This window comes from Aythya fuligula, chromosome 8 (assembly GCF_009819795.1).
Source record: "Aythya fuligula isolate bAytFul2 chromosome 8, bAytFul2.pri, whole genome shotgun sequence".
NCBI classification, from domain to species: domain Eukaryota; kingdom Metazoa; phylum Chordata; class Aves; order Anseriformes; family Anatidae; genus Aythya; species Aythya fuligula.
The window spans coordinates 25,719,750-25,863,928 of record NC_045566.1 but is presented as its reverse complement, the minus strand read 5'-3'; the positions used below and the strand labels follow the sequence as shown (position 1 = coordinate 25,863,928).

The 144,179-nt window shown below is 37.3% G+C and overlaps 1 long non-coding RNA gene across 1 annotated transcript; it reads left to right on the top strand.

Annotated features, from left to right (window-relative positions):
- The first annotated feature begins 55,359 nt into the window (after positions 1–55,359).
- On the top strand, positions 55,360–121,343 carry LOC116491733. The gene is made up of 5 exons (XR_004253524.1): positions 55,360–55,715; positions 85,935–86,045; positions 118,873–118,946; positions 119,028–119,099; positions 119,184–121,343. It is a non-coding gene; the product is annotated as an uncharacterized LOC116491733 (long non-coding RNA).
- Positions 121,344–144,179: the final 22,836 nt, after the last annotated feature.

The window sequence follows — 144,179 nt, the reverse complement described above, 5'->3', positions numbered from 1 at the left end:
TCTTATTAAAATCAAGTGTGTTAGCCACAACCACAAAGGAAGAGTCTGGATTTTAATAATAAAATTTCTATTCCATTAAAAAAAATATATTTTTTCCATTTTAAAAACAATTGATTTGTCACTTATTAAAAGAAAATGCAAGAATCAATTAAGTGTTAAGGAAATTAAGATAAAATAAAATGAAAGAAAACAAGATGAAATGTTAACAGACACACTCTGCCATTTCAGAGTTTAGGCTTTTCTTGTAGATAATTAATATGCCTGCACTATTTAATTGAAACATCATGCATCCTGCCACATGTTGTTCCTTTGCCAGTCACCACATATGGACTATGCTTTTATGGGAGGACAAAAATGACAAATGCATTTTTAAGTGAGGACGGATATATAGTATTGAGGAATTAGTATGGTCACTTTAATTAAAAGCATGGGCATATGATGTGTTTATGTTGCACAAGAGGATTACGAAACAGACAGTTAGATAAATGTTTGCATTCTCAGTTTTTATACTTTGTCAGACTGCATATAAACTCTAATTCCAATAAAATACATCATAAAGCCTTGCAACCATTATGACAAACAGTCTTTTAAGTGGCTTAGTAATTCCACCATTATCTCTCAAGTTTAACTTCCCCATTAGTGGTGCTGCAATCTGATAAATGAGGGTAGGAAACTGAGTCAAAAATTTCAGTTCTGCTTATTCTAAATAAAAATTGAGTCCTAATTAAAAAAAAAAAAAAAAAAAAAAAAACCCTCCCAGGACTGCTTTCCAGTAATTACCATGTCTGAAGAATAAAAGTACTACATTTTTGTTTTTATCTCAGAACCCTTTTACCCTTTTGACTAATTACAGTGTTTTTTTCAACTGCAGATCAGAAGTATGGACCCTCGTCTTGGTGTACAGCTACCTCCCTGCCAACATATATTCAGTAGTGCAACTTGACCCCGTTTGCTCATGAGGGGGACTGATAGGACTGATAGAAAATGTGTTTCTGCTTTTGATATTCCACACAATACAACCCGTTTCCAAAATGTGGCTGGTTAATGATAAACCATCTTTCAGAAAGCTCTATGGCATTCACTGTATGAATACAGATTGTCTTAAAAAGGTACAAGCCGATGACCACGTTTGACTCAGGGAGGGAAGGCGTTAATAAATTTACTATAGAAAATCAGTGGTCTACTTTCTTCCTCTCTCCAGGAAATTTGGTTGTCTAGACTCGCTAAGGATTTCTCTCTCCAATTTCATCAAATACCACCTTCTGTAACTGTGGATGAACCTTTCCCACAAGAAATTACCTCTGAAACTATGTTTAAAACAACATTCCATTGGTAACTGACCAGTCTTCAAACTTGATATTGACCTGAAATATCTCACTAAAGTAGATGAAAATGACAGAGAAGGCACAACGAATAAAAATAGAAAGTAGTGAGAAAGAGCATGTTTTGTGTATACATAAAAGCAAAACCAAACAAACAAAACAGAAGATATAATCCTATTATCCTACAGTCATATGATGCTCAGAGAGAGACAGTTTTGTCATGTGACTGGAGAAGGATGGCCCTAAGTTTGCTTGCAGCTTGTGCTGTAGTAAAGGAAGACAGGAACAGTTAAACACACTTGGCAAATTTTGAAGGATCTGAGTATGTCCAGAGGGTTTCTAATTTTGCCTAGTAATTTTATAATAAACTGTAAAGAGCCTTTTATCTGTGCTTTGTGTTCAGTGAAGTCACATCAAAGGAAAGAACAGATCATTTACATCCATTTGGAAGCTACTCACCATATGCCTGGGCAAAAGATACTGTAGCACTACTAACCCCTCCCCCAAAACACCCTGTCATTAAGAGGAAAGCTTGTATACATATAAAATCAAACTCCAGCAAATCCACCAGCAGCCCTCTCTCCCCATGTTCATCTCTGATTGTTCAACGTATGCAACCTCTAAAAGCCCCTATGCCGGTTATTGTGGTTTGTGCTCCCAAGTGTCCACCCAGCCACTTCAGCTCTAGGCTACTGCAACATCTTTACATTGAAAAAATGCGATGCAACTGTGAGAAAGATACCTTTGTGAATCTGAGAAGCTGACTGATCAACCTTGTACTGCATCTGGACACACACCGATATCACTAGGCTTACAAGGTCCTCTTATCCATATTTATCCGAATAAAGAGGAAAAACCTACATCTGTAAGTAAAGTCACTCAAACTTTACATGACAAAATGGGGTAGGGTTAATTTCAGATGAAAGCACATATAGCTATGTACTTAGTGAAATAGCTATCTAAAGAATTAAAAATATAATCATTTTTAATTTAGATCATAGAATATCCCAAGTTGGAAGGGACCCATGAGGATCATGGAGTCCAATGCCTGGCTCCACACAGGACTACCCAAAAATCAGGCCATGTGTCTGAGAGCTTCGTCCAAACTCTTCTTGAACTCTGTCAGGGTCAATGCCATGACCACTGCCCTCCCTGGTCCCAGCCTGTCTCAGTGCCCGACCACCCTCTTAGTGAAGATGCTTTCCCTACCCCCCAGCCTGACCCTCCCCTGTCCCAGCTCCATGCCGTCCCCTCGGGTCTTGTCGCTGTCCCCAGAGAGCAGAGCTCAGCGCCTGCCCCTCCGCTCCCCTTGTGAGGGAGCTGCAGGCCGCCATGAGGCCTCCCCTCAGCCTGCTCTGCTCGGGGCTGAACAGACCACGTCACCTCAGCCGCTCCTCACACACCTTCCCTTCTAGGCCCTTCAACATCTTTGTTGCCCTCCTTTGGACACTCTCAAATAGTTTTATGTCCTTTTATCCTGTGGTGCCCGAAACTGCACACAGTGCCTGAGGTGAGGCTGTGCCAGCACAGAGCAGAGCAGGACAATCCCTTCCCTCGACCGTCCGGCAGTGCCGTGCCTGGTGCTCCCTGGGGTACGGCCGGCCCTCCTGGCTGCCAGGGCACACTGCTGACTTAGATAGCAAATAAGTATTCACTTAATCTAAAAATGTAAATAGGCATTATGTGAAAGACAAATAAAATAAACCAAATTAAATCTCAGTAACTATTACGATAATCAACTACGGTTTCCCTGTAATTATCACTTTGAATTCTAAAATATAAATTACAGTGGTTTTGAAAATTAAGAATGAACTATGACCAGAAGCATTTGTTAAATATTTCACAAAGTTTCAGGAAACAGTATGACATTCCTCTAAATGCCAAATAAAACCAAGTGTGACTGTGTATACCCAGAAAGCAAGGCCTGTAGCGTTTAGAAACCAACAAGCATAGCAATAAAACAAGCCCTTCTAAAATAGCAACAACTTAAACTGTGAGCTTTTTTGGCACGAAGCACATGAGAAAAAATGAAGCTCCAGCCATGCTAACAGTGTTAAGTTTTCACAATTTGGAAATGTAGTCATCAGTTCTGCTGAAAAACAGCCACCAAATCAGGCTGTGCAGAACAGAGCCTTTGTTGCACTCATGTGCCTGACAAAAGCCTAATTCTTCGCATTGTTAGAAAGACTGACTGCCTCAGAACAAACCACCACTATTCCAACTTGTCAGAACAAGCTTGGAGAAAACTAGATAAGAGCACTTGAGTGATCTGCACACTGAGACAACTGAACTGGAAGTGAAGTTACATACACGAATGAGCTATTGTGTGGTGCAGCTTTAATTGTCTCAAACAATTCCTGAGACTTGTTTGTAGCAATGATACTGCGTTTACTAAAGGTCTTATTTGATGGACATTTCAGGGCATGCAGCTTACATGCTAGTGGTCTTTAACAAAAAGTATGCTGGGCAACACATGATGATGTGTATTTCACATATGGTATGAAAATATTTTCTGAAATATGCAAGCTTATTTGAATTTAGTTTAATTTATTTCAGTGCGGTAATTTATGATTTTAAATAACTATGCTGCACAATAATCCCTGTACTGCGCATCATATTCAGAAATGGCTACAGATGGAGCTTTCCTGTATATAAAATAGATCATTAAGAATTGCATCTGTTTCTACCAGCCAGATGATCTTGCACTGTAATTCTTATGTTGCACTAATAATTATCAGATTAGTATTTAACTGTTCTTACCCGACAGTTGGTATAAACTAGGGCACATGCAACCCTTAAGAGTTGAGCCAGCAACAGTCTAAGCATTGTTGTTACTGAACGTAACACATGAAAACTACATGCTTGGCTTGTAGTTTCACTGGGATGTCAAATGAACTTTGACATGAAAGAGAAAGCTACGTCCGTATAATGAGGAGCTATCTTTCTACCTCTGGAGCCCTGTCTGGAGGAGGCTGCCAGGGAAAGTGTTAGTTCCTTGAAGTGTAAGATAAGGGTGGTGATATTTACATATGGGACACAAAAAGAAGGGAAATGGAGGAACTGTATTCATGCTGATGTTGAAATTAAGATTTAGAAATAAAGCATAATGACACGTACGTGGTCAGCCAACAGTAGCATCCCAGGTAAGCGTAAGTGGCAATGATCATATTTCATACAGAGCTGTAATGAAAGAGTACCTTTAGGAAAAGACAACCTCAATTTAATATTAAAAGATTTCCTTTTCTTGTCTTTACTGTAAAACGATAATCAACTAAGATATACTGTAGCTCTAGTTCTAGTGTTTATAACATTTGACGGAATATTCATAATATTTGCATAAATGGCAAAGAAAATGACACAACTTTCCTCTGAGGTTCTGCAAGCCACAGGAGGTAACATCAAAAAGTAAAAAGTACCAGCTGAAAACTACACTGAGAGCTGATTAACATTTATTTTGGACATCATGGTAAGTGTATCACCCCTACTGTTCACTTTAAAGGTTTAGCGTAAGGGGAACTAGCAGAACACATGTGCGGGAGTGTGTACTTCAGATGCTTGGAGAGTAAGTATAGCTAAATAAAAGCTTTTATTGTTTTTATGTCTAAATAATAGTTTTTTTTTTGTTGTTGTTTGTTTGTTTGTTTGTTTTTTTTTGGTACTCAGAAACTGTAACATTAAATTATTTTACAATTACTGAAAACATTTTTAAGATGGAAAATAGGTCAGGGTGTGCATTAGCAATAGTACAACTGAACTTGTAAACCCAGATGCTTCTTTGAAACTATTAGAAAACTTATTATTGTATGCATCTCAAGACTTTCTCATACCTGTGACCTTTTGCTTATTTGCACAAATATATTCACATTTCCTGTGATGGCGTTTGACTGCTCTAACCCTCTAAAGCTGGATTTTTTCTATAACTCGGGTATCTCCCCTATGAATAATTTTCTTGTCTTTTGAGAGGGACAGCTTTCCAGGAAGAGGGTTACAAAAGATGCAATCAGGAACACTAATGCTAAATAAATGTGCTCTTTTTGGTATTTTATATAGTTCATTCACCTCAGTATGAAGAATGGCTGTCCAATCCAATACAATATTTTCTGATATCAAATCATTACGATTCTTTACTTTTCAGCAAGTGTTAGCTTAATTAGCTTTTTATTATCACAGAATCACACAGAATTTCTAGGTTGGAAGAGACCTCAAGATCATCGAGTCCAACCTCTGACCTAACGCTAACAGTCCCCGCTAAACCATATCCCTAAGCTCTACATCTAAACGTCTTTTGAAGACTTCCAGGGATGGTGACTCCACCACTTCCCTGGGCAGCCTGTTCCAATGCCTCACAACCCTTTCAGTGAAGAAGTTAAATTATGTGTATATATATAACTATGGTTCATATTTATCTGAATAACAGATATAATCTCTACTGTCTGGGTAATAACACATAGAATTGGATCTAATAATAGTTTTTGAAATAATTCAGTGCATCAGCACTTCCATAACAATGGGCACTTCGTGCTTATTTTCATGCTTGGAAATAGAGTAGAAATGTCACTTGGTCATGTAACTTCTGTAAATAAATGTATAATACTGGATTATGGCCAAATGTGCAAAAAGTCCCACACACAGAAGGGTGAAATAATCAAATCTGCAGCAAAATTCATTTGGTGCTTGGTATTTTTACCCCAGCCTTAGGAGATAACATCACTTTCATAAAGGTCTGTTGGGTTTCTTTTATGTTCTTGGGGAACTCACATTTTAGCTATGAAGGGGTAATTTCCTTACATGGCATTTCTCAGTGCTTTCCTTACATGGTAGATTGATGACATAAATGCTGGGAGAACAGCATGATTAGGCGAGAACATGCTTTTCTCATTATAGATATTTTCACAGCATTGTAGATGACGTTTTTAAGGGTAATACTCTTCATATGTTGAATATGATATTCATAGATGAGGTGTACTTTACAGAGATCCAATTGCAATAATAAAAGTTGAAGCTGGAGTATGTATCTGAATGTTTAAGGTGCATCTTTATCCAAATTTAATACCAATGTGATTTCAAAAAAAAAAAAAAGATTGTTTTTTAAATTATCATCTTATGTTTCATGCCAATTTCCTTTTGTGATTATAATTTACTCTTATTGTGGGAATGCAGTAACTGACAGCTTACTCATGAATTAGGCCCTGCATACTGTTTGCGACAGCTGTAGACTTGAATCATCCCCTGTGTGAGCAAAACACAAATTTCCTAGACATGCATCAAGCTACGTTCAACCTAAATGTGAGCGAGATGACTGTTAAAACTATAGCCCCCAAGCCTTTAGCAAATGTAAATCTTGTCATGTGAAATTCAATGTAGATCTTAATGCATGGCTACTGAGCTACTGTGCTTTGTTCAGAACTAAATTTAAGTATCAGAGAAAAAAATTATAATCACAAAGCCCTAAGGGGAGAAGAGAGAACATAAGAATAATGCTTTTCCTTTTTTTCTTAATGTAGTGGTAGTGTGGTAGTGAAGAATCTTTCCATATAAATATACTTTTTTCCTTTTTTTTTTCCCTGTAAAAGTTCAAGGCCAAATTTATTCCTTATGTTATTCAATTGATCTTGTTTTTTTTCTAGCTCTCATAGTCTTAACTGTCATTGTTAGCACTTGCTACCTTCAGAAAAAAAAATACAGAAAAACGACGTCTCCGTTCATATGTGAAGTGAATAAGCTTAGACAGGGGAGAAAAAAAAAATCTACCTGAATTTAGTCATTGGGAACAAAATAGTCAGAGATCAAAAAATCTACTGTAAGGTAGATTGGAAAAGTATTCATTCATAAGAAGCCCAGGTCAACTTTCTGAAGAAAGCTTGAAGGTTTCCAGGACATCACTCAAACCTGAGGTACAGTATACAATACGTATAAGATACGGTATAAGATACAGTATAAACTTCTATTGCTTTGTGGCTATATTAAAGGAGGAAAAAGCTTTGTAAAAGTTTACTGGGGCTGAAAAAGTGTCAGTGCTTTTATATGAAAGCTTCTTCTTCATTCCGATAGAGAGAGAGATGTGTACTTTATTCCCAGCAAGCAGACAGACGTTTCCTTTAAGCAGTCATTATTCTTAGGTGCTGTAATGAACTGTGTGCTATGTAGTTTTCCAATATTCTCAGTTTTCAAAACTCTTAATTCATTTGCTCTGAACAACAATAATTTAATTTCTAGATGCACTGAATTAATTCCCAAAGATTGCAGGGAAAAAGTAATTAAAAACCTGACAAAAATTGTAAGTGTATTTCAGGTTTGTTTGGCAGTTATGTACTTGAAAAAAGTTTAAGATATAAATCTTTACCATCAATTACATCATGCCCATAGTTACCAAATGTAATAATAATTCTGCAAAATTATTTTCAGCCTGGCAAGTTCCAGTCACATGGGGAAACCCGGAAGCATAGCAAAGAGGCTAGGGATAACAACGTAAGAAACAAGAAAAGTAGAGGGAAACAGGAGATAAGGGCGTAAGGAGTCTAGTGATTTGGGATAAATATTGGATTAAACGATCCAAAAAAAATGACTCTGCTGCTCATAGAAGAGCTTGTTTGGGTACATCCTCTTTGTGGATTGCATAGCTTCAAATTAGGCAACTTGTAGAAATCCTATAAAAATTCACTCAACCACACTAAATCTGTAACTGTGCTCTACCTGTAACTGTGCTCCAAATCTATTTCTGTCAAAGCTCAAGAGTCGCTATTTTTAGAGCTGGAAAGCAGTCACAGTGTACAACTAGAGTCAAGTGATGTTTGAGTTCAACCCCTTTCAAACCATAGCATTTGGCCTTTGTTTCTGGAATGTCTGAGCTGAAATCCAAGATGGAGAGTACTCACACTGGATTTAGAGCTGAATTTTTGGGGTGTTGGGCTTAGGTAGTTTGTAAGCTGACATGAGGAGGACATAGTATTATTTAAGTCAAGGATCACAGAGTGGTATTACTTTTTTTCACTGCCATCGTAAGGCTAATTAAGACGTTTTTTAAAAAAAAATCTGAATGTAAAAGCAAGGAGATACATAGCTATACTTATGGGAGCCTAGTAACCGTCACACTGAAATACAGACCTGGACTGCCTTGAGTATAAAAAGAACTCCATTAACTGACAACCCCATCACCCCATCAGACAATGTGTCAGGGACATTTCCCCTTCACACTTCTGCAGGATGCTGTATCACCTTCAGGCCCAAAGAACATCATTAGTAAGTTTTTCTGGTTCATTGTTTTTAGGCTACCAAACCATGTTCACTATCTGAGAATACATATGGAAACTCTTGTCTCAGTCTTCTGCTTAAAAATGCGCCAATGTTATGGTTTATATAAGGCTGGGATTAAGACAGCTGCATAAAACAGCAACACATCCATCAGAAGCTGAATTTAAGCCTCTTTGAACATCTTAAGCAGAAAGGAAGTGGGTCACTCAATTATCTATATGCTTAAAATTAGGCATTTAACTTATTTCAGCTTACATCAAGTTCTTTAAATCATTCATGGGAATTCACAGATCATTCAAGTTAAATATCTGAAGTAATGAGAACTAGGCAACTAGAGACATACATTGCTTAATAAACAGGTTTTGATTTAATGACCAAAGATGCATCAAGCTTTTTAAGGACATGTTTGAATTATCAGAGCTTTGAGGAGAAAGGATGAAAACATGATGTGCTTTTGTTTTGCTCTGACCTATGGGAAGGTGGGAAGGGAAGGAAAGATTATTCAAAGAAGAATGATTAGTAACCACCTCAATAACTGATTTAGATCAAGCATTATTTGGAAATAGGTTGCTCTCAGAAATATTTGCGAAGGCTAGTACTTATATACATAATTTGTGCAGAAGACATTAATTTTTAGCTTTTTACAAAAAGAATATTTTGGGAAATGTCTAATGAGGATACTGCCCAAAGAATACAAGTGATGTTGCTTTCTGGTTTTGGCTTCATTTCACCATAAAAGAAGCCAGCTGCTGATGCTAGACGTGGATGGGCTTTGATCATCACTAAAATATGGGAGAAGACCCTTTTCTACATTTCTTTCTAGTCCCACACCTCATGGTCACAGTGGCCAAAACCCAGAGCACCTCACATGTCCAACCTAACTGCAGGGCACACAAGAAGGACAGAGCACACAAGGGGCAACTCTCTGCAGACATGGAGCATTTCCCCAGAACACGCCACATCTCGGCAACCTTCAGCTTTGCTTTCCTTCCCCAACACATCCATATCCCTATGTTTTAACACAGAAAACCACTGCTCATTCTGAGCAATCTGGTGCAGTGGAAGGTGTGCCTACCCATGGCAGAGGGTGTGGAGCTGGATGATCTTTAAGGCCCCTTCGAACCCAAACCATTCTATGATTACAGAATTTCTAGGTTGGAAGAGACCTCAAGATCATCGAGTCCAACCTCTGACCTAACGCTAACAATCCCCACTAAACCATATCCCTAAGCTCTACATCTAAACGTCTTTTGAAGACTTCCAGGGATGGTGACTCCACCACTTCCCTGGGCAGCCTGTTCCAATGCCTCACAACCCTTTCAATAAAGAAGTTCTTCCTAACATCTAACCTAAAACTCCCCTGGCTCAGTTTAAGCCCATTCCCCCTCATCCTGTCACCAGGCACATGGGAGAACAGACCAACCCCCACCTCGCTACAGCCTCCCTTGAGGTACCTGTAGAGAGCAATAAGGTCGCCCCTGAGCCTCCTCTTCTCCAGGCTGAACAAGCCCAGCTCCCTCAGCCGATTGTATGGATGCAGGTCAGCCTCCTCCTACCACAAAAATAAATTTCATTTACATGCTTGGAAATCACTGGGAATAATCCTCTGAGGATCACAACTGCCTTGGAGGCCTGTCCTGAAGTTGGTTCCAGTTTGGGCATTTACTTATACGTGCAAAATCTGAAACTGAGCAAAATTCTAAAGAAATGAGAACCAAGAGTGCAAAGGGGAGGTATTTTCTGCACAGATTGAGAAGTATTTTTTCAGTATGATTAGGAAATATATCTCTCTTTACACAAAACTTAAGGGAAACATCATTTAGAAAACATAAGCTGTTTGATTCCTACATTAAAAAGAAGCATCTGAAAGGTAATATATGTGGAGAAAAAGTGATAAAAGTACTAGTGAAATAGAAGACCTTCCTTATGGTAAGCAACTGACTTGTTTAGCCCTCTGGAAGCAAACTGAGATGTGACAAGATGACTCTTTACATAATGTAAAAATATTTTTGCTTGTACACAAATATCACTGCTGGGAGTACCAGATCTTGACAGAAGGTCAAATGGATAGAGATTAGTCATGAGTTCATATAGATTTGAACGTCAGAGATTTAGCCTTACAAAAAAAAAAAAAAAAAAAAAAAAAAAGGCATTGCCAAGAAGCAGTCCCATTTCAGGACAGTTTGATAATCTGGCAAGGGACTGAATGTAAAGATAGGGTTGTATGCTGGAGCTACATATTTAAGCTGATAGTATGAGACCCCAGCCCTGCAATTTTTAGTACACCCTGTGAGGGTGATGACAAGATGGTTCAAAAGGACATTTGTATTAGACTTGTATTCCCTCTTGCTTCAGTGATCATAGCAGCTTCCAGCAGCTATTCTTTCCATCACCTTCTCTCCCCCACACTTTCCCCAAGGTGACATATTAGCTAACGTCAGGGGCATTTTTCTGAGGTAACGTAGTTATAGCTAGAAATAGAAACAGGATGCTTTGGCTGATATAAAAAATCTCTGACGCTTGTGTGATGCTTGGCTCAAGCACTTGCAGCCTGCCAGATTGCAGCCAGGAAGGCATTTCCCCACAGTTCTGCCCAGCTGAGGAGCCTGGGCTGCGGCTCCCCCCTGCTAGTGCAGCCCCTGCCTTGCAGCTGGGGCTTACCTTGGAATTTCACGTAGCGAGCTCCCTGCTACTGTGGTGTCCTGGGATACCAATAAAGCTTCTGAGGTCTCCTGCCTTCTTTCTGTGGCACGTTGTAATTGTGACCATAGGTCTTTTATCATGGGCTTAAGCTTGTTACAGGATATTAGAAGTGCCATGCAGACTCAGGGAGGAGGAACAGCAGATGTCCCCTGGGCCCGCCGGGATTAGCTGCTTGTCACACAATTGTCAGCCTGCCAGCCCAGTCGGTCCCTCTCATGCACAGGTTTCTAACTGGTAAATCATGAACGCGCCCCAGTTACAAGAAAGAAAACGCTCTAAGTTTTATGTTGTTTCCTTGTTCTGCTTTTATTATTATTAGTTTGTGTGTTTGGGCTTGGCAGTGCCTTCTATAGATCCACATTTTTTTTTCTTCCTGCACAGGTTTTGAGGTTATCTTTCTTTAGAGACAAGTCACAAGCAAAATCAAACTAAAAAAAAATAAAAATCATTCTATTAAACAGATGGTTTAGAAAGACTTACTAACCAAAGTAAAATAACATTTTTAAAAGGAAGAGCTAGATTTCATAATGTTACCCATATATCTTACAGGCACACAGAAACTGAAGACAGAATCCTATCATATAAGTTATTAATTCTCTGCCAAGGCATTTCCCTGTAAGTTTTAAATAGTTGAAAAGATTTGAAAGTTAGGAATGTTTAAACCTTTGAAAGGTTTCAAGTACTTGTGAATAGATCACAAAGAGTTTTCCCTAGCTTCCCAGCAAGATAAACCTTAAGGATAATAAAGCACTACTCTAGTCTCTCTGTTTATGTTTCTGTCTTGGACTGTTTTCTTTTGTTAAAATATAGTCTTTACTCAGAATAACTAAGATTAATTTTTGTTGCTTTTTTCATAACTATATAAATGAAATATTTGTATGGGATAGATTTACACTGCCTTCTGTAAGGATGGGGAATTGGACATTATTATTTCTTATATATTTCTTATATTTCTTATCTCTTATTACAGGAGATGGAAAAAAATACAAACTAGATTGCAAACTTTCCTATTTGTGATAAAAAGACACGTATCATTGGTAAGCCAGATGTGCAGTTTCCTGTTGCTGTCTTTTTAGAGAACAAAGAGGTTGATAAACATATTTGTATATATAATTACATAATGTCATCTTCTGTCAAAGGTTTTCAAGCCACATGACACTACAATGGCATAAAAATTAATCCTGTACATTTCAATAATCAGCCACAAGAAACAATATTGCTCTGACATTTCCTTGCTACCAGCACCCTTTGCACATATATGCATGACTGGTGCTCCAGCTTTACCAACATGCATTTCTATATTGCAAATGCCAGTTTAAAAACAAAATTCAAACATCTATTCAGAGAATAATAAAACTATATCATATACCATGTGATACAGTGGCCAAGCAAGTTTGACTTTTCTAGAGCCATTATAAAAGATTAAAACACTGCTTTGCTAATGGTCTGTGATTTATTTATTTATTTATTATTATTATTATTATTTTTAATATAAGAACATTTCTGAAAGGTTACGGAGCTGTAGGCTTTCAAACTGTGTCATAAAGAACCCATTTTTCTGGCTAAGAATTAACAATCTATACTTAAAGCATAAAACATTTTATCTGGCAAACATCACTTAGCAGTGTATTCTTAGACCAAATTAATATACATATAATACCAATGAACAACACGTACTTCATGTACCATTCTTTTAGCAGTGGTCATGTCTGCCGCACACTTCCATTTTAGATGCAGAAAAGTTTCAGTAAAATAACGTCCTTGATACCAAACTTCATTTCAGTTAAAGGAAAATAAAAACACACAGTTTTTCAGAACAAAGGAAAAAAGATTATTCCCTTCCTTATAAACTTCGAAGCCTCGTGATATTTTAAACTTTTAGTATCTAGTGGGTAAGGAATCCTGAGCAACATGTGAAAGTCATCTATCTTATCTTTACCTTGGTGCAGGGGGGATTGGTTTTAGATGAATCTATGCAAAGGGCAGAGCAATAACTCTTGTACTTGGACCTCTTCATGCAAATCAGGTCCTCCCTTCATTATCCACACAGGGAAGATGAAAGTCTGATCTACCTGACTAGCTTGATCTACACAATCTAGAATCAAAAACCTGCCTTGATACTTTGTAATCCTGAAAAATAAAGGATGAGAGAAATGGCAGTGTTGCACATTTCTTCCATTAAATAGTTCACTTGCTGACAAAAGTGAGGCTGCCCCTCTGCTTCCCTGCATGTTCGGTCAGCATTGAGCAAAGGACAAGGTGCTCCCTTCTCAAACAGTGACCACCTAATGTCTTTCCATACCCTTCATTCTTCTGCTCTATCCAGGAAATTAACTTTACATTTCATTCAATTTATGAAGTATGGTACCAGGATTTATTCATTATTTTTTTTTCCCAACTCCTTACTGTTCCACTTGGAATATTATCACGGAAACTATACATACAGTATTAATTACACTGTAAAATTTAATGCCCTTCCCAGATTTGTTACGTGACTTATCGTGAAAGAGAATTTTGTTTGCAGTCTTGTGAAGATTGTAGGTCAAATAGAAGGTTTGTTTTAGATAACTTCTGTAATTATTTCCCAGCTTCAGTGAGCATGCTCACTCAATACATCCAACAAATTCCATTAAATTCTCACTGGGGTAAAGAGAAGTTTCCATGCAAATGCAATGGTTAAAATATATAAAAGACATCTGATGCCTATAAGAAAAGACAGTAAGTCTTTTTTTGTTGATTTTCATTTTCAGGTTATATATAATTCAAATGTACTTTCCATATTCACTAATTTCAAAACAGAGCAAAAAAGAAAAGGAAACAACACATTAGGATGAGGCACTGTGCTATATAATCTGTTTTCAGCTGAGACTTAATTTTAACATATTGAACTAGTTTTACACAGTCGGACAACCTTATGACCAAAAAAGACGAAAGAAAATCCCTTGTGGCGATGTAGCACTGATCAAGGGAACTTCTTTTGCCAGAAAAGACAGTTTCATCATGGCAGTTAGGGGCTTTCTGACTAGAAAGCAAATTGCGTTGGACAAACAATTCTGCTAGAAGTGCATATACTGCACTGTTATGACAGGGACTTTAATTTATTTTGTACTGTGCTGTAGTGTAGCTCTACCTAACAAAAGAAAGTATTAGAGGATATCCTTATATTCTATCAATAAAAGGAAACGGCATCTTTACATGAAATGCTTTTTGAGTTATGAAATAAGTTATATTTTGATTCCACTTTGATAAACTAATGCTATAAATTATACTTTTATTTGAAAGAGGCTTTCAGTCCATTGTCTTAAAATGCTAGATTTAAATAGATCCAGACACAAACAGCCACAAATATCTAAGTGATCCCAAACTTTGTGATGGAGTCTTCCTTCACAGCATTCCCATGGTAAAAGACAGACACATGTTGAAGGTTTATCGTGCCAGACTGCTTCATCCTTTGCTGCAAGTTCTAGTAAATATTCAGTTAAGTTACTAAAGTTTTTCTGGGGGGAAAACTCCAGTTTCCTGATAGGGAAACTTCCACTTTGTGAACTTAACAGAAGCACTATACTGGACCAGAAAATAAAACCCACAGAAAAGAACATACATATTTTCCCGTAGGCCCCATATTGTTTCTGGAGCTATATCACAACAATGAACTCTGTATTTCTCTCATCACAGCATATTATCATGCTGGTCCTAACTCTTGGAAAAAGGGAAATGCAGAACACACATGAAATAAAAGAAAACACATACGTTTTAGATTAAGCTGTTCTCAAGATGTTAAATCCCAGACCTGCTCCACAGAAGAGCAAAATGGTATTAGCACCATATGATAATTACCCATTTTAGGATGAGAACGTAAATTGTAACATGGTGTTTTTCCTAGATAATGCATGCTAATTCTGTTCCATCTTCTGAGAGACACTGTCTCACCAACATTTATTCGGAGAGTTACACTAACCGCACCAGTAAGAAGTGCAGCTATTTCTCTGCAGCCTGCTGCTCCCTCCTTTTATCCAGTGCCGAATGAGATCATTGTTCTCACTTGCTGAGAGTCAAGCACTGAGCTACTTACTTCTCCTGACCTTAAATATTTATTGGGCTACAGAAGTATTTAATTCTATAGATACCCTTGGTTTGGGCCTTCAATTACAATGCAGAAGATTAAATATGTGAATTTCCCTTGATAATTTTTGTTTCAAACGTACTTTGCCCTATCTACTCTTCTGCTGTACTACGGCTGAAAAGTGAAACATATGAGATTTTCATACCTTTTCTTACCGTATGGATTTCCACCCACAGGAAAAAAATATTTATCCTTATTATTTAATATCTTCTGATAGTTTTCTATATTTTTCTTTCAGATTGTAAACTGACTAGGTCACTGCAATATTTCTTATATGCTCTTTGGAACCTCAGCCCAGCTTTGAGTGAATTATAAGAAAATTTCCTAAAATAGTTGTAAAACAATTCATACATACATGTATGTATTTCTTTAAAACATAAGTAGAAGTAATTATTAGACATTCATAGTTAAAATGACATAACTTGAAATAAATATCATTAAGCAATTATCTGTTCTAGTCAAGAAAGAAAAGGAAACAATAGAATTATACAAATTGTTTTTTTCCCTACATAAGTCCAGTTGAGTATGCTTGGCAAGAAACCAGTAATTACTAGGTTTATAACATTTTTTGTTGCTCCATTTTTATTTTTCTTACACATCAAAATAAAAAAGACTTTCACAATCGATTAAAAATACAGAAAGATTAAGAGAAGTGGTTCACATGTTTTCCAAATCAGAGCTTGGACCTTAACCTGTGTCACCTCACTGGGAATTAACAGAAATGCCTGAGTATTCTGGGCTCCCCTCTTCTTTCCAGCATAACTTTCACCAAAGTCAAGAGCTTTCCATTAGGAGTCTTGTTTTATTTAACCAAGACTTCTGTATAGAGGAATGTTTAATTAAAATAAGCCTGACAGCATGCCTTGGTTTGGAAAGAACCTCTGAAGATCATCTGGTCCAACTCCCTGCTCAAAGCAAGGCTAACTTCCAGACAGTTGCTGTACCTTCAGATCAAATACAGATGCTGATTACCTTCCTACAGATTTTTCTCTTCCTTAGCTATGTCCAGTAATCGCACACACCTTCTTGTGTGTGCAACTCTGGCAACTAGCAGTAGATAATTTCAAGACAACACCCATGCAATTCTTATTTTATATTAGATATCTGCTTTTTTCAATTCCTTAAAATCAGTCAGTCAGAAGCAGACCATCCACTCTTACACACAAAATAGTTTACAGTTTACTGAGACTATGTATAGGACATGTGGTTTTACAGCAAATCAAACTAATTGTATAACTGAAAAGTCATTAGATAACAAAGAAATCATTTTTCAGGTCACTGTATCAAAGATTGTCCCTCTGAGCTTACTATAATTACTGGCAGACTCCAACACTTCTCAGGTGCCCACCAGCTCTCTAGACTCTCTGCTGGGATACCTTAAGGAACTGTCTATGCCATGGGCAGAGTGGTCTGGGTAAGAGGACCAGCACTGGTGAACTGGGACACAGCCCATTGTGGCAGACCTACCTGCACAGAGCAGGCCCAGCTTTTGGTCAGTGCTATACAACATTATTACTCCCCAGTAATTACACGGCTACCGTTATTCACTAAAATAAATTCAGTCCTTCAAAATGTCACCCTTTGTACTGGAAACGCTCAGAATTTCAGAGAGGGGGAGGTATTTTCCAATACTGAATACCTCTTATACTTCCCCCATTCCCAATCACAGTGTAATCAGGGAACAATCCCATACCACAATGCACTGCACAAGCAGTTTATGAACAATATGCAACAATACAAGAAGAAAGCTCTATCCTGTCTACTCAGTGAAATGAAGGAATCATATATATATGTATATGTATATATATATATGCAGAAATATACATGTATTCCTTTCCAAAGCAGGCATTTTTACATTACCTTTCCAGTTTAGTGATTAATTAACCAGTTCTTAAATGCCACCTGAAATGACTTTAACAAATGAATACTAGGAGTTCAAGCTGAATAATCTGCTTGAGAGCCTAGCTACTCAGGCTTCGAGGTTTAAACATGACCTGTGTAGAATCAAAAAAAAAAAAATAAAATAAAAAATAAAAGGGAAAAAAACTTCAGCTACTAAAGTGTTGTCATTGTTGTTTTAAATGACAAATTAGCGGGATGGAATTCAAATTCAAGACACTTATCACATTAGCTAGCCAGATGGTTTATGTGAAATCTCAGCAGACAAGAATATCAGATTTTTGCTTTAAGTTGGGCTCAATAAGTCGGCAAAGGACAGTAACAGTCCATGACTCTCTCTTTTGCTTGTTTTAACATGTAATTTTTTTTTTGTATATCTCCCCTGAGCAATGTTTCAAAAAGCTTATAAAATAGTGGTAGCCCAAGGAATACAAATGTTCCACAAGCCTTGAGATTTCTTTGGTCACTTAACAGACTTGTTACCTTTCTGACAAAAACTTTCCACTATGCTTTTCAAAGAAATAAATTTAGAAGCAAACTTCCATAAAAAATGGAGACTTTTTTCTAAACTTGAAAAATGGTTTAAATAGTCTTTACCATCTTTTTTTTTTTTTTTTTTTTTTTTTTTTCTTCCTCTCCCCTAAATGTTTTGGCAACAAATAAGATTCCTTGTTGGATGCCTTTGGGGGTGGTGGGGAGGAGATAAGTCATGCATCAATAATCACAAAATAAGAACTGGTGGTATGACTTGGCTTAACTGTGCTGTTTCAGCACTTAGCTCTCTAGTGGCTTGTTCACATGGTCTCAGCACATTCAGAAGAGTTTCCATTAGTGTCTGCTCCAGACGTGAGAAGAATCCATCAATTTCGTTTTCAAAACATTATAGCATGTAATAACCGCCTTTGCTCAAACAGCTTCTCTTAACAGAGAATGTTGAATTCTGTCTGGTAACTGCATCCTGAATAAGTTTTTCTTGGGGAACAAGTCATTTTTCTTGGAAGAGTTTCAGAAGTTTTTTGGCTTTCACAGGCTGCCTGAACTATCGACAGATACCATCTGCTCTTACGTGAATATATATTTCCAGTGTATCATCGTACTCATGTATGAAGTATATAGACACAGAAGGGCAGCTTCGTTAGCCCCATGCCCACTGTGAAAGTAAGTGGCAAAAGTCTTGGCACTTGTTTTCTTTCAGTTTATTGAATTACAGGAGTTGAAATGTACTGCACATCAATTAATTGACACCAAAGTATTTCTCAGATGGCCCTTGGGGAAGAGAAATAATACCTGATGCACCCACTTAGGTGCAGTCCTTGACAGGGCTCTCTTCTCCAAAGTTATAATACTGGTACAAATATGCAGAAAGAGCTCCTGTTAAACAAGGCAACCATGTATATTTTACATACCAACATAAATACAGTAGCCTCTGTAAGGTGTTATTTCCAAGTAAAGAAATAACATGATTCGCCTTTCATTAGCAGAGATGTGAGGAACAGACTTATTAGACAACTGGTTCAAGATGACGTAGGAATCTATGGCACAGAGGAGAGTTACGTCTTGTTTCTCATGTTTCAGACCATATACCTTCTGGATTTCTGCCTAAGAAAGTTTTATTTATTTTATTTTTTTAATGTATTGCTCTGATGTAGTAATTGGTGAAACTTAAAAATAAAAACTAACAAAAAATATAAAATCCAATTATTTTCAATGAGACTACAATTTTTGGAGATGAAATACAAGTACTTTTGAGGTATTGCCCAAGAGGATCAGCACATGGAAATATCAACACATGAAAAACTTTAGCTAGGATTTCCAGTAAAGGCAGCACAGCTGGATCCAGTTCTTAGCATCAGAGACATTAGCAATATCTGCACCATGGAGGTATACTACCCATCACTTTTTTATTTTTATTTTTTTTTTACTTCACATAAAATTTAGACTGTCAACATGAGAGAAAGAATTTCTGGGTCAAGAGATTAGAGTCAAGCTAATGCATACTGAATGCATCATCTATGCATTTTTAGGAATTCTGGAGTTGCTCACATGGTAGAAAAATTGCTTTTCCTAACATTATTCTTACAGAGACTAGCTATCAGGGAGAAGAACCACAGATTTTACTGTGTCCTCCTTTCTCTTCAGTTGACATACAAGTGCTCAATTCTGTCTAGTAATGACAATTTTTTTTTTTTTCATCACTACCACCCTTCATGAGTTTTTTTCCGAACCAGTACAACATTGTCTTTTTCCCTTCTCCCAAGAATGATATCCCTGGAATAGCGATATTGTCTACAGACTGTATGTGCATCACTTACTATGACCACAGTTTGGGAACAAGCAAAGTAAACTATATTTAAATTATAGATTATTTGCAAAAAAAATTCCCAGTAAGGTTCCTGTTGATTATTGACTTAAGATGCTGGATTTGAAAGATTAATACCATAGATGGTCAAAATGATCTTGTCTGATATATTTAGATTTTCCTTTCTCAGTTAGGTCCCCCATCTCCTGACTGTAGCACAGCCTGTGACTTTACACCTTTCGATACGTATGTACTATCTCTAGTATGTCTCTCTCTACCTTTTTTTGTCATTCTGTAGTATTTGAAATTATGCAGATTACTCCTAGCATATGGAAATTATGTGGGTAAAGACTGTACTTGCTAAGTTAGAAGCATGCACCAATACAGGATGCTACAATTATCTCCAAATTATTATAAACCAGTGAGTAAAAATTAAGTTACGGAAATAGACAATCCATGGAGAAACCTGTCAGTAGAGGAAGTATGAAAAATATCCAGTTCTGTTTAATAATTGAGACTTCTATAAATCTTAAAGGATAGTTAACAAGTTCTTGGAGAGCGCTTTTGCTTCAGAATGTCTCCACAAACATGCCAGCTCCACAACAACAGCTCCATTTTGCTGTCACCAGCAGCTCTCCCATGTGCTTGAGAGATACCATCCTCTGGTTCACCCCAGGAACTACAGACATGGAACTACAGATATGCGAGGGTGAGGGGGAGACCTGTTCTTTGTAGAATAACATCACTCTAAGCTGTCACTGGGGGAAAAAATCTTTAAATTTTAAACATGATGACCAAAGTTAGCACTGCAAGACTGTGACATCGTACATACACAAACAAACATTCACTACACAAGGCACAATTTACTAAATGCTGCTCAAAAATCTACATGGGGAAAAAAAACAAAACCAAAAAAATAGTGACCATCAGTGTCTTGGAAAGCACAAAAACAGAAATGAAATATCTGTCTATGATGATGTAACAGGTCAGGAATAGAAGTAGGACTATAAAATGCACCATCAGTTCAGTGATTCATGTACTGCTCTTATAAACTATCATATTGCTTCCCTTAAATCTTATTTGAAAGAAAAATATTGTTTTAAAGTGCATGCTGGTCTGCTTTGTCTCCAAATACATACTTCAAAGAAAAGTTGCAAATATTTACTCCAAGGGTGCTAGTGGGCAATCTTTTAGAAGTGGAATAGCTACCAACAATATGTCATGTGAAATAAGTGTTAAAGTTACTTAATGGCAGAGTACTGGACAGTTATATGGGAAAAATTGTCTCTCTAGTTTTTGAGACAGACCCGAGGGAGCAGGGGAAAGAAAGAGGAACTTGGAGCTGTCAGCTCATAGCCCCTGCAGATAACTGAATGACTCTGTTGAAGTCAGAGGGAAATCTTGCCCAGCCCTTAACCCAAAATGTAATAGCTGTGAGAGTAAAGAAATCATATGACTGGATGAAGGGGAACTACTTACAGTCATAAATGCCTTTAAATGTCATTTTTGTAGAAATTTTGCCAGCTGTTATTTATTGGCAAACAGGTTGGTAGTAAATTATGGAGCTACAATCTGTTCCAAAAATCATAGATCCACTGTTTATTTTTCTTTCACATCTTGTGATTTTCATTGTAAAGCTTGAAAGCCATCCTGTATAAATTTGATTACATATTCACTATTTATTGTTTCCTCATGGTTAAACCCATCTTTTTTTTTGTGAAAACACGGAGCATTTGTGAGAGCTGTTAAATGAGTGCAGCTAATCAGTCCTTTTTCTGGAAGGACTCTCTCAGCTAGAAACGAGGTATAAGATATGTGGCTTTCAAGTTCTACTGTGTAAATTGTTCTTCCGCAACAGCTGGAGAAAATGCTTTCAAGAGTTTTATGCTTCTTCCTGTGTGGTGATGCAGCTTTCCTCTAACGACAATTTCTCATCAATACCCACAGACACCTACCTTCTTAACCACTGGTTTAACGGTTTCTCACCACTTCCACCTTTCCGAAAAAAGAAGATTCGTTTGGGAGAAGGTTTACAAATATCTGTACGCCAAGCTGTTGAATGAGATAATATCTCAAAGACCTTAAAATTAGGTGTACAATTCTGGTCTGAACAAAATAACCCCAAACACTCCTGAATGTGACCAAAATGATCAGTATATGTTCTTTCCCATGCTATGTCTATAATGGTCATTGGTTAAAACTTCCCAACAGGAAAAAATAAGTGACCTTTCCCCAAGCAATATAATGGTTATAAGTCTAAAAGTTAATATAACAAAGCATATTGTTCTGAATTATACCATTTTCTTTTCAATGGCAAGAAACTTTAAAATGCAAAACTTTCCTAAAAGCAGTAATAGACATGAGAGTGCTGTATTTTCCGAGAGCTGCTATCTTTAGATAGATGCATGCTGACTCTTCTGGGAACTTTAATGTTTGCTCCATTTTTCTAGAGGACTCTGAAGATCCACCCAATTCAACTTATGCTGCATTAACAAAGGTAAGTTTACCCTTACTAGGATAAAACCTTTGCCTACACATTTATTCAAAAATGCAGTGAAATATTTAACTATTTGGTATTTCCTTAGGCAGTAACTTAGTATTTTAACAGCCTGGCAACTAGTGTACTTTAATACTGATATAATCTAAATGATTACAAACATTTTACACTCACCCTCTCATACAACTAGTGTATTTATTTGTTATAAAGAAAAGCACAAGGACAGCTGCAGCAGAAGAGCCTGAACGTGACACAGTCTGGTGACTGCTCATATGGAACACTATTTCACAGAGCATGCCCAAATTTCATTTAAAGTAAAAGATGATTATATAATTCAAAACTGTCACCTGTTTTTAGACCTGTCTCTAAAAAGAACACAAACCAGTTTCTGTACGGAAAGCTAACAACTGCCTCCCACCCCAAAAGAGCAGTATTTTTTTTTTTTTAATTTAAATCAAAACATACAACCTGAGAGTGGTGACAAAATGTCACAGAAATGTCTTTATTTGTACAATCAGTCAACAGTTAATTTGAAAAAAGAATATAATATAAACCCATTGCTGGCATCCTCTGATCTGGTAAAACACAGATTGTTGCCAGTACTAAGGGAATGTTAAGTAGGTGGGCTGTAAGGACTTCTGTATGGAAAAGCACTAAAGGATGTTTACTGACTAAATACTGAATACTGTCTGCAATCAAAGGAAAAAGAAACATTAAAATATCTATTTTAAAACCTTTAACTTTTAATACTTTAACTTTTTTCTAGGGTGAAGGTAGACAAACCAAAGTGTTTTACTGAAAAAAAATCGTACAGAGAAGTGAACTAAATTTAGATTAAAAAGAAATTCTTATTATCCAAAAAAGTCAGTTCAGAGGCATTCATGAGCAAGGCAGCAAAATAAATGATCAGGATTTACAGAGAACCAAACAGCCTGTTGCTCCAGGACTAACACCTGTGCACAGCCCAGAACCTCAGCGACAAGGCGCATGTCAGCCCGGAGCACTGCCAAGGTAGGTCTCTGTGGCTCTTACAGGCTCAAGAGGGAAAAATGATGCTCTAATCAGTATGGCAGCTCAGGTTTAATGCCTTCACTTGGTTATGAAATATTTGTGCCATCACTTAAGCACAGCTGTCGGCATCTCCTCTCCCTCCAACAAAAAAATAAATAAATTACAAATGCATGAATAATAAGATTGATAACTGTTATGTTACAAATATTACTGTTACTGCGCAATTTTTGTATGCCAAAAGCAGCAAAACTTTTAAAGCAATATATATCTTAGCATTCAAATGAGATGCTGCAAATTCAGTTCGTCTGTCTACAACATGCATTCAAACTCATTAATTCCCACTCTTGTGAGGTTTTTCTTATTCCTGGAGTACAGGAAAACTAAAGAATGAAATTTATAAAGAAATAGAACAAGACCAAAAGCTAGGTGAACTGTTCAAATCCAAGTAGAGTTTCACAATTAATTCAATTCTTAGAAAGCTTTTTATGGTCTCAGACTGAGAACTGACTGGGGTTGGCTGCTACAGCAGTTCAGGAAGGTGTGTTGGATATTGATTTGGAACAGTTAATAGGAAAGGATTAAAGAATTTGCTGTAGGAAAAAAAGAACACTGTCTAGAATTTGCTGCAAAAAAAAAAAAAAAAAAAAAAAGATGCAACAAAGACAGTGACATGAGTAGCTGAAAGTATTTTTGTTTCCCCTATTTATTCAGAAGAGTCTTTAAAACTAAAATTCTGAAATGCCAAGGTAATTCTTTTCACTAAAAATATATAATGCAAAAATCTCAAAATTACTATCAGCAATATTTTTTTTTTTTTTTTTTTTTTTATAGGATTTAGTGAAAGTAGCTTTAATTCTACTTCAAATGCATAATTATCATTTTTAGTTGGATGTCAAGGACCTAGTCTACTTGTTCAGCTACTGTAATTTGTGCTAAAACAGACAACTTCATCCTATGTTTTAACTCTCCTAATTCATAAAACATCTCATTGATTGTCTTTATGCCAGAAGTTAGAATCAGATGGCTAATAGAATTGACATAGAATCTTTCTACTGCAAACATCTTTTTAGTAGAAATTTTTGCATTTACTACTCACCAAAAACAAAACAAAAATTACAAAGCAAAAACCCATAACACTTATTTCTTTAAGATTTGTCATTTTCACCCTTTTACATTAAGTAAAGCAATGGCTGTGACCTAAATTCAAATTAAATCTGAAGTTTAAATATAGACTCATTTAAATGTTTTGTTTTAATTGGAAGTTTTATTTTATAACCTGCCTTTTCAGCTAATCAGGACATCTTCCACTTTAAAAAGTAGACTGTTTTTCTTTGCAACACTCTGAAAATTACCATGTTTTAATTAAACTGTACCTTCAACTAGACTTGCAAAGTAACAGCCCGTTTATACATTTAAGTTTCATTTTTAAAACTACGAATTTGTAAACCACTGAAATTAGAAATAGCATGTAGTTTCATTGTGGAAACCATACAGTTGTAATGAAACGAGTATCAGGCTTCAGCATGTACTTTCAACATTTTAAGTAAATATATGCCTTTATCAGACCATAAATATTTGATCATGTATTTTTATACACAGCTAAGAGGTTGTTTGGACATTTCTCATGCATATATTTGTCAGTGTGAACACTAAAACCCAGCTTGTTAACTACAATGCTTTCTCTCCCTCCCTTCCTCCATGAACGTGCACTCAAACAAATGCACCCTTTCCTCTCTCCAGCTTGCCAACGATGTGCCACAGGCACTTTGTCAGAAAACAGAACCTGGCTTTCATTCTGCATTTCCAGACTTTGTGTAAACTCTTTCTGCAGTATCAAGATAGAGCATAGATAGAGCATAGATTTTGTAACTAATATTCATACAAAACCATTAAGACTACAGGGATGTAAATCAACCTTTTCTCATTTCTGTGCCAGCAACTGCAGTAAAACGAGGAGCTTTCACTGACACTCCTTTCAGGCCTCATTCACTGCTCCCTTGCACTGTTATGCACAATTTATCCCTGCTTTCATGGGTAACAATGGCATCAGCTGATAATATGCCAAACCAATGGAGTCTTATTTCATTCACTTAGGGGTAGCTTAAAGTCTTAACTGTTTTTTCTGGGTTTGGACTGAGGAAAGTGGACTGGAGGGAAGGCTGGATTTTACTGTTCACATGCTTTCTTTTGTATAGGTGAGAGAGCATTAGCAGAGACTGAAATGCACACATTTTTTGAAAGTAAAAAATTAACATACATAATCCAAAGAGACAGCACAATAACTTGAATAGCATCCATTCACACAGAAAAGGGAGTATAATAATCTGGGTATGTTGTAGATACTTTATGCCCCCATTTGTATCTGGTCTTTCTGTAGGTGGCTGATAACCTGTCTGCTGTGGTACTGCTCCAAAATCTCACAGCAGAGAGAAAACTTTACTGCTTGTCTTGTAGCCATTTCACTAAAACAGTCTGCAGACAGCTCCATACCTTCAACACCACTAGAAGATGCCTGACAACACCACTGCACTTTTAAGGTGATTTGTCCAAATAGTACCAGAAGGAATGTCCATAAACATGGCGTGCAGCTGCCCAAGGTACAGGTGCTAAAACGTGTCACAAGTCCAGCCTCCACTAAGGATATATATGACAAATTACACAAAAACACACCACTAAGCTTCCTTTGAATGCATAGCATAGAGTTGAGGAATTCAACCTTTGGTCATTCATGCTGGCAGCTGCTACTTTCAGCCCACACTGTACGAATAAAGTCAGCGCTGAAACATCTCACGTTACTGCCTGCCACCACAAGAAGGACTCGAATCCAGACACAAAATCCCTGCTATGGAGGGTCACAAAAGCTTCTGCTATTCTGCTGCATATTATACATCACATTTTGTATCCCAATTTAGTCATCTTTGGTGAGACGAGAGGCCACTGGTAAAAGTTCACTAATTCTCACTAGTCTTTAGGTTTGCATATATAGCTGACAAAATACATAGTTGCTTTTTTTTTCCTTCCTTTTTTCTTTCCTTCCACCCCCCCCCCCCCCCCCCCACCTTAAAACATAAACCAAAAATACTACCTTTTTATTATACAAGCAATCCCTTTCCTGCACAGCCGAGAGCTGCAGGCCTTCCATCAATCTTTTTCACCACCCTTTTAAAGCCACTTCAACATTAAGGAGCTCCATAACTGCATGGCAACTGGCCGGCTGCCAACCAGCTGCAAAATGAACGCCCCTTGTATTGACATTAGAGGTTCCTTGATCATACTCAATAAAGCACCTTTGATGTTATCACTGTTGGCTAATATCGTCTTACAGGGTCTTGAGGGAGAGCTTATCGAGTCTGTAAGGCGGATCGTAAAGCCAGAAAGGACCTTCCAGTGTTACAATAGAACAAAGTCTGTGTCTTGCAAAGTAAAAATAGTATTTCTTGGTGTTAAAACGTCAAAATGCACACATTGTCTATGATTCACCGTTTTTTGCATCGTATTTGGTAAACCACAGATCCCACCTTGTCTAACACAAGCCAGGCTGTTTTCTCTTCTTATCCAGCCCTAATAGAGAACTTCCCAACAGACACCAAATGACCTGCCACGCTTGGGTGCCTTCCTGTCACCCCACGTCCTGACGGCCACCCCACATCCTCCTGACCTTCCCGTGGCACAGCCCGGCAGCAGCCTGTTTTCTCCCTCTCTCTGGTGTGCTTTAGGAGCAACGTCTGTCACCCTGCCCACAACATGGGACTTCACCACTCGGCAGGCACAAAGCACGTCTCGTACTCTAGCACCGGGGGCTGTCTGGTGTAGTGACACTTGAAGTAGGTGGAATCGTACAGGCACAGAGACTGACAGGCCTCACACAGCTTTCTGAAACAAAGGAGACACTGGCCCAAAGGGGGAAAAAATGCAATACACATCACCCCACTTCAGCATCTGTGTTGGGGAATGACCTCTGGGAGGGTAGAAATCTTTCCACATCCTTTACTGAAATCTGGAGGCTTTTCTGGGTTTTGTTGGTGTGGTTTTGGGTATTTCTCTCTTGCGCTTCGTTAGCTTGCATGCCCAGCCCTAGAGTGGAAATCATCTCCACTGACAACTCGGTGAAGTCATTGTCTTTTCCTCTCATCTTCACTTTTCTGTTCTGCTGTGGGAAACCCCCCTGGGATACAGACTTCTTGTCCTGTTTTCCAGCTATGGCAAAATTACACTTTTCCCAGCCCTTTACACACAGAACAGCATCTGAATAAAATTTACATCCTGCAAGATCCCTTCCAGTACTACGCTGGGTAAAACAACTCCCACAACATGCTAGCCATCTCATTTTAGCCCTGCTTATAAGCAGGTAAAATGACTGTACTGGAGAAAGTCAAAGTGTTGTGGTATATCAGGTCTGCTTCTAACAGTGGCTATTGAGATGTTAGCTTCAATAATTAAAGGCTTATTAGCTCATGGATATCTAAAAACTTATCTCTTTTCATACTGGGAGGAAAAGGCAGAAAAAGACTCTTAGAGATCACTTAGACGAGAAGGTATTTCATTTTTGTGAAAATGTACAGAGACAGATGGCCCAGATCATCTGCAGCTTCTGTTAAATGTGGGATTACGCTCTCGTGTCGGCCTGACGCACTCAGCAGCACAGTCATTCTACGTCATTACAGCCAAATATGTAATACGCAAACCATGGTGATTCAGCATTTCTTGGCAGTTTTGTAGCCCTGCCCCACATGGAATGGAATAAGGCATTATTCTGTCCCTTGGGGCTCCTCCTCCTCCTCTGTCTGCCCAGCTCTAGGACTGCCCTGCTTCCCTGCCCAGGGCTGGGGACACGATCGCCTTGGACTCGCAGCTCTGCCGCTCCTCCCACCCCGTAACGCCAACAGCGCAGCGCGTGCTTCCCGCAGCCCAGCACCCGTGAGAAGTGCTCGGACCTCGGACCTGCAAGCTTTGAAATACAGCTCACTCCATCTTTTGAGAGACACCAGAATTGGACTTCTTATCTGCTTCCTAGATGAGATGTTCAGCAATATTGATTGGATGCCATAATGCAGACACTCCTTCAAACAGCAGATGTATACGTCTCCTTCAGACCTGAACTGTTGAGGTTATCACATTGTATCACACTGTACCAACCAAATGCTGTCTCATGAAGCAATCTTAGCAGCATGGAATTTCCCAACGCCGCAGTCTCCAAAAGAAGCAATATCTCTCATTCCTGCATTTTTATATCATCCTCCTCCTTTTTCAAATACATTCTTCAGGTAAACATGTTTTGCAAGCTATTTCACATTCACTTCAATGAGATTTTTAAAAAAATGTCAAGTTTACTTTGAAATAGAAAACTGCAGAATAACTTACTAAGAATGTACTATGACCATACTATGATTAAAGATATTTTAGCAGAAAAACAAACAAACTCAAATGAGTTAAATTTCCAATTTGTGAAATAACTGACTAGCACTAAACACCGCAAAGAAGCTGGAAGTGCAAGATCACCTGAATGTTTTAGATCGTGACTACGAATCAGTTGCCTTTTGATAGCGTACATTCATTAAATCATTAAAAGCTTTCAGTTCTTATTAAAATTCATTTGTAAAAAAGGAATAAAATCTGCTCAAGATATAGAAGCAATTTTCTGTAAGAAGAGAGGAAAGGAGAGGTTAAGTGTAGCCAGCAAATTATATAGGTGAAAAGAAAAACAAATAGTACACCCGACAGTGTTATCTCAATTCTAGAAATTAATTTTAACCACCCTTTTCAAAAATTCACTTTAGGAGTGAATACTCAAGAGGAAAGAACTAAGTTATATGTTCTTAATATCATATGCTCGGGTGCTTTTTTTTTTTTTTCCTCCTTTTTCAATTAATCCTCCTAGACTGTCCCCTTGGCAATCATTCTGCAAAAACGTCTACAAGCCCTGTGAGCACAAATGGTTATAGAAGGCAAGTTCAAAGGCACACGTGGAAGTATTCAAGGAAAGTATTCAGGTTCAGACACAAATATTTGCAGCAGGAGTACTTATCCACTTGAAGAACAGAAACATCGTCACGTACATTAGCTGACCATCCTAATTCGAACAGCACACACTGATTGCTTGCAGAGAACTGATGGTTAAATTCAGACCGCCAAGATACTGCTCCCAAACAACTCTAATGTTCCTCAGATAACCAGTACAAGCTTGGCAAATAATTTTCTGGTCATCAGAAAACACGTTGAGAACTGAGGTTAACCTTCAGATGAAGAGAGGAGAAATGGTAGTGGGGGAAAAAAGTGTGTGTATGGGTGGGGGAGATAAAACCCTGAAGCCCCTGGCATTGTCATTTTCACTATGTTTGAGAAGGGTACAGAACCATAAAAAGGGGAAAACCTCGTAAGAGTGTGAAATTGCCTGGACCTGCAATAATCATTAACCATTTTAACCATAAAATAATTTCACATGCACATAATAATTATGTCTCTAATTATTTGGTCCCCTTTCTAAAGGAAGCCAAAAGTAAACAAAGCACATGGCTTAAAGAACATCAGTTACTACTCCAGGTTGTGAGAGTTCTTCAGAGGTCCAAACAACGAGCTGAAACATCCAAAGAACCCAAAGAGATGTCCTGCCAAAGACAACCAGTTTCCAGGTGGGCCAGTGGGAGAAGAAGGTCTGAAAGAGCTAACACTCTGATGCTTCCAGACGACTTTACAGATTTGAGATGAGCAAAAGCAGATCAACAAATGTGCTTTCAACTCTGGATGAAACTTTTAACTAAACAGACCTGCAGTATGGAAATCTAAATCTCTGCACTTTTATGAACCAGTGAAGTTCCTTTTTATAGCTAAACTTAAATGTAACTGTAATATTACAAACTGCATTTAAATATTAAATACTAAATGATAATTAAAGATACATTAAAAGTTGGCACACATGTTCATTGATACAACTACATTAAAGGTGAGGATTTTCATTCCTTCAGAGCAAGAGGATTTTCTGTTCACGTAATAAAAAACTAAAGCAAAAGCAACCTGGGTTTTCTTTTCAGACTTACCATATGTTTTTCTAAAATAACAAATTTAACCTTCAAAGATGTACATGGCATAAAGGAGGCAGTCAACTGGTAGTTTACTTTGCTTTTTATAGCCACATTACACTTTATTTTCACTGTTCAAGGCCACACATGCTATTTTAAAGTCTGATGACTCGGGTTTTTTTAGCGTAAGCCCTCAGCCCCTCCCTACCTCCTCCCCAAATCCTCAGACTGTCCGGTGACTTAAACAAAGTATTGCTTTTTCTGCGCAAGCATCTCTCTCCTAAGTCAACAGCTGTATACTGCTCCAAGCACCGCAGCCCAGCCTCTGCCCTGGTGAAGGTAGCTTGTCATTTCCTGTCACAGGATACCCAACTAAATTACCCTTTTCTTCTAAGAGTCCAGCAAATCATGTTTCAAGAAATGACCGTTTGTATTTCCTTTTTGATTTAACATGTTAAAAATAAACACCAGCCATCCCTCTTGCTAAAGCCAGAGCCAGATGAGGATATTGTGAGATCAAAAATAAACAGCAAATTATTTCTTCCCCCAGCTATAACGACTTACATTTGAAGTTACGAAAGAAAGCAATCTTTAGGTTAGGGATTTTTACAGATATATGCAAAAGTGGAAAAGGGATTTGAAAAAATTGCAGTCGACTATTTCCCCTGCTTTTAAGATTTTATGTTAGAGCATGCATTCTTGACTGATAAAAAACAAATGTCTGCAAGAATGCTTAATATAACTCAGATTTAAGATTTACTAATCTGAAAGGTGTTGAAAGTAAAAGCAGTTAAAGTTACATGCTTTCACACCATGATGTTTTGCCCTGGAGTTCACATGGTTTTAGAGTCAGATGAGGGATTGCCACATACACTGTATGGCTTTCACAAACCTGATCTCAGAGAAGTTACAGCCTCAAATTTTATGCTGTGATATCAAGAAAGAAATTGTCACACTCTCATCTGAGTGACCAACACCCAAAAATCTGAACAAAAATTTGGGCAACCTGTTATAAAATATTTTATTTGCAAATTAGCAAACTTTTTAATTATCATTTATTAGGGTCAGTTTTTAACTAAAAATGCCCTTTTTCAGCCAGAAGTTGAATAGGTCACTGTTTTCTAATATTAAATCAGCTATTCTTCAATGTTTTCCTTGACAGTGGTCTGGATACCACTTGATCCCTCTTACCAGCAGTTCGCAGGTCACCGGGAATGCCAGCTGGGTGGGCAACCACAAGCGCAGGGGAGCGGGCTGGGTGTGCCAGGATGCGGCCTCCTGCTCCACGTGGGCCGGTGCACACGCATCGACCCAGGGGACACGCTCACCCAAAAAAGACTTTGTACTCAAACAGCTTGCTATGGCAAGCTATGGACTTCACTGCAATATTCCTATCTCTATCTCTGATCACACAAATACACCAGCACGTGTTTAGCCTGAGCATAAGCAGATTCTGCTTGGCTGATTTCTGAACACGGAGAATGTTATGTCTGTCAAGAGAACTCTTCAAACATTTGTGATTTAAATCAAAGTAAATAGCAATCGTCCACCCAAAATTACAGCCCTTAAATATTTTTCCCAAGGGTTTAAACTAAAATAAATTGTTCAAAGTTCTCCATTTGTTAATTCTGATAAATACTACAAAAATATTAATATTCACAAATTATTTTTGCCTACTAGAATACTTACTTTCTGAACTTTATTTTTTACATCCATTTTACGTTGACCATTCACTGTTTAAGCATTTAAGCACCGTTATGTTGACCATTCAATGTTTAAGCACTGGGGGCTTAAACATTGTGGTGGGTCTTAACAAATGGCTGTTTCTCCTTCCCTAAATCATAAAGCAAAGTATAGGCTATGCAAATCTCCTCCTGTGCTCTTTATTACCTTTTTTGGTGTATAAAAGGGCAGTAAAAGCTTTCTGCTGTGAACAGCTTCAGTATAACAGCACCAACATGAAAAGTAAGATGTTTCAAATCAATACAAATGTATACATACATATTAAAACAGGGATGTTTTCCACAGTCCCTAATGTACTTCACTAGTTCACCTGCATTTCACTACTAAGCCTGTTTTAGTCTTTTGGTCAGTTGCTGAGGTGTTAACAAGATCTCTCGTTAAAAAAAAAAATAAATAAATAAAATAAAAAATAAAAAAAGGACTTTTGTGTTTCTTAAATTTGTTGAAGGTTATTAATATCACCCTGAGTGTGGGAGGTTCCCTGTTTTAGAGAACCACACAGACAATTTTCCGAAAGCAAAAGCATGGCTTTGTTACATGTTGAAAAACGTTAAGGAAATCTGCAAAAGTCCTAAATTCAGACTATGTCTGAGGTTGTGTTTTCCACCTTTACTAGATCTGTCTAGGTCTCACACATGTTGGCTGCTCCATTATCTATCCTGCAACCACAATGTTCTGGTTTTATCCACTGTCGTGTATAAGAGAGGCTTCTGAACTTGCAGAGGCTGCCTTTCTTTGAGGTAGCCACGGCCATCAGCAGCACACACAAGGGTGCGATGCAGTGCCCTGAGTACTCACTGCCTTTGGTTATGTCTGGTAGTGTTGAGATTTCCTTGGAAAAGTGATTGCTGCAATAGTAAACTCAGTCAGCATAGGAAAACATGATCATCAGTGTTTCATTACAAAGTGAAGTGAAAGAAAAGCTTTAGGGTAAAATATAGCTTTTCCATTAAGGACCTATTCCAACTATGAAAACAAAATGATGCTATAAAACTACAGTGGTTTTGCTAATTCAATGGCTGTTAATTTACAGTTCAAAAGGTGAGATTTGGTGTTTGAATGTTCTCTTTCTCCACTGCTCCTTCCCTAACTAATTCCATCAAACAAAACGTCAACCCTACATTTTTTTTTAAATAAAACTCATAACTTGCCAAAAGAGAATTTTAGTGGTTTTCTGTTTTGATCCAAAGTATAGCGAGGTCAGTAAAAATACTCTCATTAAGTTTAAACAGGCTCTGGCTCAAGCATTTGCATGGTAATAACTGCAGAACCAAGGAAGATAGATGTCTTTTATAAAGCTAGGAGCATTTTACATCAGCTTTTACCAGTTATCATGTTAATGTATGGAAATCAATGACTTGGAATACAAACGAAGCATTACAGTATTTACATTGAAGGGACTGATAGCTATTGAAGTTCTTAATTGATCTGATGAGGAGCCTGTGATTTTTAAACTCAGGAAACCTAAACAGATCAAAATCCTGTTGCAACATACATGCATGAATATGGACTTCAACTCAGAGTAACTGCAAACACAGACCCATTCACAGATGCCTCATATTTCATATTATCATTAACTGCACAAAACCCAAATGTTCCACTTGCAGTTTCTGCCCTTCCCTGTCTCTCCAGTTGCATGTTGTCAGCTTCTGTTCTATACCAGAAAGCAAAGGTTAGCTCCAATATGGGTTAATTCACTGAAAGTCATACATTTATTTTAAAAATTGATTCTGACAAAATCATTCTTTATTAGTTGAGTTTTAAACTCAGAAGTTCTAGGTTTGATTCAGAGCACTTTTTAAGTTTGATTTTGAATTCCTTCAAGTGAGAATTTCATGAGAAGGTTTTAGTCAAATATAAAACTTGAGGTGGTCTGTAATTTTAAATCATTAAAAATTGCTTTGAATTTAATAAAATTTCTCATGCAATTAAGGCAATTCTTGTGCATTACAACTCTTAGAGTTACATCCCAGTACTGTATGTCCACATTAAGCCAGTTACTCGTGTTGACATGTCAGGTTACTGCAGGTTATTCTTTGCTCATGCATGCAAGTATGTAATTAGTATTTTAAAACTTGCACACACTTTAATCATAAACACATAACGTTTACCACACTTATTTTAAAGCCAAAGAAGCTGGCAGCAATGTAAATGAATGCCTTCTAGTTCAGCTATAAAGTTCTAAAACTACAGAATGTGCGGTACGATGACTGCAGAAGCCAGCTAAAGTGAGCAGGAGCTTGGACTACAACTAGTAGCATTTCCCCTAGGCTAATTCACCTGCTGCTAGCTAGCCAGCTACATGCCAGTAAGAATCACTAACACAGGCGCCAGACTTTTAAGGTTGTAATGCTTCTGCGTAAGCACCTCCTTCACTGCCACCAGTCTGCAAAATAAATAAATTAGGACACTTAATGCTAGTCAGATGAAAAAGGGTGTAAAGAAATGGAAAGGCAGGATCAAAATTCTTTAGAATGATGTTTGACTTCAGAAAGTTACCCTCAATTTGCAAAGTGAACTCCCTCTATTTTGTGTTTTAAAACGATTGCTAATGGAAAAAACAGCTGCAAGCATGCTCCTCTTGCAAGAGGCACCAGAAAGCATGTGAATACTTGCTTAAAAGCCGTCACTCATTGCTGTCCAGATTTCCCTTTCCTGTCATGTGTGTTTTGTATCTTTTCCATTTTTCAGGCTTCACACCTTTCCTCTTTTACTGCTTTAAGCCCTCAGTGTCCAGGCATTTTCTCCCTAGTCATCATCCTTTTCTACTGGGAGGTTTCCCATTACCTCTGAGGCTCACTTTTTGCACAGACAGCTTCTGTGCAGCTCTCCCCACCCCAGTGTCAGTCAACTGTGCTAAATCCAGACATTCCAGATGCCGCAGATACTTGTCCATTACATTATCTCCCTTCTGCCCATCTGCTAAAATCAAATTTGCTGGATCAGGGACTAAACAAATGCTTCCCCTTCCCTGGCCTCTGGTAGCACTAAGCCAGCTTAGGGTCCATAATAACAGCAGAACTTTGAACTTGGGACTTTTGGTTTGGCCTGAAAATGGCCAACACAATGCATTACATTAAAACCAACAAATGAGCCCTCCTGTCATATTAAATGCTATCATGCTGTTGAAAAATATTACCAAGATCTCATCTCAGGACTATTTTAAGACCTAAAAAGCCCTACAGCAGAATCAGAACTTGTTAACAAATAGTAGCAGTAAGTATTTATCACTGTAGTTATCTTTATAGTATTCAATAATCACACTCCTATTTTGTATACACATGCACTGCATACCATCTGCTGAAGTTTATTTTAATTCACCAGGAAAGGCCTGTGTTTAAGTTGGAATTTAAGTGACAGAATCAGAACAAAAGGAAAAGGGCAGCAGAATAAACTGAATAAATTCCAAATATGACTTGTAAAGGCAGACAATATAAAAGCTATAATCTTAGTTTAATCCCCACACTTTTTAAACATAGTAATTACTAGACATCTGCTGGTAACACAGCCTTGCTATTGGATAACCTTAATTACCCTGTAATATTTCCTGACACTCCCCAAAATATGCCCTATGGATAATAATTCATTCACGGTTCAGCCCCATTATTAGCTACTAATTCAAACAATCAAGACAAAGACAACGAACAGATGACCTTGAACAATTACCCACTCACTGAACAGAATTTATTTCATGCTTTTCAAAGACTTTACTGCTTTCCTGGCTTCATAAGCAGCACTCAAAAATTAACAAAACACAAGCAAAAAAAGAGCTGCAGAATAGAAGGAGATTTGCTGGGGAACCCCAGCCCTCTTAAACATCATTTGCTTGCATTAACAACATAATGGCTACTGGAATATATTTCATTTCCTAAGATAAAAAGGAACCTAGATGGAATAGGTACAAATTCATGTGTTTTATTAGATGTGATCTGTAAGCTTCTTAATCATCTTCAAGAAATGTATTGGGAAGCTTAGAATTAAAATCGAAAGAAAAAAATGTGTATAGGCAAAATGAATGAAATACATGTAACTGTTGCAGAAACATACAACATCAGTGCTGAAGCAGATGACTGTAAATGACTGAGGCTCCTCTGCAGGCTGCTGAGGAAATATTTCAAGCCATGGATCATGCTTTGTCCTCATTTGAGTTACCATAACTTGATGTCCTTCTTACTGACTGTGTAGGTAAAATCAAGCACAAGTGATGAACCATTATTGCCAAATAAACCTAATCTCTACTGCCTTGGGGTTGATTCCTTGTTTTGTTTATTTTAAGAAATTACTGTTGAAATGAACATGACAGGCGATACAGCTTTCGCTTTTATTATTATCATCAGTTTTTGTGTATTTTGTCTTCAGATTAAGGATAAGAAGAAAGTACACTGAAAAGTGTAAAAATGTATATTTTTGCTTTCCCTTGTACCTCAGTTCTTTGTCTCTGAAAGTCTAGGAGACTATATCTCCCTTGCTGGGAGATCTGGAAGTCAAAACATTCAGGTTCAGTTGGAAATAGGACCAGAATTGTTGAACTGCTAGGAAAATAAGTTTGAATAAAATACAATAAAAAAAAAAAAAAAAGAAATTGTAAATGGAAAGTCAAAATCAAAATGAAGTCACTGTTTTCTAAAGTGTTTCTAAGAATGACATTGTCATTGTAGGAGCATAGGTAAACACCTGTAAAAGTGAATAGCGGAAAAAAGATAATGATTGAAATAAAACCATAAAGACAGATGCCACAAAGTTTCTCCGTGCAAACTTAAATTTTTTCATGATGAAAAAATTAAATTCTAAAAACAAATGTTTTAATTATTTGCATGGACTAATATCAGTGACTTTCAAGATGAGATTTTTTCATGTAAATTTCCCAGGAATGAGCATCCCCATGAAGTTTAGGGCAGGATAATTAGTCCTAGTTCCAGCCAAACAATCAGAAAGCATCAGTAAAGGGACAACTGTATTTCCCCTTGATCTTAAAAAGTATGCAGTCTGCAAGTATAAAGCACTCCAGGCAATGAAGAGTGGAAAAGGATTTTCTTCTCCAATGGAACCCATGAAACTGTAATATCTTCAAAGAAAAATATTTTATGTCAATATGGTTTACATACTACTTGAGGCTTCTTGTTGAAGCTACACTCTCAGAGCACACTTTGCTTATCAAGAAAGCTTAATAAAAATTTTAAGATTTAAAAGTCCAAGTCCTAGAAATTATGTATATGTGATGAATTTTCTAGTTCCAAGCTGAGTTTTTTCCATCTCAAAGCTACGACACATTCGAAATTCCTCTTCAGGAATGGCACTGCAGTATTAGCACATCTCCCTAAGATTTTGTACTTCTCTGGGGTGACTAGGGACTTTATTTGACCTTATCATACTACCCTGGAGTTTATTTGTGCATGTACTCCCATGCATTTTTACCATTCTTTTGAGCTAGAGATGGGGTTTCAAGCTGGGTAGCTCAGAGAAAACACTCATTCCTAAACAAAGAATGAATTAATCACCAAAACAACCAACAAGAGATGAAGTAGATCCTCTCCCTCATGAAATTCACACTTCTGGATTAGACATCTTTTCCAAAGAGAGTTTTGGAAGCATTTTCAGTAGCAATAAATAGGATTAAAGTTAATATAGGCTCTTCTGGCCTTAAAACTCATGAAATACATCATTCTTCCTTAGTTTCCCTTCTTCTGGTCACTACATGATCCACAGTCCAACATTTTGGATTTTCATTAGGATGTACATATTTATTTTTGTCTGGAATTTCTCTATTTAGCATTTCCATTCCAAGATTGAGATTAGCCTCTAAGGTCATCATCAAGCATATAGGAAACAAATGTCTTATCAAAGTATTTGTAAGAACAGCGTGCTATGGTTACGCTTCAAAAATCAGTCATGTAAAATATAGTTAACAAAATATTTTTCTGTGGAAAAGCCAACAAAAAAAACTCTTGGCCATGGGTCAGGAATGGCCTTTTCTAATGCATTAATATTCAAATTATTATTTTTGAGGGGAAAGTTTGAAGCGCACTTGTTATTAATTTCTATACAGACCATATTAATGCAACTTGCCTGCAGCTCATGTCCTAGTTCATTCAGAAACTGAAATGTCATGTACAGCAAGATAGTCTTTTCTTCTAATTAATGTGGTCATGAAACAAATGAAACACAATATGCAAATAAGAGCTATGATGATTAAATAAAATGCTGTCCCTCCAGGAACAGAGCACTCAAAATAAACTGGATTCATGTAGTTGGTTTTGAAAGGCCCATCTGTTAAAACTGAAAGCATTTTCCTTAAATTACAACTGGTTACTAATAGGTACTGTATTTCAATTAATTCAGAAAAGCTTAAAAGACAAAAGTGTTTTGCTAGAGTTCTGGTCCAGAATGAACTGAATATTCTGGGTTCTTGCGTCTTTAATCTTAGATGTTGGGCCAAGCTAAAATTAAATAAATGGGTTTTGTTCACATCTGAAAAGCCTCCTGCAAAGTCAATATGAATTTATATTATTTCCTTTATGAATGTTACACAGCCAAAAGACATACTAAAGAATATAGAAGCTCATTTTTAATTTATTAATCCTGTTATGATTGCTACAGAATGTCATAAAACCCCCACCAAACAACCAAGCTTATTTACAAAAATAAAGGTCCTTACAAAAATATAATTACCATTTTGCCTGAGTAGTTCCCTTATCATTTAGCATACTTGACCTAATCTCCTGAGCCACACAATAGTGAGAGAGTTTTTCATTATTATTTTAGAAAGTGCCTATCTATGAAATGAAAGAAATAGGGCAGAAAAACAATCAGATTCACTAACAACAATTCTAATTCAAGCATTCCTTTAGCCAACTAGTTCAGTCCCCTTTCAGACTGGACACACTCAAGATGGCTACCAAAACCTTTACAGCAGAAATTAGACTTTCTTCCTGGTTACCTGATAGGAGTTTTGAATATTGAAAGTCAGTTTCACTTCTCCTGTGCCCTTTTAGGGTGGGATACCACATCCCAGGGCCAGTAATTTCCCATTCCTCATTAAAGCTTCATGGAACACAGCTCCTTTACCATGTGACCCTGGAGGTTTTCATGCTCTTAAATATTTTCATTTCAGTTATTCCTTTTCAAGATGAAACCAAGACAATGGAAAAGAAGCCCAATGCCTCCAGGAAAGCCAGACCAGCAAGGCCTGGCCTATGTGCCAGAACATTCTGGAATGAACCAGATACAACAAGACCTTGCATGCAACTTTCTCGGTCATAAGCAGTTTTTCTGAACACCAAACTGTGTTTAGAAATCCAGATTTATCCCATCTGGATTCAAAGATCACTTCCAATGCAACCTCTGTCAAAACTGTTATAATCCTATGAGAAGTTTCAATGCCCATCAGCATTTTTCAGTAACAAGTATTTCTGATTAACGTGAATTTTGAAATGAGAATTTGAAGTTTAAGGCATCTTGTAGAGATACAGAAAGGAGTGTTTTTTAAGCAATAACATCATCTATATAGCCAAAGATGATATTCTGACAGAGTAGACCTTTTAGATGCAGGAGAGCTGTCCATACCCAGAAAGCACTTTGAGATCAGCAGAAATTCTTTTCTTCTCAGCTACAGTGTTAAACAATCAAGTCTACTCAATGGAAGAACTGAACTCCAGTTGCCACCACCTGCTTTTAATTTCTTGCCTTTTCCTGGCCCCCCTTCACATGAAAGCTTTTTTTTTTTTTTTTTAAAGACAATGTTTTTTCCTGCTTATGTTTTCCCTCTCCTTCCTGGAGTCATGACTGTATGCTTTTAACTTCAGTGTAGTCAATTCCTGGTCTATATCTAAGACTTTGACCACAATGGATTTTTCCAACGAAAATAAACAGACCTACTGATTTTTTTCTTCTCCCTGCTTCTTATACCTCCTTCTGCGCTGCCCATTCCTAGTTCCTCCTTTCTTAGCTTCATCTGTACCTTTACGTCTTACAAAATCTATTTGCTATATAATGTATACTCATCACTTCCAGTCCTTATCAACTTTTTATCATCTTACCCTCTTACCCTTATACACTGTCTTCAGTGCCCATATTTGTTTTAGATTGCAAACTAAGGATAATTTTTTTTCCCAAAGCAATACTTCAATTCCTTAGCTTTTTAATGAAGCAAAGTATTTTGGTTGTTTGAAATTAGCAAAGACAAAGCTATCATTCATCCCACCTTCTGAATGCTGGATATCTACTTGAACCATAAAATTTTCACTTTCTGAAGCTCATTTCCTGAGCTAAGTTCCTGAAGCACATTTCCAATTTGTATCTTTGGGTTTGCCACAGACGCGTTACATCAGTGTTTTCTAGTTTTCCACTTGGTATGTTTACTGAACACCCATAATTTTAACCTACTGCAGTCTGACTTGAAACAGTTCTCCAAGATGATTTTTGCATCTCTTCACTGCAACATAACCTGCACTGATGCAAGGGACATAAATCATCATTGTCACCTTTCTATTTCATAAACTTTCTATGTGAATAGATATTACAAGTGCACGTAAGAAGGCATTGTTGGTATAAGGAGTGAGTTTTAGCAAAAATGATGGCTTTTCCATTGCTGTGTTGCCTACTGACGCTCAAACATTGTCTGGCAACTATCCTCAAGGGCAACTGTCTGGCCAACTTAGCAGTGGGCCCCCTGCCATCCTAACAGATGGGCATCAAGCGTAAGTAGCCATAAGACCATATAAGTGCATTTAGTGTGAAACTTGGGGCATAATTCCCAGCCTTGATCACCATATGGCTTTTCCATACTGAGTTTGTGATAAATGGGATGTGCAGTGCTAACCTAACTTTGAACATGAACAGCATTAATACAAACAATAATGAAAGTAACTCCCACCATGTGATAAGCAGGGGCTAAATGTGGAATTAGTGGGAGCAGTAGAAGAACAGGACTATTATAACAAAATCTCCACCATACTTATATTTCTATTCAAGCTCCTGCAGGTCCATGGAGTTTTCCATGACAAACGCAATGTCTGGAAAGCAAGGAAATCAGCTTCTTCACTCTCTCCATACTACTTTACAGAGAAAAAGAGTGCAGAAGATTCACTTAGACTTGTAATTGAACTAAATCTGCATTTCATAGGGACTCCAAAGTTTTAGAAGATAGGCTTGGGATATCACAAAAAATAATAGTAATAATCATAAAAAATATAAAATTACCATGCCCATATTAATGCTTTTAGTCTGTATTCTTATTGGATATGGAGAACATTCCACACCTCATCTTCACATGTTGTATTGCCACATCCACTCTAATGCTCAAGGAAAAAAGAAAAGCCAGCAGAACCTATGGTTCTGGTGGTTTGTGGCCACCATCTATCATTCTAAATAATTACAAGTTGTGTGTGCCTCAGGGCCTGTGGATTTTAGTACCTGCAGCAAACTTTATGTGAGTTTGTTAACAGAAAGGGATGAAAACAAACAATAAATACCAATATAGGAAGTTAGTTCCAGGAAAACAAATCTTCTCTACATTCAGACATGGGTTTTGAGTGTTTTGAGAGATCACTTCTGAGTTTTAGCTATTGTCAACAAAAGACGCTGTTTGTGACCTTTAAAGAGTAAAAATAATCTAATTTTATAAAGTCTTGAGAAAAGTATGAGAACTCTGATGAAACATTCATCTTGATTTAAGAGCTATAAGCAGTAGGAAATTATATTAAAAAAAAATTATCTTCTTGCATTCTTACTTTCTCTATCATACATTCTATCATACATTAGGGCAGAGTTCACGGTTGGTTTACACCAGTTTAAAGCCATGCTAACAGAAGGAAACACTCCACCTCTCTCATTACCAGCCAAATATTTCTCCTGGAAAGGACAATTCTACCTTTTGGAGAGACGTGATTTAGAATAGTTTAAAGTATTTATGAGACCATAGTATTAGATAAAGAGGAAGGCTTAATCTGGTATGCACTAATACAGGTTTTGCTAGAAACAGTTACAGCTGTGCAGCTGTCTCTCTAGGTGCATTTCTTAGATCTGAAATAGCAACACCTTTCATGAATACTCATTTTAATTTACTTGCTTTCCAACAGTGTTCAAATAATCAACTCTGCTGGCATGAACATTTGCAGAAAGCAAATGTCAAAGTTGCATATGTGAGCTTTTATGGAAACACAATTTAAATCTGGCCCTCCAAGAATTTTGGTCAAAACATTTATCTAATTAGGAAGGGAGATAACTGACAGGCAGTATTTCATCAGAATGCTGAAGTAACCATAATAGAGAATTAAACAGTCACCATACGAAACATTGCTAAATTAACATCCTAACTATGTGAATAAATGAGTTAAATTAATGCCTATTTATATATTAATTACCAATAGCTTTTTTCATATACAGTTACATATGATTAGAGCCCATTATGTTAATTTTCTCTTTTAAGAAGATTGGGTCTTTTCATTTCTTTTTAACTATTAACATATAAAGTCTGAAACTGAATATGGTTATGTTTCAGAAGTCAAAGGGGTGACCAGGCAACAGTAAATAGTATGCTTTTTTTGCAGCTCTGTGCATCAACTTGAGGCTTCAAATTCTCATTCAGTGGTTGAACAGGTGAGAGGCAAACCAATCATACTATTAGAACACATGCTGGACTGCATCTGAGCATAATTAATCATGTAAAAGATCTTTGAAAATACACAACCCACCATAAGTACTAGGAGATCATATTCACAACAGACAATGTCTTTTTGCTTCAATTGTGTCTCTGTTGAGAAATGAGTCTAAAAATTGCGCAGCTTCCTGTTTATTATCTTTCAGAAACTTCCAGGTCCGATTCACGCAGCTTATCTGAGAAATATTTTTTCTTAGTTGTCAGCCCTGCTAAACTGACCTTAAAGATAAGAGTCAAAACATGGGCCCCTTTTGATGAGTTCAATTATGAACAGAGCACTGAAAATCGTGGGTGGAGCCACCATTACTCCCTTTTCACGATACATATAACTCCATAAACCATCCATTATGAAGATTTAAATATACCAAATTTGTAATGCAGGAAGAAAAAAAGAAAAAGGACTTTGGTAAGATGAAACTAGGCATGAGTGAAGTAAAAATAAACAACTAAAATGTTCTAATGGGCCTTTATCTTCCTAGAAAAGCAAAAATCCTGTACTTCTGATAAAACTGCAGTTACAAAATTTACCTGCTTTGGTTGGGAATGGCCATGCATTTTTACAACTAACCTGCAGAACATATTGTCACATTGGTGATGAAGAGTTTCACTTGTTTAATGGCTTGGATATTTGTTGGGATACTGAAATTAAAGACGGGATCTACAAGAAGAATAGATGCTCATCAACTCACTGCTTTGTGCAGCAAATCACAAGCTTGGGAGAGAGCAGGGCTGTGCATATTTTTCCCTGGTGGCCAGCTCATGGAAGAGGTTTCTGATGCTGGCAATTATAAAAGCAGGGAAAGGCAGATGCTGCTTCGCTACATTTACATGGTTTAGATTTCTTCACATTCCTTGCTTAGCTGAAGTATAGTACAGAGCAACCCAGGTGGGACATGGCTCTCCTGCAAGCTGTGGGTTATCCGCATAGTGGCACAGCATGCAGGCAGCCCTCCAACACCCCAGTGCCTTCTGGGGTCCAAATCAGAATAAAAGTCCTGACCAACACCATTAGTAAATTATGAGGTTATATGTGCATCTTGAAAGGAAATCAATTCTGTTTTCCAGCAGGTACATTCAGAATATTAGCCACATTTTTAGAATTAAGAAGCAACCAACCCTTTTAGGGAAAGCAATACATCTTTGATTGAAATTGCATTCTATTCAAAGCTATTAGAAACACATTTAAAAAGCTGTGGTCATTGAAAAAGTCTCAAAAATGCCATATTTCTGCTTGTGTCTGCTGGTGTGGTTTTGATCCTCATCAGCCAAAACAGACAAGCTTTGTGATTTAAGCTTTCAGCTGCTGGGACCCAGTCAACGGCCCAGCTGATGTTCCCTGGGCTCCTCCTCAGTCAGCTCTCACTCACAGGCAGGTCCCTGGAGCACCGTGAGCCCGTCCCTGTGCAGCTGGGAGCTGCGGAGTGCTGGGGCCCGTGGAGGCCATGCTTGCCCGGCCGATGGCAGCGTGGGGCCCGGGGCCACCTGTGCAGTGGCACTGGGCACATGCAGCAGCACGGCCTCCTCCTAGGAATGCTGACACCTAAAACACTGCAGGTTGCCACCTCACCTCACACGTCTGATGACGCAAGACTCAGTTCAACCTTTGTTGATCTTTTCAAGCCCAAAGAAGAAGGAAAGAAGAAGGGGATTCTGGTGGGTAGGTGTCTTACAACAGTATTCTTCTCAGGTCACAGTTTATATAGAGTCCTCAATTACTTTGTGTCCATAGTCATTAAAAACAGGGATGAAGTTTTCTAAAGCACTTTTGAAAAGCAGTTTAAGAAAAATGTTTCTTAAATAAACTTGCAATATTTTAAAATGTGCCCAGATTTTCCTCTAATAACTCTTGCAGTCAATTGTTAACATTAAGGACACTGAATCCAGAAGTGAATGCAAAAAAAAAAAAAAAAAGCTTTTAAAATTATTTCTATTTCAGTTCAGCTTGCTCCTAAAATATTTTATTTTCCAGTGTATTGGTCATTCGTTCAACGTTGACAACAGGACAGTGCAGTGCCCCTTTCAGGTTCCACTTTTATAATCCATAGAATCTTTGTGTTTAATCTTTTGTTAGACCCTCAAGTTCTTTGATGCATGCACATTATTTTCTAGTGATTGCCACCACATGAAAAGGGTGTTAATCCTCCGCTAATTAACAACTTGTTGAGGTCAACAGGGGTCAGCACTTTACATTTTTGGATTTAGTGAATTTTTCGTTCATTGGAACTTCACGTTCTCATCAGTGCAGCTATTCCATTTTTTTTCCTCGATGTAGTTTGTTCCATCCACATGCTAGCATCCTTTTATGCTTTCAGTCCACTAAGAACATACTAAAAGCAATCTACTTTTGGTTTGACATGGGATAGAGTTTGCTTGTAATTTTTGAGTATCTATACTATCTAGTCTACAATTGCTTTGTTTGCAAAGTGTATTGCTTCATGCTGTTAAGGTGTTTTGTCTAGCTGGGGAGTGGACTACACAGCACTTTTGATAGTCATATTACATGTTTCATTGCATGCAGCATTATTCAATACAAATACAATACGGTACTTTCACAAAATCTTGAATAGGTAGATGAACAGATATAAAAAATGTAAAAATCAGAATTTTTACTTCAGACAATTTTAATTTTTAATCTTTACTTTTGCCGAGTGCAATGACTTACATAGTTGAAAGTCTGTTAAGCAGATTTCAAGAACTGATTTTTTCTTTTCACCCAATAACTGAGGATAAAAAAAAAAAAAGTGTCTTTCTACAGAAAAAAGATAGGCAGTTAAAATATTCTTATCTAAGCAAAACTAACAAGGTACTTCTTCTTTTTCCATAGCATCTCAGTGAATCCTGCTTTTTTTCTAAATGAACACATGACGATCAGAGTACTGGTGAAATATGTGTACTGCCCAATCTGTGTATTTTCTTAAAAAGCTTCTGAAATTTGAAGAAAAGTAGATAGCAAGATAGTAAATGTTGTTTTGCATTCAGTTCCCACAAACTGGAAAAGGTGCAAGAGAAAAGCTTTCACAAAAACAAAACAAAACAACAAAAAGCTTTGATTATGGAGAATGGGGAGAGAGACAGCAAAATGAAGAAAATAATGGAAGGGCATCAAAGCAGTCCTTATACATACAGTAATTAAGAAACAGGTCTAGCCTTAGTCATCTTGCCAATGAGTTCCACAGTTTAATTACATATTGTGTGTAAAAACACTTCCTTTCCTGAAAAAAAAAATATTGATTTTTCTATCTTCAGATTAGGTTGAAGACCTCTCTCATCCCTTGTGTGAGAGACGATCATGACAGACAACCCCAATCTCTCTCCTCTACAAGCTTCAGTACTTCACGATTTTTTTTCCTCATGGCCCATTTTAATTCTTCTGCCTTCATAAATAATTAATCCTAATCTTTGCAGTCTCCTTAACCCAAGCCCCATACTTCACTGTTTTCATCACTATTTGAACACCCATATTTCTAAAATGCCCTTACGAGGATGAGGAAATTTCTCTTTGAAAACTCTGGTTTTCAGTCTAGCTGAAAATTTAAAAACTGCGTAGAAAGAAAAACAAACAAACAAAAAACAAAACAAAAAAGACCCCAAAACACAAAAACCAGACACGCAGCCCTTTGGTTGTCACTTGTAATTATAATTCCTTCAAAAAATCTTTGAAAAATACAAATCCACCTCCAAGTGAAGTGCTGCACGCATATGCAGACACTGACTAATTACATGTTATGTAAACGGTATCTCACAGACAGCACGGTATGGATGATAGACCATTAAGACAGTTTACAACAGGAAGTGAGGGATCTTACCCTTTTAAATCTTGATTAAAGGAAAAATTAATTGTATAAATTGCTTGTTTTAAAATGATTTTGTTATCTTAAGCTCAGTAAAATCTTAGCACAACAGAGGTGATTCATGATCCAGGACATGCCTATGTTTTTGGACAAACGAAATACCTCCAGGGTACTGAAGCTCTGCGGCTCTTACTCAGCCATTTGAACGGGGGGAGGATGAAGGTTACTGAGCGCACGCCTTCAGCTCCTGTTAAAACAAGGCACTGATTTTCTCCATAATTATGTTTGAATGGTTATTTTGACTGTTCAGAAGAAGCAACTTTTGATTCCATTTATGCAGTTATACATTAAAATCAAAATAGTTGGAGAGACTGCTTGTCTTTTTCTTTTCTGTATTCTCTTTTCAGAACCCCATTAAAGTATTTCCCATTTTTATTAGATTATTAACATCATTTTATTCCTTCTGCTATTCATTTATAGTAATAGATTTTTATGCAGATAAATTAGTCATTCACTTGAAAGTCTATTCTTTCTCTAGCCTATTAACCAAGCAAGGAATTTCAGTGTAAATATTGGCATTAAAACAGTGCTACTGTTTTAGCATATGAAGAAGTTTCATTACTTAAGGAACTAAAGTATTTAGATAAAGTTAAATTAGGCCACAAGAAAATACATTTTTTTAAAAAAAAGACGATGACCTAAATGGTGAATTGTGACAGCAGCCAAGTAAATAACTTAACAAGAAAAAGCTTTGCAGAATATTGATTTAATGCATCACTTAAGCAACAGAATATCTCAGACCCACATTATCCATGCTCTATTTCCCTGTACCTTGGACAGTTTATCTATTCACCTCTCTCAAAGGAACAAGCACATATTTCTACATGAATTGTTTGTCTATGATGTACAGTTTTTAACGGTATGATAAAACTAATCTTCAGTATAAATCTGTTTTTGTGGAAGATACTCATAGAAATTTTAGAATGCTGGAATTGAAAAACTATAGAATTTTAACTTGTATCTCATATACATTAAGTATTAGTACCCTGAAAATGCGTCACTACAAAATAAGTATTTTCACTATGGCACAGGACTGTAAATTGCATTTTAACATCATTTTACAGAATTTCAAAAGAAAAATCAAAAAAGTATTGCAAAAAAAATTGATACAGAGTTACAATGATTTTAAATTACATCTTGAAACATTACTTAGAGAACAAAGACTGCGAAGGTAGCACAGTCTGACATGAGGGACAGAAAGCAGCAAAAAGTACTAGTACTCATTTTGTATTTGTTTTAAGGAAGAGATGAAATAATTTTTATTTTTATTTTGTGTGTTAAAAAAAAAAAAAAAAAAAAAAAACACAACAACTACCTGTTTTATTACCCACAGTAAAATTTGGTGCTCTAAGAGATTATTTCAGCCCAAATTAGCCTTTATCAACATTATGCCATTTAAAACACATGACTGACAGCTTGGTGGCTAGAGGGGCACCCGTTCTGAATTCAGAAATGTCCTCAGTGTAGTGGCACTGGCCAACCCCATCTCCCCAGCTGCCACGTCAGGTTCTGCACGTAGGCATGACTCTTTTCACTGCATACATTTAAACAGTTCTACCAAAGTCCTGCGTGAAGGAGGAATATTATGAATGAGGCCCCTTCCTAGATGCCTGTCCTCAGGAAGTATTTAAAGGGTCTTTAATCTGGTGGTTTTGGTTTTCCCTGATTAAGCACTCAATTTTATGGAAAATAGGCTAAGAAGCTGGAGTTAGCTTCAGCAGGTGGTACAGGAATTGCACATGGTAACAGGAGCCCAAAGGAAACTATGATTTTTACTGCATTTTCAAAAAGCACAAACAGTCAGGACATCACCCCCATAATAGGACTTTAACCGCTGTCTGTTCATGACATCCTTAGTAATTTTCACCACCGTTACCCAGTCTCAAAGATGTCTCACTGGAGACCAGCAAATAATATGGAGGCAAATTCAGTACTGATAAAATGAACCACCACTTCTTTAAACTCCTGTTTAGCAATACCTACTTCACCAGTAGAAAACGGTTTCAAATGTTTAGGTCTCTTCTCAGTCTTAGGGGAGGCGGCCACAAAGTCTCACTGATCCTCCCTGCCACACTGGTAAATAGCTCTTGAGCTATTTGTAGTCTCCCCTTTGTAATATCTGCAAAGCAGATTTAAAAGAATTACAGAAGTTACCTCCTGGCCAGTTTTATTTATCTTTTACAGCTAAAGGATGCTCTAAAAGCATCTTTGGAGCCTATTTGACCACCCTTGGCGATCACTCCAGCTGAGCAAGGCAGTGAATAGGACTCATCTGTTCACCTCATGTTGATTTGTCGTCTGACATCTGTGTCAGAGCAACACCCTGCAAGAGCAGATACTTTGATGCCACTGCAGCTTTATCTCTGTCAGAGCTAGAGCTGGGTGGACTATTTACTGTGCATAATTTATTCAGTAGATTCCACCCTTTCTTCAGTTTAAGAGCTCTCTATACTTGTCCTAATTAAAAGAAATAATTGGCTTATTACTCAAGCACTTCATTCTTACTTGTTTCCTTTGTCCATAGGTGTCCTGAAAAAAAGGCAGGGGTGAAATCCTGATGCCACTTAAGACTCTGTAACCCACTCTCCTCCTTGATTTTACCAAAGTCAGGATCTCAGCCAAGGTCCCTCAAGCAAGAAACCTCTATTTTAGATTGTGATATGCCACAAACAAGGTCCATTATTAAACAGTTGGAAGGAAAAGGAGAAACTGAGCAAGAGGGGTAGTGTTAGGATGTTTAGATACCACCGTGGTGTCTCTCTAAACAGAAATGATAGAAAGAAATTACTTAAAGTACGAGGGCATTTAGGAGGGCTCAGGATAGGACTTTATTTCCCTACAAGGATTAGACAGATATGTGAGCATCCTTTGGTGACTACAATTATTTGAACAAGTGTGGTTTGCATTGATCCCCCCCGCCACTTTCCTCCCCTCTGTCTCCACGTTGTCCTTTACCCAAGATCAAAATCCTCTTGCTGAAGGAATTCTGTGGTCTTTAGCATATAAGAAATTCATTAATCAATACAGAATATGTAATCCAATATATAATTAAAGATAGAATGCCATTACTAAGTAGCAGTTCTATTCAACTATACAATAATCTATTTTTGAAAGCATCTCTACCCTGCATGCACGTAGCAAGGATCAGTGCCTTAAGGCAGTAAAGTATTGAGCTATATTCTCTGAAATGTCTAGTGTTTTGCTGGCAATTTCAAACTCCTCTGTTCTTCAACATTCAGTCACTAAACTATGCTGCTTAAATTATTAAACCCTTTTAATTTAAATTTTCATAAGCTACCAGAGGAAAAATGCACATCCTTAAAGTCACAGGTCTGCCTTCTTACAAGGAAAACTACAGTATTAGTATTGCCTTTATGCAGTATTAACCTCCCTTAAGGGAAAAAAAAAAAAAAAATCATTAAGGAGTAAAATGTGGAGGGCAGATGGTTAAAAAAAAAATCCTTTTGATACTATCTTGTTTTAGGACCACCCAAAACTGGAACACAAGTGGGGCAAACTACCTACTGTCCTAATCCCTAAGAGACAGAAATATCAGACAAGAATAACAAATCCCCAAATGGGAAATCTGTTCAGATAAAATTATTAATAAAATCAGCTCCAAGCTTTTTATGTTGGCCCCCAAATAATCCATTATTTTGGAACAAGTTTTAATACGTTTTAACTGTAATATCTTTTTACTGAAAAAAATTGCAATCGCATATGACTTGTTTCCCTGCAATGCTTTAATTTCACCAACAATACTGCACTTCTGTTGCAGACAGTGCTGCAGGTGCTGGGACAATGGAGTTAATGCTCTATTTAATTTTGTTACATATAGTGTGAAATACTTAAACATTCATCTATTTCCTCTGTGAAAAGAGAGATGATTTATCCCAGGGGAAGGATCTATTAAATAAAAAATTACAAAATTAGACCACATATAACTTTTACATCAAAAGACTTCAATGTTTTAAATGTGAGCTGGTAAGTAGCATCATTCTTCACTAAATACTGGCACAAAATGTTGATACATTTCAGATTTTGAAGCCAGTAGAACATCTTACAACAGAAGGAACTGAGAATATGAAGTGCCAGGTGCAGACCTCTATAATAAAGTGGCAGTTTGATACATAATTTATAAAGTTTATACGTTTATATATAATTATGGGGTATGTGGGGATCAAAGAACTTACTTGAAACCAGAAAGAGCTACATTACCCCATTAGTCTGAGAAAAGATCCCTTATTGTCAACAAGTCAGACTGCCCCCTTCAAAGTCCTTCATTCTTCTGTGAAAACTGGGCCAGCTGAGCTTCATGCTCAGGTATTATGGAGAAGAGAATATGATTGTACTCAAAGGACTTGTGGAAAGAACAGTCTGAAGAAAAAGGACTAAAACTGGAGGATTCACCAAAAATTCAGGAAAGCTCCCTGGAAAAAAATAATGCATCATTTTATGGAAATCACCAGGCTTTCTAATCTGGAAATGTGATCTAAAAAATGTTCAAATGTCTATCATTTTAAGGGTGCCTTAATTGTCACCAGGTATTTTATAGATTTTAAACTTGAGGTACGTCAGCTTAAAAGCATTGTTGGTTCTAGCTTTGTCAATCAAATCTTTTTGGACATCATAATTCTGTGACAGTTTAAATATAGCCAAATTTTCAAATATTTTTATCACTTCATTTCATCTGAACAATATTGCAGTTACCAACCCATGTTTACAGAAGGTTGTTTCATCTAGAAATTTCCCCCTACAAATACAGTTATCAGATTATTTTAATTGTCACTGTATAAATCTGGCAAAAATTTTAGAATAGATTGACTAAAAATCCTGGATTTTTCCTGATGTTATCAGTTCATCTGAATGTGATGAAGAGGTCTAAATTCCTCACCAAGAGTCCTGTAACCAAAATCAGGTTTGTAAATATGAAACATCTAATAGCTTGAAGTATACATTAATTTCAATATGCATAGGTCAAGAACATACTGAATCTGTGGAAGTTTTTGTAATGGTTAAACTGTAGCTAGATTATCTAATTTATTCACCAAGGCCTGACCTTAAATAGAAAGAAGCCTACAAAGGAAACAGGAGTAAGTTCCTCTGACTTTCACTAGTAGTAGGATACAAGATCCCACTCCATCTGCTGAAAATCTTCCCAGCATCTCAGTTGGATTTATTCTCTTTATCTACATAAATAGCTAGGGGAGAGAGAGGAATGATGAAGGATGCATTTTGGAGGTGAAAAAAACAAACAAACAAAAACAGGGAAAAAAATCAAAATTCGTTATGATACTAACAGCTTTGCTGTTGCTTTTACTTTATGGGAATGGTAGATACTGCAGCATGACCAGCTGGTTTATATACAGCACAGATGACTTGCTCAGACAGCATTTATGCAAGTTTCACCCCTTTTGGTGCAGATGAGAACAAACATTCCTTCAGAGCCCTCCTGTATCAGCTGCACTCAAAAATCTCAGCATGTTAGCTTAAGGTTGGGTTAAAAACCATTAGCTAGGACTTAAAACCATTTCTGGAATATACGTACACACTGCAAGCAATATGCATGTTTCCAGGCCCTGGTAATTCCTCCTTATGAAATGGCCTGTGGGTGCCTTCTGTCCACTGCCTGCCCCCAGAGACATCCTGGAACTTTGCTTCTTCTCTGCCTTATTCCAGCTTCTCTGATATCTCCTGTTTGATTTTTTTTTTCTTTCTTTTCCTTATGTATTACCATCACAGTGAGGGATTTTACCAGCAGTGACTAATACAAGATTTAAACTTTAGCAGATACCACCTACTGCTGAACTATAAAAAGCAAAGGTGTATAGAACAGTAAGTATTCTCTGGCAAAGTTGCAAGCAAATACACAGTCTATACAATAAAGTTCAGTTATTTTCCACAAGAGGGAAGAAAAAAAAAAAAAAAAGAAAAAAAAAAGGCTTAAAAGTGAAATCTACATCATACATACAATAGTATTGCATTTGATTTTCTAAGGGAACAGCTAACATTTTCAGAAGTATCCGCATCAACCAGCAAACTTCCTAAGTGCCTTTATTCAAAGTATTTTTGAGAGAAATTTATCTGATGTTTTGCCTTTCTAAATATGGCACACGTCATAATAAAGAAGCCAAGGGGTTTCCTCCCCCCAGGAGTCATTGTGCTTGGATTTACACAATAAAAATCACTAGCTGTTTTGGTAAGGTTCTTTTGAAACGTACCCCATATGAGAGGATCAAGGACATCCTATTTTTTCATCTCACACTATACGCTCTCTAATCATTCCAGTGAATTAAAAAAAAGGCACTTTTACTAACAACCATTTCAAACTTCAGTCTTCTCTTTTATTTCCTAAAGTTCCCCGTCAGGGGACAGTGAAAACTCTGAGGAACAGGACCTCTATTAGGCAGGAGTTAAGCCTATGCTTGTATCTTACTGATTCAACTAGATTTTAACACTGGTTTAATTAAGTATCAAATCCTTTCTGTCAATGGATGGAATCGCAGAGGACCACATAGCAGTAACATTATGGTCTCCTGACTGACAGCCCTGTTCATACAGCAACTTCTTGTCTCAGATAAGCATCACCACAACAGAATTTGTGAAGTAATGTTATTTCCCATGCTGTGATAGTTTTATGATGCTCTCATCCGTTGGCCCCTATAGTTATGAAGCCTTTTCTAGTAACCAATCATAGAGGAAGCATCAGCTTCCTAATTGAGCAGAATGAAACTGATGTAGACTTGGTCTTCATTTTGATTTCTTTTCAGTTGAGATGATGTGGAAAAAAAAGTGCTAAGTATTAATTTGTTCTCCAAAATCCTATACTACAAGTCACAAAAACATCTGCTTGTATCGCCTAAGCCTTTGAATCATGGCTTGAGAAGTGCAGGTAGACAATCATTGCTCCAGGTTACCCACGTTTCTCCAAAATACACCCATGATTTGTCAGAGGAAAGAACTAAACAACACTAAACAAATTCAGATGTTTATTTGCTCTCTTTAAATAACTTTTCAACATTTAAAATCAGAAACTGACATTCATGAAAAAGATGTGTTTAACACAAGACTTAGTACTAGTCTTAAAACTAAAGAGTTTTTACTGCTCTCTGGAGTAGGGTTTCTTTTATTAGTATTTCTTCCCACTTTAATTGAATTAAACGACAACAGAAAAAAAAAAAAAAAAAAGTAACCAAAATTACGAAGACCACCAGCACTGCGAAAAAAAGAAAATGTCTCCCAGGGTTTTCAGTTCTCTCTCCTCACTGTTCTGGACTCCAGATGTGGAAAGCCCAGTGGAGTCAAAAACATTTTTGGAGGGAGGAGAGAAAGTTTTGATGCTACTGCTATAGCCTTATTTTATCCAAACCAGACAATTACCTTCATGAAGATTAAAAAAACAAAACCAACAACAAAAATTAATCCCCATCTTTTATACATTATTACACACCATTTTTTAAAGTGTGCCTGCTAAAGGAAAATAAATATTCTGCATCTTCTCAGCACTTACAAGCAAAGGCGGCCTTGCAAAAGACCTTCTTTTATGTGAGAGTAGAACATGGAGCGTATTCATCTTCTCTGAAGTCCTGCTTGTCAGGTGTGTAAGTAGATATTTTTTTTTAAATATAAATATTTTCCTGCTCACGTATTGAGCAAGCACGTATTGATTTGCTGCAGTGATACCAGGTCACAGGCTGCGGAGGAACATTCCCATATCCTGTGCAGTTCCTTTGCAGCTACACCTGGAAGACGGCGTTCAGCTAAGTGATGACAAGGGTGGTCAATGAGGTGATGATAAAAGTCTATAAATAGCTTAAGAGGGTGAACTCCAAAGAGGAAGAAGCACTGTGTTAAGGTGGTCTGAACAAGCCTGACTGGTAGAGAAAAAAAAGATGTCCCGACACCCAGAGGTAGGCATAAGCTGCTGAATAATAGCTTGTACGTAGCACAAGCACTCGCAACGTGGCTTGTCAGTGCTTGGCCTTGCGTACACCCGAGGCGTATAACGAATTAACTATTGCAGAAGAATTATTCTGGTAAATTTCCAAGACTAGTTAAGCCCTTCAGCAGCTAAATTAGGGCCCTAAATTCAACAGTCCAGCAACAGGGGCCACGCATTCAGGGTATTTAGAACGATACCAGTCAAAACCCTGGAAACAAACCTGCCCAGAAAAGATGGGCACAACTCCTGACAAATCTGTCATACCTCTGCTTTCTGTGGCTCTAGGAGAATATGCATGTAGGATTTCAGAAAGGTCTTTTTAATAAGGGTTAATTGGAGAAGTATGTCACACATGACTGAGTACCGTTTCAAATTACTGCTCACGCCGGCATAACTAAATCAGGCAAAGACAGAACACCAAAATAGGGAATAGTCAATCTTCCTCCCTCCTATTTAATATTAATACTTCAGTTATTCTAAAAACAACCAAATATCATCAATTACAGATGTTTATCAAATTTGTTGCTCCTTACAAAATATGACGACTCCATCATAATATTCCCAAGAGATTTAATTACTTTGTAAAAATTATTTTCAATTGCCACTCAAATTATTAATCTACGTTTTGGAACTGCTGGATTTATTTGTCTGGCTTGTATGATGCAAAAGCTCAAGTAAGATGATCCTAATATAGCCCTTTCTAGGCTTAAAAATCTAGAAAATAGAAAATAACTACTCCGTGGCCAGCCAAAGTAAACAGAGTTATTCCCATAAAATCATTGCACAGTCTGTCTCACTCTAAAGTGAAGTCCCTGTGCCTGAACCTGAAGAAAGTCACTTCAGTTTCTCTGTGCTTCCCAAGTTAACTGCAAGCATTTCCTGACACACCGAATGCAGGCAGAAAAAGGAAAAACGTCGACTTGAGAAAAGCACAGCTTCCAATCCCCACCCACCAGCTTCAGTCAAAGGGATGACTTCAGTCCCTTTCTTAACTAATCCTGTCACTGTAAAATCCTACAGTCATTCTTCCACACATAAAGGGAAAACGGACTCACTAGGAGGACCTAGACTCTTTCAGCTTGAACTGTTAACCAATGGTGGAAATGCAAGAATGCTGAAGTTGTGCCTTCAGAGCCAATAGAGTGGATTTGTGTGTCCCACATGACTGTGTTTCCCCTGTCTTTCACATGGGCAGTATTTAGTTCAATTCAGAACTGCAGATAGTATAGCGTGCAGAGCAGCAATGGGATGTCTGAGCACAAGTGGCTGACTTCCAGGCGACTTCAAGAAGTGCATTTGTACATTTCTCCCGAATTAAATTGGAATTCTGCACCCGTGACATCCTCCTACCCTCCTGGTCTCTGCGGAAGGAGACAGCGACCTGCGCAGCACAACAAAACTGTGAGTACAGGTCTATTTATTTTTATTTTCAGTCTGAAAAGCAAATCGCTTAAAATCGTCAAAATGCTATGTGCACCAAATAGAGGGTTACTTTTTTGTATGAGATGAACAAGTATCAAAAGTGCTATTCAAATTCAGAAATATTTCTTGCATGCTTTAAAAAAAAAAAAAAAAAAAAAAAAAAAAAAGAGTTCTCCTCCAGGGCAGTGCCTGCATGCACGCTGCATGCCACACTGCTTCCTGACATAGCCAGCATGCTGCTTTGTTCATAAAGAAAAACAAAGACAAAAAGCCCTACACATGTACGTTGTTCACTTTTATTTGTACCGTGTGTCTAATCAGGCCTGATCTGTCCCCAAGGGGAAAAAATAAAGGCAAACTTTAACTCTGCCAGCAAGGGCAGCCCAGACTTTGCATTCATCTGACAGTTATTATAATTAGCTATGAAAGACAGCGAAGACACTTTGGGGCAAATAGCTCTAACATTTGGAACAATGAAGTCGAGCAAGGTTCCCATCCCACCCCTTCCACGGGGGGAGGGGGAGAGCGAGCGGCCGGGGGAGCGCGAGGAGAGGGTTATGGCTGTACTGAGAAAACACCACCGGCGCAAGATCTGGACTCGCTCAGCCCGAGGAGAGGCTTTTTGATAAGCAACTTTAACTGCCTCTCGACTGCGACTTGCATTCGCTCGCCTGCCCGGTGGGGTGGGGAAGGGTGTGGGGCTCGCCACGGCACAACGTCAGAAGGTCGGGGTGGAGGGGGCACTGGGGACGAAGGGGGCAGAAAGAAGAGAATATTTCTAAGCAAGAGACATTGCAAATGCTTCCCAGGGCTTTGCTGGCCAGATCTCCTTAAGCCCAAGTTGATTTCTGGGCAAGATTTATGAGAGTTCTCAAACAGAAGCAACAGACAAAGCAGAGCTTTTTTCCTTCTCCGGGAAAGAAATTGAAGCCAAATGGATAACTGTCTAACAAGAAGCACCGATTTGTATTTTTGTTCATTTCTTTGCGAACGTTTGTAAGACCTTTAATAAGGTCTTTCCCCCTGGCTGCCCCCCCTCTCCCCCCAGCAAAAGTTAGATTCTGAAAACTACATTCAGAGGGGAAGAAGCGAAGACAATAGAAATCTGACTCGGTCCTGGCTGGGCTGGATCTCTAATAAAGCATGAAGTGAAAACAGTTTCTAAGTGAAAGATGAGCAGACTTCTTTTAAAAAAAAAATTAAGTGCAATAAGGAGAAATTGTTGAAAGACTCCAGACGCTACTAATTATGGCTTAAATAAATCTTCCTGGACAGATGTTTGCTTGCTCCCACTGCGGGGAAAGGCACGTTAAAAGAAACGTTGTTTTTTTTTTTTTTCTTTAAAAAGAGGATCTGAGGCATTTTTTTTTTACCTATGATTTTTATTTTTATTTTTAAATACCCCATTTTATTCTTTGTCTGCCCTCCTGTTATCTCCCCCTCCCCCAACCGCCGCCCACCGCGCGCTGAGACACCTGAAGGCTAGACATAATGATCAACAGAGCTGCGCTCGCCTCGCTGGATTCCAGCCAGGTTTTTTTTCCCCTCCACAATCAAGGAGCCTGCACGCAATGCACGGCAAGCCCGCTGCTCTATGTGCACATCAGACAGAAGTCTGAACCCGGCTGCAGGAAGATTAAAGACAAACACAATCCTTTTCTCCTTTCGTTGGCCCCACTCGGCTTCGACTTCACTGCGACTCGCAAATAATTGGAAAGAAGAAACTTTGTAAATACGTACATGCGCTATTGTGCAAAGCACGTGCTTATGTGCGCGCGCTTTCCACACAGCCTAACTATGGGCATCCACTATTTCTGATTTTACAGTGCTTTCTACTCCAGCTTTGCCGTCAGTGCAGTATTTTATGCTAAGTTCATGCATCACTTACACAGTTGCTGAGAAGCTCTTGTATATTACGTAAAGGTTTTCTGTATGTATACAATGCGCTGGATAAACGCAAATAGCATGGAGCCCTACGTCTGGAAGGCGGTCATGCTGAAATACTTAAACACTTGGTTTTAGAGAGATTAGCAAGATCTCCTAGACAATTTCGTGGCAGTTTAAAACCCAGCAGCAGCCAAACGCTTTGTGGGTAGGCTGTCCGTCTGCAAACGGAAGGAGGGGAGCGTGGCCGGGGGCCGCTTTGGGCCAGCTGGCCCCACAGCCACGGCCTGGCCCCCGCCACAGCCCAGAGCAAGGCCGCCGGGCCCAGTGCCACCACGCCGCCGAGCTGGCCTTGGGAGCGCCCCGCTCCCCAGAAGAGTTGCTCTCTGTTTGGTGTGGCGATGGGTGGGGTTAGAGGCACCCAGGGAAAAAGCAGATTCAAAGCAGTTTGTGCTGTTTAATTTTTCAATATATGCTGTGTGGACCTGGTTTCTAAAAGTTCTTTGGAATCGCATCGTCTTCGGGTGCAAAGTAGGGTACGGTGCAAATGGTGGTTATTTTTTGCTCTTCAATATGGACTTTGTGTGAACAAGACTTAATTGAAAATACGTCTCTATATAGGCATACAAAGTGTACTGCTTTTAATTTACTCCCTGAAAAGGCTTAAACTGTATTTTAGTCAGACTAACATATATCTTAATAGAAAGATAGGACTTTTTTTTTTTTTTTTTAAGCTATTTTCTTTATTATCGCTAATAGGTGTAAATAAAAAGGGAACCCAGCTTTGATAGCCCATATATTTAGCCTTTAAAAAAACTTCCTCAGCAGCAGAGACATAAAACAAAAGGTTACATCTAGTGATAACACTATCCACAGGCAAGGTAAAGGTTCTCAAAGGGAGATTTCAGAGAAATAAAGAGAATGAATTGATAACTACAGTCACATTTAAATTACTGTGTTTTTTAAAAACAATGGATTAAACACTTTTTTGAATGAACATTTTACATACCTTGTATGAAATATCAGCTAATTCAACACAATGGTTGTTTAAAGTACCTATGTATAAATCACACGTCTATATACATGACTTCAGTAGTAACAATATGCTAATTTTCTTTCTACTTACTCTGGTGTATTATGCTTGAAAAAGAAATTCTGTCACTTAAAATTTTATAAATGTATTTCAAAATAACGACTGCAGCTACATTTTGAAATACTGACTTTTATTTTCTTAAATGGTAATGACATAAGCAATCATATTTTTTATCCGGTTCCTAAAGACTGAAATCCTATGCAAATCAATTCTTCAAGACTTCAGAAGAGATTTATACGCTACCTTGTATTAGAAGGGATGTCTCAACTGGCAATTTATATAATGTTGGTCAATGCAAAAGGATTAACCACATAAAAGTTAAGCATTTAACTCGAGCTTATGAACGCAGGGCCCTTGGATCCATGTTTAGTTCAACACACTTTCCTTCTCCCAGTAAGTTCTCCTGTTTTTTGTGCATGATGGTTGTTCAAGAGCTTTGACTAAAGTAGGTAGGAGAAACAAATGTCCAGTGTTTTTGCAAATATGACATTACCCTCCAGCTGCTGTTGTCCAAGTACCAGAAATTTAGAGCTATGTGATTTAGCTTTTTACATGAAGAATTTATTTACTTAAATGTGAAAATTCTGACCTGTGTTTTATGCTGACTTCTTTAAACTTTTAAATAGTTGCTGATGTCGAAACAAAGCAATCGTGGAAGCTCATGCATATTTATGACTTTGTTCCTTAAAAGTTTGATGTCTATTACAGCTCGTATCTTAGCGTATGCCCTCCAATTGGTTGTGCAAACTCCATGGTGCTACTCACAGAAACTTCAAGTTCGGATTTCTAAGTCAAGTCCTCCATACGCCTCTCCCCCCCAAGCTCTCCCCTATAGCATCTGCTTGTTTGAGCCTTTCCTTGTTCTAGCTGAAGTGCAAGTTTTAGTCATAAGAATAAAGTGCTCAGGATTACTTCCAAAACTTTCAAAAGATTGGCTGTTTCACTTATACCTTTACACAGGAGAAGTAACTTGAGAGCCTACCAGAAATGCAGTCAGTCTCAATAAGGTAACGGGGTCAAACGAGCTCATGCGTTACAGATAGGAAGAGGACTGCACATTGCATTTTTATAGATAAAAAGCACAGAGTGGTTTAATGTAAACAGATTTCTGTTTGATATTTTGGCAAACTGTTGCAAAGACCAAACTACAGCTGAGCCAAAATGACTTTCGGCATGGTACAGTTAGACCAGATGGCCACGTGTTCTTTTCTTATTTAGATGAGACTTTTCCTTTCAATAACATCTTTCTTCCTGACCTGCTTAAAAATTCCAGCGAATGAAATCAGCACAGGATTTTCAATTCTAATTGACCATGTGCAGAGGAAGGGCCAGTAGAGAAATCAGTAGGGCCATTGTAAGGCACACTGCATCAATCTCCCCTTTGTCCTGAATCTTTTCTAGCATGAGCTAAAATAATTAAGAATATTTCATTTATATTATGTGTACAGCAGAAAATCTAGTCATGTTCCAGCAAAAATCATTGCAAGTTCTTCTTTTACAAACGTGTGCAACAAGGAATGTCTATCACACCCCAGACAAACAGGTACTCAGCATCATTTCATTGCCAAATATTCAAGAGAAATAAAAACCCTCAAGCAAAGAGTGAATAAAAAAAGGAAAGGTGTAGGTGAACTAAGGCATGATGAACTACTTTCCCTTTTCTACTGAGGTCAGAAAAGGGAAAAGGAGATGATACCTAAGGGAAAAAAAAAAAAAATAAAAAAATAAAAAAAATATATAATTTTCACTATCCTAAGTGCCCACTAAAAACATCTGAAATCTTCAATTGCTATTAATATGCCTACGCAGATTTTACACACACACCACCCACAATAAGTGGGTTGTAGATCATGGTCTCACTTGTGTCTGAGAGCTACACGCAAAGTACTGTAAATACTGTACATATTACGCACAAATATTATCTACAGACATATGCACATAGATTGCATCCTAATAGTCTTAGATTATTATTATTTTTTGATTTGGTGAGATATCACCTGTGGACTAATATAACAATGATTATTGAGATTTAGCAAGCCAAACATGCCAAAGTTACACAACATCCCGTCTTTACATTTACGTAACATACAGATAACGTAAGCAAGTAGAAAGAATCCTTTAGAAGAAAAGAAAAAAAAGACCAACTGAAAGCAACGCAGAGCAAGGTGTTTTTGTTTGTTTGTTTTGTTTTCCTCCCCACAGGATAAAATTTAGCAACAGATTTTATATATATACCATTTTATATATACCATTTTATACAAATTTGCTCAACTTTTTCCGGTTTAGTTTAACATTATGTTTGAGTGGTTGATGGTTTTAGATTATCACTGTAAGCCTGAACCAAGAAACTACTTTCTAGAAAATACTTTTTGAAAAATAATTATGGAAATGGTTTAGGTGAGATAACCTTCTGTTCTTCAGTTAAATCAGTTTATCATTAAAACCCAAATCACTTTCTACATGTAAAGTGAAAAAAAAAAAAAAAAAAGAGAAAATGCGGTGGGCAATATGGCCTTGGGTGCATGTCAAGCATGCAGTCCAAGTAACATGTGCATGAAGAAACATGCCTGAGAAGATAAAACAAAGCACAGACTTTGGGACTGGCCAGGCAGACGTGGTAAAAGGTCTGGTTTCAGCTCTCCAGCAAGATGCTTTATAGCCTTGGGCAAATCATTTAACTGCCTGGCTTCTCATCTACGTCATAGTACTAGAATTTGAGTTTTGAATACGTGGTTATTATTGTGAGGCTAGTATTGAGATTCCACAGCAAAGTGTGCTGGAGACACCTCAGATGTTTGGAAAGAATATAAATTCCAGACAGAACAATAATCTTTTTCTCTCCCCCCCCCCCCCTTTTTTTTTTTTGTGCACACATGTTAAATCAGGTAATTTTTGCTGTGGTATTTCTATAGGTATAGATAAGCAAGACTGTTTCTCAAGAGGTTCATATAATCAGTTCTAGCTTAGTTTTCATTTACTCGAATATTCTATTTTAACTTTTTGATAGCAAACAACAAAACATCAGAATATAGAATAAATATAAGATACTACTCCATCTGTAATGATGCTCTATATTCAGCATATCGCACTGCCATTCAAGACCTAACTTTAAAATGCTGACTCCTGTAATGCTAGCTTGTTTCACAGGCAGTCCCAGGATACAGTGACACTAACTGCAGGCCAAATTGCCGCACTGCATGACTTATAGTACCAAATGTGAGTCTCAGGTATTTACCTCCTGTACTTAAGAAAGCCCTGATCATGTAATGGTGTTGAGCGTATTTTTAATTTTAAAGCCTTAAGGACAACTAGTGAACCACTTTCTTGCTCAAAATTCAGCCTATGCTTTAAGCATTGTGTTGAAACAGGCCTTACATGTCTATAGAACCCTTCGCCTTTACAGTGAGAAGTAAACACCCTCGGCTGTGTTCTGCCCCCTTGGCTGGTGGTAGTTAAATTGTGTACTCAGTTTCACGTTTCTATTTCTATTGACAATCCGATGCCACCACTAAACAGATGGCATTGGAAAGCCTTGGGCAGCGATTCTAAAGTCACTGCACAGGAACAGAAATCAGTGGGCCTGAAGATCATGAGATTTCACAGAAGATTTTCTCAGGCCGCCATTTTGTGATTAACTGAAATGATGGTGTCGCACACATGGAACTGAGAACTTTTTCCTCCGTTAGCAAGTATGGATCTCCATGCAAACAAAGAAAAACATTTTTCTGCTGAATGTTTCTATTAATATTCATACACAGTATGAAAGAAATGAAAGAAATACACAGACTTTCAGCTGTCTTTTGTCAGCGCTGCTCAAGATCTGCGAGAATGCATCAACAAAATGGCAGCGTGGCAGCTCTGCTGGTTGTCTCTTGGCTGGTTTGCAGAGAGGGTGGGGTGGTGAGAATTGGGCAAGGGGGAAATATCCTGTGTGGAAGCATGGCCTGGCACAGTGCTCAGAGCAAGGAGGGGAAGTCAGCAAAATCTGCGTGGTTACGTGCAATTGATGAGCTGAGTCTCACCAGCCTATTTGCACTGTCCAGGCTCCAGACTATATTAGCAGTCTATCCAGTCCCTTAAGCTTTGGGATGCGGATAATGGGATTGGACAAAATGATTAAAATCAGTTTGGTCTCGTGATTTCAGCTAGTAGTGTAATAGAGGCAAAACTGAAAGACTCAATTGTATGATAAAAGTACAAGCATGTCTTTGTGTTTTACCTCTACATTTCTGCAGTTTTTAGAAATAATTGGTGAAGGATTATTTTTTTTGGTGGTGGTGGTGATGTATTTAAAAAAAAAAAAAAAAGCAACAATAGTAAGCAACATGATCATTTTCTTGCAACATCCCAGTTGACACTGGTTTTGTCTATCCAAACAAGCAAGCTCAGAAGAAATTGCAAAAATAAGTATGATACTACGTATTTTATGTAAAATCTCTAGTTAAGAAGCTTCAGGAAAAGGATGCATATAACTGCCTTGAAAAAACAAACAAACAAACAAAAAAACAAACTTCATTTTCCAGAATGCCTTATCCATGGTATGTGTTTGTGCTTCTGTTTTCAAACATTATTTTTAGTTAATCTGAAACCACTTTTTAAGACGATAATTTGCAAAAGAGAAGGTTAAAAAAGATGAGAGGTTTAGTGAATGATAGTGAAGGAGAAAAGTGGTTCTCAAGGTTGATTAAAAGACATAAAAAGGGGTTAAAAATTCAGAACTTTATGTAAGAATTAAAAATGAAAGGAGAGCTATAAAGGGGAAGGGGGAGGAGGGATGGGGGGAGCTAAGCTGCTGGTGACTTGAGTGTATTTATGGATTACTATGTCCTGAAAAGAAGAAAACCAGAGTTGTAAGATGACACTGCAGGGGTTGTCTGGACTTTTCACCGAGTGTAAAGTCTGTTTAGTCAGTGTCTTAATGCCTAATGCTGACCTTTGCCCTCTTCACTCCTCCCTGCTCCAGGTGCAACATTTTTGCAAGTGCTTTAACATTATTGGAAAGTTTGTGCAGGTTTCACATGCTGCAAAGTGAAAAGACTTTTACGCAACAGCGTCCATTACACATGCAGTATCAATGCACAACAATTTTTTAAAAACCCTAAATGCACAAAACTACTTTACGCATTTTCTACTAATATTTATTAATGCACTAAGTTAATAAAAACAAAAGCTTCTTTGAATGATACAGAACTTGCACAATTCTATATAACAAGATACAAGATTAAGTTTAAAGCAGTGTTGCATACTCCCCAGCACCGTGAATTATAGCAGCAGTAAGCAACGTATGCTGGCAACTCTATTGATCTCTCTTAAATTAATTCTCTTTGCTATGGAAATGGGAGACAAAACCAGAACCCATTGCTTCAAAACAGCCAAGGTACTGCAGCTGATTTTTGTCTGAAAAAAAAAAGATTTCTTGTAGAAAAATCATACCAAAAATATTTATATATAAATATAAATAATGTCTGAACAGATAAATTTTAAAGAAAAACCCAACACTTTTAGTCTAATGATAAAAAAGAGGTAAACTATATAAAGTCTGTTTAATTTACACTTAGATTTACATAGACAAGGATTATAGCCACATGTATATTAAATATGAGATGCTATATATCTGCAGCTGTGATTCACATAACAAAAGATGGCACATACATGTATTATTCACCTATGCATTATATTTAGTAGATGGTTGCTAAGATTTCTGAGGACTTGCAATTGGACTTTGCACCAGAGAAAGTATAAACTGAGTATCATCATCTTCGAGACCATTATAGATTTTGTGTTGTTTCAAAAAAAACCCTACCACAATGTAGTTTTCTGCCACTGCATCAGGGAACCCATTTTGCACATTCTTATTATGCTGATAGCTTCTTGAGATGCGTACCTGGCATTTAAGATCCCTTTCTTCACCTTATGATACCATTTACTAAGATGTACTCCAGGTAACTACAGCATAAATCTTACTGGAAATGCGGAACTCCAGTACATGCTTCATGTGCTTTGCAATCTATGCCAGCTAACTGTGCCTAAGAAAAAAAGTGATTATTATTTAGACATATAAAGCTTTAAATAGCTAACTTTCCCCACATTCATTCTTCTCTGAGCTATGCTGCATAATGTTCATTAAGGTGGAGGAAAAGAAAAGAGGGAAAGGGTTGATTTGAAAAGGTTGAAGGTAGCCTTTATGGGGGAATTTACTTTTTCTGAAGTATCTAGCCAAAATAAACCAAGATAACACCTCTTCTAGGTACAGCATTACCTCAAGGTGACAATTGCACAAGAAGAGGTCTGATGAGGGTTTACACTGAGAGAACTTCCATGAAAAATGTGTTTGGGTCTGGACTAGAACATTATACCTGGATTCCAGACATGACGAGCAGCCTGATTTTCCTATGACATCTCTATAAGGTTAATTTAGGCCATCTTCATTTTCTAGATAGTTTTAAGGGGTTTGGTTTGGGAATTTTTGTTGCTGTTGTTTGGTTTTTAACCACAAAACAAAAATAACACTTACTTCATGATCTTACTATACTAGTTTATTCTATGAGTAGGCATGAGTCAAAGGATCAAAAATTCTGGGAAATGTCCCAGAAGTTATGTTCCTTGATTTCATTGCTAACATTTGGACTACAAGAAAATCAAGAAGAAAAAAAAAGGTTTTTTTTTGCATGACAGACTATTTCTAGAGCTGGGCAGCTTTATCTCAGCACGAAGAGTGCTCCTGTTCACAGTGCAGCTGCTAACAACTCATCAACACTCCTTATTTAAGAGTAGGTTACAATTAGAAGGCAAAACTTTAAAGCAACCTGAAATGTTGTTATTCTTTGTAAACTATGCAACTAGAGTTGATTTCTAGCCAGACTGTATCCCTTTGCTCCTGACATTGTTTACAAGACACATTTAGTGCAGGTGGTACTCTCCTTAATTTCACTGAAGGTCAAGTGTACTTGTCATAATTGTATTTTTCGCACAGCTGAGAATTCAACTACTTCTGTAGACTGAAAACAGACATTGTTTCTGTGAGGGAAACACACAGCACTGAAGAGCTGGTCTTGAAATAAACAAAATGAAGTAATTTTTCACACAGTCTTCTCCTATCTCATCAAGATCACCAGTTCTGAGGTTGCTCTGTATCAGTGGGAACAGCCATTTGGCTACTACCAATCAGAGAACATCACAACTCTTTGTCTGGAAAAAGTTGCTTCAACTATCTTGGTTTAGGTGGCTACCATGAATCTTTTTCAAGACTGTGACTGGATATAAAGTTCTTATATGTCTGCAAATGACTGATCTTGCAATGACTTGCAAGTATAAAATCTAATAAAACTGCAAAATTAGCCAAGTTCCTACTTCAAGTACAGAAAAAAATGGATTACCAAAAATATAAATTGATTATGCCTTCTGCTATTTTGGAATGTCAAAATAGTGTCTTTCAGGGAAGACTCACAGAAAGCTTATTCTCTGTAAATTCTAAACTGATTTGTTACAATTGTCACACACCATACTAAATCTGCAGAAAAAAAAAAGGCATGATAGAAATAAGACTATTCTTGTGCCTTGATTCATTTGCCGTTATGAATTATCAGTCCCCTCACAATTTAAAAAGGCCACCCAATAGAAAATTTTCACTTAACCTTCTTTTTCTGTGAGTACACATTTCCTTCATCCTCCAACTTATGACCATTCCTAACTCCTTCCTTATAAGTTTTACCCGAAGAAAGGCAATTAGGCAATTAAACCAACCATAATTGAATTGTGTTTGTTTTCAAAGTTATTTTCCATGTTTGTTGAAATTAGATATATTGAAAAAAATGGTGTCTCCTCCTGCAATATTTATATAATATGTCAGTCTTGTGCGACACTTAGGGGAAAAAAAAAAATCTTCCAGTAAACAAATTCCTAATGTATCATAGACACGAAAGAGAAGAAAATATAAAGCAAGTTCACCACCAGGGGCAGAGCTCAGGTGTTCTCCAGAGCATCAGTTCATAAAATTCTAAAATAAAATAAAATTCTCCTGGTGAAAATCTCTCACTGATGAGCTGCTCCTCACCCATCTCATCCACCCCCATCCAATCTGCTTCCTTCAACTACTCTGTACTGCATGAAAATTGTGGTATTCCCCTGCAAAGAGTGCACTTAGGATATAAAAACTGGATCTAGTTGCCATAAATAGGAAAAGTTACTCTAGATGGGATTAGTTTTTTGTTGTTTTTACTTAAAAGTATACATGCAAGTAAAATAGTGCCCATGCGGGGCATCTGCAAAAATATACATTGTCGCTGAATTCAGATAAAGATTAGGATTTCAAATCTGCATTTTCATTATTAGTGGAAAAAGCACATAAATCACCAGCTCACAATCTGAACAATCTCTTTCATAGTTTTCCTACTTGCAAATTTAGAGACAACTTTCCTCAAAACAGAAAATTGCACAGTAAAGAAAGAATCTAGTCTCATGAAATTTCAGTGAGTCAAAATGTGGGACCATCATTACTTTCAATCTGTGAGATTCATTTGACATTTTGTTTCTAGATCCAAGTTTCCTCTTTCCTCTCCTTGTTGGTGACTCATGTCCTTAAGAAAAAAAATAGTTTGTTTTGTGGTAAAATCCACATTTCAATTCTATAAATCACATTCAAAAAAAAAAAAAAATGTGCGTGTGTGTGAAAATCCTTTAACCAGTGTCCTCTGATTGTTCTGTATGCATGTTCTGGGGGAAAAATTAAAGTTTACTTAACTTCATTTAGAGAGTCATTCTTCATTATGATTCTACCAGTACCTGCATTCTAGCTGAATTTTTCAGGGTTGGTGGCAAAATTTGGGTAATGCATTTGAGATCTTTTCCAGGAAAAATCTATTGGTCATATTAATGAAGTGAAGCCTTAGTAACTTAAAAAGGCAATGAAGTTCATGTCTTTTTCAAAGAGAAATTAAGAATTATGAAGTTTTTGCCAAAAGACAAATTTAACTTTATTAAAGTTCAGACTGTCTTGTACAAAGAAATTGGTCAAAAGAAATGTTGCATCAAGTTCATGAATATATTTCTTAGTTACGTAACTGTTTGAATTGGTTCTCCAAGGAAGATGGCAATGTACCTGTTCCTGTTGAGCCTGTTTTGTAGCTCAACAGTGGTGAAACTGAATTAGGGTAATCCCCTAAGGAAGGCTTCAGCGGGTAGGGACTTCATCATGTGTTTTCAGCACATCCTGGTGGAAGGAGACTGACACCTCATATAAACAGATTATGAGAACCTAAAGACCACTTAATTCACCAAACGGACTTCAGTGAATTCAAAAACTTTTTATTGTGCTAAGACCTAGCTCTCTGCTTTGTCCTCTGCTAGGTAAAGCACTGTGTGGTTCCTATGTCCTCGTATTTTCTTCTCTTCTTTGGGATTTACAGAGAACAGACAGCTATGATGTCCTGCTGGATGCCCTTGGGATTCACTGTGTGCTTTGGGCATTGAGGGGAGAGCAGAAAGTCAAGAAAATTTAAGATTTTTATGGGAGAAGAGGTTGTGGCCTTTGGCTATTAGATCTTAATGAGCTTCCTGCTTCTTTTCTCCTTAGCTTTCTACAAAAGGAGGTGGTGAGCATAAAGAGAACTAGAACTGTGCATCCCTTCTTGCCAAAGATTTATCATACAGTATTTTATATTTAGAAACTTAACTTGGCTGGCATTTCTCCTACTGCACAAATGTAAAATGAGTGAGGTTATCATAGCATGAAAGAGGAATGTGGGAGAGAAGACCTACTTTTCAATTGTTCTGTTTGAAAACTCATATTTTATTTCACGACAAGCAATGAGATTCACTTAAGTGTATTCTACATTGGAAGAAATTGGGCATTCCTCATTATATGAGAATATTTCTGAATGAAGACCTCCTGTATTGTTTTCCATTTCCTTAAGAAGGCCTCAGACTGTACCAGCTGTCTAAACATATTTACAGTCTCTGCACTGCTGCAAAACCACTGTAGTGGAATTTGTGTAAGGGTCAAAGGTAGCATAACTGAAGAGTTCTTGTTTGGGGGTTGTTTTTTGAGAAACAAGAAGATAGCCATGCATTTTCTGCAAGCATAGCTACATATATAGATGGCTCATTGTAGAAGCATTTGTTATTCTTGATTAGAGATTCAACCTTTCTAAGTGACTGTTGATCATTTGGGAAGATTTTTTTAAATGTAGTTCTACATTTTGTAGCTTGCTTTTGACTTACCTATTGTTGCCTACTCCCTTTTTTTTTTTTTTTTTTTAAATTTATTTATTCAATGCTAGTTGAGCAACGACATAAAACCCATTCTATCCTAGTGCACTCGCCAGATTAATTTTACCTTTACTTATTCACTTGGGGGTGCAGGGGGTGGGGACACAACACAGGACAAGGGCAGTAAACCTTTTGGGTAAGATGATAACAACATCTGAAGCCAGGAGCAGAAATGAGATCAGATCAAGTTTACCTAAATGGAGATAAGAAATTTAACTGTTCACTTGAATCAAATGCTCAAAATTTGAAGATTAATATCATTTATGAAATTGTTATTTGGAGAATCCCTCCCCCATCCTCCAGGAAAGACATCTGGCTAGCACTGAATGGAGTTTAGTGTTTGAACGTCCCATCTGGTTTCATCATGTTAACACATGATTCCAAGTCATTCAAGAAGTATGAACAATGGATATTGTATTCCATATGCTGCCATGTGGATTTAATCTTTAAAAGATGGTGGCACTGTAGAATTCAACCTTTTAGTAAAAAAAGGTCAAAACATTTAATGTACAGCAAACTTATTTCCCATAGTCTCAGGAATGTCTTGAATTTTATCTTACTCTAAAAGCAATAAGCATAAGACGCCTTTCTTATCTAGTACCATTCCCATTCTTAACCATCATATCTTGATAAATCACAATTCTTAAACATGGCATTGAAAAGAAACGTTATGACAGATTGCACATAATTTCATGGGAAATTATTTCATTATTTTAAATCATTTCCATGTTGCTTAAAAGAAAATGTTGAAATTTGCTATAAGGCAAATGGAAGATGGGCACTTTTGCCTTCCATGCCTGGTCACTACCTTTACTGGAAATTTACAAAACCTACAAAGCATCTCTTCCAAATAAATGGTGAGCGTTTTCATCAGACCAGTATTACTCTGCCTCAGTGATGTTGAAAAGAACATCTCATTCCTGTCCTCTTGACCAAAAACTCAAATTTCAATTAACATTTCTTATTCAAAAACTTTTAATACATGCATTCCCTCATAAAAATGACTGACCTGTAACACGTTCCTGTAACAGTGATCTCAACAAGTATTTTCTATATTTACTAATATTCATCCCTAGTAGGAGCAAATATTCAATAAGTGGCTTGTTATGAAAAGTCAGTAGAACTAATTCCAAACTGAAAGAGATTCATAGAAACTTCAGATGTAAGCAAGTATTTAAATATTTCCTAACTGTCCTTTAAGCAGATAATAAAAGTAGATTGTTTCATTTGAGCACTTGGAAAGAATGAATTTTACCTGTTAGGTTGAGAAGATGTACGTAGTAAATAAAGATATTTGGGAGAAAAAAACATCTTTTTAATGCAATGAAGCACAGCAAACATGTTTGAAAATTTACACCATGTGTGAACATGTCATTTTTAAGTCACATTGCTGAATCTCAACTCACATTTTATTTTTGGTGATAAGACCCTAGAATACACATACATGATTTCTCATTAGAAATCCCTGGAAATGGACCAGAAACAGGAACTAGCTCTTCCTCAAAACTGTGAAGCCAGAATCAAAGTTGTGTAACAAGACATTATAGATTTGGCTGGTGAGGAAAGACAAAGAATTCAATGGAGAACAATAAAGGAGATTAAATTACACCATTCAACATTTTATGAACTCAGTTGAAATGAATCTTTTCAGCATCACCACAATTATCAGCCAGCACAGAGGGTGAAGTAAGCTAGATAAAAGTAGGTGAGAAAAGCAACACGGATCATGTGACATCAGGATTTTCATACCAACATCTAAATCAGAAGTATTTAAGAGGCTATTGATGATGCTTAAAAGATCAGTCTTGTAACCTTGGAAATTTGTTTACCTCATGTTGTTTCAGTTGACAAAACCTATCCAGATAATCAGAACTATATTATTTGGAGCTTGAAGGGGCAAAAGAGGAAAACATAAATGCTCCAATTTGTATTACATACATGAATGACTTGTGGGAGGAACTAGCTAAGCTCATAGCGTAGTTCCATTGAAGGTTAGCTGTATCAGTTGGAGATTTTCCTTAAACATATGGAGATCATATAGACTATTAAATCAGCATGTTACAAGGATTCAAGTGTCACCCCAGGCTGATTACCAGAGGGAAATCATTGAACTTCCTAATTTATGAACAGAACTAGAGGATGAAAGATTAGAATACAGACGATCGAACTTTGCTGTATTTAATATGCTGTCTCATTCTTCCTATCGTTTTTAATAATTAATTAATTAGTGACTGTGTTCATTGATGACCTTGGTTTTACAGAACTAAAAGAGAACTGTTTGGTTCATTTTGTAATACTGCTTTCACCTCTTTACAAGTAATAATGGTTGAGCACTCATTCAGTACAGATTCACGCAAGCTGCAGCAGACAGCCTGTGTGAGAAAGTCCTGAGAGCGTGTCGAATTCAAGTACTCTGTCTAGAAAGGCATAGCTTTTGAGTTATCAAGACCTACTCCTTCAGTTCCTTATGTTGGCAGCACAGAGTCTCCAAAATACACAATATTTTTCTGTCTGCAGTTATTAACACAGTAAATGTTAGGAATCTCCTTCAATCATTTGTAGCACCTGAATTACCACAAGCACTCATCAGACACTAAATACAAAAAGGGAAAACAGAACTGAAGTACTAAACCAAATCAGTGTGAAAAGACATCTAAGATTTCTTTAGCATTATTGGACAGGAAAAGCATGCAAGAGCCTTGCTTAAAAAGAACTAAAAAAATCCTGTCTTCTAGGACTTAGAGAGTCGGTTAGGCCTTATTGGTTCCATATAAGCATTTTGCGCAACATTACTTCTCTTTTTACAGTGGAAATCTCTGACTTCTCACACAAGATCTAGAGTTACAGTTGGTCCTACTCGTGATTGCTTTTGCTTAAGATGCAGCCAGAAAAATACAAAGATGTAGCAAGACTTTCCAAAGAAGGAATAATTCATTCAAAGTACTTGCCATAAAACAACTACAAGTTAGACCACACTGGCCTAGCTAAACCACACAATCAAGTAATCATCAGCAGTATGTCCATTTTAAGAGGGCAGTAACAGCACCTGATAGAACTGTTGTTACTGTATCAGCGCTTCTCTGATTTGTGTTGTGTGGGATGGTAATGGTAACTTCTGGTTTTAGAATGGAGTAAAGAATATGTATTTTCCAGTACATTGTATTCAGTCATCTTGCTCCTACCTATGCTAAACTTCATAAAAAATAGAATGCTTCCACTATTGTATTCTGCACTAGGAAGGATGGATATCTCAGCAGTTTGATTTAAGGCATTAAGACAGATTCAGCATTAAGACAAAATTAAGTAGCTTTAGTGAATGTGTCTACTACTCTTGCTGGGTATCTACACAGAGTTGCCATTAACTGAAGATAAAAGCTTGTCTTAATATGAAGGTTTACAAGGGTAGTCTGAGATCTGAGTTAGACTTTGATTATTTGTAAATCATGGCTAGCCATATGGAGGCTCTAAGTGCATTATGATCCAAATAACTAAATTCAAATTTAAATCTTTTCTCCATTAATGTAACTAAGACATTTGTGCACAGCAGACATTTGAAATCTCAGTCTCTCCCCCTTACTAATACAATCTTGTTTTCCACATATAAATGGCAAGCTGCCAATTAGGGAAGTGCACATGCTGCAATGCAAAGGAAAATAAGTAGATATGTCTGTATGTATAACTACAAGTCAGAGTATTGTCTGGTGCAGCTGGAGTGAAAAACACTCCAAAAAAAGCTAATTACAACTCCAGTCTTTATTATTATAAGCTAAAGCCTTTGTGAGCTAGAGTTACATTCTTCACTACGTTTTATTAGTTGTATTTAAGTTTTACTTTGTTTTTCTTCTTCCCCCAATTCAAACCCATGAACATAAAATTGTGTCAAAGCCATTAAAACAAAACAACAACAACAACAAAAGGCAATTTATCAAGCCATAGAACAAAGAACAGTTCTCTTCATTCTTTCCATTACCTCTGTGGAAGAGCCTATTAGCTGCTTTTAGTTCTACGTAGAACAATTCCAATATAGACACCACAGTTTCATTAAAATATCTACCAAAGAAAGCCTATTAGTATGGACTGAAACACTTTTATAAAGCTTCCTTTTCCCTTAAGGGAGGAAAGAGCAAGTTACTGGTGAAGTCAGTGGGTGACCCACACTCCTGTTCCAGATTCAGAGTGGTGTAAAAGGAGAAACTCCCTTTTGCTCATTCCCTGACTGGCATGCTGTGGGAAGACGTGTTAAGATTACTTCCCTTTATTCATTCCACCATATCACCTGTGTTCTCTATCTTCTATCTATACTTTCTGTCCAGGTACTGAAAGCATCTTGACCATCTACAAGGTCAGCATTGTTGTTGAACTGGACAAAATAAAAATACAACCATCGTCATATTCATCCTTCTCTCTAGTTAAAAAATGAGAGACTGAGCATAACTAAATTGTGTAGGCTCTATAATCTCTGCATGACCGTGCTGCATGCGCTCCACATGAAAGGCTTGGCATCTTCTTGTGCCACACTTCTCAACATAAGCTGCTTTGCTGTAATTCATAGACCATTTCTGTACAGGAGCATTGCCATTTTTCATTTGCAAAAAGCAACTATATGAAGTGTTAGAACTTTCAGAAATGGAAAAATGTGTCCTACTTTTAACTTAACAGAAAGTGGCATTTCATCTTATAGCCTTGCCAGTGCACTTGTTAGTAATGTGATGTGATGTGTCATGTAGGTTGAAGTGGAGTTGTTTGCCTCAAGGATCAAGTGCCACTTCTCACCAGAAATGCAAGATTTCACTTCATGTTTGACTTCTAATTCACAAGTACTGTTGCTTCTGAATATCAACTTTTCTGTCAAACTGGAAAATAGTGATTCATGAAGTTAAACTTCAAGTGGTGTTGCACCATTTTTAACAGAAACTCCTTCAGAAAACATTTCTAAGGATTAAAAGGAAATCTGTGTTCAAAAACAGATATACTGACTCCAAAATAGCTCTTTACCATCCAGTAGTAAATCAACTGTTTTAGACAGATCTCTTCATTCTTCGTAAATTTTCACTGAAATTTATCATGTGGAACAGAACAAATTTTCAACTCTAAAATAGAAATTTTGTGGGCTAGAAAAAGTGAGTTTTCTGCTTTTCTTGGTCATAAAAATATTTATCGGTTTCCCAGTTAAAATACCAATGAATGGTATAGTGCCTCATTTCTGTTTACGAAGGCCTTCGTATAAATCAGCAATCTATTATTCAGTGGTCACACATATTCAACAGTCATGCTACTTAACCTAACCTTCACACAGGCATAACCACGTGCCCCCCATTAAGTTTTCTATTTAATCTAATGGGCCAGAAGGACCTCAAAGTTGCTTTTCAAAAAATAAAAAATTTCCAACTTATATATAACAAATAACCCATAGAACTACATCAACAATTTGTAGGAAAATTTAGCAAGGCATCTTATGTAGAACAATACCTACTGCATAATTTCTAGTAAAAAGATTTCAGTCCATTTTGGACAAGTGCAACCACTTATGCCAACTTTTCAAATTAAAGATCCGGTAAAACCAGTTAATAAAAGCAGAACAATGCCCTAACTAGTCTTTCATATAATGTAGTTAATTTAAATAATAGAACTATAACATCACAATCCACACCCACCTATATACATTTAAGAGAATGGCAACTATTGAAGAGGTATGGAAATTTATTTAGGGGAGGGGCTTTCTGATGAGCAGAATTTTGGAGGAAGAGGAAAAGGAACAAGAGAGCCAGCTTGTTGCTTAAAATAACTCTTTTGCTGCCAGAAGATTTTGCCTTCATAAAGTGACACCTAGAGCAAACCAGACCAGATAAATATCTTCTCAGCCTTTGATTATGACCAGAGTTAAGCAAATAAGTGCTTGACGAACCCTGCTCAATAATCTTTTCCTGTGTCTTTGAAGCCTTCATTGCAGCATTGATAGGTATCAAGGCTCAAGAGTTGCTACTTTTATTGAAAAGCATCTTCAACAATTACCAAAACTATGGCAGACTGCCATTTTCCAAATCACAGAACTATGCTCTTTGAAAGTCAGTCATCTCAGGGGACTTCTCTTGGGAAAAAAAAAAAAAAAAAAAAAAAAAAGTCATCACCATAGCCTTAAATCTTCTCTTAGAAAGTTAGGTATACACTTGAAATAAAAGTGCTGGGGAGTGCTTCAGAGGATCTGTAAAGATTGATCTGTTTGAGGTGTGAAATGAAGGAAGTATTTCTAATAAGTACAAAGCCCATATGGGTATTTTGAGTGAATATTTAAGACAGTTCCCTAAAAAGAAATTGCTCACTGTCAGTCATGTACTGGACTTGCTTTCGTTGATCTTTACTACTAGCAAGTTGCCTCAGAAGATTAAAAAAAAGAACATGGTCATTAGAATATCCAAAAAAGAACGCTGTCCAACAAAATATAAAGCTCTTTTTTACAAAGAAAAAAAAATTAAAAAAATTAAAGGATTCCATGTTTAGAAAGAGAACTATGTGAATATTTAAGAAATATATTTTCCTCTATAGCATGCAAGTCGAGGATATAGCACTGTGCTTGGGAATAAAAGGTAAAGATGGACTAAAATTTATAGCAGGCTCAAACATGGTTTGTCGTGAATCTCATGAACATTAGATATCTGTAGACATGGAAGAACAAAACCAAACTTGAATATACACACTACTCGTTACATACTTCAAATCATTCTGATTATTTAGGTTGTTAATATGTATGGATTTCCTTTTATGGTGTGGATTTGTACTGAAGGATCTCTATGCATTTTAAGGCACAGTGTAATAATTTTAAAGAGAGAATCACTTAAAGATAATTATATATATTTAATAAAAATGCTATAAAGATTCAAAAAAGTCAAAATGAAATAACAGGAAGGTGAGCAGGTTTCAGTTCACTGAGAGCTACTTGTAATTCCAGAGAAATTTTGTCCAGAAGCTTGCAAATGTGAAGAGTCATAGTGCTCTTTTGTGATGCTAGAGGATCAATAAGTTTCATGAGGGTGTTTTTGCTGGATTTTGTTTTGTAGTTAATAAAATTAAAATGAACTGTTAAAACCTCTTCAATGAACCAACACATCACTACAGCAGGCTATATTATCTGCAGCACCAGGAACATTTGCCAGGGCGTGTGCTGTTGTGCCACCGTTATCAGAGCAGCTTGTGAAGGAGGAACAGGGCCAGAGGCCAAATTCTTTCAGCTAAGACTCAGTGTAAAGCAATATATGCCACCCCTGTAGATTCCTTCCCCCTCCCAAAGCCTCCCCTCAGCTGTGACCTTATTGCAGGTGAAAAGCAGATTTACATTCTGGAAGCAAAACAAGATGGACAAGAATCACTGAAAAGTATTTCAAGTCCTAACTTGAAGGCATGTAGCATTAACATGTTGATGTCTATATATGCTAATTTAATTAGTAAAGTGAAGGTACTATACACCATTCTACTGAGAAGCAAGACTCATTGCATGCATCAGAATATTATTTGACATACTGCAAAGAAAATGATTTACTAAAAAGCTTCTTGCTGAAGAGTATGATTTATGTACTCATGAAACAGGTTTGGCCACATCAGTCCCAGTTCCTATGCTAACTCTACTCAAGGAAAATGTATTGTGCAGAGCTTGGCAAAAAAGAAAAGTGTAAAGTCTGTGGTTTTCTTATTTAATAAAACTCCCTTCCTGTATCATAAATGAAGGCTTCTACTACACCTGCATCAAGTATGCAAGCTAGTGAAGGATGTGAACTTGCCAAACAATAAAAAAGTGCTGGCTACTTACAGAAGAGAATAGAACCTGCTGTTTATGAGATTGGAAAGTGTTTTCTTATCCAAAAAATAAAAATAAAAACAAATCCATTTATTTAGCTAGTCAGATCATATTTAGTTTGCCAGTGAGAAATATTGTTTCTGGAAAGGAAAAGCTCAAGGTAGTTATAAAAACTTTTTAGAGAAGATGTGAGCAAACAAACAGGAGTCTAGTTTCATCACCATATATTCTCATCTCCTGCCTTTTCCAGAAAGAGTTGTGCTTAAAGGAGAAAGAATTTCATACCTATTGACTTGACTTGATGAGCCAGAGCTTAAACTGCTTAAACTAATACATCAAGAAGTAGCCAGATGGAAGAAGAAAAAAAAAAAATGCTCCTGGATACTTCATATACTTAAGTATATCTTCCTCGGATTGACAGTGGTATGGATCAGTTTAAGTCTCTGATAGTTGAAATGGGGATCACAAGAAATTTTACATTTGTTTTCAACTTTCTATATGTAAAGCAAAGGTCTGTCCTTCCAAAATCATCATCTGGAGTATGTTTATTTATTTTTATTTTATTTTATTTTTTGTTTTTGTTTTGTTTTGTTGTTGTTGTTCCCCCTCCCCCCCTCCAGTCCATGCTATTTCTGTCATGGTAGAGAGCACAGTAAGGATTCCTAGGGTATTGTACTCCTCCTCAACACCTTCCAGAGAGAGGGAAAGACTTCAGAGGCCTGGAGAACTCTAGAACACAGCTGTGTGAACTTTCCAAGACCTGGCCAATGGCAGTCATGATAAATGTAAAATTTCAAGTCAATTCTTTGAGTCAATCTACTTTCACATTTTTCACAGTAATTCCACAGGATTCTCACCTACACAACAATTATTTCATTTAAGAGGAGGGTGAATGGAAATATCTTCTTTAAATTATATGACCGAATTATGTTATTGATTAAAACAAGTGGAGCTTCCCAAATTCTTTGAATTAACAAAAGAAATCCTATTTTAAAAGGAATTGTTATAAATATAAACCCTTGAAGTATTTAAATAGTGTGGAATGTACTTAGAAACGTTAATGTTCAAATTTGACTGCAAATGTATTTTCCTTTATTTCTATTCTAGTTTGTGGGGTTTTATTTATTTATTTTTATTTTATTATTTATTTTTATTTATTAAGAGTCTACCACTGAATCAGAAGAACTTATCTTTACTCCTGAGTATATTTTATAACACTGGGGGTGGACTTGATCAGGTCACACACACAGAAGAATATGCTCAAATTACTTAAAAATCCTCAAGAACAAAAGAAATTGTGTTAAAAGCTGTGATATAATCAGGGTACCTACAGTTACTTTGAACCTTGGTACTTTGACAGAGTGGGCTTTGGACAATATCTTATTAGAAACAGCCTTCATTATTTTAGAATAAGAGCACCATAGCATCAGAAAGAATTTCCAGTACTATATAAAATAAACAGGAAATTGAGAGAATAGCCTGGAAACTGCTAGTTCTCAAGAGAGTTTCACTTGGAAGCTACATATCTATAGGTGTAAGATAACAAAACTCTGATACCAATGTCTGGTCCTGTTAGGATTGTACTTTTTCCATATTGCCATCTTTTAGATTAAATTGGGTCTATACCAGGAATCTTGTTTTACACTATCCTACACTTTACTACACTTGGCAATTTCTGTGAAATACACATTTAATCCATCTGCAGGTACTGATGCACTAAGAACCACTGATATGTTACTGAACTATCATACAATTATTATGTTACTGTACTATCATACAATTCAAAGAATTCAGTCTACTGGTCAATCACCTTTCATTCTAAAAGAAACACCCTAAACATGAAAGTTTTCTCCTTAAGCAAGCAAACATCACATCAAAAGCTGAATACAAAGACTGTGCTCAATTTTAAAATGCCCTTTGTAATGTGCAGTTGAAGATATGCAAAGTATTTATTAAAAAGATTTGTGTATTGTCTTGGTAATTAGAAAAGTTTCTAAACCTAGGTCAGCATGCGAACATCTGATTTTTGAAGGTCTAAAGTAAATGAAATAAACTCATACAATTTTCTTCAAAGCTTTTCTGTGCAATAGAGCATGTTTTTTTGTTTTGTGTTTGTGATAAAGAAAAAGCCTCTTGTCCACCATAAACTTTCCTCGGGAGCTGAACTTGCAGTTATTCAGTTATTATAGTTATTGCAGTTCTGAGCTAGGAAAAAAAAATACAACTTAACACAGCAATTAAAAATTGTACCTGAAGTATATGGTAGTATATGGTTATACCCTGAAAATTCACCTTCAACAGTTGTCTACTGACTTTTTTTCCTATTACAATAGTCATTTGAGATATTTATTTGCGCTAAGAGCTTGGGCACTTGTGTCAAGTAACACCACATTCCTTAAGTTCTCTGTGAGAAGCCATAAGCCTCACTGGATACTGGCATGCGTGATGCAAGGTGACAGAACTCAGTACTTAACAGGAGAGGGAAATGCATTCTAAATGTAACTGAAGTCCAGTTACAAACTACAGAGTTATATAATTCAATCAAGTCAAATGGAAGAAGCCTATGCTTGAAGTTATGCACACGTGCTCAAGTATCTCATTTAATCAGTCACTAAACACCGTATCTGCAGTAAATGTTTTAACCTGACAAGACTTAAGCAATGGAAGCAACAATGTAAATAATGCAACTTCTTTTTGGATATAGGCTGTTGCTTTCACACATTTTAACTACAATCAATGGAAATGAAAAAATGATGGGATACAATGTTGGGATATCTTCTTTGAATTTACTGAATTCCTTCCAAAATGCCTTATGGACTGACTATTTAGTATGCATCACCATGCTCCCATACAGCAACGGCTGTTAATCTTCTAAAATGTACAGAAAAGGAAAAAAAACATTAGCTCTACAAACAGGCTTATTTTTGTCTATTTTGCCATTTTTAGTATATGAGCTGTTGGGTTTTCTACAGGGGGAAAATAATTCTAGTAGGTTACTGTAAACTAAATAGCTAAAGTAGGAATTCACTGTTTAACATGCCTAAAAAAATCAGTGAAACAAATTCACTTTTCTTCTCTTCTCAAGGTCAGCCAAGATACCATACAGACTGTATTATACCATTGTATCACATCATAGACATACTGAACGATGAACCTTTAATTCAACAAGCTCAGACTTAAAGTCCAGCACGAGCATGGTGTTAGATGTGCTTTCCAGTGCCTCTGGATATTGCATTCAGTCAGTGCCTCTCCCCCAGGAAAACAACCTCCCCCCCAGAGTAACCCAAAAACTGAAATCAGTCATAAGCATGGCAGGCAGGGCAAGACTGAATTTTTGTCATTGCAATGTGGAGCTGCTGAGATGACCTTAACAGCTCAGTGAGATAACTAGCACTGCTCTGGTTTTACACTGGTAAACCTCTTTTACACAAGAGATGAGGATGTAATTCCCCTTTTGTTGTTTAACCAATTTTAACAAGACGAATTGGGGGTTGGGGGGTGGAGAAGGGTTTCCAACTACTTTCTGAAAAGGTATCTTTGAGTGGAAAAGGCAATCTTCAAAAAGAACAAAAAAAAAAAAAAATCAAAAACGTTTCCTTTCATTTCTTATCTTCCTGAAATACATATATACAGTTTGTTCCCGGAAGTGCCTGAAATGCCTTCTGGTAGCTTTTAAATAAACATGAAAAATCTCCTTCAGAGTTCAAAGAGTTTCAAATAATGACAGAGAGGAGTTCTTGGGCTGTAACACTGGTGTAAACAAAGGTCAGGAATCACTCTCAATAATTAAAATGCATTATCGTTACTTTTGCACTTTTAGTCTGCTATCACATAACTGAATTAAGCTTGCGCAAAGCCCTACTGTGCTCCCACGATAATCTTTTCCTGTGCACTAATACCAACAGACCTCAGCCACATTTCTCAGCTAGGAGCTAATGTTTCTGGGTCTGTGTTACTCTTCCATTTGTCAGTAAAGCCTTATTTACTTGCTTCCTGTTATTAATTATGGGAAACGAGATCTCCTCAAACTGTAGGAGAGGCTCTTTTAACTGCTGTCTAGACTTTTCAAGACAAAATATTGATGAGCCCTTTAATGTTTGTGCAGAGACACAAACTGAGCGAAAAAAACATCGTTACCTCTAACAGATTAAGACTCCTTATCACACATCCACACACAAAAAAAAATCCCTTAAATCACTCGGGCTCACATCCTTATTGTTAGTCACTGAAGTAAGGTTTTCTTTCATAGTTGGATACTTTCTTCATCTGTCACACTGATTAATTAACAGCTCACAGTATGAGCCCTGAGCTTAAATAGCCTCCTGAAATGAGGAGGAGAGATCAACATTAATATTCCATAAAAAGCTAAGGAGGAAAAATGCTTTCTTTAATATGAAGGGATCCATCTTCTAATAAAAAAATTAACTAATTTATGTTTAATTACATTACACAAGGAGATGAAAGTGCATGGCCTGTGAAGGAAGATAGCAGCAGAGGATTAGGACCAACGTTAAAGACAAAATGTTTTAAATTAATCTGTTGGTTGGAAAGAACCAGGTCTTGAACATCAGTGAAATATTTTCTTCACCATTAAAAAAGCTAGTTTATCAACACAGTAAACAAGTCTACAAACAGAGTAAAATTGCCTGTAGAGATCCATGACATGCAATTGCGTGAAATGGAGATTTTCTAAAACCTGAACACTATATCTTTTTTAGCTGAAACACTGGTAGTTTGTTGCCAGACATACACCTTCCCTGAACTGTTACAGTCTGGCAATTATTTCAAGAGTTTGACTTTCAACAACTACAAGCTCTGCCCCCTTTTTTAGCCCCTCCAGTACTGCTGAGTTGACAAAAAATTACAGATGCAAGAAAAGCTGACAAATGACTACAAGGCCCCTCCTCTCTAGTGCCTCGACAGTCAGAGCTCCTGCCAAAACATGCCTGAAAGCTAGCGAGGAGACAAAGACACAAAGATTCCATTTTCTCGGGGAAAAGAGTTTTCATGTAGAAGCTACCAGAGAGAAGAATAATACTCACAGCAGACTGCCACACGTAGCATTTCAAAAGCAGAGCAGGAGTGTGTGTTTCAAGAAAAAAAAAAAAAAAAAGAAAAATTATATTTGATTATTCACTAAACTCAATGAATGCTGTTTAACACATTGCTCTTTTTAAACCAAAAAATGCCATGGGGAGGAGGGGGGAAACTTCCATAAGGCTGGAAAAACATTTTCAGTGGAGGAGAGCCTTCAGTTCAACAAGATCCAAGCTAAGACTTCACTGCTATTGCTCTAAATCATCTCTTGATAATGGTGTAGTACTCATGCAACCAAAACAAAGTAAAACCATCTTTTTTAGCTCAAAACCATTTGGATATGTTTACTATTAAAAGATTCTTCCCCCAGGGTGTCATTAATAAAGTTGCAATGAGTTTAAAACCCTGGCACCTAAGCACTTCCAAGTTTGCAAGCTTTTCATCGTAAGTTTACTACTTTTGGCTTGTTCCACTGTCGTGACTGGCACTCATCACCGAGCTGGAACGGGTCTGCCTGGGAGCAGGGAGATCAGCAGCAAGGGGAGCACAGACAAGCTGAGTAAATGAAAAAGGAAGAGCATGACTTCTCCTTGAAACCAATCAGGAAGTTGGGAAAGAGTGCAACTGAGTGTGAGAAAATTGGGGACTATTTTGAGTTTCTCATTAATTTAAAAATGAAAAGGATGTTTACAACAACGGCATGTAAGCTTAAAAACTATCAATCATTTTAAGCATGATTCCAACCCATTCAGATGCAGTGGCAAAAAACGGTTGCTATTAAATATAATGTGAGCTCCCACCAGACTGAGAATTTGGAAAGTAGATGTGTAAAATGGAGGCTCCATCACTGGTAAGGTTATCCAAATGCTCACAAATTTGATCATTACTGCTCATCGACATGTAGCATTCTTATAAAGTCACTGCTTAAAACAGCCCTTCTGTGAGGCTGCTCCCACATAAATAGCAGCAGAGCCACCTGAATTTTATCAAGGTCTTCCCCTCCTTCATCAGAAACACTAATGCAGTCTTAAAAAAAAAAATAATAGAAAACATTACATAGTGAAAAGACTAGAAGTGTGATTGATGCCCTGAATTGACAGGTTTGCAATTGAGGCCCGAATACAAGTGCCAAGAGCCCTCTCCCAGATGTGCTCTGCAGCTGCACTGCTTGGGACGAGAGCAGGCCCGGCTCCTGCATCTGGGGCACCCGCAGGAGAGCCCTGTGGGCAGCCAGCCCAGCTTTCCACCCTCTGCTCACCCTCACATCCCCTTCCTGTAGCCCAACCACACGCTGTGGTATTTTCTCTGCCTGCTCAAGACCCAGGCCTCAAGGCCGTGGTGCTCTTCTCGCTCAACCCGTTTGCTGTTCCATGGCCCTTGCTCTTCCCTTCTGTCTGCTCCTGAAGACTGCTCTGATGATAGGCTTAAGAAAGAAAGGACTGGTAATCCTTTGGCTAACTCATAAAACCACTTGAGGGTATCAACTCTGGTCATTGTGCATGATTTGAAATAAATCAGGAACAATAAGTAAACACAAAGATTATACAAAAAAAAAAAAAAAGCAGCCATGTTCCCCTTATTTCATCTGAGAAGGACAGGGAATGCAAGAAAGAACTTTGAACATTACATGTTTCGTTATAACTTTATATCTATTTTTCATTAAAATTCTTCACATCCCTTTAGCTGATCCCACTATCCTCCTACTTCCTAAGTCCAAGCATTTTTGACGTCTGCCTAGCCAGACAGCATCCACGTGCTTTTTGTTCTCTTTGCAATTTACCATCCAACCATCACTCAGATCGCTCAGCCCTCCATCTCGCGTTTATGCTGCCACAAAATCCTCCCTGCTCAGATAAAATGCCACCCTCCCCACATACAGCCATTCGCAGTACCACAGCAAGAGCAGCATTTCTACCCTCCTTCTATTTGGTCTCCTTTCTCCACCAGATAAAACCACCAGCACCTTTCCACTTCCCATCCATGTTACCCATTTTCCCTTACAAGACATCCCCTCTCATGGCTAGCAGTATCTGCTGCAACTGTTGTTTCCCCAGACAGGTATCTTCTTCATCTTGAGAAAAGGCTTAGAAACAGCTGTGCTAGCCTCTAACATCCTACCAAATCCCCTCTTAGACCTCCAGCAATACCAACAAAAGCCAGTCCAGCATCAGTCAGGGAACTGGCAGACCGAACCAGTGCTCCAGATCCTTTCTTTGTGCCTCCAAATACCAGCTCCTGCAACTCGAAGTGCTTGGGTACGCTCCCTCCTGAACTCCACCCAAAAAAGCAGAACTACAGTAGTTTAACACATAGATCAAGAGTGCTTCGATCACCTTATTTCCAGAATTAATAAAAGAGAAGACTTTGGTCTGAGGTCAAACTCTGGAAAGAATGCTAAAAGGGGAGCTATATTTATTAAACAAATTAAAAAAAATAGGGGCTGCAGTTATTGACTAGGTAAAAGATTCAGAGCAAAAAATGAAATAAGAAACAAGATTTATGAATGGAGATTTACAAACATTCTTCTCTAATACAGCTGGTAAAGACGTTCTTCAGTCTGACATTAAAAAAAATCTTTTGAGAGAAAATCTAAAATCATATCAGATTATAAAAGGACTGCAGCAGTTGAAAATACTATCACTTGAGTTCACATCATACGCAAGTCTCTTCACTCAACTAGCATTACTTCTCTTTGAATGCTTTTAAATATCATTTGAGAAAATAAAAATAATAAAATTATTTCAAACTATAAAGGCTTTTGGAAATCAACATGAAATGTTGCATCTTTGTTTAACGCCTATTTTTGCAGCCAAGTTCATTTTAATGACCAAATGTCCAGGCAATACATGGTACAGGGTTTGAGAAGGAGACTTGTATTTTAGTTGGCTTTTGTATAATACAGACCTTCAGTGTAAAATTTAACATTAATGGGCATTATGTAATTAAAGTACTGTGTTTTAGTTCCCTGATGGGTGGTATTTTTTTCCATGTTCTGTAAAGTAGACACATAAAAAGTGTGAGATTTTTGAAAGCTGTTTGGAGAGTTCAGCCTTGCGTGTTTCTCCATTAATTGTAAGAGGGTTAGCGTAGTTACACTCAAGATGGATCTGGCATTCTCAAAATGTCTCCCATGAAACTCCAGGAAGGTCAGTACTACAAGCCAGTCTTTTAAAGCATATGCTGTATAATTATAGTATTTTGCAGACCACAAGCTCTTCAAAAAGCAATCATTAGACCACTGAAAAGTATATTAAACCTTAAAAAAGAAGTATTTTCAAATCTATACCATATTTACTTGATACCAGACATGTTCAGCTGAGTTCAATGTAATAAGCAAGTGGCTTTAACAAGGAACTCATTACTTCAGTCTTGGCATTTTCAATCTTGAATACTAAGAATTAAAAGGCTTCAGGAATCCCATCACCTGATTGGATCCCATCATCCCACACTTTAAGGACAGGGGAGAGTTATTCCATGGTTCCTCTGGTGCCTCTGAATATTGCAGGCCAAAGATGTAACAGTTTTCAGAACTGTTGAGGAACTGCAAGGTGTTGTGTTTTTTGTTTGTTTTTTTAATTTCATCAGGATTGGTGCATGGTACAAAAAAAAGATTAGACTAATACTTAGACCTGTACTTCTGAGAATTTAAGTAGGATTTAAGACATAAAATGAAATGTAAGCTCCACAAGAACAAAAGACCATAGGTTTGGGCACACAGGCTTGAGTTTTCACAAAAAGATCTTAGCAACATTTATCTGCAGCACTGAAGATTCAGCTCATCTTGTCATTTTGTCATTCTGAATAATCTCACAAAAAAAAAATCATGAAGCAAAATATCACAGATCTACTTATTTGTGGTATTTGAATTATTGAATATGAGCCTTATTCCACATTATTAATTTTTGTTTAATATTCTGAATAATCTATTTTCAGTCAGAGCTAGCTTGAAGCACAACATACTGAAAATCCAAAGGAAGAATTTGGATAAAGAAGGAGTAGTATAAAAATATTATCAGACCTCTATAATGCTAGTTATTTTTCTTTAGCTAACATCAAGACCAATTATCAACTGATCTAGTGAATATATTCTGAACTATAATACTAAAACTTTTATTTCTTTGCCTTCTAGACAAATCACCACAGAACTACAGAAGAGCAAACAAAGTGAGCCGAGGGCAATTCGACCATCTTCTCTGTCAGTTCCCCAGAAGTCGATGAAGCATATTACTGGGTCTCCAAGGTACTTCCCAGAGATTAGTTGGTCATGCTGTACAATTAGGAAGTGATTAAAACAAGCTGTTTCTTCAATTATATCAACATACTTGCAGCAGTGAGAGCCATTACCCTCTACATGTGTACCTCTCCAAAGTGAGGATATTTATTAGCACTTAATAATGACATGTCACCTCAGCCAAGTGACCAGGCAGCACAGTGGTCTCAGGTACAAGGAAGATGTTATGAAACTCCACCTGTCTCACCTGGGCAAATCCAGTAAGAACATTTGAGCTAAGAGTACTCAAATGTATTTGAACGCTAGGGATTAATCTTGGGCATTTTATTTACTTCAAACATACCTGTAAACCTTTTACAAAAGGTAAATCAACAAAATGTGTAGAGTCTAAATTAAAGAGATGAGGTTTAAAATGTTGTTAAGAAAAGAAAAAAAAAGATTCAACAAGACCCCACATAAATGATGCTTTCTAATAAGGCACATGAAAACCTCAGTTACAGAAATCATTATTCTTGGTATTACATGCTATTTTATATTCCCAGCAGGATGCTTTTCATCTCATCAAGAGTTTCCAAGGCTGTTTAGTGTTTCTGTATATGCAAAACAAACTTAAGGGCTCCCCAAAAGATCTGCTAATTAAAAAAAAAAAAGCCTAGTAAAGTGGTCAGACAGACTGGAACTCAAGTATTATAGGTAAGAGGGATGAAATGAAAGCTTGGAAACTATAATTTCTCTTTCTGTGGTAGGAGCAGAAGCAGCTGTTATAGACTGCGCAAATTAAAGATGTGGCTGACTAAGCCAACAGTCTGGAAACAAGACATTGCAAAAACATAACAGCAAGTCATCTGCACCCCACTTTTAAAAAGCCAAAAATGCTGACCATTTCTTTTTCTCCCTCCCTTCCTGTTATTCTCATCTGTCACAAATATCCTCCAGCTGGTATCCTTCCAGCTTTTGCTCACCAGTTCTAATTTCCCACCCCCGTCTTGGGGAGTTAATAATAATTCCTGGGTCTTTGGACAAGTATTCCATAGTGGGAGTTGTCAGCAAACAAGAAAGGACACTTCTAAAAGAAGAGCAGGTGAAATAACAGAGATGCAGTTCTAAACATTTATTTTTTTGCATATGCGAGTTGTTAGTCAAACATGTAAAAACAATCTTCCCATACTGAACAATATTTGCCATTCTTACAGGACAGTTTCATCTGCCCAGTAAAATCAGCATCTAGATATAGCAATGTCTCAGATTAAAAAAAACAGAAAAAATGCCACCTTCTTTCTTGATCCCTTTTCTAGTCTATTTACCTTCCTTCTTTTTAAAAGCAGTTAAAACTAATTGTGTCATAAACAAGTTGAAGCTGTATTCTGTTTTCCAAGTCTGAAAGTGATGGATGTTCGATGTATTTCTGCAAATATTACTTAAAAAAATTAGCCTTTCCTCATACCAGGTTTGGACTATGAGCTTCCTGTTATAAGAAGCATTAGCTTAACTTTAATGTCAAATGGCATTGTGAAACTAGAATTTCTCTCAATTTATATTAGCATAAACCTGGCGACTATTTTTGATCTCAGATTATACATCATGAATGAATATCACGTGATCTACTTCCCAAATGTCTGTTCAGACTCAAAACAAGCACTTCATTTCAGATTTGTGTGATACATTTAAGCACTGCCGTTTCAACATTACTCTAAAACAACATTAATAGTGTTGCTACATTGAAACATTGCATCAGATTTAAGACATGCTGAAGCTCTCCATAAAAATTGTTCATTAAATACACTTTAAAATGTTTAGGAGATTCATATCTTAACTCACATTCAAAATTGATACAAGCAAATTGGGTGCCTTACTTCTTATCAGAAATGAATCAAAGTTCACTTTTAAGGTGTCACAGGGCCTTTTTCTGATGCCTTTACACAAAATAAATTGATTGCCTTTTAGCATTTTCGTACAAGAGTAAGAACATAAGAGAACAGCAAAATAATTCTGAAGGTTAAACCCCATATTCAGTACAGTTTTGTTTTTGTTTTTTTTTTTTTTTCCTCCTACTGTGAGAGTGGGTATTGGAGGAGGTTCTTTGCATCTCCTCCCACACAGTTTCTGTGCTTCATAAACAGAAGCCAGCTGCAATTTTTTCAAGCCTAGTGGTTAGTTGACATTTACCATTAGTTTATGCTTTCCATTCTATCTTATCACACAGAAGAGGGCTAAAAATGTACTTTTAAGGAGTGGAGATTAAATCTTTACATTTTTAATTCCCCCACATTGAAGGGAGGGGCCTGCAAACAAGATTGTGTGGTGGGGCATAAAGAAGGGGCAAAAGGACAAAAAAGGATAACGCTGTACACCAGAACAGAGAATAGGACCAAGGAGTCCTGGTTGTACTGTTACTATTTGCTCATTGGACAACACTTCGTTGCACCTCTTGAACAGTTGTACCGATGATGGTGTTGTTTATTTCCCTTTCAATCTCAGTCACTAAAGAATGTAGTGTAGAGTGTTGATTACATTTCTGCTTGACAAACTTGGCAGTGTTATTCAGCAAATGCAAAAAAAAAAAAAAAAAAAAAAAAAAGTCTTGCATATATACCCATTATATAGCAATTTGATGGTAAGGATGGGAGAGGGGAGGCAGAGGTCTAGGACACCACACAAAACACATGTAGCCCCCTCCCCAAATTCTGGTGCAGCCCTACTGTGCAATGTATGAGTTAAATAAACAGCGAAACAGCTTTAAGGTTTGTATTTTGGTGATTGTCTTGAAAATAAACTCAGTTATTTTAAATACACAAAATTCCTATACCAAAGTATAGATACAAGACGGCAGTGTCACAACCACTATTTTCAACAGTGGAACACGCTTTAAAGTATTCTCAGGCAAACAGGTATCTTGAACACAGTGAACATAGAGAGGGCTTTCATTTAAGGCAAGCTCATACACAAAGGAATCAGGAAAACAGAGGTGATCTGATGAACTGAACTACCCCCAAAATCAGGAAGTCAAAAAAGCTGCACCTATAGTCATTAACAGCCCACTAAAACCTTCAGTGGGAAATTAACCTCAGAAGTTAGTCAGCCAGCAATACTGTGTTTATTTAATGGACTTTTACAGAGCAGAAATCTAGAGTATCTAGCCTTTAATCTGGTGATATTTACTAACAGAGCTTTTAAAAGAGGTAACATTAACAGGATTGCTGTAGATATGAAAAGGAACTTGGAACGTGCAATTACTGGATGGCTCCAAACTTTATCTGATCTCTTTAGGAGCCACAAAAGAAAACCATCTCAGACAGCTCACAACAGAGAGTGCCAGAAAATACCATGCTCTTTATTTTTTCTTGGGTCTAGGTCAGGACATTTGAAGACATCCATGACTAAGTATGATTTCTTTTTCCTGTATCAAGGCTGTCGTGACAGAACATCACAGAAGCACTTAAAAATCATACTGGCTCACAACATCTGCAGAAACTCAGTAGCGCAGCTGTTCACTGCACACGTTAAACAGTCAGCACTAAAAACTGTAAAAGTGGGTCAAAGAAAAACCAAGACCTAAACCAAGAAAGACCTAAAAGAAGAATTTCACGTAGGTAACTGGAATAGAATGTGAAAACAGCCTTTTCTCCAGGTCAGCAAGCTGAAAGCTTTAAGAGAAAAGCAGTTTGCAGCAATCCACACAATAGGTCATGAACATTACTTCCTTTTATTGTGTATTGCACTTACGGGGCACTAAATTTTTCTAAGCAGTACCCTAAGCACACTTTCAAGTCCAGCCAACAAACATTTGAATGTCGCAGCAGCCTTTTAAGAGAAAGCTTCAGTACTGTGAGTTTTTAAATAAAGACTGAAATGTTTCAAGCAAGACCAAGTATGCTCCAGTGCTACCTTCTCTTGTTCCTTCAAATTAAAAATGAAGAGCAGCACGTATGGAAAGTAGGCAGAATGTAATTAAAAAATAATCTTTTTGAAAGAAAAAAAGATCACCAGTCTTTAAATAAGGTGGAAACTCACCTGGAGATGGACAGCAGTATGTTTCTTTTTGTAGCGTAATGATTTAGAAGTGCACTCAAAGATGCATCCTTAGTAATAAAAACTAAGCAGAAGGACATTAAGTGCCAAAAATGAGGTGAACCCTATGCAAGCATGATCTAACCATCACCTTTTTTCCCCAGTGATGTCAGCTTTCAAGAAATCAGGCATACCTGTGTCAAAGTACATTAAAAATAATAGTATCTTAGCATGCATGCAAAATCTTTTGAAAGACTTTACTGACTGCAGTTAGAATTTATACATCAAAATAAACACTATAAAGGCCAACAATAAAGGTGAGGTTTTACAAGTTTTTGTATGAACTGAAGACAGGGATTCAGATGAATCAGATGGATTTCTTTTTCTTCCATGAAGGACTTCTTTTGTTTCATTACCAGGATTTGGTCCTCACACATGCATGTTTGTTGTGTTGTTTGCTTTTGTATTTTAAGCAGCCCTCACACTGCCTGCATTAATTCTAGTTTATGCTATGCACAAATAGAGCAGAATATCAAGTACATACATGACCGCATGGACAGCAAGATGCTTCCGTGCAAGGCTCAGTCAACTAAATGCAAGAATTTCCCATTTCTCCAAACAAAGCTCTTCAGTCACAACTAGTCTCTCACCATACATGTACAGCCCTGACTCTTCATTGCTAAGAACTCTACATCTTTATTATAGTCTTATTCACTAGTCAAGATAAAGAACAGATCTATCCATTACTGTTAATGCTGATTAGAAAGGAAGATCTCTATTCCAGAAAAAGATGAAAAGAGGTTTGGGTAAGTTTTTGTTCTGTGTTAGCATAAAGAAAGGTATGTCTAAATTGTTTTATTTGCTTTGGGGGAAGTAGATCATGGCAAAGGAAAGAGGAGGAGAAAACCTAGGCAACACGATTTTTTTTTGCAGATAGATAGTAGTCTGATAGTTAGGAGTTTCACACAGTATTGGAAACCCAGCTTTCCAGGCCTTTCTCCAAAAATAACAGAGCTTTAACATTCCAGAGGCACACCAAAAACATCAGGCTATCAACCATTCAGGGGCAGCAAGGGGTCTTTTTTCTTCTCCTCACGCAAAAGGGCTTCCCAGAAAAACGTGCATAGAAAAGTGTTTCTTTAAGACATCTTTGGTTTTCCCCATAGGGGAAAAAACAGATTAAATTTTCAACCAGATGTAGTTGCAGTTTTGTTTACGTCTGCAAATGAGAGGGAAAAACTAAAATAATGAGAAAAAACATGCTCTACAAAGTTCTAGTAATACCTTTAATCATATTACAAGCTTAATGCATTACATTAATTTGTTAAATTAACACAGTTGGACTTTTAGATCAAACAGGAGAGAGAGAAGATTGCGATCCAACAAAAGCATGTTATAGAAGTACTGTTCAAAACATGCCGAGTATTTTCTTGTGCCTGAACCCTAACAAAAGGGTTTTTCCTTGAGGCAGGTATTTTGTCTTCATTTTTGTTGTTTTACTTTTAAATTGTAACTATCTGTTCTGCTTTGTGAAATACACTCCAGTCTGCTGGCATTTCTGTGCATAACAGTTTTCTTAGGACACTTTTGTATTAGTAATAGTTGAAAAAATAATCCCATCACAGGTCTGCATTTTACAAAAGACCACAAGCCTCAGAAGATCACTGTGTGCACGAACTTCACACTGAGTGAACCCATCACGTCAATCCTACACAAAGCACTGCAAAGTTCAGTGTTTTTTCTAATCTGAGAGAGTCTCACATCAGGTAGTGAAAGCTAAATCACTTTGTTCTTTGCCGGTGAATGACTTTTTCCAGCATCCCCTTTTTAAATGCAATTTACACGTTGAGGATCTGGAGCCGCAGTACCTGCAGCTGCCAAAGGGCCACGCAAAATGCAGCGGTCCCACCGCGTTACAGGCATAAAGGGGGCTGCATAGGGGGACCCTTACAGGGACCCCCACCTTCCCTTTCTCACGCAGCCAACTAAACTCTATTATAATTGATGCAGTATGCAGAAACTAGAAGGCGGCTAATTGAGTTTAAAAGCTATACAGTTGCAGCCTCATTTAGGAAATGCCTCCAGGCTTGCTTGAACATTTACTAATAAAACTAGATCACAAAGCAAAGTGAATATCCAACTCGATGTACCCAAAAGGCGTAAAAGATCCTTTTCTCCATATTCTTAAGCCCACACTAACCTCTCCAACAAAGTACAGTTCTAGAAATCTGAGAATCCCCATCTCCATTTCTCTCATCTTGAAGGCTGAGCTCTATACTGTTGGCAGTGATTAATCACAATACCAATTACAAATTTCTGTTGCAATAATACATTACAATAATAGATTACACCTGAAATCAAGACCCTGTTTTACTAGATTTTGTTTAAAAATGCAGTTTACAGGCTAAGCAGATTATGAAGACAAAAGAGAAATGGCCATACAGTTTAGGAACAGAAAGAAGTCCCTTGATTCCCAACTGATTGAGCCCCTAAACCACATTTCTTGTAAAGCATGATTCCTCTACAATGGAAGACTGTGTGCAGCTGACATGAAGTTGGAAGGAATTGATAGTATCCTGGATTTAAAAGGCTGAGTTTAGGAAGCATAAATACATAGATGTTTCATCCTCCTGTCTTTAAGCTAGCAAGTTTAAAAAAAATAGTTTTTTGTTTACATTAGACATTTCTGTTTGAGGGAGAGGCAGATGGAAACCTCATTAGCCCTGCTATTCTGAAACTTAGCTTGCTATATGTACATAAAAGTCAGTGCAGAAGAGTGCAATTCTTATCATGCACCTTTAAAGACAAAGTAAAGATCTAGGGCTGGTGACCTCAGCACGTGAATCCAGCCTTTAAACTGAACTAATCCCTTCAGGTGCCAACAGAGCATGAACTGCAATGCAAACTATAGATTCAGTTCTCAGGTGATGAGTCCATGCTGTTTCATACAGTTTTGACTACATTGCTGTTATCCGGTTAGGTGGGCTATGGATACAAAACCTTCAGTGAGCCTTTCTGGCAGTTTCTAGGAATACTTCCACAGGGGATTCCCTCTTCTTCTTGACACGGGTACAAAAGCCAGAACTCATGCTTTTTATAAGTATGATTCAAAATTGACTAAGACAGTGGAATCTTACTCAACATTACATGGTTCACTAGATAGTAAATAGAAAGTGTTCAGTTTTTCAAAAAATTAAAAGTAAAATAAAGCTTCCTCACCTCAAAATAATTTTCAGCTTTCTTCAGAGCATTGCTAATAGTATTGTGTCATGATTTAGTAGACAAAGGTCTTTAATAGACAATGGTCTGATGTTGTGATTTATTTGGTTTGGGTTTTCTGATCCTTCTTAAACTCATGGTGCTCATGATTAATATCCTTGGGATTAAGAGGTGCAGATTTCCCAGTAAGCTGAGAGCTATGTATCATCACAGGCCATAGCACAGAACGTCCAAGAAAAAAAAAGAACAGGGAGAGCCCGTGCAAAGAAACTATTCACACAGTTTCCAAAATAAAAGTTTTCCCTCCCCTTTGATACCTCTCCAAATTTTATTTATGGAGATAAAAATAAGGTTAACTGTGCCCCACCACCACCTCCACTTTCCCATACTGTTCTGTATCCACAGATAACATATGAAGCTACCTTTAGAAACATCTACACAAGTGACAGCACCTACAAAACTTCCTGCCATTGACCAGCTGCCTACTAAGGCATTTCAAGTCAAGTAAATGATTTGAAGAAATAGTTTAAAACAAAATCCATAAGAGTATCCATAATATTTAATGGAATAATTAGGTGTGGAATGAACCTAGGACCAGCTCCCAGCCCAGACAGGAACATAAAGGAATTTGAGCACATGTGCATTCAACCATGGTAGAACATGTTCTGAAATGCTGCTAAAAAATAGGAAAAAAAATCACTGTTAGTCTTGTTCTCACATTCTTTCAAACTTTAAGCTTTCCGAGTCCTGTAAGAACAGAGTGGGAGAAACACTGGAGCTGAACATCTAGATACACTTCTGTAAGTGGGTTTTAATTCTCCTTTATATACACAATGTAATCACAACTAAAGCAAGTAGCATGATGAATAGAAGGTTTTAATCATTGTCTTTTCTACTTTATGTCTCGTTAGGTACAAGACAATTCTTCCCTTACATGGGATTCAAGACACTGTTATTATATGCTCAAACAACTACTGCTTGCACTCACTTGAGTAATATGAATACATTTAAAAGACTGCTTCCCAATGTAATGGTTTATTTCACATGCTTAACCCACATCATTACAGCCATACTGAAAGTATTTCAACAGATATAACTTATCAGATTGTCAAATCATATCCTTGCTGTCCAACAGTTACAGCAGCACTCCACACAGCAAAACAGGAACATCTGCTCTCATGATGGCAGCTGGGAGCACACTGCTACATCAGGAAGTGAACTGTGCTCTCCTCAAGGTTTTAGTTGTTACAGAATATATGCAGGGCTTTTAGAAAAGTTTCTTGAAGGATTACTTGTGTTCAAAGCATTATTTTTAGAAAAGTTACCTGAGTATATCATATGCTTGCATGACAGGGAGACCTTGTGCATGTTCATTCTATATTTAAAACACAGTTGAGCATGGAGAATGGTTTCATTTCAGAAGTTAAGAAATTATTTCTTAAGTAGTGCTAAACCTGAAGATGTTTCGTGTTTTGTTTGTTTTAAAACGAAACACGCTAATAGATTTTTTTCACTAACAGATGTTTTGGTCTTACTTTTAGGAAAGTAAAAAAAACAGTTTGGAAAAATGCTAGCCACTACTTATTTCAAGTCGTCTTTTGCTTTCACATTATTCCTTGCAAAGGCTTTTTGGCAATAAACATAAGAAAAATTACTCATTTACCTTCAACGAAACCTTGTTATATGACAGGAAAGTGACCACTTACAACCTCGGTCTTTATCAGGTAAATGAAGCCAGACAAGATTAACTTCTTCCTATAAGAATAGTATAAGTACCTTTCACGCCGTCTCTAGCTTTCTGCAGCACACATGCACACTTCACCCACACTTTTTTTTCAGTTAAGTGAGGGGATTGTGGCTCACTAAATATTTCATTATTATTCATTTATCTTTGCTGATTCCTGCAGGATTGTATGTACCGGATAGTACTTAAATATTATCAGTCTGTTCTGTGCAGAATGCATGCGCACCTTCCCAGCATCGCCAAATGCTCTCATACTTATTAGTTAATTGATGAGACTTTTAGTTACTTAGAATTTATTTCTCCACTTCTCAGAAACTGATAATTTTTCCCACTGATTATGCTGTTACAATAGTTTTCTAATATTTATACATAATCCCTCTGAGCAGTATGAAGAACATGAAGGCCAAGTATAGGGAGAAAGATGCTGTAATTTTTTTCTTCATCATTTACCCTAAGTTTTCTACTAGAAAAAGTTGTAACTTAAATAGCTGAAGACTACATCCACAATCTGAAAACACCAGGCTTTTCTTTCAAAGTCTGTGACCCTTCACAGGTATTAGCACTTCGGTTTGGGAGCAGCTGTTATGATACTTCTAAGCTCTTCCAGACTTACTCTTCTTATAAACACTTCTACTAGCTTGAAGGAGATTTCAGCAAAGGTAATTAAACTCTAGGTAAATCTTAATTTTCTATGGGTTTCAATAATTTGGGAAAGGAAACACTAGCCTACAAACAAAGCTGTTGGCAACATGGGTGCTAAGAAACCATTATTATTCAAAAACAAAAAGAACAAAAATCTATGCATTTTCAAGTAGTCAGTCACCTTCAACACTATTTTTCAGCATTTGACATATGTAAATTTGATGCTCACTCTAGAGGTACTTCTGTTCATTTTATGTCACACGGAAAAAGAAAAATACGCAAAAGTTTACCCAAAATTCACATTTGTAGAATGCACATCTGCATAAGTTGCACATGATAAACTGTGAACTACGTGCACAGACACACAAGTCTGTTTGCAAAACACAGAATTTGGGAAGTTTAGCACACAAAGTCAGACCTATAATTACTTGAGTTGCACAATTTTTCAGCAGTGGTACATGCTATGCTCTTTTAATTACTGTGACTAGCCATAGTGAGAAAAAGTGCAATCACGCTAATCAAAAAGGTTTTTGTAAGTAATGATTCCATTGTGACAGCAAGGAGAAGAAAACCTACAATAAGAGCTAACAGTGGTTCTCATTTCTGTTTGCATTTGATTTCTTTTGCTCTGTGAAGCAAAAAGTGAAACTCTAGCCAAAAATGAGGCATAAGTACATTGGCATGGCAGTGAAAGAAGAAACTAGCAACAAATAGAGGAAGAGGAAATAAAGGAAAGCCAGGTTTTTCCTCAATACCTGTAGCCCAAGAATTAATTTGTCTTTTCTCATGACACTTCTGAACAATAGCAAAGAAAACCATCATTTCTACAAGAGAGAAGATAGAAAATGTGCAGTCCCCCCAACATACTCCAAGGTTATACCCATTGCATTTGCTGTTAGAAGTTTTCTATAAACTTAACCTTCCCAGATTTATTACTTACAGGTGTAATTTCCAGTTAAAATTCCTGGACTTACTGACAAAGCAACTTTATTTAAAGCCACTAAACATTTCTTTGAAGAGCTCCCTCCGCCCCCTGCCAAAACTAAAAAGTACTGATTGTAGTAGCCATGCAGAGTGGTTTAAGCAAAAACCTTTTCACTAATATTCAGAAGGGAAGAAACACAGACAGCTGCTTTCACTTGGCCAATATACCTTTGTGCATTTTATTGACTGTTCTAATCAAGATTCCTTCCACAATCAAAGCAGTCATAGGATTTTGTTCAGCGTATTCTAGTACTAGATTTTGAAAGAACCTGAGCAGTTACATAAATGCACAGAGTCGGGAGAAAGCCATTTGGATGAGCACAGATTTGAAAGACTCTACTTCAAAGAGGTAACCATGAATTGCAGACTCTGAGTAAAGAAAATTTTCAGTAAGTAAATTCTACTAAAGTTCAGGGTATATTAATGCCATAGCCTTATTTTTCTTCAGTAATATAAAATAGATCAATTTCATTGTTTTTCTAGTAGAGAAATATGCACAGAATTTTAGGTGTGATTTGTTTTTAAGTGAGAAGAGAAAGTCATACATAAGCACACATATTTAGCACCCTTGGAATTTGAGGCTTGTTTTTAAAACAAAAAAAAAGGAAAGCTTTTCTGAAACCACTTCCCCATCTCTTTAGCAAATACCAAATATTAGTTTTGATTTATTCAGAGAACATAAACCGTATTTGAAATTTGTTAGCCCAGTGTGAATATTTTAAAAGAATCCATGTACTTAACCTAAATTGGAAACAGCTAACATATACCTTGTTTAGGACCAGACTTGTATACAATGAACAAGTCTAAAGAAAAAAAATGTCTACATGCGATTTACAAAGGCTTCATTCTTTTGTTTGCATTCTAACGAGAGCGTAAAGCAATAACGTCTCCCGCTAGAAATGGGGGAGTACTTTAAACAAGTTTCACTTACACAGCATTTTTTCTCTTTTGAAATACATACTTTAAAAATGCTTCACAATTAACATATTGTACACATTTTGCAAGGTCCTCAAAGATCAGGAATTGTTTCTGGAAAGACTCAGTCCAATTTGGCAAACAATTACAGCATACATTACTCTAAGGTGCATTAAATGTCTGGCTTCCGTGAGGGTACAGAAACATGTGCTTTACCCACAGTTAGGTCCAATAAGCAAAACAAAGTCAGTTATAATTTAAAATTGAAAGGAAAAGAAAAAAGGAGAGCAAAGTGAAGGACAACAAGACTAAAAGGCAGGGAACATTACAACAGCAGAGTGGAAACAAATGGGATATTATAACTGGGATGCAGTCACAGGACTCTGTGTAACTCTGTTACAGCTAAACACCAATAGCTTCTGGTGAAATTAGTTCTGTGTGCCACTTTAGTCAAAGTATAAAGAAGCACATTCAAAAGCCAACGAGCACAAAGAAAACATAGTCATGACTATTCACAATAGCGAATTCTGTACTGAATGTGTGAACTGGACATGGGTTAGGCAAAATACAAGCAGCCTCCCTTTGCCTGAGATCTTTGTAGCAATACAAGCCAAGCAATCTAAACAGAAATGGCTGGCTGTGCTAGGAGAAGGGGAAGAAATAAAACCCCACAAAAACAAAAACTGCTTTCCTCATGGAAGAATGGTAACTTTGGACAACATTTGGCACCACAAGTTCAAGGGGTTATTTTATCCGCATTGTAAGTACAGACCCAGAGATTTTACAGTATTCCTGTCTCCATGCTATTGCTTCTTCTGCCATTAATGGCATTTAAATTATAGACCCGCTGCAGCCATGTAGTCAAAACAGCACATCATCCGATGAGACACTGTATTATAACGTCAGTGTGTCTGTGTTTTAACTGTTCTTTCATATACTGTACTTCTTGTCAATCACCCTCTTTCTCTGCCAAAGAATAGATACAAGAGACGATTCTATCTTTAGACTCCACTGAAATTTTGTGCTCAGACAACTGCAATACTTAATCATTCATCACGTAGCCAAGACTCTTGTTTACAACCATGACATTTTTAGAGGTACAAGGACTAGATAAAAACATTTATAGAGAATTTAAACTGAAAAATCAAGGACATGGTTAAGGAGGCAATTTAATTAAAGCACATTATGCTAACTTCTAAACTAAATATTACACTAAAAAGAAATACCTGATCAAGTACTTTTAGTGTCCAGTTTCAATAATACATTCCAGATGTACTGAAACACTATTTTCCAAAGGCACATACTGACCTGTACATATGTATCGTTATTCACAACAACAAAAACTGATTTGCAACAGCCCTCTGACAGCATCTCAAACAAGAATATATTCAATTTCTAAATGATTCTGTGACAAAATCTGAGACATTCCTCTTCCTAAATAACCCCAAGAAGTTAAAACCGTTCATATGAAGTCGCTAACAGAGCTAGGTACTGAATCCAGATTTTTGGCCTGCGTTTAAAGCTTTTTCATCTCAAAAGCTAAGAAGAAAGCTGTTTCAGTGTCACTAAACTGCTTTTTTGGGGGGTCTGCTCCTATAAGCTGGTCCCCTGCTGGCAGCCCTCAGACAGCCAGCTCCACTTAAGATGAAAGGGATTATTTATTTAAGCAAGAATTTTCAAGATTTCATAATGTTTCTTATTTTCTTCAATTTAAAGTATGCTGTTCATCAGCCCCAGCACTCAGACCTCAAAGCAATGCTTTAAAGTATTCACACTAAGAAATAAACAATTTATATTATTAAACTGTAGTCGAACTTCTTTTCAGCATTGGCTTATTTCTAATGCCTTAGAAAAATTAATAATGATTATTGCTTATTAAATGCATAGCCTGAACCCTGAGGAGCTAAATATCAGGAATCCATACACTTTTGTGAGCATGTAACAAACTCGCCAAGATTATCTAGAGCAACTGAATCTATTCAGCAGTTCAGCTGAGCTTTTACAATTGTTTCCACTGGGGGGAAGGGCCAAGTCAGCACACATTTTCTTCTGAAGCATTGAAATTGTTTGCCCTACTTTTCCTAAAGGAAAACTGTAGCCTTTCCATTGCAAAGGAAACAGTATTTTATGACTGACCTAGCTTGTTTTATTTTTATTTTTCCCCTGAAATGTAATGTCTCTTACTCTTTCCCCGCACTCCATTTTAAACTTCATCCAAAGCTGCAATGATTTGACATTGGACAGAGTATAAAAGCAAAACAAAACTCCCCCCAGCCCTCCTCACAGTTAAATAACAAAGGAAATATATTGCAGGCATTGGAGAAAGTTATGCAGACACTGTTTTTATTTTATTTTTTAAACAAAAGTTATTCTCCAACAGCTGACAAAAACATGTAGAAGTAGGTCTACTTTCTAAAGTCTCAAGCTGTCTGAAATATTTTTACCACCAGAAGTGCTTCTGATGCAGTTCCTTCAAGCCTCATTGATGCATACTCAGCATGACTGACCTTAGAGAGGCTCCTAAAGTAACTGAGGTTGGAAGGGACCCCAGGTCCTCACCTAGCCCAATGCCCTGCTTAAACCCGAGCAAAATCTGACACTGCCCTATACTGGTTGCCCTGTTTAACCAATTCTTAAATATTGCCAAGAATGGAGATACCAGCCTTTGGTGACATGTCTGTTAATACTGAGGCAAAACTTGAAAAATGTATATAACAATTCTATACATAAGCTTACATCATGAGCCACTAACGTAGAAGAACATCTACAGTTCAGCTGTAGCATTCAAATGTTCTTTATTACTTCTAGTTGCCTTTTTTACAAGAAAAAAAAAAAAAAAAAAAAGGCTGTGGTAGACCAGATAGCACTTGGCAGCTGTTGGTAAATAAACTCAATTTAGTCTAGAGTATTAAGTGATTGAGTAATGATCACTGATCTAGACATGGATGACACCGTGAAGAGGTGTTTAGTTTTCACATCATTTTAACCCAGCCACATTCCTAACCCCCTAGTTTCCTTCAAATATCGTAATTTGCCAGAAGTGTCTGAGTTAATTCCGAAGTTAGAATAAATCCTGTCTGGCTGCACTAAGTACCCGCCGTTTGGTTCTGATGATTTGAAAATTCTCCTCGCACAGAGGTAAATAGCCTTTCCTAAGTTCAGTTCTAAAACCAACATAAAAATTCACTCTCCATGTAGTTAAATGGGAAGTGAAATAAAATTAAGTCCTTCTGAAAACCTACTCCAAAAGACATACCGTTTATAGCCCAAAGCTATCTGTGGAACAATTCATTGTCTATGAGTATGACAAACCCTCAAAGTATCTATTAAAAGGTACTAGGTTTGATTATTTAAGAACTGGAGATCATTTGCATAGAGTTTGACTCCCTTAGTTGGTTCAATAGAGATTGTTTGCCCTCAAGTAATGATAAAAATACTAGGCATTCTCATCAGACACCTGCTTCAAAAGATATGATATTGCATACCAGATTGAATTTATGCTTGACTGCTGACTAGTTCGCATTTCAGGTGTAAAAAGAAGAGCTTGTGTGTGGAACACTGGAATTGCTTTCCCTGTATCCCCCCTCTGAAATCTGGTTCTTTTTTGACCGTACTGATACTGACATCATTAATAGAAATTCACTGATCACGGTGACAGAAGAATAGGGAGAGGAACACATTTAAACACAAACAAAAAAAAAAACAAAACACAACAACAAATGAGAATGATCTGTACCCTCTGTATCCCTTCTTACAATCCAGCAAAAAGTTTAAAGTTAAACTGTACTTCAACAATTGACAGAAAATAAACACTTAATACATTCCATTTAATACCTTTTTACATTGATATTTTCATAGCTTCCTTTTTGAATTCAGAAAAAAAGAATTTGTTTAATTTAGGATGTATCAAAATAAAATAGATATTACACTTTTCCAGTACATGTATTCTTCTGCATTCATACAGAAAGACAAAATTAAACGCTTAAGTCAGTATTTTTTCAAGCAGATATTAGTTACGGAGCATCGAAGGAAAAACCTTTATGAAAGCAATACAAAAATAGACCCTGTTATGCTTCACAGCTACATAGAAAGTTCCTGCTCTGGGAAGTCCATCAAATAGACAAAATATGACAGTAAAAATCATTTTTCACACTTTACCATCACAAAAATTGATAGTGTTTCAAAGATACCTTGCTTTATTCAGACCAGCTTACTTTTAGTCATTTTCAGAGTGACCAAATTTTGAATAATCCTGATATAATATCTCCTTATGTTCATTTGTTTTAAGTGCTTCAAACACATTTGCTTGTCTTCTCTCTAACTAAATGCCTCACCTTTTCCCATTTTCAAACTCACATGTCAGGGTAGCAGAATTGTCTGTAATACCTAATCTGTATATCCAAAAATCCAGCCATACTTACTGTTTCCCTTCACAGTCAAGTAGCAAGCAGCTATATGCATAGGTGTGATGGGACTGAATGGAACAATTAAATACAAACAAGGTGTCAGTTCTGGGCTTTACAATTCTTGTAATGACTTAAGCACATAGGTCTGTAGAGAAACTTACAGCAGGACTAAGACAACTGTGATTTTAAAATGCTGTTGTAGATTGTGTTATGAAAATTAAACAAATTAGAAGAAAAATTAAGCTGCCATTGCAGAGAGAGTTTCCATATTAATTTATGAATTACTTTTATAATAAAATAATTTGCCATAGATACTCTCTAGAGTGAACGTAAGTTAGCATGATCTGAGAACTGCTTTACTGAGCTTGTCCAGAGACATTTTTAAGCTGTGAATTTTGATACACAGTTTTAATGATGTCCCTGGCAGTCAAAACATTATCAAGTTCCACAATTAATTCCTTACATCTTTTATCAAGGAAATGCATAGACACTACTTCCAACAAAAATAAAAGGAGTCTTTCCAAACCCATAGAAACATCTGTCTGCATTCTGGTCCTGAAAAAATGCCTCTATTGCCAGGTCTAGGTCAAACTTTGATTTTTTTTTTTTTTTCCAACCATCTAAGAAATTCAGAAATGGATGCAAACACTGTCTGATTAAAAATCCAAGCAACCTAGATAGAATTACATCTCAAGTAAGTATCCATGAGTTTGCCAAGAACTTATATAAACAGTGGACTGAATTATTTTCAGTTTATGATCACCAGCTTGTCACAAGCCACAGACACGTAACACCTTTTAATGCTATCTACATTGACACAGTTCATAACAGAAGGATAGCTCCTGAGGCAATTTCCCCCTTCTCCCTTCTTGCAGTGCATTTTTGCACATATTTCTGAGCTTTATCATTAGAGTATAGCTAGAGGCATGCTTTTGTTGCCAACCAGTATTCCCCCAGTGTCTTCCTCCCTCATGTGAGGGAAAAAAAGGACAATGCTGCAGGGCTGGGAAGAAAAGCACAGTCAGAAGCAGTTGCTTTACCCAGCCTGTACTAGGCAGCATCCATCCATCCATCTTGCTCGTAACAGCTCTTCAACTGCACATCATCATAAGCCATTGCACACCACACCTCTCACAAGAATAGACATGTTTTCTGTATTTCTGTACTCTCATTTTACATAAGGAACATTTGTTCACCTTCATTGTATCAAATTAATAAATGAAAAATCAAAAGGAAGTCAGCAAGCTTCGTACTATAGCACTTTCTTACAACTATTTTTTCCAAGTATCCCCAAAGACATCTAGAGAGGAGTAACTAGATCATTTTAAATTACTTGGATCTTCCAAATGAGCCAATAAGTCCAAGAAATATCAGCATGGAGTTTCAGTAATAAATAAACCTGACAACATACTTGAGGTAAACATAAGGAAGGTTAAAACACAGTTAACTCCTTCAGCAGCCTATTCAAAAGCATCCTTTTCTTAAAAGGAAAAATCCTTTTTAAGATAGACTTATGCCAATTACATGGCACTCAGAATAGTAGAAAACTGCAAAACACTTTTTAAGGTTCAACTCTGCAGATTTGCAAGGCTTAAGAGTCCCATATGTAGAAGGTGGTTTATAACATTAGTAAAACCAAAGGTTAAAGACTTTTTTTTTTTTTTGGGGGGGGGGGGGGGGGGGGGGAAGAACACAGAAGAATGATTTTTTGAAGGCTATATGTTGCTCCCACTAACAAAAAATTTATCCCAGAGCTATTTCCCATCAGTTTAACTCCAGAGAAGAATTTGTAAGATAGTGTGCTTTCTCTTCTCATCTAGGCCATCCAACTACTTGCTAGCAGAGTAACATGTAGAAATTAACTCTGCAGTTCCATATATATATATATATTTAATATATATATATTATATATATATATTAAATATATATATATATATTAAATATATATATATTAAATATATATATATATATTTTTTATATATATATATATATAAATATATATATATATTTATCTTCTGAGGTTAGCTTTCAGTGTGGTTTGGCTAAAAGCTAATCTAGATACTAAAAACCCTTTTCAGACCTTCAAATTCAGATGCTAACATTTTCAGCCAGTAAGGTCACACACAAAATATGTATGATTCATACATCAGATGTGTAGAATTAGCACCTAAAGCAAATTTGTTTGATAATGGAGACAGACTGTGGCTCTGATTTACCTGCTAGACATCCTCTTGGAGAACTATTCAGCTGGAGCGAACACATCCCGTGTACGATTTCCTTGGCTGTGGCACGTCAAGTGTCACCCAGGAGCTGCCACTTCAGCATAAGGATAAATACTAAATTCGGCCTAAGAGGAAAGCAGAACATCCAAAGAATATATTAGTCACTTAGTCGAGGACAAGAAGAGGTAGGCACGGGAGCAGGAGAGTCACAGGTCTAGAACTGTAGCATTGAAACTTTAGATTTAATGTTGCTGCCTCCTGCCATTGTGGCAATAGGACCAGGAACTCACTCTCCTCCTAACTGGAAAAAGAGTAGGCACTTTTTGCTGCCTCCCTCTCAAGGAATGAAGGGCACGTCCAAGTCATGGAGGACCAGGATTCAAATTCCAACTTCACCAATGAGATTCTGAAAACAAGTCTACCCCATACCCACTACAGGGTATGCTCAAATGCCTCCTCCATAAACTTTTACACTTTGCAAACAGCAATTAAGTATTCATTTGGCAACAGAGAATGTACTCAGCTACAGCATGGTAACTGAGACAACCACCTCCCTTGTCTTTAAGGTTTGCTCAAATGACCAGCTACTTGCAGGAGTCGACAGCATAGGGGCAGCAAGCTGCACGTGCCTGCAGCCAGCTGCACAAACTGTGCTGAAGTGAGGCCAAGGCGAGCCTGGCCTAGGCACCAGGGAATTCGTCTGACAGATACTGTGATGACCCAAGGCTTTGGGCACATCCATGGTCAAAAACAAGCACTGGATAGGGTTTTAATTTATATACTTGGTGCTAGTTAAGCACCTAGGCTAGCTGTGGAACGCATTTAAGCAAAATAACACAGCTTGATCAGGGTTACACTGTGCTACTTTTGTAATGGTCGGGTTTTTTCATAATAGTTGTTCTAAGTAACTACTAACAATTATCTGCTTATAATAAGCGTGACTAGAAAACTTATTCTATTATTTTGTATACCATCAAATGTCTCAATACTTTTGGGAGGGTCCCTGGATTCTATAAAAATTGGAAATGCCATGAAGAGACATTCACTTGCAGAGAAGATTTGTTGGCACATTATCTTTGCTTTTAGTTTTAGTATTACACCATTTTAGTTTTCAGTATGCTAACTGTGCTGATATCATCTCTGTGGTGGAAACAGGGTGCAGTCGAAGTGCTTTGTAGGTATCGTGCGGTTGGCGTTGTGTGCACGTGCAAAGCGGTTTGGTGGGGATACTTAGACTTGACTGGCAGCAAAACACTTGTTTAAAATAGAATTTCCAAATTCACTAAACATAAGTCCTGGCAAATGAAGCACAGAATGTCAAATACAACAGTAGCTAAGCATAAAGGCATGGCATGCAATAAGATACCAAAAAAAAAAAAAAAGCAAAAAAAAAAAAAGACCTCAATACCACTTGAGACAAGTTCAAATCCTTAACAATGCAGGATGGCAAGGTGTTTGTTACGTAATAGCGACTTCAGATACCTTTTTTTTTCTTATTTAAATCCTGCCATCGTTTCACTGAAGAGCAGTGGATTATACTTCTACAGAGTCTGAGAGACAGGGAGAGGAGCCAGCAGCAATATTTAGCACAGAGTGACTGATTCCTGGCATCGTTTAGCTTCTCTGCATGAGGAATCTGGCAACCTCTTTTCAAAGATGCTGATTGAATAGTTGATACTTATGTTATACAAAGGCTCAAAATAAGCGCGCACACAAAAAAAAAGAATGAGTAGATCCTAAGACCCCAAATTACCTTTTTTTTTTTCCCCCCCTTTAAATGGTGTGGGGGAAAAAACCTGGGCTAAGTGCCAAAGCCAAGGGAATGCAGACAAAGTTCATAATTCAACTTCTGACTACACATCTCTGACAAACATCTATAATACATAACAAACACTTTAGGCACAAAGAAACCTTAATGCAAGAAAGACTGCTAGTTCTTAATTTTTGTGAGACAGAATAATCTGCAAAGTAAATTTATTTATTTATTTATTACCAGTATAACTATCCCCACTTCCACTCAGAACTGTAAAACTCTAGCAAGTCTGTCTCATCATACAGATGGTGAATTTCCACTCTTTCACTACACTTTGGACTTCTGAACTACAGAAGTCCCAGCCAATCAGCACGACAGGGTGTTGAAATCTGCTGATCATTTGAGAAAAGCAGCCACATTTTGCTGAATGTCGAAAAGGAACCAGTTGTAGGGATGTGCACACACTTCCGTTATTCTTGCACACTAAAATATTGCATAAACTTATTTACGTCCACACATAAAAAACAAGTTTACAGACTTTCACTTTGAGAAACATGAAGGGAAGACCAACAAGGTTAGTTTATGTCCTCAGAGAGGGGAGAGAGCTGGGGAAGGGCAAGAAATTATACTGGACCACATCAAGTAAGCAAGCACACTTTCTGCAGTTCAGAGCCTTTTTGCAATACACATAATGAAACTCTTTTCATTTGTCTAAAGTAACTGAGTGCCTGGCATCTGCTTGTGGAGCTGATCCATCCCCAGTTGGGTTACACAGCACAGGCCCAATGAAGGTGAGGTTTCTCCAGCATGCGACTAACCCAGCCCACTTCCTCAGATACCTCATCTTTTCAACTATATTCATGCAAAACTACAGAAAGCTAGTTACGTTTGTTACTTAAGTTTACACAAAACCAGTATAGCTGAGATTCCTAGTGGAAGGAATGGAACATACACGTATGCTTTTCCCTCTAGTCCACTTCAAGTGATAATTCTCTGCATCTCCCTCAATATCTTGACACAGCTTACTCAGTCCAGACTCACTTTCTTTTTGCGGTAAAAATGCCTAAAGTTATCCTGCTGTTGATTCGTTTATTATCAGCTTTTGTGGTTTTTGGTTTCTTCCAGTAACTTAAGTTTGAATGCTAGGCAGACGTGGCTATTTGTTTTAACTGTATTTCAAAGATTTTCATTTAAAGAGGAGTCTTACATTCTTTTTCCTAGATACGTGATTCTTTTTAGACTACTCAGCCTCCACCTCTTTTGATTATACAAGAGTATGACAGACCATACATTTTCACAGCACAGGGACACCTGATGTCTGAACATCAGAAAGTCAGTATTTTGTGCGTGGCAAGAGTATCCAAGGGGAAGGGAGTTTGAAGAGCCCAATCTGAACTGCAGGCCAAACTGAAGTTGGAAACAACTCTTAAATACAGAACCTGTGAATTGGAGCACATTAAGCTCATTGAACAATTACAGACCAAAATGGAAGAGCAAGTGAAACAAAATTAGGTAATGGAAGTAAATCAGAGCACATTCATGAAGAAGGGAAAGTGAGGCATCTATTAACACAGCAATGCCTACTGATGTTATATTCAGTTATGTTATTCAGTTGGAATTACTGTAAGTTGGAAGTATCTACAGAGTATGGACAAGCAACAGGTATGAGAACTAAGGAACCTTAGACTACTGTACTGTAGTGTTCATTTGAAAGATACATCACACTGAATTCAACACATTTCTATGCCATTCCTGCATTCAGATTGCACTTTGTAGTGAAGCACAGGAGAAAGGACTGGAAGTTTTAGCAGAAATATCACCGAGTGTCAAGGAAATGGATCTTTAAGAGCCCCTTGATACTTTCCAAACTCCCTGCATGAGGTTTAAAGATAACCTCTAGAAACTAGAAAACAACCTTCACTAAGCACATCTCCCTTCCCTTTTCTTAGTGAGCTCTCATGTGCAAATATCCTGAAGCAGAGCAGCTTGCATGTGTGCAAACACACACGTGCACACATACAAGCTTTTGGCTGCCAGTTTGTGCCGATCTGTTTTAGTGGCAGTGTGCCTAATCTGAAATTGTTTGCTCCATAACTCCTCAAAAAACACTATCAGGAGTTTGATTGAAGATGCGATGGCATCATTCACGCCCTGTTTCTAGAAGAAATCTCTGCTGTTTTCTTCCATGTGAAGTTAGATTTCCTGACTTGCCCCTATGCAACCCCTCCACACAAGTCAGCCATGACCTTCCTGTCTCTACTGTATTACCACATGCCAATAAAATAAATTGCAAACCCAGCAAGAAAGAAAGAAAAAGCACTCCCAGCTAGTACTGGGCTTATGCAAGTATTTTCAGATATTTTCACCTACACTATACAAGTAACCAACATAATCATAAACAGCTGAATGAGCTTCTGATACCTATAACCTTCAGGTACACTGCCCAAAATAGGTGCTTGAGAAAAAGCATTGGAAGGAAGACAAAGGGAAAGGGTAAAAGTGATGAAGCTATCATAAGAAAGTGGTAGCACTCCCCCTCCCTTTTTGTTTTTCTTGTTTGATATTCAGCAGGAATTTGTCATGACTACAGTAGCCCATTCACTCCCTTTTTACACTACTTCCCAGCATTTCTGTATCACCACATCTCAGATACACTTATTGAAGACTCAACTTTCTTGCAAGTGTATGTAGAGAGAAGGGGAGAACAAGAAATACCAATAAACTTCCCCACCCTTTGCCCTTATATTGCTTCTTTCCCTAAATTCCTGAGAACTTCACAGACCTCTGCAACAGATGGAGATGAGTGAAAGAAGAAAACTGATTTGTATATGCATCATAATTTCACTTTCAATTTTACAGTTTAAAAATATTTGGTTTTATATACAGATTACTCAAATAGTTTGGAAGAAATTTAAGCTCCACCAAAAAAAACAAATAAAAAAACAAAAAAAAAAAAACAGGATTTCTCACTCAGTTTCTGAGGTCTAGATTCCTCCCAAATGTGTGGAAACAGTTCAGGGAAATAACTATGTCCTTAATTTCCTTGCAGTTTGTGCCCTAGAATTGTGGCAAAACACTAAGCATTACAACCGGTCTTTGTTCTCCTTCCTCCCTTCGCTATGCCTTCTGTCCGTGATGCTGTGAACAGCACATTATAATACTGATCTGTTATGCAAGATACATAGACTCTTATATGCCAGTTAAAGCATGATCCACATTTCAGAAGAAAAATAAGTTCCAGAGACATGAACAGACTGGTTATAACCTCTCTTTGGTCGTATTTCTTCCTTCCATCCTATTTATTTCATTGTCAGTCTTGTATCCTGTGTCCCACTGCCTTAAGGGACAGCATTTGGAACCTTAAACCAGTTTCAAGCAACGGGATGAGGTCAGCACTGAGATTCACAGGACAGGAAAGATTAAAACATTTATCGCAAGTGCAAATGTAGTGCCCCATTCAGACAGCTATGCTGCCTGCTTGTTATCAGGTTGAATTGAAAACAAAAGTTATATTAAAAGACAGCTGGATCATTATTTCTCCTTTCTGCCCCCTCCTCAAGTGCCTGGGGTCATTTTCCACAACAAAAATGAAAGTCCTTCTTGGAAGTGTTTCTGTGCTAAACAGCAGTGGTTAATTTCTTGCAACTAATTAGTTATTCAAGTGAAAGTATAATGATCCTCAAACATGATTGAAAGTGCTTCAACTGAGTTTCCTGCTAACAGCATACTTCTAGAAAAGATGCAATAAATCAGCAGGGTTATGGAAATCTTTAAACAAAGCAAGTCTACGACAGGAACCCATTAAAGATGTAGCCATGTAATATTTATGTAGCTAGCTGACTTGTGCTTTTAACCTAGCACTTTCAGCCATAGCTTTTTAGCACCTGGGTCATTCACTGAGAATGAAATTCACCCTATCTGTTAAAAGCCAGCATAATGTCTCTGCATTAGGTGTATTTTCAGAGTATAGAGTTTACATAGGACTTAAGTGATGTAGTCCTCCCACTGCATGGAATTCCAGCCCAGTTTTTCTAAAGAAAAATACCAATAAAGCACCTTTTGGCAACACAAACCTGTGAAACACAAAATCCTCAAGTACCATTACCATGCAACTTGTTAGGTACCTAAAGAAGAAAGGTTTTATAAATCCATTGATCAAAAAACTCTCAGAACAGCCAGTGTCACCTAGGGTCGTTTAGATTATGATTTTTTTTGATTATAAGTGATTACTGAGATAGCAAAAGCTGATCTCTACACCAGACACACTTTCAGCAAAGATGCTGACTGCAGTAGAATCTTTTTGGACATGCCATCCATCCTTACAGGCTGGGTACTACAGAAGAGTGAGACCCAGTTGTGCAGAAAAACATTTTGGTTATGTTAGGGTCTTTTAAGTGTTACTGAAGTACAAATCTGATCCCCTTAAGTCTCCAAAAGGAAGAGACATTCCCCTTTCTTCCATCACATTCAACTGTCTGTATTACATGTTTACCCATATTTTAAAAACACACAAGCATATGTGAAACAAAGGGAATGTTTTAATAATCCTCGCTTCCTTTGGCTATACATGCTTTCCCTCATCCCATTTGCTCATTTACTTTATTGCCAATCTCCTAGTCCATCTCCCACAGTTTTAAGAGATAGAATTTGGATCCATAAACTAGTTTCAGCTGAGGTCCCAAACACTTGCTTTTTTGTTCCAGCTTTTTTTTTTTTTCCTCCTGTCCTGCCCTGCCTTCCTGCAGCAGATGGCTGCAAAAAGGGAAACCTCACTCTGTGGGGCTGCAAAAGGGAAATTTTAGGGGTGTAGGAACTGCAATTTCCTGAGAAATGAGAGAAAGCAAGGAGAATGTAAGAAATTAGCAGGAGAAAGGGATTGAAGGACAGAAAAGGAGGCTAAACATCACTCTCTCTTCTTCCTAATAAAATTATCTTTTTGGTTTTAATGCTTTTTGGGCCAATGACCACTTTCAACTCACACTTTCTTTTGGAAAAATAAATTAGGAGTCCAGTTTAATTTTGTCAATAGAAAGTTTAAAGTGGTCACTGGAGCACAAAGTGCTTTTCAAAAGGCAGCTGAACTCAACAGGGACAAGGAGGAGGATGGTGGGACAGCACACAGATACAGACAAATTAAAGACATTAAGGGTGCACTGTTTTTCAACAACAACAAAACAAGGTTTTATTAACAGTTCCTGTTATCCTGTATCTTTTCATTGGGGAATTTCTTTAGACAAATACATGTTACTTAAAAATACCTTTGCCGGGGCATTTGTTTGCATTGGTCTTATGAAAAAGAACAGTAAATGAACTGCGAGTTTGCTCCACGAACATGTGGGATTATGCTTTGCCTGTGCAGTAAACCATTGGATCTAGTACAAGTAGTTGTACTGCAATGGATTTTGCTATGCTAAACATTTAAACTGTGTGCCCTGTCCTTCAAAGTCTGAGGTTATGCTGTGTTCAGAGCTTTGTAGGGTTCAGTCAATAGCATATTTGTTCTGAATGGTTGTTCTTAGATAACAGTAACAAAAATCCCAAACTTGTTTACATCATTTAACATGCCTAAAAGCTTAGCTCAACACTAAAAAACACAAGCAAGCACAAAATGCAATTTTTTAGAATGGTCTCTACTGTTGAAAGTAAGTTACACCATCGAAAGGCAAAAAGTGTGTTTTTTAATCAACTGTGGGCCAAAAACAGTTTTGCTTCTTTAAACTGGAGCAATGACTTGCATAAAAAGATTTCAAGGAATTTCCTCTTCTCCCTGAAGATAGCCATGACCCCTTCCACTGCCCCAGAATGCACATTGTAGTGACTGCAAGATATGCACATCTTGAGGGTCCTACGCAGCAGCCTTTGTTTATCAGGGCATACAGAATGCATGATGGGGAGTCAAAATGAAGCAAATTGGGCAGTCCACCCATCCTATGAAAATGCTGTTCCAATCTGAGTAGTACATCCAGTTAACAGACAGATGTTACGCTAGCTGTTTAGCAAGTGCCCCTCTGTTTTCCTATCTCAAATCAATGTCACCAGCAGTTATGCACATGCACCCATGACACGTGCAAGACACTTTTGAATTTGTGGTCTAACTTCTGTAAAGTATGATGATATTCTTAGGAAATAATTTGAAGCACAAACTCTCATCCTTTTTACACTAAATGTGGAAAGATTTTACACTAAACATGGAAAACACTGAGTTTGTCAGCAACAAATAGGTTTGCATACAAAACTTTCACAAAGAAAATAAAAAAACACAAGAATACCAAAACATTCACAGCAATGGAGATACTATGTTCAGGCAGTGATTTACTATCCTTGCTTTTTCAGGATTGTAACTCTAACTGAAAGTTGTCCACCCTTAGTTCACTTCCAGTACTGTGTAATGAACACTATTTTATATGTTGGGTTTTTGTTTTTGTTTTCATAGCTACCTACATGCTACCTATGAAGTTCCTGAAGCTTAAACCAAAAGTGGAGGTGCAGAACCCAAAAAGGTGCCTCTCTTCCAGTGAGGATGTGATTCCCCCTCTAAAGGCCTGGGGCAGGGTGCCTCAAATGCTAATGGCTTCAGTTGTGTGCAATAGCCCTATATTGTTTATATAGCACTTCACATGTTCAAAGCACTATAAGATATCAGCCATCACTACACTTTTATGAGGCTGTAAGTATTACCCACTAAACATTAGGGTTCAAATGACTTGCTCTTGATCAAAAGAAACTTTGTGCGGCAGGACCATAATTATTTGAATTTGGTAATTCTCACAGTCCATTCCTATGGCGACTCAGAAGAGAGGGGGGATGGGATATTAAAGCCAGTTGGAACTGCACTCTGCTCTGGCTGAGCGAAATACAGGCACATGGAGAATCCCTAAGCTAACTGCACTCAAGCAGCACCTTTTTCAATAACAATTTAAAAAAGTTTAAAGCACAAATAAAACAATGTTTTAAGAGTCCCAATCACGTTTTTCTGAATATATGTATTTCATAATCACTGTGAAGAACCTAAAAAAAAACACATACTGTACTGAAATAGTCCTTAAAACCTAAGGCTGGTATCTACATTCATCTGCTCTGAAGTAGAGATTTTGTTGTTTTGTTTTTACTTTAAAATCAGGAGGTTTAGTAGGCAAGGACCAAGGTAAGTTAAAAGTAATCATCCATTTTCCGCAGTTAAAAGACTGTAATCTATTGTTTAATAGTTGACTACAGTGGGAATCAACTTTTAGTATTACTGAATGCTTACTTCCATTTTTTTAGACGTTCATCCTATGGTAATTCAGTTGCCATACTGACATTTATAAATCCAGCCTGAAACTATTGTCTCCCTTCCTGCAGATTAAATAGAGACAAAGCAGCAGATAGCAAAACTCAGCTAGTCAACCCAGTCATGCTACCTACAACAACCAAATTCATGCTTGAAATAAAAGCTATGGAGGACAAATCCTGAAAAAAAAATAAATAAAAATAAAAATCTATTTATAACTGAAAAAGACTTAATGTAAAACAAAAAAAAAAAAACAACATTGAGACTGAAGAGAAAAGAAAACTGGAACACAAAAGCTCCTGACTTTTTATCTAGCACCCATCCTATCATACAATATTGTCTTTCCCACAGCTTACATTTTAACTTGTATGCAGCCTTGGTTTCCACACATACCATATGTTTTCAGAGCACAACTTAACAGTTATTGGCCTTCAAATCTTGCCTGCAGGATCACATGGGAAATATATCATAGTACCAAGACAAAAATGTAGATCTCTACATACAATCCAGATTCATCAAATAAGAAAAGGGTGCCTGTTTAGGGCTTTCACAAGCAGGGGGAGGGTAAGAAATCCCCTTCAAAGGCAGTAAGTAGCACAGTGAATTACTAACAGAACCTCTCGTGTTTTAGCCAAGTTGATCATGTTGCTCTTAATATTTACTCCATCTATCCTACAACTTCTGTTAGACATTTTTGGGTACAGGCCACAGAGAACTTTATGCCAGACTGTTTGCAATTTCTACTGTTTGACTTACATTGCCTGAAAAGTTATGTTACTGTTTGCTAAAATATTGAAGTTTAAGCTAATATCGGTAGGTGAGCACTACTTCATGGCTATTAATGTAAAAAACAGCATAGTCCATATAGTGATTTTAAAAACAGATGTTTGCATATGATTTATGGACACTTAAATATGTGCATATCTTCCATAAATAGTAACGTGTTCCAGTATTAAAGAGTCGAGAATTGTTGTCCAAGAAGACTGGGAAACTACAGGCAGTATGAGAATATGTTCAACAATTTCTTGGCTTTAAATAAAAAGCAAAGCTTATAGGTCTAGAGTGGCAATCCTGTATGTTTGAAAGTGTATTTTTTTTCCCCCACCAGAACTAACAATATGAAGTAACGCTCATTTAAATTGCAGAGTCAGACTTAATTGCTCAGATATAAGCGCTTAGAACATATGAGCGTAGCTATGATTTGATAAATAAGAACAATTTATTTTGATTGAGGTACAGTAAGTTTAATGCAGTAAGCAAAAAGCCCATGTTGTCTTGGGTATTTTCTTTTTTTTTTTAAACATAAAATTTTGCTTTGGAAATGTTGTTAGTACCAAAATTTATCAAAAATACTAATCAGGTAAAATTCCAATGGGCAAAACAAACTAAATTATTTCTGGAAATGCAATCAAATATTTGATTGACTAATATCACTGCTGCTCCTCACATTTGCTCTGTTCCTAAATTAGCTTGGCTAATCAGCATCCCACTTCAGTCTGCTGTAAACATGTAATGTTATTTGATGGATTTTATTTCAAAAGCACAGTCAGTTTCTGGATAACAGACTTACTAAATACTTAGTCAAAGGCTACAAATATATGAACTAGCAGGCTTGGAGATGTACTGCTTTCTGGACCAGCAGAACTCCAAGAGAGCATTGTGATAGGTATGCATATCATACAACTTTTAGTTTGGTTTAAGAACAGTTATGGGATTATTTCTCCTCTGAAAATGCTTTTGGTGTGCCAAGATGGATTCCCCTGCCTCCTCCCTCCCTCCTTCCACGGGGGAGAACCAGGATAATTCTGCATAACTTTATATTTCTCTATACCATTATGTACAGAAGAGCAGCCCTGCAGAATACAGAATTTAAACAGAGCAGCCACAGTTTTCTCTCCTGTCTCTGGCTGGCATGAACTTGTGCTTCAAGACATTATACAGCTGCTACTTTTCTCCAGAAATGGCGAAATACTCCCTAAAACATCTTTTTTCAGCAGAGGTTTATGAAGATGTTACCACAATTCTGTAGATTGACAGCAATGCAAAAACATTGTGATTGTCTGGTTGGATTTCTTGAAGAACATGGCCTTTAGAATTACCGCCTAAGTAAGAGCTGATGCTATACTCCAACGCAGCATAGAAACAACTGCAGCTAGCGTTTATAGTACGAGTCTTAGATTACAGTGAAGCTTAATGGATTCTCTTCTTGCCATCTTCAAGACCACAGAAGAAACAAACACTTTTCATTTTGTCAGGTGAAGACCTTCCTCTTTATGGAAGAACAATCTTCACCTTCAGCATATAACTCAAAGACATCCAAGAATAACTTGGAATCTCTAATAACAGGTCAGATGGATTTAATTCTTCTTGGTGGAAGCACACTGTCAATGCACAGTAAGATTTAGTATCGTTGTTAATTTACCACAGGTAAAATGTTGATACAACATTAAGATTTAGCATTTGAGAAGAGTTTAATAAAGACGATCACAAAAAAAGCAAAATGTAGAAAACTGATGAGTGATCATTCTACTTCATTTTTTTCAAATAAGCATCAGTTCATTTGCCAGCTGGTGTAAAGGCAGATGCCACTGATATCAATGTGTCAGTTTACACTGTGTCTGAACCCATGTGTGTGCCATTTTTAGAAAATACCACTGGAATTCACTTTTGCAACAATTGAAAATACATCCATGCATTGCATTTCTTCCTGCCCAAGTGTATAACTGGAAGACTGTTGACAGACTGTGGGAGAGAGCAACTGGAAAGTGGAAGTAGCCAACAATTGTATGCATGAGATGATAACGCCGCAATAGAAGTATTAACACTATCGTTCTGCTGTCCTCTTTAGATACCAATGAGTATTTTCCTTCAAAAAGTCTTAATTCCAATTTCCAGTAATAATTCCATATCAACAAAAGAAAGAAATGTTATAAACTAAGCAGAGTACCTACCATATAATTATGTTGATACAGACTATTTTAATGCAACATTAGGGAACTTATCTAAAATAGTGAAAACAAAACAAACCTGAGATCTGTTTGTTCACCTAAGTATTTGTTCCTCAAGGACTGCACTGCTGGACTAGCAATAAGACTTACAAATCTTAAAGCAGCTACTAACATAGGGGAAGGAGAAGGAAGAAAAAGGAAGAGGTGGGGCAACAAGCATGGCAGAGTAGCACTTCACAGCTCCAGCCATGATTTCTAAGCAGAGAGGGGGAATTCAGTGTTTCACAAAAAGCAGCTGTTAAACACGGGCATAGTGTAGAACCAAAACCTAGCTGCCATTATTAACCAGTATAATGACATTGAAGATTTGTCTTTTGATTCAAGATACCAAGGTCAAAATAGAAAAAGCTAACTGATTAGAACTGAAGATGCAGCTCATGTAGCTAGTGAAGTAATTGTGCAGCACAACACCCATATCTTCAATTTAGGTCAGGCCATCAAGAGGAGCAAAAGGACTGAAGATGAGATGCTCTACTTCACACAGTTGCCCTCTGGAAGGTGCTGGCAAAGGCAGTCACTTAAATTAAGTACAGGTCATCAGACAGGATATCTAATCTATTCCTAAAACAGGCAGCTCTGGCAGTCCAAATCCCTATGGCCTTTACAGCGACACAACGAACTACTTCCTCATGTACCTCTGTCAATTCACGTTAGGTTCCAATTTTTTTTAAAGCGATATTTCATGTACACCATGACCCTATTGCTCATAGCAAGGAAAGTGCTTTGGTTTATTTATGACCTACTAACCTTAAATAAAAAAACACACATCCAATCTGAATGTTCACATAAGCCTGCAGATCTGAAATAAAACTTAAAATAAAGCTGGCATTTGTAATAGCTAGCTAAGCCCAGTAAGGGATTTAAAAAAAAAAATAAAATTAAAACCAGATGACAGAAGATGAAAGCATTTTTACCCTGCATAACCTGCACACATCAGGAACGATGGCTGGAGCTCAGGAGTAATTTTTTGTGTGTGTGTGTTTTTGTACTTACAAGTTTCAGCCCTCTTCAACAGAGGCTAGGTAACCAAGGAAATACTGAGGTTTTCCCATTACGGGGTTGGGAGGGAATAATAACAACCTGTGAAAGTAATTATTTTTAAGATGCAATCCACCCAGTCATAAGCTCTACACGGCTACTCTCCTTCCCCTACACCCCATCCTACTGCCAGGTATCAGCCGGGCAAGACCTCATACTGAAATATGAAGTGACAGAGGGAAGCAGGGAATAAGAGCATAGGAATAAGTACTAAAAGAAATGGCATACAGAAGGAAAGCTTATAACAGGGAGGATGTTAAACATGAGTGACCCTAAACCATAGAGTCTGTTTATTTAGTCTATTTATTTTGCTAGAACAATGTTGAACAGATGCAGATGCACAGAAGACTACGGAGTTGAAGAGATTTATTGTCTCATAGCTTGTGCTGGTGCAAAAGAACTCTTTTCCTAACATCCGTGGAGTTAAACTGTGATAAAGCCAGTACAAATAAATGGGAAAAAAAAAAAAAAAAAAAAAACCAACAACAACCAAATTTTAGAGCTAAAGTACCACAGCAGCATGGGATGTTTGCTGCTGTATCAGCAAATTAGGGGCTCATGGCACAGTTGGTTGGAATTCAGAGGTACTCATAATCACAGAAGCATTCCTAAGCAAAATGTGTAAGTTTCTCCTTTACGGAGGATCGTAATTCCATTCTTGTGTAGTTTTCCAGCAGGCTGTACTAATTACTGTATTTTAGATACATTTGATAGAAATACAGGTGAGTTAAATTATAAAAAGTAATACATATCTGTAAATGCAGAATAATTAGTTGAAAGGAACAGCTTGGACAAAGTCCTTGTCTCATCATTTGCTTACAAAATATATACAGGCAACACACTTATGACTGCACTCTTTTAGTGCTGGTTACATTTATGCAACTATAAACAAATTTAACAAAACACATTTATAAAGTGCTTTTTTTAAATGCAGAAATCAATGAGGGAGTACAGGACTACTTTGTCCTCTGGTAATAGATTTAGCAAGTACCAATGCATAGAAGCCAATGTATCAGTCACAGTTTCCAATGCAACAATTTAAGAGCGGCCCTAACAAAAGGAATTCAGACCAAAGCTACAAGAGAACAGCCTTCTGCAGGAGAACAGCTTATAAATACAAATAAGGTAAAATACCTCTGTTACCTTGTTGTGCCCTCGTTACATTAAATCCTATATGTCTATATTTATATACATGCTATTCACATGCACACCAAGGAAGATGAGAACTTAGTTGGAAAGTCCTGATATAAGAAAAAGTGTACTGTGCTACTGTGGAAGTTATGAACTTTACTGTGTAATTTACTGCATAGCGATCATGTTCTGGATATGGACAGCATGTTGACACCTAGAAAACATATGAACAGAAATTTAGAACATAAAACCACAATGTAATATCAAGAGAAGAACATCAGCAGAATAGATTTTACTCTATTGGGAAAATTTATGAATTGGTAACACCAATTCATAATGTTCTTGGCCAGATCTGTTAATACATGGGATCTTGTGTTTCGGTTTGCTATTAAGTTCAGTTCTGTAATATAACATACTACACTAATCCACTTCTGCCTCAATGTCCAATGTATATAGTTAAAGCTTGAATAAGTGAAATTGTCTTTTCTTTTCCTAGAAAGATGTTTGGAAAACTGCCAGCTTCTTGCACGAAGGTTGAAACAGGATGGGCAGAAAAGGGTGCTGGTGTGGGTAAGAGAACAATGACTGAAATTGCATCATCTGTATGATTAAAATGATTGTGTCAATTTTGATTTTCCCCCCTCCTTTCAGACATTTAAGGACGCTGTCAAGTCAATGGAGTTCTGTTGTAGTGGTTGCTTCAGTGAACATTCAACGCTGTCGGTGAGTTTGGAATTAAAGTGAAAACCATCGACCGTTGATTGTACCCTCCAGCTAACCATCCTCCTCCTTACTTCATGCTTTCAGGCCTTCACACTGAAGATAAAAACCTAACCAGCACATGAGGTTTCTCTCCCACCCTGCCAAGCTTTACAAAAAAAGGTCACAATCAACATTCATTGCTGTCGGTGGGTTTAACTATGTGGACAAGCTCACTGAACAATGAATGCAACTGTGGCCCCACATTTTACAGTTGCCATTGAGAGGAACATCAGCTCTGAAAGGAGTAGTAAGAAGCAAACACTTCTTATAGGCTACATTTTTTCTGGTCAAAAAATAGTTGAGGATACTCAATTTTCACTACCTTGTTTTTTAAGTATTTAATTCTGTTGACTGAAAAAAACACTGCTGCCTTTTTCTGGAATATTGTCCTTGCAGGGTTTGGCATGGTTGAAATCATAAAAATCCTTGTTTAATATGTATGTAGAAGCAAATAATAAGGAACTTTGTGTATATGCACTCCTCAAGATTCAGCATAGGAGGAAAGGGTATTTAAATCTTATCTAAACTAGGCATTGTGGAACAGTTCACAAAAATGCCTTTTATACTCGTCAAGACAAAAATAGAAATGAAAGCTGGAATTAAATAGACAGTTGATGCATCAAAAAATTAGTTCTGTATAAAATTAATCTTATGCACCTAAATAAACAGTGTTAGCAAATGTTAGATTTACCTTTTCTACTGGTCAGAGGGATTACAGAAATAGATGTATATCCATAATTATAATTGAACAATAAACAGTTACACTGTAAAATTACTGTATACTTCGGGTACCAATGTCACACTTAGTACTGCTAATAATAAGAAGAAAATAAACAAAGTTAAAGCTCGCTGCTTTCTCCTTATTTCTTTAAAACCCTTGTTTATCCAGTCAGACACACACTGAGACCTATCTACATTTCAGAAGTCATCTAAGGTAAGTTCAGCCTTCAAACAGCACAATTTTGATACTCTGCAGTAGTGATTGCTTCCAAAGTTCAGTAATCACATGGCATTCATTGTTTCCTCTTCTAATGGAGGGGGGGGGAGATCTCATAACAATACTTTAGTTTGTTATTTAGAAAGTATCTTCAGCACCTCAGTTACACAATTCTCTTGCTCACTGTACTTGCTTGTTTTATCCAGGTTTTATCATATAGCAACTGCTAAACAGGATAAAAGCATCAGTGCTATCACAGGCGGATACATTTGTACTGGCTTCTTGAACTTGGAAACTGGCCTAGTTAAATTATAAAAATATATTTCAATCATGGAAATGATCAGTCCTTGATCACACGCAAGACTGATACTTACATTAAAAAAAATCAGTTCCTCCAAGAGCCACAATAATGAATTACATTAAACACCAGAACTGTGTGGATATTATTTGATGGTTGGGAATACTGTTTTTGTATTCTAATATTTGTTAGAGAAGAACCTGCAGAGTTCTACTGAGGTCACAAACAGCAGAGTTGAGTACTAAAAGGAAGGGTAGCTATGGATGTACGGCTACACTACAAGCAACACTACAGATAAGCCTTTATCTTTAGGTCTACTCATTTCTACACAGCAATGGGAACCCAAATTACTATTAGTATGATCCTTTCGTGCAGTATGTAAACCAAAAGCAGGACTCATATGTTCTATCTAGAAGGAGGAACTTTCAAGGTAAGTTGCAGCCAGTATGTTTTGCAATAGCATGCATCAAAATTTGTTATCGAAATAAAAACCAAGACTTTTTTTCTGCAAGACATTTATCAGTGCTACTTATAATTGTGTAATGCATTTATAAACATGAAGATAATTCAGTAATAGAAGATTGTAGAATTTGACAGCACTGGAAAGAAAGTGTCCTGGCATGTAATCACCTTCAAGTAGAAGAAAAAAATGCATACAGAAGCCATTCATGCTGCAACTGATAATGCTTGAACAATTACAGTTGGTGTAGGGACAGATTCCAATGCAGGGAGGGTGGAAATAATTTTTTTGTTGTTGTTTGGTTGGTTGGTTTTGATTGCTTTGACAATACTCTTCCTCAAAATAAACAAATGCCTTACTTGTTCAAAAATTTCTACAGTGATTTCGTTGCCTATGTTGACTAAATATTAAACAGCAACAATTCATGCCATACCGTAACAGGTTGCAGAAACTTCAGTCAGCATCAACCCAGGCACAGATAATTGGCCCACAGACATTACAAGGATATAACAAATATTTTCAACTGGACAACAAGCTTTTACCAGTTTCTGAAGAATAGACTCAACAGCAACAGTCTTTTCCCCACTCTTTAAAGTATAACTTTTTTCAGTTATTTGTCACATTTTCTTATCAAGACTAAAAAGTCTCCTTAGCGAACAGATATATACTTCATACAGCTTGATAACTAAAAGGTAATGTCTGCAGAACAGTAATTTACAGAAAGCTTATTGGCAAAGCAATGTCATTACTCCACACCCAACAACAGACATCGGTTTGTGTAGGCTTTCCTTACACCGTAAAGCAAGAGTGATCTCGGCAGTAACAGCAGCTGTGAAATACTGTGGAGAGGTTTCATGGTCATTTTCAGATTTTTTTTTTTTTTGGAAATAGAAGACATATGTACCCATTGCAGTGCCCACGGGCCACAGAGACCTTCTAGAAAATTGCTCCTCAGTGTCATTGTAAATAATTCACTCACAGCAATATTTTTAGGTCAAGCATATCAAAGTTACAGCGAATGCAATGGGCCTTGACATAATAGGAGCACTAGCTTCACGGCAGCAGTGGAAGAGGAGGTAAAGGAGCATAGTTTCTGTACATAAGAGATCAGTCACTGTTTCCCAGTGCTTGAAGACAAAAAAGGTGGTACCAAAGGGCTGCTATTAGGTTTGCAGTCACTGAGGTTTTAGTTATCTCCAAATGTCCATGCATTTTTCCTGACTTCTGGCATAGGATGACTGAAAACATCTATCCCAACAATTTTAGCATCAAGTCTACAACTTCTGTTCAGTGAGTACACAAAAACAGGTAGTCTTACCTTTAAAACAACTGAATCCCTACAACAGAAATCAGCTGTGACTCAGGACCATAGCAGGATGGAAATGTTAGGCTTTGGCACAGCCAAACATCATCACACGAATTTCTTCCTTTAAAAATAGCCAAGTGACATACAGTAAGCTAAGGAGATAAATATAAGTCTGTAGCTGGGTTGGAAGTCATATCTAGATGATCTTGCCTTCCAGTCATGTCCTGTTCTAGGGAAGAAAAAAATGTAATCTTGTAATTGACTTTTCCCTAATGTGAACACCATATTTTCCATCTTGCTGACCATCCCCTTTTTCTTTTCATTTGATATTTATTTTTGTTTCCTTCTAGAGTTGTAGTCCACTACATCACTCCAGATTAATATTTATATCTTGCCCTTGCTTCTACTTAGCATTGTATAATTTTGTCTCTAGTTTTCTTTTTTTTTTTTCTCATTTTTGTTTCAAGTCTTCCTGTGCATCCTACTTAAGTGCAAGTCCCAGATATGCAGACTGCGTTCCAAACAGCCCAGCCAAGGCCAACTGAAACAGTCTGACGTCTCCTTATTTTACAAGGAACTACTGATCGTTTCCAGCCAAAAATAGCATTTGTAATGGCACTATGCACTTAACACATTTAAATTTATCTAACATTATTCCATAGATATTACTGTCCACAAGTTTTCCTAATTTGAAGTAGATTATTTCATCCCCCTGAAATGCAACACTTGCCATTTTTTGAACTTAGAAATTTCTAACTCTAATTCAAACTCTAGCTTTTGAAAAAGTAGAAACCATGGCAGCATACACGGAATGAACCCACAAGGATCATCTAGTCCACACACCTTTTTTTTTAAAAAAAAAAAAATAATTAAAAGTCTCGTACAGACTTCAAAAGGGACAATGGAAAGAATGACTACAAAACCAACATTTTTTTCAATGAGCTTAAAGACATTCCCCCTCACTTACAAATGAGCTATGTTTCCAAGATACATAGACATCAGAATTGTTGAAACATTTGCTATTTGTCACAACTGGGAGATGTTGGGGATACTGGCTCAATTTAAATAAAGGGAAAGTCTAAAATTCGATTAAAAAAGTTAACTACTCAATAAGAAATCTATTAAATGTAATTTAGTGCAACTATTTTGCATTATTGTATCCTCTTCTGTTTTCATATTACAGTGTTCTGTTTAACTGCCCCTCCAAGAAAGATGAGGAGCAAGACCATTTTCTCATAAACATCCTTCTGTAGTCTGCATTGAAAAATCTATTTACAAGCTCAGTATTTTACATCACCATGTTAGATCCTTCACTTTGAAAGGAAAAATAATCACAAACTGAATATGCAAGTGTGCCTGGCATAAACGTATCTAAGGTCTATTTTTTAATTTAAGAAAAATTGATCTGAGGAGGAATCGGGGCCAGTATTAAAATTACAGAACTTCTAAATATATGTTTATTATAAAAGAGACTGAAAGAATTGTGCAATTTCTACATTCACTGATTACATCACTGCCTTCATAGTGTCATTGGAACTACAGTCTTCTCCTCCTAGGTCTAGATCTGAACTGATACCCATTAATGTAGGCAAGACTCCAAATGTAGGAGCATCCACAAAAGCTATGAATTAAAACAACAAAAAAAAAAAAAAAAAAAAAACTTTGTCCATATGTGTCAGTAAACCAGAACTAAGTCCCCCAACTCTGCAGCCAGAATATGCAGGGACACTACATATTCTGGCCTTCCCTGATTTTGTTTCGTGAGTTACAGCTGCATGCAAGTTAGCCCTAAAGTTTTTGATTTTTTTTTTTTTAATTTAAACTATCAAGTTTGTAAAAAAAGGTTTTCATGAAACCTGAAGGTGCAAGTAAATTGTGCATGTTTTTTTTGTTATTCTCTATTAGAAATGCCACACTAGGTCTAGATAAAAGACAAATCCAAAATGGACCAGGTACCACAGTTCTAGGGTACCAGTATTCAGAATAAGTCAGACAAAGAGGCAAGAGAGCTGGAAAATAACATTCCCTTGGCCATTAAGGTGGAGAAATTTCACCTTGCATTCAGGATGAACTACATTATACATAAACTATTTACCTAAACTATAGTATAATTTGTCATGGATGGCAAGCTATACCAATAATCATGCTATTAAGCGATTTGATTGCATGGAACTACTCTTCAGTAATTAAGCAGTTAAAATATCTTATCATAGACACTTTGAAACAAAAAAAAAAACACAAAAATATTAATTTTTAGCTAGTGAGAGCTTAGTCCAGGTGGTTGCCCTCTAAAGTCAACATCACCATCTGAGGTGTAAAACATTCCTAATTATCATAAAGTACATCCTGTACTAATTACAGTTTGCCTCAAAATACTGTGCCATAACAAGCCTAGAGTTCACGATGATAGATTTACATTTAAATGTCATGCAGTTCATTGTCCTCTATCAATATGCCCCTGGTTAACATACTGACATAGTCACTGCAGCCACTGCCCTGCAGACTAGGGAAGCCACAAACTGCTAAAGGAATACCAAAATTATACAAAAAACGTCCCATATATATTCAGGATACAATTGTGGAGGAAAACAAGAAAGAGACAGTACTTTAAAGACAGAAGCTGCCATGGCCTAAGATCCGTGTACAGCCCCAGAACAACTGGGGGACATCAGTCCAGACATTTGCATGAAGCATGGTCAGTTAACTAATGAATTTAGATTCTCTGCTGGTTTTAGTCAGCACACATTGATTTCAGTGGAACTATGCCAATTTATACAAGCTGAAGGTTGGCAAATCAACATGCAAGAGAAATATAAAAGTAGAATGGGTCCTGTACATCCTACACTTAAAAAATGCAGTCAGAGGTAGATGTCACTCTTGGGGGAGGAGAACAAGAGAAACAAAAGCACATGTACTTTAAAAACACATGTTCCCACCTACAGAGAGCATTTCTGCCCACAGAAAAAACACTGTGGGTGGCCCTGGACACACAGCACTCGGACACCTAACTCCTCCATTTGTGCAGATAACTGCCTTGCAGGTACAGATACAGAGCTTCAAAGCAGGAGAGTATTTTGGGGCAGAAACTTCACACCCACATTATGATAATCTGGCCTTTGCCACCACATGACAGTCTCCTTCGCTTCGTGAAGCTTGAGGTACGTGGGTGGAAGGAGCTCACAGCATGTTTGTGTCTGACGATGGCTCCCACACCACCAGTGTACATGCTTGAAGCAATGGCACTTGTTTCTTCTCTCCTTTCACATTGTGCTCTTTACTTCAGTTTCCAATATTTCTTGCACAGAGATAGTAAAACAGTAAAAAACAGAGCTAGTAAAACAGTAAAAAGCCTCTCACTGCACAAATGGGGGAAGCCAAAAACAAAACACCACCACCTGAGTCTTTAAAATACCTTCTCTCACAATATGAAGGAGCTTCTTTTCAGCATGCTTGCTGACACCCTTGTCTAGCCTAGAACTATGTGCTGACTTCAGATCTGTATCAGCCTTTACAAGAGATGATTTTCAGCAAAATTTCAGACACTGCAGGTATAAGTACAAAGACTTCTAACTGCTGACTGGAGGTGTCTTCTGGAATCAGATAATGTGCGTCGAGTGTAAGATAACCAAACCACAGGTCTGTTCAAGTGAATACCACAAACTGACTGTTACAAGCCAACTTAAAAATTAATGCTGAAAACCTTCCTGCTCTCTGCTGAGACCCTCCACCACCCATTCTCCCTTCAATGTGGTTGTGGATGCAGATGGGCACTTAAGACACTCCATGCTTTAGAAGATGGAAATCAGTAAGTTTTCTTCCTCCTGAGAGAGACTTAACTGTGTGGGAACCTGACTTCTTTAAATCTCATTCTGAGAATTTGTGGGTGCTACTACATCTGTTGCTAACTAGTCAGGAATAATCTAAGTCTGCAGCACTCATACCTGCACACATATTTTTGGCTAGAACCTAGATGCATACCTTTGCTGGTTTTGACAAGTATTAATGCCTAGCACTAGTGCTCTACTTAGACAAAGCATCTGAGCTACATTTTCCTGAAAGAGAATCTTCCTACCTTATTTTCTATGAACGTGTTATCACATTAGCCCAGGATACCCACGATAAAATTACTTGCCATGAGGATACATCAGCCTTTGCTGAACTGAAACAAAGCTAATTCATTGAAGTTTCTGCAAACAATAGACCATATTTTAAGGATTTTTGTAGTCATTAAAATTAAATGAGCATGGGCACTGGGGCCACTATCCTCCCAGCAGGCCCTCTGAACACACTGAGCAACGAAGCTGGTATCTCTGCATCACACATAAAGGAGACCAGGAGGTTGCTAGGCCACTGGCAGCTCATATAGTTGTTTTTTTTTTTTTTTTTTTTTAATCATTGTCAGAAGCTGCAACAGCCAGTGTAAAAGTGAACTCAGAGCCTGTATGCTTACAGGCACAGAACACTGCAATGTGTGCTTAAAAGCACAGACAGGCTCCACATTCACTTTAAGATTGTTGGATGCTGCATTTTGTCATCTCTTTTTAAAGTAAGGTTGCTCACTAGCTGCTTTCCAAGTTTTCACAGATGTATCATTTCCATCAGCTACAAGTGTAAATTTACAAGCAACAGGAACACACGCACTACACTGATTCCATCAGACAGCGAGAAGGTAAAGCTGTCACCAGATGGCATTTTTGAGTTTTGTGCGGCCACATAGTCAAAAGCAGCATCTGAATTTTGGATGCTTCACTTCTTGTGTTTTGGATGCTCCCAAAACACAGTGTCTGCTCCTAGGAATAACTCCTGTGATATTTTGTGGATAAGCCTCTAACATCTCATTTTGCATGACTACATACCTAGACTACAAGAGCCCTAAATTAGTATTTGAGTAGAGATCACTGAAAACTCAGTCCATAATGTCAGTAAATAAACTTATGAATATAATTTTGAGTCAGCCCTAGCAGTAGCAAAAATAAGTAGGTTGCGTGTTCCTTTCCTACAGGGAAACATTGCCAAAAATACATAACTGTCACTTTCCATCTTCAGAATAATGTTAGCTACTGAAAAAAGATTCACAATGAGCAATTATGTCTTCAGCTTTCATGTCATTTTACATCACTGCACTATCAGCCATGCTCAAAAGCTTAGAGGCAATATTCTAGGTCAGTGACTTCTGCAGACAGTGTATTTGCTGTTTGATAATTAAATTAGATTCACTTTAAATAACCAGATTCTGAAACAGACAGCCATTTACAAACACATGACCAAGTATATCATTGGTGCTACTGACACTGGATGAGCAAAATTACACGTGTTAGCAATCATTAACTATCATTGAGGATTATAAATTTAAGGATTATGATATTAAAAATAAGTGCAAGCAAATCACTGCAGAGGAAAATCTTTAAGATGTAGCAAAAAAAAAAAAAAAAAAAAAACAGACTAAAGCACTGACCTACTTTTCTTCACTTTTCCTATACACAAGCTTTATTTATATAGATTTATTTTTCTCATTATTTTAATATAAAGTTCTTACCAGTAAAACTCTCACAATTAATAATAGAGAACAAAATACTGTAATAAATACTGTAATAGTGTTCAGCTTTTAGTTTTATTAAGAGTTTGGCCTACACGTCATGTAAATAGCCACTAGTGCTGCTTCAGATCAAGCTTTCAAAAGCAAAAAGAAGACATGGGTATAAAGTATATTAAAATTATTGCGGATAATCTAGTATATTAAGTGTTAAAATAAGGGTTACAATTGGAATATTTAAAAAATGCATTTTTTTCAGATTACAGCTCAAATGTATTTACTACATAAGACATAGTAGGTCTGCTTTTTATCCTCCTCTTCAAGCCTACCATTTGAAAATTGACATTAAGAAAAATTTGATGGGTAATATGCTTTTTACATAAGCAATTCTTCTTAAAACTGTTCAAGGGACAAAAACTTCTTTTAACCTGTTTAAGAGTGATTCTGATGGATTAAGACATACAAACAATAATAAGAAAAACTTAATACAGCTTAATAAAGCCTTAGTCTGGGATGGCATACAAGTGGTTACTGGGGTTCCACCATTTTAGGTGTACTTTCTTCTGCCCACCTTCAATGCTCAAGGTTTTTGTTAGTTTAATTTCTCTACCACCTTGCCTGAAATCAACAGTGAAGAGCAAGCCCTTAATTTGCAACAACCACACAGAAGAGGTCTAATGTTAAAATTCTATTTTATCTTTCCTTCCGGAACCCGAGCTGTTGGCATTCCCCACCCCTCCACCCTACCTTGAGCTAGACACAAGCTACAAGGCACAATCAAATACTGTATATTATTAATATACTGTCCACCTAATAGCCTACAGACCACTGTAAGGACACTGAAACCAGCCTCACGAGATTAAAAAAAAATGACTGTAGTATTGCCATACCTCCTTCTAAAGTACTGAGATGGAAAAATCAGTCTTAACATCTGCAGGTATTGCTTTGGCTGAAATACATGGAAAAACTGGCTTCAAGAATGAGGAAAACGCAACCCACCACATGTATATTTCTGACTATTATAAAGCATGAGGTTGAACAAGGGGTTTCTGTGTCCATTCCTGCACCACGAGTAGAGGTTTGCAGCAGTGTCACACTCAGCTGCCAGCAGGTGTTGCAATAGGCAGTCATGTAAAGCATCTATTCACTGAACTCTGTCACTCCAGTTATGCGCTCTTTATGGCAAGGAAAACAGAGAAAACAAAGAGGCTGTTATGCTTTAACTTCAAAGCCTTCATACCCCCAAGCTTTAGCTTTATACCGCAGGCAGTGCAGTCCAGAAGAGAGGCAGAATAGTCTCAGGTAAAGATATTTTCTGCTCCAATAACCTAGTCTCTGTAGTGCTTACAAAAGAAATGAGATTTAAAAAGCAAACAAAAAAGCCTTGGTATATGCACAGTGATAGCAGAAGGTCATCTGACATTTGTCATTTGACTGACAAGTAAGTTTTATACCTAAGCTAAGTTCACAGGAAGATTTTTCTGAAAGGTCAGAGAGGAATTGTAAGTTTATCCATAAGTGCCACAAGAATCAATGCACAAGAAGTTTGGAGATATTGATCTTCCCAGTGTACAGTTCCTATTGGAGTTATCGTTCTCCAGTTGCACCAATTTCCTCTTCAACAGGGGTAAAACTTTTATGAGATCCCTCAAGCCTGCGTGCAATATTTATTCAGTTAGTCTAATTAAAGGCATTACTATGTACATAGTTACTGGATCTGTCCCCAGTGGCATTTCACATCATAAATAACAGATGTGAAAGGTACTCCTATTGGGACAAGCACTAGTATCAATTCTCATGCTATCTCTAACACCATTACATCACCTCATCATTCTTTAGGATTTTGCGTTAAGTTTGGATGAGTACCGTTAAGATAATACAAATTTGGGATAATTAAACTTAGTAGATCTTCATGGACCCAGATGAAGAAAATAATTTTGAGTTGTATTCACTTGACAGTAAGGTAAAAAATGAAAGTTATAATATTCATAAATCAGCATTACCAAATCCATGAAGCTTAATTGCATGGGAGTGGCCCAAGACAACAGAACTTTAAATGTGCATTCAAAAATTCAAAAAGCTTTAGCATCAGCCCCTGAAGTACAAGGGAAAAAGAGGTAACAGTTTGTGCTTCCACTCTAGACTTGTTCAAACTTCAGATTTGGATTAATCCAGATATGCTATAGAATAGAAGCATATATTAAGTGGGAGGGAGAGAGGTAACTGTGCAGTTGAATTGTCTTTTCAGATCTATGCAGCAGCTACAATAGAAGATCAATATACATTCATGCCTACAACATGGATTCAGCTGCCCACAAACATCAAGGGGGTTTGCCCCCTTGAGAGGTTACTCTCAGCTACATGTCATCTGCAACATGTCAGAATATACTCCTAGCCCACAAGGGTTTAATGTTGTTCCTGAGGTGTGGGCCAATACAGTATCAGCAAAAAGGCTAATGACAGTTTTCCCCTTTATTCTGCACATATACCATGTACAGAACTGTTTTCAGCTAAAATATCTCTATTTCACCCTACATTTTTAACAGCATATAGAATTTTGAAACCACACGGGAATTTCAGAGAGTGCATAAAGTCCATCTACCAACCCCAAGGCAGATGCAGCTATACAAATCATGCCTGACAGACACTTGTCCAAGTTCTTCCTAAAAGCCTACAGTACTGGCATCTATGGCAGCATACCCCACTGCCTAAACTAAATTGCTCATGCTATGATTAAGTCCATTATATCTTTCCATCCACTCAGGCATAAAGGACAAGTTTTCCCCTTCCTATTTGGGGGACAATTATATCTTAAGACATTCTCCTCAATTCTCTTGGGTTATGCCAAAGCACATTCTTTTCTGATTCTTCAGTGCAGTTCTGATCATTTTTAGTAACCTTTTTAGGACCTCCATCCAAAGGAGCCACATTTCTGGAAGTGCCACATCTTAGACTTTATGAAGTAATTTAGATGATGCCTTATTAGTGCTGGCTACAACAGAAATATTTTCAGACCCTTTCCTCAATTTCCCCAACGTACTTGCAGGTCTCCCTTACCCCTTTCCCAACATAATTGTTATGAATAAATCCAGTGAATATGCTAGTGAGGAGACCAACAGCAGGTTCTTACTGAAGTTGTTAAAGAACACCAGACACAGGACAGTACCTTTGCATGCTGCCATTCAATAGCTTTTAATTTGGACAATGAATAATTGGCTACTACCCTGAACCTTTCTAATATGGAGATAAGTTATTGCTTCTCTGCTTTCCACAAGTCCTGTTATGTCACTGTAAAGAAAATTAATTTGACAGTTTGCTCCTTAGAAATCCACATTGACTCTCACTTCTCATATTTCAAGAGCTTAAGAAGTTGGACCCTTTATTCCAATAATAATTCAAGAAATTTAGCTTCAGCCAGTAGACCTATAATTCCATGACTCCTCTTAGTACATCCCATCCCCAGTTCCTAAAGAAAGGTAAGATTTACTTATTTAACTTCCTAGCCATTATCTGTCCTCCTCAACTTCGCAACTTTTACATCTTTCCTTAGAAGAACAGCTTTCAGGCATTTTTTGCTGGAAAACGTTTGGGAGAGAACCCTGGGTGTTTTACAGATGATTGACATTGTAAGCACAGGATACTTGGCAGGAAAGGAGACAAATTAGTTGAGCTGAAATATACCAGAACTGAAGAAAAAACATGTAGACAAAAATATATGACCCACTTTCTCAGCACAGGCCAACAGTAAATGGAATAAGTGACATTTAATATGGTGCAAATTTGGAGGAAGACATTGCTGGGTCTTAGGTAGCCTTGCATGGAGACAGCACAGACATGACACAGTAGGGCGACTGGTGATTAGATCAGGTAGCAATGGCAGAAGGAGGGGACATGATGAGGCTGAAGGAAGATTGACAACTCAGAAAGAAGAGCACTTGGTACACAAATTCCTGTGAAGAAGCATGTAGGAAGGCTCTGTAAAATGAAATATTGAAAGAATCCAGAAGAGAGAATACAGAAGTGTTAGTGCTATCCCAGTATAGAGCAAAATATATTGCAGCAAACAGAGGTGAAACATTTTGCAGCAATGGAGAAATCAAGTCAATAAATGTATCAGAAATAGGACTGTGACCAGAGATGCAATAAATGGCATGCAGCTGTTGCACTCCTCTTCTTGTTCACTTCCACATTTGATAACAGTCCTTTAGCAATCATTAACCCCTTTGTTAGCTAAAAAGGGCAATACTGACATCCAGCTGGGCCTTCCTCCGCATGGATTACTTTCCAAAACCAGATATCCACCTTTTCCAACTTTTTTATATCACTATCAAGGTAAATTTATACTTAATCAGCAGCTGACGTCTGTCAGTGGCCTTATACCCTTACTCACAGCTAAACAGGTCTGCCCTACCCTCTCAGCTCCCTGAATGAGATATCGTGCTAATGTAACAAAAAAGAATCTTTGCTGCTTCACTGTCAAAATAAGCTTTTCTGTTTCCAATATTGCAATGGGAGCTGAGAGTTAGAAGGGTCAAAAACATAATTAAAGCTTGCTTGTATAACCACTTTTTTTCCTCTTTGTGGGTCTTTTGCAAATTGAAGGGTTCAGTTGTTTTGAAGGAAAACAGCGTCTCAGAAATGCATTGTGAGTCCTGGCAAATAAATACTAGTCCTTTTGTAGCCAGCTCCAGGATAAAATCCTTACACATTTCATTGCTCTTTTTATTTATTGAAATGTTTTGTTTCTGGGTGGATTTTTTGAAGATCAACATCCCATTCCTGCCAACATGCTCGGACAGCTATGCCCATGCACAGCTGTTGATTCAGTCTCACAGTGCAGTTTTCTACACTGCCACATCAACACAAATAACCCAAATTTTTGTTTCCTGATTTGGCTAATCAATATTTCCTCATTGCATTTGTTTTAATAACTGCATTTTTGGACTGTAACCACAGTAATTATGTTCACAGATTAGACTTAGAGCAACTTGGTCATGTTTCTATATACATAAGAGGACTGGTCTCATGCAGAAAACATATCCTGTGAAACCCCACTAGCAAGCTGCAGCAGTACTTAGATAAATTTGAGCCTCTTGAAGTACTGTTTCAGTTACCTGTCCTATGACATCAGAAGTCAGAGTGCTGTTGTCTTCCACTTGAAAACTTAGTGAGAACATGGGAACAGATGAACAATGAAGGCATTTATGATATTCTTGCAAGAGGCAAAAACTGGTTTCCAGGAGTTAATTTTTTTCATCTCATTTTTCTTTTCTTCGAGCCAACTTTTTTTTTCCCCCCCAGACTGTTAGAGTTCATAAAAAAAAACTTCTGGCTTCCAGCAAACTTATGTTCTGCTTTCATCTAGAAAGGCAAAAATGTGTTCAGCCAAAACCACATTATTCACCGCTATTTGAAACAATCTGTGCAGCTCTTTTACATCCCTATTTGCAGAGTGCCTTACAAAATTCAGTACAGTAACCACAGCACTAACCTTCCCAAATGTCCATGCACATCAGCCTCTAGGTAAAGTGAATAATACTTATTCACATGTCATCACTGACTTGTGTGACTGGGATCAAAATAGCTCCATCAACTAGCGTGTGTGAACATTGCCTTTATCATCTTACCAACAGAGACTCCAGAATTAGAATTGCAGTGGGTATTTCTGCTGATCTGAAAGATTTAACATCTCCTCATCAAAAATTCCATTTGAGATAAAAAATGAATGTTTCCAAATCTAGTATTGCTGTACACAATGTAGGGAAGAGACAGTAATTTGGTATCTCAATAAGTTTTTTTTTTTAAAAGAATGTTGAGACAAAACTCATTTCCACCAATGAAGCATCAGGGAAATTAAAATAAAGATGTATGACAGGTTCATTTTTTGTATAATTTGACATGGGCAGACCTGACATTCAGTGCAACTGAAACTTAGAAATCCCTGTTCAAGATCAGTCTTGATGAACATAACAGAATTCAAACATACAATAGGCAAACCAAAGCATTCAGTGTAGCAACAAAACTTCCCTGTCCACCCCCAAATAAAATAATGAATTCACCATCAAATGTTTACTCAGAAGAGCAAGCCTTTAGTGATTTCCAGTCAAATTGCATGATCAACTTGAACCAAAACAGACGGGAGAAATAATGGAAGCTCAGTTTTAGCATTTTCAAGCAAAAAATATTGAACATTTTTCATCTAAAAATAAAAAGCTATATTTTAATATAGGTCAAACCATTATAAAATAATTTTTAAGTTAAAACACTCATTTCAGACCAGAAATTTGCATTCACCCAAAAGAAATTGATGGGAAAGCTAACCCCCACCTTCACCCATCTGGTTTGGTTTGTCCTGAAACCATTTTCCCTCTGTTCCTTTCAAATGCTTTAATTCAATCATTGAACTGAAAAAGTCCAGCTTTATTTAACATCTGTGCTTTGATGCACATATATAACTGGAAGATTGCAAAGCCTTTTGTTAAGCAGTATTTAATTATGTGACAAGGAACTTTAAAAAATGTTGGGTTTTTATTAGATGTCACTGGGGGCTGTTCAAACTGATCAGCTGGGGATAGAATCCATGCACCAAGAAAAAGAAAACTTTGTAGTGGACAAACCACCACTTTAACCTGATGCGCAATGAACTCAGAGAAAATAGTATTCTTTTCTTGCTTGCTTTACACTCCTTACTCTTCAATAGCTTTCACTGTTGTCAGGAAGGGGCTATTGCTGCCACCATGAAAGCTCTAGGACCCAAATAATCTATTTTAATCAAGAGAAACATGCAGTATCTCCAAGAATCATCATCTACACTGCAGGTCAGAACTGATCTCACTTAATTAAATTAAAAAGTGAAATTAACCATTGTGTAGTAAAAGTTGTTTCCTTGGATCCAGGGGTTACAACTGAGGAAAGGGAAGCAGATAACTTCATAAACTTTATACACAAATACAAAAGCATGCACAAAAAAAGAGATTGTGTCAAGGCAGAAAATTTCCTGCAATGTTTCTACTTTCCCTCTATACAGATGCATTACTAAAATATATGCATCTTTGATGTAAACACAAAAATAGCATTAGACCAGAGTGCAATATAAATGTGCAGTAAAGAAAAAGACAACTGAAATGAAGACAGTGAAAAACTATGGCACTCCATAGCCTCCTCCAACCACTCCTCCCCCTTTCCCTTCTAAGGATTTCCAGGCAAGACTTGATTCAAAGTCTGAGTAGCCTGCACAAACGGCATAGGCACCTGCTAAATGGGAATTTTGAAGGGTGAGGGGAGATGGCACAGCACAAAGTGATTCACTTGAATTTCTTTCAGAACATTATAAATTTAAGGCATACTGTGAGGCAGCTTGTCCAAAATTAATTTGGCTTCTGTATTTGATAGCTTGTACAAGTCAGAAAAACTATGGCCCTTATCAGAGCGAACTAAGCTTACATCACTCACAGCAAGCAGCATGGTAACGTGCCTCACAAGACTATTTGCAGACAGCCATGGTTCTGCTTTATCTAAAATGCTTTAGATGTAAACAAAATCAAGTGGTATGATAATGAAGGATGTCAAATTTAAAAGTATTTCACGGGATAATTTCAACTGCCATGGAGGTCTGCATGAGACAGAAAACTTGCCATTAGGTTGTTCAGTTACTTTTTGGGCAGGAATTTTCTGTTAGGAGTGAAAACTGAACACATGACTGACCAATTCAGTCAACTTTGAAAAATCAAAGTAATAAAGCAGTGATTACATACAAACAAGCATAATTTGTGTATAAATGTAATCTGTTATTTTAGCTCAGAAGATCCACTATTGGCTTCGTTCCACCCAGGTAATGACTCAGGTACTGAAAGCATGGCAGAATGAGCTGCTTCCTTCCCATTATAAGGACAAAAATACCCTATTCAGTCTCATTCCAGAGCTGCCACCCTTACTCTAAAAATGGAAACTGAAAGGAGAGCAGTAGTACTTTAATCACTGGTTCTGAAAAATCCTTTTCTCTTTTCTTCTGATGCATAATATCCAATTCAGTATTCTGTCTGAATGGGTTTGATATGAAAAACCTCAAGTGATGGTGCATAGGAATATAGAATAGATAAATCCGTGCAGATGACAAGAAAGGAGAGCACAAACTAGTATCAGAAACCTGGAGTGGAACTTACATCTTTGTTGCCATACATCACAGTTTACTGAATGGCTTGCTTTTTTAGATCGAAGACTCAATGAACATGGGATTCTAAGTATGACTTCTTTGGCAAATCAAAGCACTTCATGCTTCAATAGGAAACAAAGCAAAAGCAATTAATTCCTTAACATTCTAAAAATAAGGTATGCAACAATAGGCAAAAATTCAGATATTTTTGGAACCCAGGTTGCAATGCAGGATTTTATCACACATGCTTGTTGCGGATTAGCTCACTACAGTTCTCCAAACTTGCAGAGTAAGATTTTTATCTTAGAACACTGTTTTTATTCATTGCTGAGACTGAACAGCAGCCCTAGGTATCAGTGAGCATGCCTGTACTTGTTCCAGTGGAGCTCACTACCTCATCTGAGAGGGCTCACCCTCAATGGCTGAGCAAGCCAGCACCCAAACACCTTTGGCATTCAGGAAAGTTAAGGACATAAGTCTACAGTTGAAGTCCCCTTCTTTAATTTGAAGAAAAAAAAAAAAAAAAAAGCATCGCTGAGGAACCACAGCACATGGTGACCCTATGCAAGGAGATCAAAGCACCTGCAACAGGATGTTGCTGACTTGCACAGTAGATGCTTTTGCTGTATCTGTCAAAGCCCCTATACAAAACAGGAAGTAGACTCATTGCTGGAAGACCTCCATTTCAGTTCATCAGCAATACCAGTAGCATTTGAACACATTTGGGTTTGCTAGCTCTCCAGTCAACTTACAAACTGCAAGAGGTCATAAGCTGACAGTTTAGATTCTGGAGAAAATCCCTAAGCTCTTTATAAATACCAGACACACAACCTCATAACATTGAGGTTTATAACAATATAATCTAACACATCTAATATACACCTATTGGAAAAAGAGTTGCATCAAATTCAGAACAATAATTTTGTAAGTAGTGTAACTATGCAATACTTTTAAGCCTATATATTAACAATATAGAACAACATTCCTGAATAGAGGTCCCCTATAAAAATTATGGTGTGCATTTTCAGCCAGGTTGAAAAGAGAAAACACAGTAAAGTGTGGGGGGTTTGTTTGTTTGTTTTGTTTTTTAAACCATCAACTACAATGATTTAATGTTACGTAAGATTCAGGGAAAGTTTAATTTTGAAGTTGAATTTATCACAGCATTAAGTTTAATAAAGTATGAAAATTAGACACTGAAGTCTCAAAATCATAATTAATGTTACAAAAGACTTCCTCTTCAGAATAAATTACTGCTCATTGTTAAGTCAGAGAATTCCCCAAGAAAACAATACTGTTAAAACAGATACAATGCTGATCACCAAGCTTTCAAGTATTACCTAAATACATTGTGGGTTGAACTGGTCATGTGGGAAGCCAGCTCTTTATTGAGCTGTCCAACAGGCTCCAAAGGGACACAATTTAAATTATATCAAAGAATAAATTAGGTTAATTCAAAGTACTGGTGATGATGATCAGCCCCATATATTAGATTATGCAACATTCCTATAAACTTTTATTCAAGAGCTCACAAGTTCCTCATCACTCATCAGGCATGCAGAGTTAGATGCTAATTAAGAAAGCCCTCACTCACACAAGAGCTGTTATACCAAAAAAAGAAAAGTCTTTTTTAAAAAAAAAAAAAAAAGGAATTCTCAGTTGGTATCTTTAAACAGCCACTAAAGACAGGATACTATTTCGAAATCTGTATTCTCAACTACTTTCTGAAGCGGTGATTGGTATTTCATATCATATACTAGAAAACTTCAGCCCTTAAAGCAATCTTTCACACATTGCTCATTATATTTATAGATAAGCATAGAAGCAATCAGCTCCCACAGTGGTGCCTTGCTGTCTGTCTAGAACTACTCTTCTATTGTAAAATTTTCAGACAGTGCTTTTGCGTATTAATAAACAAAGCAGTCAAGCCTGCCTCCTTTCACTAGTTTAATCTCAGAATATCTAAGCTGCCCACAAACCCATATATCTTTATGAGCAAATATTTGGCACAGAAACAAACTTTATTAAAGATCTGTACTTCACACTACAAATCAGAAATAGACTTTTTGATGGCCTTTCTTTATATACATAGTACAAAGTATGCCATTAATAAACAAACATATGTCCTAAATCCCCAGTCAACTTTACAGCAAAGCTGTCTTTATGAACATAGTATTAGACCCCCCCCCCCAAAAAAAAAAAAAAATACACATTTGCTTAATAAAGAAAGCTGTATGGCAGACTACATCTGCACCCATATTACAAGAATATACATATACAAGTTAAAAAGTACTTTAAATGCATATTCACAAAGATATCTTGTGATACAATGCTTAATTTCATTCCAATTTAGCAATTTCCCCTATGGAAACACAGTGGATCTCTTATTTCCTTTGAGCTTTTCCATCCGTGTTTTAAGGCCTACACCTGCATTAAATTGTTTTCAACTTAATCTGCTAGGAGTTAAAGTTCATAGAAAGAAATCTTTTAAGTTTTAGACATCAGAATTCTTACCATAGCACCAGGAACATAGGTGGCATATTAAATAATTAAAAAGCCAGATATGGCCAGAACCCCAATTAAGAAGCTGCAACCTACTACAGGGAAATGGTAATGGGCAGTAAAAGTCTCTGGATTCAAGCAGTACAGACATTCAATGCTGCTTTCCACTTCTTGCAGATGCATTCAGGAGATGCACTGAATGTTTCCCCAGATGTTTACATTAACGCTTCTTTAGAAGATAATTAATCAACCAGCTAATCAACTCTAATTTTGTTATTAGAATTTTACAGTTAATGGATACTCCACGTGAAAAGCAATCCCCAAGCTTACTGTATTTCTTCTCTCCACAATAATTCCATGAATTTTTTTTTTTTTTTTTTTTTTTTTTTTTTTTTTTTTTTAGGAATTACAGTTGCATCTATGTGTAAAAAAATTTGATGAAGCATAGAAGAAGCCAGAAAACTGAAGTAAAGCAAGTGAAACTTTTTCAGAGAAGCTGTGCTTCATAAGTTAATGAGCAGCTTGGCCTTTTATCCAAAGGAGTTCCTCAACACCAAGGAAGGCTTTCAAGGGACTAAAGTTACATATAACAAGCTATTCTAGGCACACAACCTGAATTCAGTAATATCATTCAGGTTATTTAGCTGCCCATTTTCTTTGTTCCAGCTAGTAAAGGCAAACTAAGTATGTGATGTTCTGATGTGGAAACAGTGGCACATCAGCTCTATTAACATTTGGAGAAAAACAAAATACAATGCTTTTGCTTCTCTAAGTTATGTAACCAATCTTAAATGGATCTGCTGAAGTTTACTAAAAGCACTTCCAGTAAGGCATCACTTTGGCCCAATTTTAAGAATATCTTGTATGTTAGGAATATTCACAAGTATTTTCACCCTGGATAATGAAACAGTATGTATGTACATGTATGTAAAAAAAAAAAAAAACAGTATGTTTTTTAAGTTGCCTGTTTTACCTACATAGGTTTTATTTTGTCTTGTATGTTTCTATTTATAACCAGTTCCTCTTTGAAAGGCAATGCAATAGATACTTATAGAGGACGCAAAGCCCCGCCTGTTCCAAAAGTATGCTGTCACAGATACAGGAATACTCAAGTTGCATGCTTTATTTTTTCTCATTACTGTTCCCTCTTTTTTCATAGCCATTTTCTGTTCATTTCTTGGTGCTGGATCCTGTTCTTTCCCTTGAATTTCTCCCAAGTGGCAAACAAGTTTATTTGTTTTTGTATTTGACTCAGAGTTTTAAAGTCATCACTGCCAAATTAGGTTCAACACCAACTATGAGAAATAGATTCCCATGAACAGAAGTTTTCTGCAAGTTCTCTATTAAAGAAACACAGATTAAACATACACACAATGTATTTGTCTTGGGCATTGCAAAAGAACTTATTCCATGTCATGTGCATTTCATATATTGGGTCTCATAGCGTACACACAAAGACTGATGACAGTGTAAATATTTGCACTATTTTCAGAATCAAACTTCATTGTCTGGTTTTTGTTAACAAACATATTGATTTTGCTTCTTCAAGTTATATAACAATCATTTTATGACTGAGCTCTTCTGTCAATTAATAGTAGCCCCAATGGGAAAAAAAAATAAAAATAAAAATAAAAAAATGGATTTTCACATTGTTTTAAGGTTGCAGTCATCTAGGTTCTCGAACTTCACTTCAGTATTTTTCTACACCAAATTTAACACAGATTTTAACTAAAAAAAGATTAGAAGAATAAATTCACTTCATTTTCCCCTTAGTTTTCTTCTAATCCAAAGTCACTGACAACTGATTTAAGAAGTAGGTCTGATAAAATGTGAATGCAAGCTATGTGTTTTCTTTACACTTTTTTGTCCATGCTGCATAGGTAAATGATAAAAGAATTGCAAATAGAACTTCTGGTCCTATCCATAAGGAAAGAAAAAGAACAGAAAATTTTCCTAGTAACAAGAAAGAAAAGCTTTATGTACAATTGGACTGTTAACTTTACATCTATTCTAGAAGAAAAGCTGTACTGCTGAAGATTTCTGCTCCCTAAAAGTATTAAACACTTACCTTTCAGAAGCCAATTTGATATAGTAAGAGCATCTTATCCAAGCTCATGATCTATGATAGCAGCAGAAAAATAAATCCTTACAGGACAGCCAATAATACAAACGTGTATGAGAGATAAAGACATCATTCAATTTTCCCTTGTATTTGTTGGCAATCGTATCACACTGCACTTACAACAATGTTTCATCAAACTTTTTCCACATACATACCGTTTGCAGGCCCAAGACTTTTCTTCACATCACAGCATACATGCACAGCCACAGGGCCGCTCAGTGGCCTCAACCCACAGGGGAGGTTGGGTGAAACAAAGAGCCTAAAACAACAAAGCAGAGACCCCACTTACACACTGAAGTTGTCACACACCTACATGGCTGCAGTAAGAGCAACCTTAACCTGAAGGCATGAGCCTTTAACAGCTCAGTCCCCACATCACCTCTGAAAAGGAAAACTTCCTTTCTGGTTCCTCCCACTCACTCAGCTCAAACTATAACCAGTCATAACTGTAAGGAACATTAACAGAAATAACCCACCTAAGAACCTCAGCCTTTTCCTGAGGAGCTACCTAAGGAAAAAAGGGTTGCTCTTTGCTCAGGATTGGCCTTAATAGTTTCCACCAAGGGGACAGCACTCCTGGCCAGGCCTGGGCTCGGCACAGTTGCAGGCTGGGCCCAGGTGCTGCCCCTCAGCTCTTGTGCCCCCAGAGCAGCTGTGCCCTCAGGGCTGTGATACCTTACAAACCTTGGTCTGAGCTTCTTCTTCAGCTTCCCTGCATGCCATGTGCCCATGGCATGGCACAGCTGTGAGGGGCAGTCAAGAAGGTGTGCCCGGCAGGTGCTGCTGAGAGCTCCCTGAGGCACTGCTCTCAGCAGGGCTCCCCCAGCGCTGCCCTCAAGGTGTGAGGTGAGTGCGCCAAAATGCCTCCCCTTCCCAGAACAACGGGCTCCTGTCGGGGAAGAACCTAAACGTGAACTGACTGCCACAGCCAGCTTAGCCACCAGGCTCCTCAATATTCCCCCACCAAGCACCCCAAAGGCAAGGTACCGTCTCTAAATCCACATGGATGTGTGCTGCCAGGTGTGGGCTATCTCTGACAGTGAAATGGCTTTCCAACAAATTAATATGCCTCATTAGCAGCTGCACCTGCTGAGCTGCTTTGTCGCCCAGTACCAGGGTATTCTCTATGAAGTGCTAGAAACCCAGCTCTTGCCTGTAATTTCTGAGAAATTCTCAGAGGAACTTTCTGGAAACACCCAGAACACGCGGAGGAAGCTGCACGCTCTGCAAGCCCTCAGGGCAAACCTGCCCGTGCCACATGGAAGATGGTGCCCACGGGCTGGTAGCGGGGCTCAGCCTCTGCAGCTCTGTGCTTCCAAAGTTGATTAACACATGCTAGGAATGTTTCTGTCCTTGGTTGACCTCTAGGGTGTTTATTTGTTTTAAAGTGATTACAAAACATAACATCGACCGTACTACAGCTTGTTTAAATGTCATATTTCTACCTGTGTTCCTCGTTTCACAGCCCTTTGGCTATCTGTTACATAGTGTTCAGCTAATGCTAGCTAATGCCTTACCAGAAGGGGACTTCAGATGCTACACAGAAACAATAAATAAATAAATAAAGTACATAGTAGTCTATGTAAAAGTTTCCAGAGCACTTTTTGATTCATCCAGACAAAGAGAATTTCACCTCCTAAAGTCATGCTGATGGTTGGTTGTTTTTTTTGTTTTTTGTTTTTGCTTGTTTGTTTGTTTGTATATGCGTGTATGGCATGATCAAACTTTTGAGTTGCAACAATTCTTAATTAAGTACTTAAAGATTCCGCTTTGCCTGGCAGCCCTGTCCTACTGTGACTTTAAAAAAGTATCAGTCCAAAATTTGTTGAGCATTACAAAGAATTCAGAATGTTTCTGCTTCTAATACTCATCATCTGTCTAGAAAACATATATGATCATAAACAGCTGTTGCATTAGACTTTTAATCAGCCACGATTTTCAAAAGAGACAAAGAATGTTGGAAGGGATGATGGAAAGTTATTGCAGAAAATGCCCTACTTGAGAACTCCAATATCCAGTTTTAGGAGGCAGAACTTTGCTAAGCACTGTATAAAGTTTTTATATATAGCATATTGTATTTTGAAGAGTATAGCTCTCTGAAATAAGTAGAAATAAAATACTCAAATACAGTACACAAAACAAGCAAAACTGTAGAAAATGCTTCAGACAGGTGTGTTTTTTTTTTTTGTTTGCTTGTTTTTTAAATATATGTAATTATAAATATATATAATTAAGATATGTATCACTAGCTTGCACAGATGGAAAAGAATAAAGGTTTAGCCCAGCAGTTCATTTTCTCTTCAAGTTACATAAATCTCATTAATGAGGGGTTATGAAGTCTTACTGGAGATGCAGCCTATCCCCTTGCCTAGAAAATGTTGATTTTCAGGCATGGCCAACTTCTCTTCTCATAAATGTTAACATTATCTGCACTAGCTTTGTTGGAGTCAGGAGTCATTATAGGGTAGCTCCTGACTCATTTTTTTAATAGAACATGCCAATTTGAAATAGTAATACATCTACTCCATGTTATCCATCTGCCATAAAAACACAAGATTGGAGGAGGGGGGGAAAGGTACTTGAATAACTATTTTAAAATATCCCAAACTCCTGACATTTAACTATTACAAATAATTTCACTAAGTATTAGAAAGGATTTATGATACAATCACTTTGAAATTCAGAGCCTTAGGACATCCTAAACACATTCATCCTGGGAACATCAGAGTGCTTGCTCTGCGTTCAGCCTGCATAAATTTTTCCAGCATTTCTCTTAGTCCTGACTCATCCCCAGACCCCTGCCTGCTGAGCCCATTTCACCCAGGGACAGTGACAGGGAAGAGGAGTCTGGGCCTGTGCTCTCTTAGATGGCCTGTGCCTGCAGCAGAGGCTGGCACAGATGCCTCAGAGCATCTTTTTGTGAGGGAAAAATACTGGAGCTAAGGTGCTAGGGCAAACAGTCAACAAACAGCAAGTGATACAAATTTCCTGGCAAAAGCCAAAATCTTTTACTTTAGCTTAAAGCCATGTACTTTGTCTTCTTTGCTCACAGGCAGGTGAGGGCTTTCCTTCATTCTGGGTTGCTTCAGAGGTCACTCGGCAGCTATTACAAACTCTACTTGTCTTTTCATTCCTTTTCCAGCTGGTTATTCCCATTGTGCCTGACAGCAGTTCAAGCTCAAACCACTGCAAACAGCGAAGGTATTTAGTCTGAAGAAAGCTGCTGTTAGATGGTCAGGACAGACACAGTGTAAAATGCTGTCCTAGGCTTCTACTTCAACACTGAAAATAAGGTTATTCTGTCATATTCAGATTAGTGCATACATCTCCTAAAAGAGTAACCACGGGAGCTTGAGATTCTGCAAGCCCTGGATGGACACCAGAAATCGTCACTTATGACAAGCACTATATAGAAAATATATTAGAGGGATAACTAGGACCCTGCTGTCTATCCAGCTGAGACAACACTGGCAAATTCTTTTTAAGTGGTCAGAGACACATAGTAGGTTGTAATTTAATTTCTGGTGCCATCTCCACCAGACACCGCAGATACGGATTCCAAGCATAGCTCAACTACTTACTGAAATTCACTGCACATTGCAAGCCATCATGTGAAAGACAGGTGGAAAAGTCATGGGAATGAACAATCCTTTGTCCTTCAGAGGTTTTCCACACACGGTCTAAACAACATGCATTTCCAAAGTGTTCCCAGGCAGAATTTTAATTTTCAC